The sequence below is a fragment of the Pongo abelii genome, chromosome 13, assembly GCF_028885655.2.
Source record: "Pongo abelii isolate AG06213 chromosome 13, NHGRI_mPonAbe1-v2.0_pri, whole genome shotgun sequence".
Classification (NCBI taxonomy): Eukaryota; Metazoa; Chordata; class Mammalia; order Primates; family Hominidae; genus Pongo; species Pongo abelii.
This window is the reverse complement of record NC_071998.2, coordinates 86,541,162-86,678,008: the sequence shown is the minus strand read 5'-3', so window position 1 is coordinate 86,678,008 and position 136,847 is coordinate 86,541,162. Positions and strand designations below refer to the sequence as shown.

General features: G+C 45.8%; 2 protein-coding genes and 1 long non-coding RNA gene across 6 annotated transcripts; all 3 read left to right on the top strand.

Annotated features, from left to right (window-relative positions):
• The first annotated feature begins 38,655 nt into the window (after positions 1-38,655).
• Positions 38,656-103,086, top strand: PTCH1 (patched 1). 4 transcript variants are annotated; one of them, XM_024252756.3, is made up of 24 exons: positions 38,656-38,887; positions 40,472-40,664; positions 60,805-60,994; positions 64,471-64,540; positions 64,634-64,725; positions 66,088-66,286; positions 66,587-66,708; positions 67,526-67,673; positions 68,487-68,618; positions 68,971-69,126; positions 69,816-69,914; positions 70,516-70,641; positions 76,727-76,845; positions 77,503-77,905; positions 79,227-79,536; positions 84,651-84,793; positions 86,862-87,045; positions 88,348-88,628; positions 90,226-90,363; positions 93,012-93,154; positions 96,699-96,798; positions 97,314-97,568; positions 99,194-99,686; positions 100,206-103,086. In XM_024252756.3, exons 1-23 carry the CDS (start codon positions 38,687-38,689, stop codon positions 99,683-99,685), a joined length of 4,296 nt encoding a protein of 1,431 aa, XP_024108524.3. In that variant the 5' UTR covers positions 38,656-38,686; the 3' UTR covers position 99,686; positions 100,206-103,086. The 4 variants fall into 4 exon arrangements, with proteins under 4 accessions (XP_024108524.3, XP_063570377.1, XP_063570376.1 ...); XM_063714307.1 differs by lacking the exon at positions 38,656-38,887 and adding an exon at positions 39,884-40,127; XM_063714306.1 differs by lacking the exons at positions 38,656-38,887; positions 40,472-40,664 and adding an exon at positions 41,006-41,277.
• Positions 103,087-119,684: 16,598 nt separating this feature from the next.
• On the top strand, positions 119,685-132,540 carry LOC134759758 (uncharacterized). Its single transcript, XR_010136474.1, has 3 exons — positions 119,685-119,791; positions 123,217-123,408; positions 131,053-132,540. It is a non-coding gene; the product is annotated as an uncharacterized LOC134759758 (long non-coding RNA).
• A 1,204-nt stretch (positions 132,541-133,744) lies between these two features.
• On the top strand, positions 133,745-134,146 carry LOC100432035 (metallothionein-1E-like). The gene has a single exon (XM_054520285.2). The coding sequence runs from the start codon at positions 133,758-133,760 to the stop codon at positions 133,968-133,970; it is 213 nt and encodes a 70-aa protein (XP_054376260.2). The 5' UTR covers positions 133,745-133,757; the 3' UTR covers positions 133,971-134,146.
• Positions 134,147-136,847: the final 2,701 nt, after the last annotated feature.

The window sequence follows — 136,847 nt, the reverse complement described above, 5'->3', positions numbered from 1 at the left end:
GGAAAATAAGGGAAGACAGGAAAGAACTAGGTGATAGAATCCATTGTGTACGTATCATTGTCAAGACGGAGACACCCCATTCAACTCAATGTTAGCCCGTCCATGGGTCCAAGCTTTTAGAATTTAAAATCATCAGTGATCACCTTGCTTAGCAGATGTTTTGCTGTGATTACATTTGAGATGTTTGTAAAAGATGATTTCCTTTAAAGAGTTTTCCAGCATATTGAATTGACTTATAGATACCAAAGTATTTTCATAGCGGGTCTCACATCTCACATCTCACTTTTTTCCTGCAGATAATAGCCTCTCTCCACAGAAAGCCATAGGTAAAGGAAAATAAAAATTATGCACTATGTTCTTGAAATGTCCCCAACAGAAAAGTATTTCCAAATAGTACACATTCAGCGCACAGCCTAACACATATTAATGGTTGCTTTCTTTGTGCCAGGTATTGGCACTGACGATCACACAGCTAAATCCCAGTTCCTATATTCTTTTTTTTTTTTTTTTTTTTTTTTTTTTTTTGAGAGAGAGAGAGGGTCTGGCTCTGTTGCCCAGGCTAGAGTGCAGTGGCTCGATCACAGCCCACTGCAGCCTTGACCTCCCAGGAGATCCTCCCACCTCAGCCTCCCAAGTAGCTGGGACTACAGGCACGTGCCACCATGACCAGCTCTTTTTTTTTTTTTTTTTTTTTGTGAAGTTAGGTTCTCACTGTTGCCAGGGCTGGTCTCAAACTCCTAGGTTCAAGCAACCCTCCCGACTTGGCCTCCCAGAATGCTGGGATTATAGGCGTGAGCCACTGCACCCAGCCTAGTTCCTCCTTTCAGAGTATAAGGAAGACTGGCAATTCCAGTATTAAGGGGGATATTCAAAGGTAGCATGTAAAAAGGACGATGCTTTGGAAACCACCTGCTTACTCCTGCGGAAGGAGGTGGAGGATGAGGAAAGGTTTCATGGAAGAAACCTTTTTTAACTAAATCAATTGGACTCAGTTAAGTCTGATTATCTTAACTAAGTTAAGTTATAGGATAAGCGGGAGTTGGATGGGGGAAGAGTCCCAGGAAGGACCGTCCAGGCTTGGGGAATGATAACTACATACACATACTTGCTGTGTATAAAAGAAAGTGCAGCGAGGAGGAGAACTGGACAGGTAGTCAGAAAACAATTACAGGAGCTGTGAATGGCATGCTAAGGAGCTTGGGGTCATTAAAGAGTCATATGGCCGGACACGCATTTTAGAACGGCTGTTGAGCAACTCCATAGAGGAGGGATTTAAAGGAGACAGTATAGACCTGGGCTTCAATGCATAAGGTGGTTCTTAGAGCAGTCCAGGTGGGAAACAGTGAGGGCGAACCTCATTAGGCAGGGCATGTGGGACGTAGATGATGGGACAAACATGAGAACTATTTCAGAAGCAGTAAGAGACTGGGTACTGCTGGGATTTAGGAGTGAGGGCGAGGGAGAAATTACGTATCATTCCAGGGTCTCTGGATTGGGCAACTGGTGGGCTACATGACTGGGCAGACAGAGAATCCAGTGGAGCATGTCTAGAACAAAAGGATAAGGAGTTTGATTTTAGATATCTGGAGTTGGAGGAAGCTGAGGAATAGGTGAATGTGAGCGTGTGTGTCTGAATCTCTGAAGAGAGGCCTGAGCCGAACATGGACTCGGGAGTCCTTCCCATGCTCAGGCATTATAAAGGCATGGATTTGTGTTTGTTTGTATGTGGGTTTTTGGATTTTTGTTTTGTTTGTTTGTTTTGAGATGGAGTCTCATTCTGTTGCCCAGGCTGGAATACAGTGGCGCGATCTCGGCTCACTGCAAGCTCCGCCTCCTGGGTTCAAGCGATTCTCCTGTCTCAGCCTCCTGAGTAGCTGGAACTACAGGCACGTGCCACCACATCCGGCTAATTTTTTGTATTTTTAGTAGAGATGGAGTTTCACCATTTGGCCAGGCTAGTCTCGATCTCCTGACCTCATGATCCACCCACCTCTGCCTCCCACCTCTGCCTCCCAGAGTGCTGGGATTACAGGCGTGAGCCACCGCGCCCAGCCTTGTTTGTACCTGTTTTATGCACTACTCCATCTCTAGCACTCAGAACAGTGCACACCATAAATATCTGTTGAACTCACAGGAGTGAAAGAAACTGTCCAGGTAGCTGTGTAGGATGAGAAACAGGACACACAGTAACACAGAAATAATAACATGGGCATCTACCATCACCAGCACCAAACACCAGCTCTCTATAGTCCAAGTTTAATAGAAGTTACAAAATAATTCCCAGCTGATTACACATCATAAGTTCAGTACATTTATGCAGTTGTCTCCAGGGTAATAAGAGAATTTTCTTAATTTCCTATAGTGGAAAGGTCTATTTTATGTATTTTCAACTGATTTTTTTTTTTTTTTGAGACGTAGTTTCACTGTTGTTGCCCAGGCTGGAGTGCAGTGGCGCGATCTCAGCTCACTGCAAGCTCCGCCTCCCGGGTTCAAGAGATTCTCCTGCCTCAGCCTCCCAAGTGGCTGGGATTACAGGTGCCCACCACCACACCCAGCTAATTTTTGTATTTTTGGGAGAGACAGAGTTTCACCATGTTGGCCAGGCTGGTCTCGAACTCTTGACCTCAGATGATCTGCCCACTTCGGTCTCCCAAAGTCCTGGGATTAAAGGTGTAAGCCACCGTGCCCGGCCTATTTTCAACTGATTTTTATGCACTAAAGTGAACATCATAAGTAAATGAGAAATCCACCCAACCACATGCAAACAGAAACCCTGCCTATTTCACCTAATTTTTAAGAACTTGAAAAAAATAAGTTATATAATAATAAAAGGGCGCATCGTGGTTTCCAGATCCATGTTCTCGTGCCTACTCAACACCTCCATTTGGATAACTCAAAGGCACTTCAAAATAATTATGTTGAAGATCAAACATGATCTTCCCCCAACTCTTGGTGAATGACACCATCCTCTCTGCAGAGTCAGGAGTCAGAAAACGAGGATTCATCCCGGCATCTTCCTCTCCCTCACTTTTCACAGCCATAACACCCCCAAGTCCTGTCAACTTTACATCCTGTGAGCCTCTTGAATGCAGTCACTATCTCTCCCCATCACCCCATACTGGTCCAAGGAACTGCCACCTCTCCCCTGGACATCTGCAATAGCCAACTCATTATTCCATCCCACCCCTTACCCTCTCTGCTCCTCTAGATGCCAGATGCCAATCTGAGTTATTTGTTTTTTTCAAAACACAAATGTGATCACATTTCCCAGCCATGGAGAGCCTTCGTTGGCTCCCTGAGACTCATAGGAGAAAGACCTACCTGTGTACATGGCTGTACCGCGTTCATAGGCGTGGCCTCTGCCTCTCTCTCCAGCCTCGTCCGGCTGGCTCTCCCCTGTTCTCTCTGCGCCCAGCAGCCCTTTGGATCCTCAGGCATGTTGTGTGCACCTGCTATTCCCTCCACCTGGAACCGTTTTCTCATCAGCCTCCCAAATCCAGCCCAACCCATTTGTCTTAAATAACTCCACTCATCTTCACATCTCAGCTCAAACACCCCTTCCTCAGCCTCAGTTCCATTCCATCAGTAGGTGATTCCATGAAATTCCACTGCTATCTCTCAGAGCACATGATCTCACTTTATAATTACACCCATTCTTCACTGTATAATCATACATTCTTTTGTGTAATCAAACAATATCTGTTTGCTTTCCACTGAACCCTAGCCCCCTGTTTTTTGATCACTGATATCCACACCACCCAGCTCTGTGCCAGGCACATGTATAATAGGTATTCAGTAACTAATTGTTGGAGTGATGGGTGAATATGTGTGGGCATGTCTCTCTATCATGTCCATTTCCAAAGGCTTTGGAATTATTAACCAAAAAATATCTCCCCAAACAGAAGTACTGCATGGTTTTTTTGCTCCTATCTCTCAGTTATTACACAAGCTTAAACAGCATGTGCCTGTACATGCTCCTTGACAAAGTGTTTGGCTATTGCAGATTCATCTGATTTAACTTTCCAAGTTGAACTAAAAAAACTAGAGCAGCTGGCGCGGTGGCTCACGCCTGTAATCCCAGCACTTTGGGAGGCCAAGGCGGGCGGATCGCTTGAGGTCAAGAGGTCGAGACCAGCCTGGGCAACATGGTGAAACCCTATCTCTACTAAACTACAAAAATTAGCCCAACGTGGTGGCAGGCACCTATAATCCCAGCTACTTGGGAGGCTGAGGCAGGATAATCACTTGAACCCAGGAGGTGGAGGTTGTAGTGAGCTGAGACTGCGCCACTGCACTCTAGCCTTGGTGACAGAGACTCCCTCTCAAAAAAAAAATTAAAAAAACTTGAGCAATACCCATGTAAAAATTTCAGTGAGTCTCTTTCCTTAGATGTACCTCCATTACAAAGAAGAAATCAACTAGAAATGGCAAATGAAATGCTGTTTCATTCTACCCTTTACCATAACACAATATGAACTCTTTTTATTTATTTTTTATTGTATTTACTTTATTTTTTCTGAGATGGAGTCTCGCTCTGTCACTGAAGCTGGAGTGCAGTGGTGCGATCTTGGCTCACTGCAACCTCTGCCTCCCGGGTTCAAGCAATTCTCCTGCCTCAGCCTCCCAAGTAGCTGGTATTACAGACATGCACCACCATGCCTGGCTAACTTTTATATTTTTAGTAGAGATGGGGTTTCACAGTGTTGGCCAGGCTGGTCTGGAGCGCCTGACCTCAAAGGATCCGCCCACCTCAGCCTCCCAAAGTGTTGAGATTACAGGTGTGAGCCACCACGCCCGGCCTGAACTCTTTTTAAATAAAAAGAAAATAGAAATGTTTTAAAACATTACAGTAAGCAATCCATATATTATGCAAATTTAATCAGGATATTGCAGAGTAAATACTATAGAATTTCAAAAAGGCAAGATAAACTTTGTAAATATATTTAAATAATTCACAACTGTACTTAGTGTTTCACATGGCTGTTTCCTCAATCATATAGAGAGAGGAGGTCTTATTGATCTTTTTATTGCCAAGGGATAGGCCCACATGCTTGCTACCCAGTAGCAACAAGTGTTCCTCGAATAAATAATTGCCAGCCTCAAAACTTTCACCAAATCTTTCCTTTTTTCAAAAATAAATAGGAGACCAGATGTGATAGCTCATGCCTGTAATCCCAGCACTTTGGGAGGCTGAGGCAGGAGAGGCCAGGAGTGTGAGACAAGCTTGAGCAACATAGTGAGTCCCTGTCTATAAAAAAAAATTTTTTAATTAGCTGGGATGGTGGTGGGCACCTGTAGTCCCAGCTACTCAGCAGGCTGAGGCAGGAGGCTCACTTGAACCCAGGAGTTCAAGGCTGCAGTGAGCTATGATTGCGCCACTGCATTCTAGCCTAGGCAACAGAATGAGGCCCTGTCTCAAAAACAAACAAACAAACAAAAAAGTAAGTAGGAGGCATTCAATTTAAAACAATATCCACAGGCAGGTGGGGTGGCCCACGACTGTAATCCCAGCACTTGGGAGGCCAAGGTGGGCAGATCGCTTGAGCCCAGGAGTTTGAGACCAGGCTGGGAAACATGGTGAAACCCTGTCTCTACAAAAAATACAAAAATTACCCAGGTGTGGTGGTGCATCTATGGTCCAGCTACTCGGGAGGCTGAGAGGTGGGAGGATCACCTGAGCCTGGGGAGGTCAAGGCTACAGTGAGCCATGATCATGGCACTGCACTCCAGCCTGGGCAACAGAGTAAGACCATATCTTAAAAAACCCAAAAACCCAGAGATTGAATCTCCGACGTTTATAGATACTCTTGTTCCTTTTTTTGGCTCAAAAAAAGATTTATGTTTAAAGAGAGAGTTTTGTTGTTTTTGCACAACATTCTAAGACAGGACAACAGAGTCCTCTGTTGAAAGGTGAAAAAATATGGTAAATAGAACATCAGAAATCACTGCTGCAAAAGAAACCAACCTATAGGAAAGATGTTTAATGTGTTTATTGCCACGGCACCTGGACAGTTGGTGTTGGATCCACTGTACTCATCAAGTAAAAACCCTTTATGACTCAGTTGATGACAAGGCCTCATATCTTGCTTGCAAGAAGCTTCCTTGTAGAAGTTTTGGGAATAGGATTCATGTAAATGGCCATGACTGAGTCCAACATTCATAATGGAAATTCTTCCTCCTGTTCCAGGTGATTGTCTTAATGTGGGTTTCCCCAGAAGTGGCCCTGAGGAAGGACTTGAGTGCAAGTAGCTTCTTCAGAAGTGGCGAGTGGAAAAATGCAGCAGGGAAGTGGAGAAGAGAGAAGCGGAAGGGAAGACAGTTGCTAAAGCTGCATTATCTCAAAAGCCACCCTGTGGAAAACTGGAGCTCGGTTCCACTGGGGAACTCATGGAGCCAGGGTAAAGCCCAAGAGTCAGTTATTCCAGTCAAGTGGCAGGGGAGCTGGGGTATTTATACATCAGTGGATTCTTGTTTGAAGGTGGCCTCCAGAGTTGTTAATTCCCTAGCTCTTCCAACCTATTGTGTGAGAGCCACAGAAAGCCCTTGGGCAAAGAAGAGCAGATGCCAGCAGCTAGAAGTCAGGCCTGTGATTTCTGAAGTGGTAGGAAGGGGTAACATATGGGCACCCATAGCATCTGCTATAGTGACAAATCGTTCAAAATTAATTCCCACTTATTTAGTGCTTGCTCTGTGCATAGGCCCTTACGTGTCTTATTTCATTTTCCAACTCATAACAACCCTCTGAGGTGGGTACAGTTGTTAGGAATTTACAACTAAAAAGCAAAGGTAGCTAGCTTTTCCAAGGCTGCACTCCAGTGCACAGCAGAATATATTTGGCTGTAGTCTCAGTTCCGAACCACTACCCTGTACTGGCAGGACTATCCCTGCCCTTCCACAAATACATACAGACCCCTGTTCCATACACAGTGGCGTTGACGCAAGATCAACATGTCCCTCCTATCGGGCACTGTACTCTGCCTTTCCTGATTCTTTCACGTTGGCATGAGAGCAGTGCCAATTATTCAACAGTCAGTTGACCAAATACAGGACAACTTTGTGCGGGGTAGCAGAGCTCTATGGGCCTTTGACTGAAACTTCCAAATGAACATTCCATGTGGCCAAGGGCTCAATGAGAAAGTAGGTTTAATGAATCTCCATAGTATAAGAGTAAAGGCAGTGCCTGAACCACCCGAGCTTGAATACAATTATAAGGGGGTCATCCCAGTGCTTTTGGGCACAAAGTAACTGTTATCTGAAGTCGGGAAGGAATTTCCTGAAATAGCTGGCAATTGTATAATGAAGCACATCATAAAAGCTTGCTGCCCCTTAGACCCTGGTCACAAAGACAAAATTGGACCAGTTAGGGCATGGATTTAGACCATGAAATTATTTTCAGAGATTTTTCCTCCAATGGAGAAAAAAAAATCCACCTCCCTAAAATAGCCTCCCTTTAATAGACCGTTGCATTTAATAAAAGGCTTTATTTTATGGAACCTGCTGTGTATTCAGAATGAATTTGGACCAACCAAATTCCCATCCTTCTGAGAAAGTACAGTAATGACCTGTTATATATTCATGCATATAAGTCACAGCATTTTAAATTTTGTCTTGAGAAAACCTGAACTCTTTAAAAGTTAAGTGCTAACTTTTCAGGGTCCTCATTTTCTCTTCTAAATTATGCAAAGAATCTCTGTAGGCTCTTTGTTTCCATGGAAAGCCCACTGCTAAGAAAAAATAAAAAATCATTTGCCCTGTACTCCTTTTTGAAAACTAGACAACTATAAAATGATATTCAAGAGATAATCACAGAAAATGCAGGATCAATTTTTTTTTTTTTTTTTTTTTGAGACGGAGTCTTGCTCTGTCACCCAGGCTGGAGTGCAATGGTGCAATCTCGGCTCACTGCAACCTCTGCCTCCCGGATTCAAGCTATTCTCCTGCCTCAGCCTCCTGAGTAGCTAGGATTACAGCTACAGCCACCATGCCCAGATAATTTTTGTAGTTTTAGTAGAGAGGGGTTTCACCACGTTGGTCAGGCTGGTCTCGAACTCCTGACCTTGTGACCCGCCCACCTTGGCCTCCCAAAGTGCTGGCATTACAGGCATGAACCACCGCACCCAGCCAGGATCTAATATTTAGGAGAAGAAGCCAGTAGCTTAGCCGACACTAATCCTCCAGTTTTGGCCTGACACTGGTTAATTATCTCTATCATACAAGTTGCCCATCATGGTTCACATTCTCTTGAGGCAAAAAAAAAAAAAAGTGTGAACATACTCCACTCTCTGAAACAATTAATTCAAAGGAATATTGCTGCAGACAGGCATCTAGAACAATTTGGAACTAAATTAGAGTATGAAATGTTAGGGTCTTCTGTATTCCAGCAGATACAGTCTCCTGACATCTGCTTTTCTACAGGGAATTTGGTTTCTTGTGCCTTTAGCATAGACATTGTAAAAGCATCAGTTGACTGTAGGATGAAAGCACATTTAAAGTACCACTGAGAGGAAACCACCAAAAAGAGGGGCCCTGGGAATGATGGGTTTGTAAACCCAGCAATGGGGACTTCTGAGGTTCTGCATTGCCCCTGCCCATTTAAACAATCGACCGCCTCCTTTTCTCCAGCTGAAAGTGGAGAAATGCTTGGAGACGGGCTTTTCTGAAGACCAACTCAAATATCTGTGGTTGGTGCTCATTTTTAAAGGATGCTCTTTCTCTACTAAAACATTTGCATTGATAAAGCAAGGAGCAGCTCTGACTGTGAGACGTCTAGCTGGAGTTCCTATGACATAATAACTCCTGACCTGTGAAGACTTGGGCAGAGTAAACAAATGTGTGTGAAGGGTTTGTGCCCTGAGGAAAAACTGAAGTACTGCCACTACTATCATCAAGACAATCTTGCGTAAGCATCGTGCCTACCAAATGACATCACTTGCTCCAGCCAGCACAGATTGGGTGACCATAGCACTGGGCTGTGCTAAACAATACTCAGAAATTAAAAAGTTAATTTTTTTTTTTTAAAGTGGGGGATGGAGGATAAAGAGTGGTTTATCTTAGACCTCAAAAAAAAGGTATTTCCGGCTGGGCACGGTGGCTCACGCCTGTAATCCCAGCACTTTGGGATGCCGAGATGGGCAGATCACTTAAGGTCAGGAGTTCAAGACCAGCCTGGCCAACATGGCTAAAACCCATCTCTACTAAAAATACAAAAATTAGCTGGGCCTGGTGGTGCGAGCCCATAATCCCAGCTACTTGGGAAGCTGAGGCAGAGGAATCGCTTGAACCAAGGAGGCAGTTTGTAGTGAGCCAGGATTGCGCCACTGCACTCCAGCCTGGGTGACAGTGAGACTCCATCTGAAAATAAATAAAAACAAAATAAAATAAAAGTATTTCCTATCTTCAATCTCAGCAGTTAAGGATCATGCAAAAAATTAGAAATAACATATAGTGATATGGAAAGGCATATTTTAAAATAGTTTAAAACAGAAGATAGATTACTAGTTTTCTATGCCACCTTTTTATAAAGAAAAGGACATATACACATACACATCTAATTATATACAAAATAATCTTAAGAGATAAATAAAATCCCAAAATGATGGCTGCCTCTGGAGAAGGTCATGAAGGATTTCTTTTTTGTTTTTAACTTTTATTTTAGGTTCAGGGGTACATGTGCAGGTTTGTTGTACAGGTAAACTTGTGTCATGTCATGGGTGTTTGTTGTATAGATTATTTTTTCACCCTGGTACTAAGTCTAGAACCCAATAGTTTTGTTTGTTTGTTTTTGTTTTGTTTTGTTTTGTTTTGAGACAGAGTCTCAATCTGTTGCCCAGGCTGGAGTACAGTGGTGCAATCTTGGCTCACCGCAAGCTCCACCTCCCAGGTTCAAGCGATTCTTATGCCTCAGCCTCCCAAGTAGCTGGGATTACAGGCGTGTGCCACTATGCCTGGCTAATTTTTTTGTATTTTTAGTAGAGACGGGGTTTCACCATGTTGGGCAGGCTGATCTCGAACTCCTGACCTCAGGTGATCTGCCTGCCTCAGCCTCCCAAAGTGCTGGGATTACAACCGTGAGCCACTGTGCCTGGCCCCAATAGTTATTTTTTCTAATCTTCTCCCTCCTCCTACCCTCCACCCTCAAGTAGGCCCCAGTGATTGTTGTTCCCCTCTTTGTGTCCACGTGTTCTCATCATTTAGCTCCCACTTATAAGTGAGAACATGCCGTGTTTAGTTTTCCTGCATAGCTCCATCCATGTTCCTGCAAAGGACATGATCTCATTCTATTTTATGACTTCATAGTAATCCATGGTGTGTGTGTACCACATCTTCCTTACCCAGTCTACCGTTGATGGGCGTTTAGGTTGATTCTAATCCATGGTGTGTATGTACCACATCTTCCTTACCCAGTCTACCGTTGATGGGCGTTTAGGTTGATTCTAATCCATGGTGTGTGTGTACCACATCTTCCTTACCCAGTCTACCGTTGATGGGCGTTTAGGTTGATTCTAATCCATGGTGTGTGTGTACCACATCTTCCTTACCCAGTCTACCGTTGATGGGCGTTTAGGTTGATTCTAATCCATGGTGTGTGTGTACCACATCTTCCTTACCCAGTCTACCGTTGATGGGCGTTTAGGTTGATTCTAATCCATGGTGTGTGTGTACCACATCTTCCTTACCCAGTCTACCGTTGATGGGCGTTTAGGTTGATTCTAATCCATGGTGTGTGTGTACCACATCTTCCTTACCCAGTCTACCGTTGATGGGCGTTTAGGTTGATTCTAATCCATGGTGTGTGTGTACCACATCTTCCTTACCCAGTCTACCGTTGATGGGCGTTTAGGTTGATTCTAATCCATGGTGTGTGTGTACCACATCTTCCTTACCCAGTCTACCGTTGATGGGCGTTTAGGTTGATTCTAATCCATGGTGTGTGTGTACCACATCTTCCTTACCCAGTCTACCATTGATGGGCACTTAGGTTGATTCTATGTCTTTGCTATTGTGAATAGTGCTGCATAAACATATGCCTGCATGTGACTTTATAGTAGAACTATTTCTATTCCTTTGGGTATATAGCCAGTAATGGGATTGCTGGGTCGAGTGGTAGTTCTGCTTTTAGCTCTTTGAGGAGTCTCCAAACTGATTTCCATAATGGTTGAATTAATTTACACTCCCACCAGCAATGTATGTGTTCCCTTTTCTCCATAACTTCACCAGCATCCGTTATTTTTTGACTTTTTAATAATAGCCATTTTGACTGGTATGAGATAATATCTCACTGTGGTTTTTATTTACATTTCTCTAATAATCAGTGATATTGAGCTTCTTTTCATATGTTTCTTGGCTCCATGCATGTCTTCTTTTGAAAAGCGTTCATGTCCTTTGCCCACTTTTTAATGGGGTGGTTTGTTTTTTTCTTACACATTTGTTTAATTTCCTTATAGATACTGGATATTAGGCCTTTGTCAGATGCATAGTTTGAAAATATTTTCTCCCATTCTGTAGGTTGTCTGTTTACTCTGTTGATAGTTGTTTTGCTGTACAAAAACTCTTTAATTTATTTAGATCCCATTTGTCAATTTTTGCTTTTGTTGCAATTGCTTTTGGCATCTTCTTCATGTTATCTTTGCCAGTTCCTGTGTCCAGGATGGTATTGCCTCGGTTGTGTTCCAGGGTTTTTATAGTTTTGGGTTTTACATTTAAGTCTTTAGTCCATCTTGAGTTTATTTTTGTAAATGGTGTAAGAAAGGGGTCAGTTTCCATCTTCTGCATATGGCTAGCCAGCTATACTGGCGCCGTTTATTGAACAGAGAATCCTTTCCCATTGTTTGCTTTTGTCAGCTTTGTCGAAGATTAGAGGTTATAGGTGTGTGGTCTTATTTCTGGGCTCTGTATTCTGTTCCACTGGTCTATGTGTCTATTTTTGTACCAGTATCATGCTGTTTTAGTTACTATAGCCCTGCAGTGTAGTTTGATATCAGGTAACATGATGCCTCCAGATTTGTTCTTTTTGCTTGGATTGCCTTGGCTATTTGGGGTCTTTTTTAGTTCCATGTGAATTTTAAAATAGTTGCTTCTAGTTCTGTGAAGAATGTCATTGGTAATTTGACAGGAATAACATTGAATCTGTAAATTGCTTTGGGCAGTATGGCCATTTTAATTATACTAATTCTTCCTGTCCAGGAGCATAGATTGTTTTTCCATTTGTTTGTGTCATCTCTGATTCCTTTGAATGATGTTTTTTAATTCTTTTTGCAGAGATCTTTCATCTAGTGGAGGATTTGAAGTCAAGGATAGAACAAGGACACTTACTCTTCTTTCTGTACCTTTTGCACTCTTTGACTTTTTGCCATGGATGTGTATTTCTTCCTTTTAAGTACAAAATATTCGGAAATGTACAGCCTCTAGAAAGCAGGAGGAGAAGAACATAGAATTCGGAATGTGTCGTGCATGAGTAATACCTCTGGACATTGACGGGAGGCTGAGGCTTAATCCCGCAGGGAGACTCTGGGCAACTGCACAGGACATAAGCCTTGGAATTATGCCAACCCAGGCTGGGGGGTCTAGTCGGGGAGTTTATGCGCCAACTTCTGAAGGTCCACCACCTGCCACAATTAGACTCCACTGAGAGCCGCTGGGTAGGAAGGGGTTATTGATTCCTTGGCACTGCAAGGTAGTGTGACTTTGGCTGCTGGGAAGGCAAATAGTCCTCAGGCCCAGAGAGAAAGATCTGGGCAGCTGGAAACTTGCACAGCACCCACAGCACCCCTTCAGGCCTCATCCTTTGAGTGCCATGACAGAGTGGCCCACTAATAGGCACTGAGTGCTCCAGCAGATACCCTTGGGACAACGCCTCACATTCATAGGCCTTGAGTCAGACCAGGTAGAGCTTTGCTTGTGCTTTAAGGAGACGTTACAGGGACTTTGTGGAAAATAACAAAGCAATGGAAATGAACAGTGAACCTTGAACAGAAGCAGCAGCTCCATGTGCCGTCACCGCACCCGGGGTAGACACCACTGCTCAGTCACGCCACTCTCCCCTTTGACCTGACTTGGCTCAGAACCCTCTTCAATAGCAGCCGCTCTCAGGTTATCAAAATCAGCCATTGAAATGTCAACTACTTATCATGTCTTTCCCAGAGGATGCAAACAGTTCCGCCAGACTAGGGAGTATTAATAACATTTTTTCTTTTTTAATTGATAAATAAGAAGTGTACATATGGTATTTTGATACATGCATACCATGTGTAATGATCAAGTCAGGGTAATTACAATATCTATCACCTCAAACAATGATCATTTATTTTTATTGGGAACATTTCTTCTCTTCTAGCTATTTGGAAATATACAGTACTGTGTCGGTAACTGTAGTCACCCTGCGACGCTATTCAACACTACGTCTTAGTCCTTCTATCTAATTGTATGTTTGTATCCGTTAACCAACATCCCCCGCTGCTCCCAATTCCCAGCTTCTGGTAGCTATCACTCTACCTCCATGAAAACAACTTTTTTAGCTCCCACATATGAGTGAAAACGTGCAATATTTGCCTTTCTGTTCCTGGCTTGTTTCACTCATGATGACCTCCAGTTCCAACAATGTTGCTGCAAATCATGGGATCTCATTCTCTTTTATGACTGAATAGTACTCCACTGTGTATAAGAACCACATTTTCTTTATCCATTCATCTCTGGATGGACACTTAGGTTGATTCCATATCTTCACTATTGTGAATAGTGCTGCAATAAACATGGGGGTGCAGGTATCCTTTTAATAAACTGATTTCCTTTCCTTTGGATAAATACCCAGGAGTAGGGTTGCTGGATCATATGGAAGTTCTATTTTTAGTTTTTTGAGAAACTTTCATACTGTTTTCCATAAGGGCTGTACTAATTTAAATTTCCACTAACAGTGTGTAAGAGTTCCCATTTCTCCACATCCCCACCAGCATTTGCTATTTTTTGTCTTTTTGATAACAGCCATTCTAACTGAGGTAAGATGATATCTCGTTGTGCCTTGGGTTTGCATTTCCCTAATGATGGGTGATACTGAGCATTTTTCATATACCTGTGGGTCATTTGTATGTATTCTTTTGAGAAATGTCTATTCAGATCTATTCCTCACTTTTTAATGGGATTATTTGTCTTTCGCTATTGAGTCATTTGAGTTCCTTGTAAATTCTGGATACTAGTCCTTTGTCAGATGAGCAGTTTGCAAATATTTTCTCCCATTCTAGATTGTCTCTTTACTCTGTTGATTGTTTCCTTTGCTGCGCAGAAGCTTTTTACTTTAACACAGTCCCATTTGTCTGTTTTTGCTTTTGTTGACTGTGCTTTTGAGGTTTTAGCCACAAATTTTTTGTCTAATGTCCTGAAGTATTTCCCCTATGTTTTCTTCTAGTAGTTTTACAGTGGCAGGTCTTATGTTTAAACATGTTTAAAATAAGTTTTCTTTCTAAGCTTTGGTGTGTAGCCTCAGGCAACAGAGGGCAGGTGGGTAAGGAAGGGAGAGAGAGTATCTGCCTGAATATCCTATACTGCCGTCACAGTGACCATAGACTTGTGGCTTTCAGCAGCAGGAATGTATTCTCTTAGAGTTCTGGAGTTCCGAGTCCAACACACAGCTCACTGAACTAAAATCAAGGCATCAGCAGGCTGCATTCCTCCCTGTAGACTCCAGGGAGAATCAATTTCCTTGCCTCCTTCAGCATCTAGAGGCTGCCTGCACTCCTTGGCCGGTGGTCTACCCCTTCATCTTCAAAGCCAGCAACAATAGGTCAAGTCCCTTTCACATCCCATCACTCTGAGCTCCTTTTCTGCCTCCCTCCACTGTTAAGGACCCCACTGGGCCCACCAGGATAAATCCAGGATGATCTCTCCATCTCAGGGTTCCTACCTATTCACTACCCTGGCAAAGTCCCTTCCCAGGTGAGGATGTGGACACCTTTGGGGGACCCTTATTTCTACCTACCACAGGTCTTTATCAATAGTATTTTATCAATGTCTTAATTTTTCATAAAAGGCACCTAATTCTATGCCATCTCCCTTATTCTTTTTAATCTGTGTAATTTGTGGAACTCTATCAAAGCTATCTATGACTCTTGGCTCATTTGTTCACCTAGAGTTTTACCAGATGTATTCCTCTGACTCCAACTTTAATAATTTTTTAAAAGCATGATTGTGGCACTCTACAGAGATTGATACAGCCAAAATCCTACCCCAAGTTGTTGGTAATTGAGTTAAAGTTTTAGAGCTAATCCAATATTTCCATTTAATAAATGAGGAAATAAAAGCCGAGAGATGCTACTCCTGGTCACACAGCTGGTCAGTGGCAAGCCAAAGATTGGATTTGGAGTTTTCAGAGCTCTTTCTATGGCATTGTCTCTGGACAGCTATTCATCCCAGAAAGCAACAGTGCTCTAGTGCTTGCCATTACTATTACTACTACTATTACTATTATTTTACCTGACTCAGATAAACATCCTATAACCCATATCTTGACTGTACCTCTTCTTTCATGCTTCAGAGCCAAGAATTTATTAGAAATAGTGATGTATCCAACTAAATACTCAATTTCCCAGGCTCCCTTGGAGGTAAGTGTGGCTTTGTGAACAATTCTAGCCAATGAGGTGTAAGCTGAAGGCCAGCCACTGTGAGTGGCTTCTTATAAAAAGGATCAAACTGAAAGTGAGCAAGTGCGTTTTGCAATTCTTCCTGCCCAGAGCATGCCTGTGATGCCTGGGTGCTGGTCATCTTTGAAGCATGAGAAAGCACATGCTAAGGCTGGCAGAGTGGAAAGCTACAGAGGGGACTGTGCCTGTGACATCAGAGCCCCTGCACCTTCCCAGGGCCACCTATCTCCAGGCTACTTGGGACATGAGAAAAAGAAACCCTTACTTGTTTTAGGTACTCCACTCAGAGTTTTGTCAATGCTGCCAAAAGCAATCCTAACTGATGCAGATGGCATCAACAAATGCTGAGGTTCAGAGTTGAGTCTAATTACATGTTTTCAGTCTAATAGGAAAGGATAGAATTATAGCTTGAATTCTCTCTGCCATTCTCATTCATTATCTTCACTGAGTAGGAACTCAGCTTTCTAATTTCCAGATTGCATGTAAATTTTCTTTAAGATTTTGAGTTTGTATACTCTTTGTTTTAAATTTCCCAACTTGATTTTGTCTTTTGTTCCAAATTATGAAGCTCTTAACTAATTTTTTTAAAATTGTTGTTTAGACAGGGTTTTGCTCTCTCTCCCAGGCTGGAGTGCAGTGGTGTGATCTCAGCTCACAGCAGCCTCAACTTCCTGGGCTCAGGTGATTCTCCCAACTCAACCTCCCAAGTAGCTGGGACTACAGGCATGCACTACTATGCCCAGCTACTTTTTTTTGGGGGGGGATAGAGATGGGATCTCCCTATCCAAAAGACCAGGTGGTCTCAAACTCGTGGGCTCAAGTGATCCACCTGCCTTGGCCTCCCAAAATTCTGAGATTACAGGCGTGAGCCACCACACTCAGCCTAACTGCTTTTATAGTACATACATCATTGTAGGTTTTAGACCAAAGAGCAATATTTTCCCAGCAAGAGTTCAATTTAATCATGTTTGATAAAAATTGAGTTGGTATATTAACATTTCTTTAGCTCTAAATTCACCCATTTCCAAGTTCCATATTCACAGAAATATTGTGGAAATACTATAAGAATTTTAATAAATATTTTGGATGCTGCCGATACATTATTTTATATTTCATTTTTTAATTTTTGTTTTGTTAAAATTTTAAAGGTATTTATGACTCTCATAAAGATATAAAATAAACACCTGTCAAAGATTTTATTGAACTGTAATTAATGAGGGAACTAGTAAGATGTTACAACAGAGTCAGAGGTGAATTGAAGTATCATACTGATGGTCTGATAAGGAAGTGTTGAAATGAATTTACAAATGGATGCAAAAACTGGCAAAACTTGTCACTGTACACCAAAATAATCAGTTTTGTTTCACTAGAATATTTTTGCATTTTTATAGACAAGAATCATTTGTGTTACTATCCATTTTCTATGACTTGCAGTTATAAAGTAGCTCAAGGAAATGAAAGTCTGAATGAATTTAATTCTCATTGAATTAAATTATCTCCCTTGTCGGATATTACATTCCTGTATTTACTAGGATCTATTTCTGTGTTCTCTATTCCATTGACTCAACTATTTGACTTTCCTTATGGCTAGGAATAGCTAGACAAAGCTCTAAAATTAAGCTGGAGGATAAGCATGAATTCAGGCTGTCTAGAGAATCTGTCTCTAGGTCCTTAGAGGAAGACAAACAGGATGAAGGAGGATTGAATACGTGTGAATAGTTTGGGGTGAGGAAATACAGCCAGTTTTGGTGACACGGAATTTTGAATTTTGGGGAGGTAGCTACATGATGCTGGCTAATTGGCTGTTGAATGAGAAGTCAGGCAAGGCAGTGGATCAAAAGATCACTATTTAAAAAGAGAAAAGACCTAGCAGTAAGATGAGAAAAACAAATGCAAGGTCTGGGCCATCAGTGCCAACTTCCTGATACTAAGACCAATTTCTATCCCATTTGGAGGGCATCTGATGGTCTTCCTGATGGGAAAGGAACCTGTCTCAGGTTATGTGTGAGTCAGGTGAGTGACTGCAGCTGGGAGAGACAAGGGCTTGGTCAAGGGAAGCCCCATCTGCTAGCTACAGTGGCTGCACTCACAATGCAATTCTATCTCCCCTTTCTCCTTCTGCCAGATGGAGACTAGTGGTTCTCAAATTGGAGCAGGCACCAGAATCACCTGGAGAACTCACACAGATTGCTGGGCCCCACTCCCAGAGATTCTGACTCGATAGATCTTGGCGGGGGTGGGTGCTGAGAATTTGCATTTCTAACAAGTTCCCAAGTGAGGCTGCTGCTGCTGCTGCTCCAGGGACCACATTCTGAGAACCACTTCTCTAGACTTTTTTTTTTTTTTTTTTTTTGAGATGGAGTCTCCTCCTGTTGCCCAGGCTGGAGTGCAGTGGCGCCATCTCGGCTCACTGCAACCTCCGCCTCCCAGGTTCAAGTGATTCTCCTGCTTCAGCTTCCCAAGTAGCTGGGATTACAAGCGCCTGCCACCACGCCCAGCTAATTTTTGTATTTTTAGTAGAAACGGGGTTTCACCATGCTGGCCAGGCTGGTCTCAAACTCCAGACCTTAGGCAATCCGCCTGCCTCGGCCTCCCAAAGTGCTGGGATTACAGGTGTGAGCTAGTGCACCCGGCCACTTCTCTAGACTTTAACACCAAAATGACTACTAATACATGAGAGATTTAAATGTGATAAGAGAAAGCCTCATTTGTGAAGTTCCCTCCGACTCTTTCATGTAGAGTTGATGTCATCCCCCAGCCCCCATGTGCACTGATGAAGTGGCATTTGAGCCATGTGCATCTTAAAGGATATGTGTAAAGTAGAAGATGCAGGAATTAGGTGAAGGGAAAGACAATGAACAGGTGTGGGAGAGTGAGAAAGTCAGAAAACTGCACGTCATTCTGTTTCTTCACTAAGGAAGAGTGGCAGGGTGTGGAGATACACTGGAGAGGAATGCAACAAACAAACTTACCAGGGGCCTTGCAAGCCACCCCTGAGAATGTGGACATGGTGCCTGACAAACTCCTTTGGGAACAGAGCAGGAGCTGTCAACGGTGCTGCAGAATTGCTGGCTGTGTATCTTGTGATGGGAAGAGCCATTAATTGAGTCAGAAGAGCAGGTGTGGGGTGTGAAGATGTGATCCTGAATTCAGCTGGAGGAGGCGGGGCAGGGACATGTCAGATCCCCCATAGATCTGAAGCTCAGGGTAGACAGCTGGGAGGAGACGTGGGTAACAGTGGGCTTACCGTCCAGCCTCAAGAGCAAACAATAAGTCAGCAGAAGGAAATGAGGCAGCGCTGGGACCCCAGGAACACCCAATTTGAAGGAGTAGGTGGAAGAACAGGCACCAGTGGAGAGATTGGAAGGAATAGTCAGAGAAGTAGGGCAACATTGGCCAAGACAAGCTTGCCACCAGGAGCTGCAGGATGCGAGCACTCCATCGAAGAATGTCAAGGCAGTCCTGCCGGTGAGATGGCTGGAGCCCCTGGGGCAGCATCTCCAGCCACAGGGCAGCTTTCCCCAGAACTCCGTGAGTGCAGGTCAGACCAAATTAGAACCTCACTGTTATTTTGAAATGCTTGCTTTGAAAAAGTTCCGTGGTGTTATGTGTTGACTTGTGTCCGTCAAAAAAGAAATGTTGAAGTCCTAACCCTCTGCACTTCCGGATATGACTTTACTTGAAAATAGGGTTGTGGCAAACATAATCAGTTAAGGTGAGGTCACACTGGAGTAGGTGGGTTCCTAATCCAGGAAGATTGATGCCCTAATATGAAGAGGTGGGGACACACAGGGAGAGCTCCATGTGAAGATGGAGATGGAGACTGGAGAACATCTACAAGCCGAGGAACACCAACCATAATCAGCGGTCACCAGAAGTTAGGAGAGCAGCCTGGAATAGATCCCCCCTTGGAACCCTCAGAAGAAACCAACTCTGGCAACACCTTGATTTCAGATTTCTTGCCTGCAGAACTGTGAGAGAATATATTTGTTTTAAGCCACTAGTGACTGGTTCTTTATTATGGAAGTCCTGAGAAACAAATGTACATGGAAAACTAGAAATCCATTCGTTATTAAAGTCATACTCAGAGACTGCATGCTGCCATTTTAGGCATTAAAAAATTGATATTCATGGAAGGAAGTTTAGGGTTCTCAATCAAAGACTTGAAAAGCTTTTATTTGGAAGTTTTATATGAATGTCATATTTAATATTTTTTCTAATGCTTTGCATCTTTAAAAACTTTATAATATAAAAAGATATAAATTGTACTAAATCCCCCCATAGATAAGTGCTTCAAACCTCTTCCAGTTTATTCCAGTGTGCATAGCAATATTATTATTCTTTCTATGTGTACCATGACATAAAAAGTTGGAAAGCACTAGAAACTCTAGAAGAGAGGGTGTTAAGAAGTGATTAGTGGAGCCAAATAGAATTGTATGTCTGCATAAGTGGGGCTGGGAAGGCGTGCATGTCTGCATGGCCAGAAGGGGTCATAGAAATGAATGGGATGATCCGTGAGGGTGGGTGGGTGGCTGTTTCAAATCACAAAGCTTAAACAGAAGTGTTCACCTGTATAAGCAAATAACGAGCTGCAATGTGTGAGCCACCTTCTCCTTTGCTTCCTCCTGGCCAATGCTATCTGTAACTGAATATTTCTGAAGGAGTCTGTCACTTTACGTGACTTCATCATAAAACTTCCTATCGATGTGCAAATTGACAAGAGAGTTAAGGTCACTATTTTATGGATTTTCACTACCATATACATTTATAACTCCTTCTAGTATTTGTAGTAAATAAGTAACATTGCCTTATAGACAAGGCACCACTGCAATGTCATTACAAAATGACCCCATTAAAGGGTTGACTTATATATGCAGGTTTTTTTTGTTTTGTTTTGTTTTTGAGATGGAGTCTCACTCTGTTGCCCAGGCTGGAGTGCAATGTCACCATCTCAGCTCACTGCAACCTCTGCCTCCTGGGTTCAAGCGATTCTCCTGCCTCAGTCTCCTGGGTAGTTGGGATTACAGGCACCCACCACCACGTCCAGCTAATATTTGTATTTTTGGTAGAGACAGGGTTTTGCCATGTTGGCCAGGCTGGTCTCAAACTCCTGACCTCAGCTGATCCACCAGCCTCAGCCTAAATAGGCAGATTTTTAAAAACCCACGTTGGGGCTCATAAAGTAACATTGCATTTGCACATTTTCTAACATTAAGCTTTGTATGGCTTAAATCTCTACAGGAATGGGCTTTCCTCATTCCCTTGGAGGAGACTGCGTGGGTTTCTAGACTATACTAAGGTTGGTGAGTTGATATGGAGTAAGCACGAAGTCAGTTACTCCCGACGCCAGGGCCTGGGGCCAAGGAAGGGGCTGTCTTCTGGATACTCCTCACTCTCACCCCCTGTCCCGGGGGAATGCCCTTGTCTCGTTTTTTGTTTTGTTTTGTTTTGTTTTGTTTGTTTGTTTGTTTTCAGACAGAGTCTCACATTGTCATACAGGTTGGAGTGCAGTGGTGTGATCTCGGCTTACTGCAAGCTCCGCCTCCCTGGTTCAAGTGATTCTCCTGCCTCAGCCTCTCGAGTAGCTGGGACTACAGGCGCCCGCCACCACGCCCGGCTAATTTTTTGTATTTTTAGTAGAGACGGTGTTTCACCGTGTTAGCCAGGAGGGTCTCGATCTCCTGACCTCATCATCCGGCCGCCTCGGCCTCCCACCGAGCCCGGCCTTGTCTCTCCCTTTGACCTGGTCAGTAGCCCCTCCTCCTCTTCCCCAGCAAGCCCCTCCCCACTTCATGCAGTCTCAGGAGTCAGGACCCAGGCACACTCCCCGCTGAGCTCCCACGGTATTTTCTGTGTGCGGCGGCCTCTGCCTTTCTCAAAGTATAGTTTCATGTTCTCCTTCACTCCTTCACTCCCCACCGGACTCTGCATTGATCCGGGACTAGGATGGCATATTTAAAATAAAAATGTATGAAACAGAACATACGATAAAAAGTGTTATCACCTGTATGCACATTTTGAAGAACAATAATAAAATAAATACTTAATGAAGCTTCTCCTCCCTTCACCTCTTGCATTCCAAGACGTAACTGCTTCCCTGAATGGGTTTTTCACTCCCTTTTTAAAATAAGTATTACTCTATACAAATGGAATTTATAAATGCATTCTGGTTTTTTGTTTGTTTGTTTGTTTTTGAGACAGAGTCTCGCTCTGTTGCCCAGGCTGGAGTGCAGTGGCCAGATCTCTGCTCACTGCAAGCTCCGCCTCCCAGGTTCAAGTAATTCCCCTGCCTCAGCCTCCCAAGTAGCTGGGACTACAGGCTGGGACTACAGGCACCCACCACCACGTGCAGCTAATTTTTGTATTAGTAGAGACGGGGTTTTACCATGTTGGCCAGGATGGTCTCGATCTCTTGACCTCGTGATCCACCCACCTCGGCCTCCCAAAGTGCTGGGATTACAGGCGTGAGCCAGTGCGCCTGGCCATGAATGCATTCTTATGACACCTGCTTCTGACCTAGGTATTTCACCCAAGATTATGTTTGTGTGGTTCATCTGTGTTGCTGTAAGGTAGCTGCGGCTTATTGCTTTTCACTTCTTTGTAGAATTGCATTGCAGAAATTCTCTACTGTTTATCTTTTCTACATTGATGCACATTGTGGTCATATCCAGTTTTATGCTTCTACAAGCAGTGGTGCTGTGGACATTCTGGTGTGCATCTCCTGAGCCCCAGGGAGAACAGTTTCTCTTGGAGAGACCCCTAGGAGGGGAATTCAACCTTTCTAGAGAATCCCAAGTTGTTTTCCAGAAGTGATTAAACCAATCTATGGTCAAGCAAGTCATGCGCAAACGTTTCCATTGTTTCACAATCTTGCTCATCTTTGCTGCAGTCAGACTTCTCAATTTTGACAATCTGATGGGGATAAAATGGTATTTCACAATATTTTAAAAGAAAATAGCTTTTTTGTTCCCAAATTCCCATCACCTAGCAGAGGATGATGCATTTAGAAGCTCACAAACCTTGTATTTGGTGAATGAACAGCAATAATGTGATGTGACAAATGCTGTAACAGAGAACAGCATCAAGAAGATATTCACCAAATAACCAAGTGTCCCTTAGGTCCTCAAATCCAGTTGCACAGCAGAATAATTCAGGTATCCTTTTATTTTCTTTTTGACATTTTATTATGAAAAATTTCAGGCGGGGTGCTGTGACTCACACCTGTAATTCCAGCACTTTGGGAGGCCAAGGTGGGTGGATCACAAGGTCAGGAGTTCGAGACCAGCCTGACCAACATGTTGAAACCCCGTCTCTACTAAAAATACAAAAATTAGCCAGGCGTGGTGGCGTGCACCTGTAATCCCAGCTACTCAGGACGCTGAGGCAGGAGAATCGCTTGAACCCAGGAGGCGGAGGTTGCAGTGAGCTGAGATCATGCCACTGCACTCCAGCCTGGGCAACAGAGCGGGACTCCATCTCAAAAAAAAAAAGAGAGAGAAAGAAAAGAAAAAAGAAAAATTTCAAACATACAGCAAAAGTTGGAAGAATTTTTCAGTGAACACCATATACCCACTCCTAGATCCTACCATTAGCATTTTACTGTACTTGCTGTAGTAGTCTGTTCTCACTCTGCTAATAAAGACATACCTGAGACTGGGTAATTTATAAAGGAAATAGGTTTAATTGACTCACAGTTCCACATGGCTGGGGAGGCCTCACAATCATGGCAGAAGGCAAATGAGAAGCAAAGTCATGTCTTACATGGTGGCAGGCAAGAGCATGTGCAGGGAAACTTGCCTTTATAAAACCCATCAGATCTGGTGAAATTTATTCACTACCATGAGAACAGCATGGGAAAGACTCGACTCCTTGATTCAATTATCTCCCACGGGGTGGTGGGAATCATGGGAGCTACAATGCAAGATGAGATTTGGGTGGGACACAGCCAAACCATATCACTTGCTTTAGGGGGATTATTTTTAAAAATACTGATTCCCCAGGGCTGAGAAGTTGATTCTACAGTTCTAGGATGGGGTCAAAGAATCTATTTTTGTTTCTTTGTTTTTAAACTCCCCAGGTGATTCTGATGAACAGCAGCCTTGGAAACGACTGCCTTAGGGGACTTGCTGCAATAAATACAGAAGACAGATTTGTAATTAGCCTAGCAGTGCTCATTCTTTGTGGTTGGGGGTGGGGGGAAGTTCTGCTGGGTGCCTAAAGCCATTTTCTTAGACCACCAACATTCTTAGAAAATGTGTCAGCTAGTGTCTGTTTTGTGGAGGTGTAGACAGGTCTCTGAGAGGGGGTGGGTCAGGTCCTCTCAGCACTGGATGCCAGGAAGGACCCAGCTCCAGTCTACCCTGAGCCCCCCTCCAAACACAGAGCCGAGAAATGAACTTGCCTTTCAGATGCAAGCCAGATCTTTTCAACCTTTGGTTGCTGTTGTGGGCTGAACTGTGTCCCCTCAAAATCCTTCTGTTGAAGTCTTAACCGCTAGTGCCTCAGAATGTGACTGTATTTGGAGACTAGGTCTTTAAAGAGGTAATTAAGCTAACATGAGGTCATTAGGTTGGGTCCTAATCCAATATGACCAATGTCCTTGTAAGAAGAGGACATTTGAGGGCTGAGTGTGGGGTCTAATGCCGGTAATCTCAGAACTTTGGGAGGCCAAGGTAAGAGAATCGCTTAAGGCTAGAAGTTTGAGATCAGCCTAGGCACCATGGCCAGACCTCATCTATATGAAAAATTTAAAACATTAGCCAGGTGTGGTGTCACATGCCTATAGTACCAGCTACTCACAAGGCTGAGGCAGGAGGTTCACTTGAGCCCAGGAGTTCAAGGCTTCAGTGAGTTATGATCGTGCCATTGCACTCCAGCCTGGGCAACCGAGTGAGACCCTGACTCAAAAAAGAAAATAAAAAAAAGAAAGAAAAGAAATTTCAACACAGACACCCATAGAAGATCAAGCGAGGGCACAAGGAGAGAGGCCTCGGGAGAACCCAACCCTGCCGACACCTTGTTCTTAGACTTCCAGCCTCCAGAACTGTAAGGAAAATTCAGTATCTGTGTGTAAGCCTCCTAGTCTGTGGGACTTTGCTATGGCAGCCCCAGCAAACTCACACAGGTAGAGAAGAAGGCACTGAGCCTGGGATATGGATGGCAGGGCAGGGCCAGCCCAGACCCAAGCTCCCACCTCCCACACTACAAGAAACCGGCCTCAGTCAACAGCTGGTAACACATCCTTTCCACTTCACAAACACAAGGAATGCCACTGTCTGGATATATGTGAGAAGGGTCTTCAGAGCCACCAACTGATCCCGCAGATGGCCGGCTGGGTGTCCCCCAGGGCACAGCCTAATGAAAGGACTGTTGGAGGCTCAGCTTCTCCCACATGGCTCAAACTTGCTCCCTTTTTAGGAGTCTGCTTTACACAACTTCTTTCACAAATGGAGTGGATATAAACTTTGACTCACCCCTCCCAGTTTTCAATCACATAACATAAGTAAATGAGCTTCAGTTCTGCACCTTCTCCCACCAATCTCAATGGAAACAAGTGATGAATGCCTAGTTGCAACAATGCAGAATGTGTAAGCAGCAACTTTCATCAGATGGAGGCTGTCATTCATATTCACGACATTTAATCTCTTTATTCAGGGCCTCTTAGGTCCAGGTAGAACCTCATGATAAATTTTGGGAACCTACTTGATCGCAGTGGGCTATGTCTCCCGGCACTGACCCATCACCCTCACCACCGGCCACCCTGGCCACACCTGCCTCCCACAGTTGACCAGGCCCCTTGGCATTTCGTTTTCTCAGCACATTCTTTGTTTACAAGGCTGCCCCTGCAGGTCTTCTACATATGGGAAGGTCATCACTGGATGAATAGGAGTCAGTTTGTATGTGTACCTCTGTTGGAAGAAGAGCAACTTGAGTAAGTGTTGTTTTTTGAGGTGAGAGTTCCACAGGTATCTCTGTTTCTTCTTGTCCTGAAATTATCATCTGATTTTTCGAACACCTCCAACTGCCTTCCTACTGCTCAGCAATGGGGTCCGACAAAGCCTGTATTCCATAGTATTCCAGGTTTCACTCCACCCCGTCTGTTTCCAAGCTGTTTGTTCTGGTGTTTCTATTCATACAACATCATCGCCTTTTCTGTTTTGCAATCCTGTTTTCTTTCTTTTTGTTGTTTGTATTTAAACAATTCCTTTGTTTCAACTCAAGTTATCTTCAATTGTTCATTGGGTCTAATTCTATGTCGTAACAAACACCTTTAAATATTTCTTACCTCTCCAGTCCCTAAAGCCCTAATTTTGAGAGTTGATTTGGCTTGTGAATATCCTCCCACAAGGAAGAGGCCAGGATAGGGAGTGAGGGGGGGCAGTCATTTTAGAATTGAAATCCCCACATTGAGCAAGAGTACTTTTATGAAAGCTTGTGAGGATCTGTCTGATCCAGAATCAAAGACTGACCACGCCTAAGGTGTGGCCAGTGTGGTATGGCCACTGACCATGTGCAAGAGCAGCATTCATCTTGAGGTGGAGAGCTCCTTAAATGTGGGCAAGTGTTTCTTCTGAGCCCTCAATTACTCATTTGAAAGTCTTCCAATTGCTGGAGGTTACCGTGAGGGAGGAGATGAATGGAAATGCTTAGGCACCCATTTTTATTGGGAGCCAGAGAAGAGGGGAGCTTAAAATGAAGAATGTGTGAATACATGTATGCATGTGCAAGTGTGTGTATGAGTGTGTATGTTGATGGTACAAGAGTAACACTGGGCCGGGCATGGTGGCTCAGACCTGTAATCCCAGCACTTTGGAAGGCCGAAGTGGGCAGATCACAAGGTCAGGAGATCAAGACCATCCTGGCCAACATGGTGAAACCTCATCTCTACTAAAAATACAAAAATTAGCTGGTGTGGCGGTGTGTGCCTGTAATCCCAGTTACTCGAGAGGCTGAGAATTGCTTGAACCCGGGAGGTGGAGGTTGCAGTGAGCCAAGATTGCGCCACTGCACTCCAGCCTGGTGACAGAGTGAGACTCCATCTCAAAAAACAAAAGCAAAAACAAAGAGTAACACTGTGTCTCCAGTAGCAACAATATTCAGAAAGACAACCTCGCCTATGCATACTCATTGTGGTCTGTTTCCGGTTGGTTTCAGGCCTGTTTCAAAAGTCCTATTGTCCTGTCTTCCAATGCCCCCTAAATCTCCATCTGGCCCTGCCCTGAAATCTTCACCTTTGGAATTATTCTTCTGTGTATGGCTCTAAAAGTCCAAGTTAACCAGCAAAAGTATCGTCTAGTAGCCTCATCAGCCATTAACACCTTGATGCCAATTGGCTTATCAGACTGCGAAGACTTGGAGCTGAGCAGTGTTGTCTGGTAGACTTGTGTGCCATTAACACCTCCATGCCAATTGGCTTAGATTGGGCAGCACTGGAGCTGGTTTTTGGGAAGTGGGGAGACATAAGGAACTTTAGAAGTGTGGAGGCAGCTGTTTGATGAGAGAGGGCCCACCCTGGTGGGAGTCTCAGAGAACCACTGGAAGGTAACACATGAGGGTGTTGAGTCCCTGACCCCCAACCAGAACCTATATCATTGACTTGATTTAATGCTTCTAGCATCTGAGAGTGGAGAGAAGAGAGGCATAGCACCGACATAATCTGCGAAGATTGATTTCAAAGGTAGGAAAAGAAAGACAGGTTGCTTTTGGGAGATGTTATATGGAAAATGTTTATTTAGAAACAGAATGCTTGTTCCCTGGTGCTGCAAAGAAACAGCACTCGAACATAAATTTAATTCTCTCAGCAAGGCCATTATTACTTTTGCAGAAAGGGTGCTCGTCGGAGATGAAACAATGCGAGAGCACACCTGAACAAAGGAGGGAAGCAATTTTTATCCCTTACATGGTTTGTCCCTGAGACTGTGTCCTGTCTCCATTGGCTGAAGCCAGACCTCACAATCTAAACTAAAACCAGATTGGCTAACAATTTAAAACTTTTCTAAATAGGTAAAAGTAATGGAAAGACAAAGGAAAACAGGAAGTTGCTTGTGCCACATAGGGAAGGGCCATAGGCTGCCAGCTGGAACTTGCCTGTGAGCATGTCCAGCATAAATATCTTGGTTAAGGTACAAGGACATAGAATGTACTACGTGCCTGTGAGCATGTTTAACAGCTACATACAATAGGGCTTAACATAGAGTTATTAGCACAAAGCAAGGAGGCTTGAAGGAAGTTAGTTTTTAAAAGAAACTATTATTTTTAACACTTATGATTTATTCTTTAATAAGAAGGGAAGGGGAAACTTTGAAGAGGAACTTTTTACATTCTACAAGAGAGAACATTTCCAGGGGCTTCCCTCCTTCCTGTACTTGTACGTTTTAACACCAGATTTTCTACTCCCTGCCTCATTATGCCACTCCTGCCCAACTCTAAGTACTTACACTCTTGTACAAAACAAACTTGTCTTTGCTCCCAATTGTAAAGCCTTGGACTAAGCTAAGACTCATATGAACACATTCAGTCCTAACTAAGGGACAGCGTAGACCACCAGGACCACAAAGACTGGGTAGTTCTGTCGTCCTCCTGTCTTCACACTCAAGAAAGGCGATTTCCTAGAAGCCCAGGTAGCTTTAGGGCTCCTCCCGGCCCAGGCCACTTCCAAGGCCCTGTACTTAATTTTGTGTTTGCAGTTTTGAGTTGCTAAAGAAGCTCCCCTCTCCCCCTTCACTCTGAAAGCTGCCTAAGTCCCAGGCCACACAAAACTAGTGTCCACTCTTGAGTATCAGCCTTGGTCACAACTCAGCAGAGCATGTAGCCAAGTGTGCTTCCATGAGGGTCTTCATTTTAACTAGGAAAAGCAAACTCCTCAAGTTCTGCTGGAATTTTCCTAGCAACTGTATATTGTGGGCCATTTAAATGCCCTTTGTCAGCTGTTTCTCTTTTTTCTTATCCCCCTTTCTCCCTCATATTCTAGACCCCTCTATTTGGAGATTATGTATACCTTCCTGTTCGTAACCCCACCCACATTTATAGCTAAACACGGCCCTTTGATATGACACCAAAAGACAGGGGGAAGTGTTTCGAAGGGAAATGTTGGGTTTTGTTTTGTTGTTGTTGTTACAACTATTGTGACTTTTAGAATCCATGGTCAGCCAATATGCATTTGAGTCCATTTTTGACTGAAGTCACTGGTATGAAATGACCTTCTGGACCAGCCAAATTCACAGGGCTGCCCCCCTTCTAATGCTTAATTACTTAACGTGTTTCAAACACATACATTCTGGAAACTCAAATGACTCTGCTCAAGAATGGCTATGTCATCTTTGTGGGAGGGAGATCCCAAAACTCCTAGGATGATTATTATTATTTAATAACACATGGGGCACCTCTTCTACCCCCGCCGCGCCCCCCGGCCCCCAACACACACACACACACACCTACACCTAATCACACTGTCAGCCCAGAATGAAGTGAGAAGAGTCTGGCTTTATTTCAAGACCAGCTAGTTAGCTCTTCAGAGCTGCAGTAAATGTTCTCACTCCCTCTACCCTGCCCTTGTATCTGTAATTCATCTTTATTCATAATGTGGCCCATTTAAAGACGCAGTGTGTGAAACACCGTCTACCAGCGGCGACGTTGAGCAGATAAAATGTCAGACATTGTAGCAGGGGCGCTCCCGAATAGGACGCTTCAGTCTTGGGCGAGAGCAGGGTTATCCGCGCGACCCACCAGCTCCTAGGTTTAGGCCAGTCACCCAAGGCCGCCGGCACAGGACGGCATAGTGGGTGGGAGCATTTGGGTGGCATACCCCAGAAACCACAGGAATCGGAAGAGAAAGGGAGCAAATGTCAATCCGTGATTCTTCGGACCAGCTACCAATCTTGGTTTCCAAGGGACGCCACCTTGGTCTCTTTCAGAAGAAACGGCTTCCCAGGGACCGACACGAATCCGCACACATCTCGTGTTGAAATTTCCCCGGGAAGGCGCTGTGATCTGCCCGGTTCTCCTGCTCTCCGCCTCCCTGGCGGCCTGTAGGCCTGTCATCTAGAAGGCTCCCAGCTTTTCCGCGCTTCCGTGGGAATGCGAGCAGGAAAGGCTTTGAGAATGCAAGCATGAAAGGTGGTGTTCTTCTGCAGTCCTCTGGGAACCCCCCACTTCCCGGAGCGCTGGAGATGCTAAAAGGAGCTTCCTTGCTTCCCCACACCTCCCCCCACCGGCGTTGGGACAAGATGGCCAAATGTTAGCAAATAATGTGTGCGGGGGCGGGGGAGCCGAGCACAAGGAGGAGAAGCCGCGGGAGCGCGCGGAGACCCCCAGCCCGGCGGCCCCCCGCAGACACGGCCGCGAGGGGGCGGGGAGGGGGCGGCTAGGCTCGCGGGAGCTCGCCTGGCAGGGCGCCTCCCAGGAAGGCGGGGAGGGGAGCGCCTGTTTACCCAGGAGGGCTGTGCTGATAGCACGTTCCTCGAGTTTACTTTGCTTTCCTTTAGTTTATTGTAAAGGGGTAAAGTTTTCGGATCCGTCACGTGACCCTGACAGGTCCTGCCTATGGCGCGGCAGACCACCCACGCCGAGGGCCATGGAACTGCTTAATAGAAACAGGCTTGTAATTGTGAGTCCGCGCTGCACTCCGCCGAAAGCCTCCGGCGGCCCAGCGCGCCGGGGTTTTTACACTTTCCGTTCCTTTTGTAAAGACGGAGGAGGAGAAGAAGAAGAAGAAAACGGAGGAGAAGAAAAAGACGACAGGGGAGACAAAAGAGACCCGCAGCGACAAGGCAAGGGGGAGACGAGGGAAGACTGGTAGAAGACGGAGGAGCAGAGGACGAGGAAAGGGGGGCCAGGGAAAAAAAAGGAATTGATGTGAAATCCAAGCCCAGCGTCCGCGCCATCGGCACCCGCGCTCCGAGCAGGGGTTGACGGCCGGCTATGGTGAGTGCAGCCAGCGCGGCGGCCGCCGACGCCACCTCGCCCTCGCCCTCGCGCGCCGTGCGCCTCGGGCGGCGCGGGGACACGGGGACGCGGGACGCCCCGCGCGGCGGACGGAGGAGCGAGCCCCGAGCGCCGGGCAGGAGGGGCGGGCCGCGTGCCGGGGCCGTGGGGCCGGGTGGGCTGCGCCGCCTGGGCGCGGGAGCGCGGGTCCAGCGCCTCCACGCTCGCTCGCACGCCCGGGCCCCCGCCCCCGAGGCCAGCCCTGCGGGGCGGGGAGGGGGGCTGGCCGCGGCGGGCCCTGGCCGAGGAACGGCTCCGGGGGGAATTCTCACGGAGGGGGTCGCCGGGGCTCCCATTTTCACGCCTGAAAGGGTCGCCACCTTGGCTTCCGTTCATCAGCCTGGTGGTGGCTACTGACTCGCTAGCGGAGGCAGAGCTGGTGATGTAAGGGCTGGTGCGGAGAGTGACAGTGCCGAGGGGAGGGGGCTCGGAGCGCGCGCGCGGAAGCCGCTGCCGCCCGCTCGCGGGAGCAGCCGCAGCCGCAGGGAAGGGCACGCTCGCGCCCCACAGACCCGCTCTCGAGCCCGCACGCACGCCTAGGGGAGCGGGACACCCGGGCTAGAAGAGACGCACCTTACCCACCTCCCCTCCCATGCTGCGGGAAAAGGGCCAGAGGGGCTTTTGGAGTTCAGGAAGGGGCGGTGGGTAAGAGAGGTGGTGTGTGTGACTCTTGTGCCCACCGATTCAGGCGCTCGGGTGCCTGCCACCCTTACAGAGATGGGCGACCAGCCCAGTGCTTAGAGTGCAGAGTGCGGCCTCAGGAGAGCCCGGGGGCGGGCCGGACCGATTCGCACCTTACAGGCCCGGGCCCAGCGCTGAACCCCAAGACCCCCAGAAACTGTGCCTCTGGGTGACATGCGCTGTGTCTCCACGTATTTAGTACGTTCATGTTTAAAATGATGCTAGCGTGTGGATGAGCACACTCGCATGGAAACTGATCTGTTTCCATCACCTAAGGAGAACCATATGGGTGGGTGGCTGTGGAAGACACCCACAGACCTGTTTTCCTGCACCTGGGAGAGAAGACCGTCTTCCTCCCTTTTTATCCTTTCTTCCTCCTTGGGGAGGAGAAATACAAAAGAACTAGACATAAATAATAAAGAGCCACAATGGGTGGCTCTAAATATTTGATAATTGGATCACTGAGGTCTTGAACTACCACAATAGTCCTTTCTCAGCATTCTGTGTGTGTTCATTTCTTTTAGGTTTTTATTTATTTCTGTGTTTATTGGCGACAGTAGTTCAGCATGCAATTAATCGCCTCCACAAAGAAAGACAATGCTTTATGGTGTCATCCTTTGTTATTGCAACTTAAAATTTCTGGGTGGTACTCCGGATAAATTGTTGCCTCAGGTGCATGGAGTGCCCAAGTTGTAAAACAAGGGGCTTTCAATTGTGAATTTGTGTGTGTTCCAGTTGTCACCCAGCTTCCTTCCACAAGGCTATAAAATGCCTTTGAGTCCATGATCTGTTTCAATTAAAATGTTGAATCAAGGTAGACATCAATAGGCCCCGCCATTCTCAATTTGGGGTATTAGCTTCATTTCAAACTCACTGTGAGTGGTGTATCTAATTTCTGGTTATAAAGTAGTCATAATCTGACAAGCTATTTGAACAAAACTTAGAACCATTTGGAATTATTTTCTGAAAAGAAAAAGGCTGTTTTACAAATTATCTTCAACTTTCTACAGATAGATAAACTGATGAGGTTAATCAATGTGGATTAAAATATGTCTCCCCTGTTTTTATCCCCATTCCTCTCTCTCTCTCTCACGCACACACACCTTTTATTTTCTCCAGCCTCTGCCACAGTGTATAATGCCCTATTGAGACGTGTAGGCGTGATGTGTAAACCGGATTAGCAGTATGAAAGAAAGACACACAATAAGCTGGAATTGTTTTACTTCCCTTTCATTTCTCATGCCTATATTTCTAATAAATTTGTTGCTCCAGCAGTGGGTCAAAGGGATCATGTTGCTCAGCTTCTTTTTCATGCAGGACCCAATAGCAGAGATCACTGAAATGAATGGTGTGTGCCTCCTAGCAAACGCAAAGCTTGATAGAGATACATTAGACAGGGAGATAGAGGCGAGGAGAGGGAAGGATGCAAAACATGTTCAAAGTCTGGGTGTTTTAGGAATACATCTCTATCCATGAGAGGAAAGCAATGTGGGTAAGAATATATTTGGAGAGAGGGGGATCAATGCAGGGGTCAATGCTCTGTTTTCTTTCAAGTTCATAGTACGCTCTGAATGTTCAGCAGTTGGTGACATGCTTAGGAAGAGAATACCAATAGCTTTTGGCAATACATAAAGTCTAATTCCCCTTTCAAGCTAGTATTTAAACCTGGAGTAATCAATATGGAGATTTCTGGGACCTTCTCAGGACACTCCCCTCTGCCGCTTTCCCCACCCCCAGCTCACTGTAAACTCAAAAAATGCCAGTGCTCCCGGGTTTGTGCTGTAGACCCCTCATTTACTCCTTTGTTGAGTTAGGAGCAGCTTCCCATTAAAGGAGATCAGGGGTAATTAGCAGCATTATTTTGACAAGTTGGCTAGAGCTGTTCCCTTTCCTCCAGCCTGGGGAGGGGGTAAATAAGGGGAGGAAACAGAAGGTGGAAGGGAGTAGGGGAGGGGAGTCAAACCCAGTAGTTTTACATTTTGTAGCTGCTGAATCTCCCCCCACCAAGCCCCCGACTTCCCTGAAACCTTTTAGACTCATTTTCTACCATCACCTTTTAAGAATATACAAAAGCTGCCAATGAGAAAATAGTAAGGCATTCTTAGGGAGCCAAGAAAATGTGGTGGATGGTGGCACATTGGCTTGAGTTGAGTCGACTCAACTCATATTCAAGGTACCTGCTTGGAACTGCTGAAGCCCTGCCTTCACCATCACTCACATCCTGTATCCTGGGCTCCCCATGCAGTAAAAGAATATTGCATCAAATCCCCAGTTCCTCTCTCCATCCGACCCTCTCAACAAAAATACTGTAGGACTTAAAATCATGTTTGCAATTCCTTGTATTTCTGGAAGAGAGTATTAAACTCAGTAGACAAAATTATAAATGGCCCCAGGGTCAAATTACTGGAATACATTAACCCCTTTATTCATTTATACTCTGCAAAACTTAGCCAAATTACACTGGATTTTAAAGACTTATTTGGTACGATCTGAGAAACCAGTGAAAAGTTAAATCTCACTGTGGTTTTTCATAACTCCACCAAGTCTGGCTTCCACAATTGCTTACCATTGGAACATCCCAACACAAAGGGCAGATGTTTTATTTCATTGTCATCATTTGGATAATCTGATGTCATTTTTGAAATGTGTGTGGTGTGGCCATGGATATTTGTAGTATTGGAACAGAGAAGGGAGGAGATGTGAGGGACTCCGGAGAGCTTAAGGCATCTGCTTTGAAAACTACACACTCCAATGAGAAGTCTTGGATCATGACTGGGAGACCAAAATGACAATTTATGCATTGAGATGAACTTTACTTGGAAAGGGGAAATGGAACACTCAGCTGTTGCTTCATAGAGGTTGGCAACTCCTGCTGGCTGATAAGGCCCCAAGTTCTCACTTATTTTTATTTGGTAACTGTCACAAGGGGTGCCAGAGGCAGAAGGGCCATTTAAAGGGACTGTCTTCCCGGAGGACACCTTAGCAGGTCTGACTGCCCCAGTCAGCCTCATCTCAGATCTGTGGAATCCTTGTGGTTAGTTGAAGTTAACAAACCCGGTGTGGCACAGCAGTCCCCTGCACAGGGCATGCATATTAAAGCCGACAATGCTTACAAATGTAAATAAGGGCAGATTGATTAGGAACAACATTATCGCTGGGAATGTCGCACTCGCATGCATCAGCAATGAGGCAAATTGGGGGCAGCCTCAGCCCTGACCACCCAAGTCGAGCAGGCTTTTACACTGGCTCCTCTTCCCTTTCTTAAAACGTTACAGAAACAAGGCCAATTAGATCCTCAAAGTAATTCATCTCTGAGTATGAAAAAAGCAGACCACAGGGGAAGCGGCGGGTGGGGGGTGGGGAGATTAAGATAGCGCTCGTTAGAGCCGAGGCTCCGGAGTGCGTCCTGGAACCCACGGGTAGAATTTACAGGCCGGGACCATTGTCTGAGATGCTGAAAAGTTAACCCATCAAACAGTGGGCGAGGGGGCTCAGGGCACTGAAAGCTCCGGGGATCAATGTTCAAAACGTTTAGGAATTAAGTCAAACTAAAGGATATGGGCCTGAGTGGAAGAGGCTTTGCCATTGAAATGACGTGCATGTGGCAGCCGCCGGAACCAGAGGACATGCAGCCGCGTGCGGAGAGTAAGGCGGATCCATTACGGGCACACAGCTTACCATTTCCTTCCAGAATTCCTTCATCCAAGCAGCTATACTGAAATCCCTCTAGTAAAAGACTGAGACGAAACACTAATAGTTTTGGGCCAAAACGTGGTGGAGAAGTTTTGAAAAGACAAACATAGCAACGTGTCTTTGGCTACATGGTTCCTTGCCCTCCAGCAAGCTTGAAATATAAAAAGGCTGACATGCAAAACTAGGGGTACTACCCCCCTCCCCCAGTTTTTAAAAAGCAGTTTCCAGAAGCAAACACACAATGGTTCGACTTGAAAGTGTCTGCATAATCATTCAGTAAGAAAAGCTAGAATAGTAAACCTCTTTTCCTGTTTTGTGCTATTTATCAAACCTAATAAACATCAGGATCGTACTCAAAGATGAAACTGGCAATGTGTGGAGCTGTCTGCGCTCTTTATCAACTCAGTGTCATTTTCCTCGCACGCTGCCCGCCTGCCTTCCGAGTTTCCACAGCCCTTCCCTGAGGCACTCACAAAATCACGTGCTCCTTAAGCGGTCTGAGTTTTGAATTTCCGCGCTGGCCCGGTGCTCAGGTCCCCCTCCGGATCCCGCGAACGCCCCCAAACACCTCCACCCCGTCTCCCTCTCTTCCTCGGGACATCCCGCCCTGACCCCGGCACCGCATACGGTTTGCGGGTTAGAAGGTCGGGGGAAGGACCTCCCCCTGAAGCCGGGGAGGAGGAGAGGCTGGAGGGAAGGTGGCCAGGCTGGTGGGGGAGGAGGGATTGAGGGAGGAAGGAGAAGGCGCAGGCCGAGGGAAGGAAGCGGGGAGGGGAAACCGCCGGGGAGGAAGGAAGGGGGCGGGGAGAGCCGGCGGACGGGCCCCCTGCGGGAGCCGCGTGGACCGCCCCGGTGGCCGACGCGCCCCGCCGCAGCCCCTAGCGCGCCCGGGCAGCCAGCGCGGGGCCGCTGAATGGGCAGGGACTAGTGAGCGCGACCATTGGCCGGTCGCGGGGAGGCGGCGCAGGCATTGGGCAGCGTAAGGGGGCCGGTCCGCCTTCAGGAATGTACTACGGCGCGTCCGGCACGTCCGTCCGCGCCGGCTGGGCGCGCGCCTCGCCTGGACTCCCGGGAGGCCGCGCTGGAGGCCCGGCGCCCGCCCAGCGCTCCCGTCTACCTACCTGCTCTGCCCGGGCCGCGCGGGCGCGGGGAGTCCCGGAGCCGGGCACGCGCACGCGCGCACCCGGGCACACACGCGCGCGCGCACACAAGGCCTCCTGGCGCGAGGTCACGTGGCCACTGGAGCTCCGCCTTCTCCCTGCTCCTCCCCCTTTCCCTCCATCTGAGTTTCTTTCTTTCCTTTCCTTTCTTTCTTTTTTTTTCAATGAACATACACCGTGTGCATCTTAAAGCCACACCGCCCCATTTCACGACGTCACTAGGCTTCTCGGTACTGCGAGTCCCTCTGCAGTTCAACCCCGTTTAAAAAAAAAAAAAGAAAGTGAAGCAAATCAAGGGTTTGCGGCTCGGGCTCCTACCGCAGGGAGGAACGTAATAACTTGGAAACGTAAGAAAAACACATTCCACTTTCCGAAAACAAAAATTTTTTTTAAATAAAAAGCCTAGTTGTGTAGACGTGTCTGGCTCCAGGATCCACCTCAAAGGGTCGCGTGTTTTCCTCCTCCGCGGGAAGCGAATCCCCGGGATGTCTTGGTGACACTGGACGCGGTGTCGGGACGAATCCTCGCGATCCGCGCACAGTTTGTTTTGAATGAATCCAGCATCGGGGCATTTATAATCTCCTACGTCACACTATTATTAAATATAACATGCATACCGAGTTTTGTAAAAAAAAAAAACTGACTATATAAACATCTGGTTAATAAAAAGGGGGGTACAAATGAACCCAAAATAATCAGGAAAACTTTTTCAAGGAAACAATTCTGTTTCTCTGAGTTGTAAAAGATTCTGTTGTTTCTCTTTTACTTATGTCACATTCGAGATTCAAATAAAAACGCCTCTGCCTCTACAAGACTGCTTCGGTGTCTGGATTCCACGTTTGTAGAACACTGACTCCTTCAAACCAAGACTTTTTTTTTTTTTTAAGTTGGGGGGAGAAAGCGGCGGGGGGGCAGACGGATTTTAAGAAAGGGTGGCTTTTCCCAACGTCCTTGCTTTCCTCTTTAACTTTCCATTCTGTTTATCTTAATGCGAGGCGTTGTTCCCTGCAAGAGCCTAAGTCTTCCCTTTAGTTATAAAGGGAAAAGAAAAGAGAGGAGGAAAAAAAAATCTGGCACACACTGGCGCACTATCCAGCACGCTGTCATTATTGGTGCAGGCCTGGGAATGCGAGCCGGACCTCCCAGTATTTGCTGCAGCTTGAGGCCAAGGTGCCTCTGAAAGGCTTTTCTTTGAGGAATTTCATAAATTGTTTAAGCGCTTAAAAAAAATATTACATCCCCCCCCCCCGTGTCTACCGCGAGGCAAATGTTCGTGTGTGTGCGTGCGCGCGCGTGTGTGCGCGCAAAGGGCATCCCACAGAAAGAAGACACTGTTGAAAATAAAAGGAATAAGAGAGAAAGGAGGGGGAGCATTCCTTAATAGAAGTATTGCATGCGAGAAGGTTGGCGCTCTCAGAGGCTGCCCCGAAGCTGGGGATGCACACACTGGGTTGCCTACCTGGGTGGTCTCTCTACTTTGGTGAGCTGTTGCTAAGCAGCTAATAATAGTCATGTTTGCTGAGTAATTTCTGCCCTCCGCGAGCCAATCGCGTCGCAGAAACCCAAGCCATCTGACAGCCCCGGGGGCGGGAGCTGCAGCCTTTTTCTCTTTCGCTCGCTCTCTCCCCCTCCACCCCCTCCCCTCCTCCTCTTCTTTCTCCAAATGGAGAGAGTTCTTTTTTTTCTTCTTCCATCTCATCTATTGAATCAAGGAGCTGCTGCGGCCGCTGCCCGCTGCACACACACAGAGCGGAGTCCCCAGGTCCCGGGAGCGAGAGAGGCGCGCTGCACGGGGACAGAATGGTCCAGCGGGTTGCCGAGGAGCACAAGAAAGCAGAGTCCGGGACCGAGCAGCCACCGCGAACCCAGCAGCCAGAGCCCGAGCAGCCCGAGCAGCAGCTCCTGGAGCCGCCACCGCCAGCAGCAGCCACCGCGGGAGCAGCGGCAGCTGCGGCTGCCCGGGCCCGGCAGCGCTGAGATCCGCCGGGCACCCTCGGACCCCGCGGCGGCGGCGGCGGCTCTGCGCTTGCCCTCCGCGGCCGCTCGGGCGACCTGGGAGGCGCCGAGAGAGCCAGCGCGGCCGGCGGGAGCAGCGGGGATTCGCTGGCTCTTTCTGCAGTGAAGGGGTCGCGGCGCGGGGCGGGGGGCGGGTAGGGGGAGTTGGGGACCGCAAGGAGTGCCGCGGAAGCGCCCGAAGGACAGGCTCGCTCGGCGCGCCGGCTCTCGCCCTCCCGCGAACTGGATGTGGGCAGCGGCGGCCGCAGAGACCTCGGGACCCCCGCGCAATGTGGCAATGGAAGGCGCAGGGTCTGACTCCCCGGCAGCGGCCGCGGCCGCAGCGGCAGCAGCGCCCGCCGTGTGAGCAGCAGCAGCGGCTGGTCTGTCAACCGGAGCCCGAGCCCGAGCAACCTGCGGCCAGCAGCGTCCTCGCGAGCCGAGCGCCCAGGCGCGCCAGGAGCCCGCAGCAGCGGCAGCAGCGCGCCGGGCCGCCCGGGAAGCCTCCGTCCCCGCGGCGGCGGCGGCGGCGGCGGCGGCGGCAACATGGCCTCGGCTGGTAACGCCGCCGAGCCCCAGGACCGCGGCGGCGGCGGCAGCGGCTGTATCGGTGCCCCGGGCCGGCCGGCTGGAGGCGGGAGGCGCAGACGGACGGGGGGGCTGCGCCGTGCTGCCGCGCCGGACCGGGACTATCTGCACCGGCCCAGCTACTGCGACGCCGCCTTCGCTCTGGAGCAGATTTCCAAGGTGCATTTCAGACTCTCTCCTCCCACTTTCTCTTCCCTCCTCTAACTCTTTGGGATCGCCCCCGCCACACACAAACACACACACTCACTCTCCCTCTCTCTCTCTCTCTCACACACACACACACACACACACTCACACCTCTCCAGGAAAAGCAGCAGACAAGTGGGGATTGAAAAATTCAAACCCTCCCTCTGGTCCTGGGAGGAAAGGGCTGTCTGAGGTCCGCAGGGGGTGGAGGTGTGTGTGTGCGTGTGTGTGTGTGCGTGTGTATACACACGCCCTCCCCGGCGTGCCTTTTCCGGAACACTGGAAAGCCGTCCACGGCGGACCACCTCAAGGGCGGCCGCGGCACTGCCCTGCCCCGTGCCCCCTGCCCTGGAACTCCTTCCTCCTGCGCCCCTGCCCCTATTTGCAGCCTAAACCCCTGTAATACTGCCACATTTCTTAACATCTTGGAGGGGGAGGCGGAGTGGAGAGAGGCGGAGAGAGGAAGGGGGGGAGGGAGCCGAAATAAAGGTGGTTTCCTTTTTTGGCAGCCGGTTTTGCTTTTGTTGAGCATGAAATCTCTGCTCCCTTAAAAAATTATTCTCGGAAAAAGATATTCCCCCCGTTTTCCAGGTTTTGAGCCGCTTCTCCTTAGGACCTGGTCGGGGGAGGGAAAGTTGTAAACAAATTGCCACCTTAAATTCGCGGTGCGAGTCTGCGGAGCGGCCGGGTTCATTGTGTTTACGAGGCTCGCTGAAATGTGTGGAATCCAGGGAAGGCGAGCACCCAGACGGGGGCCCGCCGGGGCCGCGGCCAGCGCCGGGGAAACGCCGCGCCGGGGAGCAGCCTGCACCGGCCTGAGCCCTTCCCTGTGCACTCGACTGTTTTTTACGTTTAACCAGAAAGGAAGGGAGAGGAGGGAAAGATCCATGTGGCTGCCCTCTTCCGATCACAAATTTTGTCGTAAGTTGCAGATGGCTGCCCCACTTCCTAATTCAGCTCACACAGCCTCTCCCAACGCTATGGAAATGCGTCGGGAGTGAACTCCGGCGGCCGCGCTCACCACGTGGATCCCCACTTACTACCATTCTCGGCGGGGGTCCAGTTGGGGGAACCCGCAATATGTTGTTCCAAAGAGCGCTCGCCCCTAGCGCCCGTCCCCGAGGGTGATGGACAGAGAAGGACTGGTTTGCTGGCTCCTGAACCTTGGGCTCCATCGCTGGGATTATGCAGCCCCTCCCTTCTCAGCTCTGGGGTGAATATTGTCTGTGTCGAGTGGTTTCTCTCCTCTCTACCTCGGCTTCCTCTTCTGTATTTGCAGCCCCAGTGCCCAAAGTCGCTCAGGGATCCCGCGGGTGGGGGCGCCCTGATGTCCCCGAGGTGCAGCTCCCACGCTGAGGCCCGGCTTTGATTTATGACCGAGCCCCCCCATGACGCTCAGATCCACCGGGGCTGCAGCCTCGAGGGCGAGTCCGTGTGCCGCGGCCACCCGCGCCCCCACGGCTGTCGGGGGCTCACCGGGCGGGTGCGCGCAAGCGGGCGTGGGCGCGCGGGCCGCGACTCCCCGGCGCTCACTCCTCCCTTCTGCTTCGTCCCCAGGGGAAGGCTACTGGCCGGAAAGCGCCGCTGTGGCTGAGAGCGAAGTTTCAGAGACTCTTATTTAAACTGGGTTGTTACATTCAAAAAAACTGCGGCAAGTTCTTGGTTGTGGGCCTCCTCATATTTGGGGCCTTCGCGGTGGGATTAAAGGCAGCGAACCTCGAGACCAACGTGGAGGAGCTGTGGGTGGAAGGTAAGAGCGCCCGCCGCGGCGCCGGCGCCCCCGGCCCGGTCCCTCCTCGCGATTGATAGAGATATTCACCAGCGCACACCTAGAGCCTGGCTGCGGCCGGCGAAACCCCCTGCCCGCACCCGGGGGATTGTTTATTGTTTGGGGCGCCTGGCCGGGAGCCAGGCCCGCACGACAAAGGCTGCGCTGTAATCTACTCGGGGCGCTGCGCCGGCCGAGGTGTGGTGGGAGAGACCGGCGGGGGCGGGCCGGGGGCGCGGGGCCCCTCCGGGACGGACCACTCTGCGCGCCGGGGGCCCCGGGCCCGCCGCCGCTGCCGCTGTCCGCCTGGGCCGCGCCCCGAGACGCGCCCCGGGGCTGGCCTCTCCCGGCTCGGCTCCGCGGCCCGGCTTCCTTCTCTCCCCCACCCCCACCCACCGCGTCCAAAGAGAAAGGAGTCGGGGGGAGCCAGAGGCCACCCCTCCGGCTGGCTGGAGTGTGCGCGCCCCCGGCGGCCGCTGCCGGCGCGCTGGGGAGGGCCGGGGGCGGACGCAGCGCGGGCCTGCGGAGGCGGCGGCGTGTGTGGTCCTGTTTTTGGACAGCTTTCAACTCTGAGGGAAAAAACATTTGTCTCAAGGTACAAAAAAAGCGGGGTGGGGGTGGAAGGAGTGGAAAAAAAATAGTAAGGCACAGACTGGAACGCATGTTTGCAAAGTAGATTAATGTTTCCTCGCGGGTTGGGGGCTTTTTACATGGAATTATTCTGGGGGAATGCTGCATTTTGCAGGCAAAGAAAAGAAATGTTTTAACGCGGGGTTGAAGGGACCTCTCAGAGGGGTTCTGCCAGTCTTTTATCCACGTTCCTCAGTTTTGGGGTTCTTGAGACCTTAGCAAAGCAGTTGCAGATTTAAAATAGATATGTATTTTTTCGAAGACAAACATTTTTACATTATTTTGGTGACACAGGTTTCAATTTTTTTCCCCCGCTGGTTTCTTATTTATCTTTTTGGCAAGTTCCAAATTCTGCTATTTGGAAACATTTTAACCCTAAACACCACTTTGGGCATCCCTTACCTTACAAGTGAGTGGTAGGGGAGGGTGGAGGTGACTAGGTAGATAATTCAAACCAAAATACCTGGAGCATTCCTCCGGACAGCATGTGGAAGGTGAAGAGTTATGCGCATAATCGCTTCAGTGATCCCTTTCAGGATGCTGTTGGAGACGAACCTTGAAGAATATTTCCTTAATCTCTCCTTGTTTGTGAAGATTCAGCTTGCAGAGTTTTGCAAGCCTGTGGTGGAGTTGGAGTATTTAGTTGAGAAGTGACAATTAAAATAATAGTCTACATAATTAAGACAAAACGTTCCTGCCTTAAGTAGTTTGGTAATTAATACAAAAGCGTTCTTTGGATTGAATCCATGGAGTAATTTACCTCAGTTCAGCGATTCAGTATCACTGGTAGATAAAAGAAGAGTTTTATCGAGCAGCTATTATGCTCCTAGCAACAAGTTTCCTGAGCACCTATGATGTCCCTAGCACTGTGTTAAGCACCATAAGAGACTCAAGTGTGTGCGACAGTGCACAATTTAAAACTCTTAGAATTCGATGCATTTGGACTACATTTGGGTTCACAGTTGAAATGGGCTGTGAAAGTTACAAGAGAGTGGTAGGGGGTGGGGGGAGAGAACTGGAGACGGTGGGGGAAGGAGGGCATTTTAGGCATGGGCCTGACACCAGCAGGGGCCCCAGCTGAGGAGTTTGGAAGTGATGTGATTGGCTAGACTGTAGGGGCGCTGCCGTAGATTCTAGGACAGAATAGGGCATGAGCACAGGGAGGGCCAGCTCATCCACCACTTGATCCAACCTGTATTTGTTGCCATCGGATGAGGATGACAAAATGTGATTTTGTGGTGTTCTTAGCAAGAGTTTTCAGTGGACCTTTGACATGTTGAAGGAGATAGAATGTGATTTATTTTCTTAACATTGCTTATTTCTGGAAATAACTTGCTTTCTGCGTAACACGACCCATTTCAAGTCCTGGAAGGAGATGCAGTGTGCTTCCTAGCAGTTTTATGGGAGCTGCGCGTTGTGTAGTGAGAGGGAGTAAAGTTTTTCTTTTTCAATGGACTGGATGAGGACACTTCTGAGGGGCACACTCACTTTACTTACTTTTGGCAGTTTCAGCATGGCTCACTGGTCTTGGGCCAAATGTTATTTACTCAGTACTAATACTATCACTTGTTGAGCAACTGCCATGTACCAGGCATTTGTTATATATTATCACATGCCTTATGACTCAATAAAATAGCTATTATTATCTTTATTTTGTTTTTATAACATGATAGTGGATGTAATGTCTTTATGATGAGGATTGTCCCATTTTACAGATGGGAAACTATGGGTTGTCTGTGTGTCTCCAGGTCTACTTTGCCTACTAATGACATAAGTCACTTGTTCTCCTGTTGCCCTGTCCTTGATCTCTCATTCATTCATTCATTCATTCATTCATTCATTCTGTGCTAGATTCTCCCCCTAGAGAAGAAGCGACAGTTTCATAAATGCAGATAAACCCAACTAAAGAGGTGACTATACAACAGTAGCCATATAGATTTAATTTCATTTCAAAGCAGAAGTGATTGTGTAGAGATCTTGTTTGTGACACAGTGAGCTGAGTGTTCACATCAGCAGTAAGTAGTGTGAGCATTTGCATTCAGGAGTAAGAATTCCCTGCTGTTCTATACCTCAGTGGACGTCCGTGAATTGAAGTGAGTAATAGCTCCACATTTAAGTTCATTTTGTGCATCAGTCTCATAGATAAATTCCTCATCGCTATCAGCAAAGAAATCTGTTAGATGCTGCTTTCTTGGTAGGTTGTTCTTAAGGTTCTAGGCATGAATTTTTATATGAACTGGGCATCAACAGAGTGCTTGCTACACAAATAAACGAAATGGATAGAGGTAGCATATTGCCCTAGTTAGAAAACAACAGAAGAGAGGAAAGTATGAGATTTTAAGGGGAGAGGGATGCTGAGGGATAGTTTGGAAGAAGCTCTTTCTCCTGCGATTTAAAATCACAGGAGCGTGTATGTGTATGCACATTGTCTTATTCCGCGTATCCCCCATCTGCCAAAGGGATGTTAATGTTATCTTTTTAATACAGCCAGCAAATTAAAGGGATCCACTCGAAAGGCTGTATCTTCAAATTGACTTTCATGCTTTGTTTAACATGCTGGGGAAATGTGGCTTTATAAAGAGTTGGCTTTATAAAGAGGGCAGAATACATCAGCCACAATGTGCAGACTAATATATGCTAGATGAGGAAGAGTCTGTGTGTGTGTGCATGCGCGTGTGTGTGCATGTGTAGGAATTGGCGATAAGAATTATTGTATTCTGTTGTTAAAATGTCCATATAATGATTGCCTTTTAATAAACTGTCAATTACATGTTAAGATACCAGCTTGAGTTTTATGGTTATAGTGTTTGCTAATCAAAATTGTCAAATCAGTTTCACATATGCGCGGAGTAATGAGGTTTGATAGAGAATATGTTGACTGATGTAGTGGACATCTGCTATTGCAGAAACACATGACCATGGCAGCAAGGTGGGGAAGAAACTAATTGTCATTGTATAAAAATAGAAGGGTTCATTCTGCACATGTTCTCGGTACCTACTCTGCACCACCATTGCAGAAAGCTCTCCAGAGAGATTTTGGTGAAAAGCCACAGTCTCTGCCCTCAGGAGAACTCCATCCACACATTCAGCAGGTACATGGACTGGTGTGTGGGTAGTTAACATGAAGGACAGCAGTGCCAAGATGGCAGGAAAATCGGGGACGTCTTCCAAGATGGCCTCAAGGGTGGAGGCCTGAGCCAGGCACAGGGGCTGGAGGGGAGAGGGTAGGGGGCATTCCAGGCAGAAGGAACAGCATGGGCAAAGGCTCAGAGAACAGGAATGTGGCCTCCTGGAGGGCAGCCTCCCTTTGTGGGTCGTTGAGATTGGGTGGGAGCCTGGAAGCTGGGCTGGACCCTCAGGGCCATTTCACAGAAGTCTCCCTGCTTGGCTGGGGGCTGTCAGCTCTTCTGCTAGCCATCCCTGTCTCATGAGTGTGCTCACGTGTTAGCCTCTAGTGTTTTCCCTGGAGCCACGAATGCTTCACCTGGATCTCGCCCTTTTGGGCACAGACTGGTGTTATTTTTAATCTTGCCTGTTTCTTTGTTGGTATTTCCTTTTTGATAAGCAGTTTTAACCCATCTCCCTCAGTATCTATTTCTTTTCATATCAGCCCCCTCACTCCAGCCCTCTCTCAAAACAAGTTTCTTGTCAAGCTTCTCCAGCGGTAGAACATTCATTTATCTCTTTGAGCTTTTTGTTTTTTCTAAAAGCTTGCCCAGCTCCTGGCCTCCTTTTCTGCAGAGGGCAGCAGCCTTGAAATGAATCCATATTGCTTTGGTGTTTGGATGTTAAACATTGCTGCAGGCCAGTGTCAAGGGAGGAGGAGGCAAGTTGTGACTTTGACTTTTTTTTTTTTTAAGAAAAATAGAAGAAATTGTTTTTTAAAATACATGCTTGGTATGTGTAAGTGCTTTCAAGTTTGTACCTTGCTAGTGTTAATGCTTTCAGTGTTCTTGAACTCGGGCAATCAGTTGTAGGAGATAACTGAGTTTCACCATTCCTTCAATTTGGAGCAAGGTCCCTCAACCTCAGGACTATTGACATTGGGGCTGGCTCATCCTCTGTTGTCGGGGGCTGTTCTGTGCACTATAAGATGTTTAGCAGCATCCTGGTCTCTACCTACTAGATGCCAGTAGCACCCTCCCAGTTGTGACAACCAAAATGTTTCCAGTCATTGCCAGATGTCACTGGGGGAGAGGGTGTCCCAAATCATCACAGTTGAGACCCACTGGTTTAGATGATAAAAAGATTTTGATTGGAAGACTCATGCTGTGCAGATGGAAGACGTTTATTATGATGGAGTTGTGGCTACAATGCATTGCAGAGATGCAAGAGTATTAATCTTCTTTAAGATAACTCCCGCATCCCATTCCTGTATTTACAGACCCAGATAACTATTTTTCTTAGAATGACATTAAATGTCAAAGAAAAACACCGTGATGGGTCGAACGAGGAAAGAGGCCATGGAAGAAAGAAATAATTTATATTTGGGTACCTTTTGGTGGGGGATATCTAAATTTGCAGAAAGACTGGTTGCACCTCAACCCCAGTAGCCTAAAGGTTTTTAGCATGGTTGACTTTCTGAAAAGCTTTAATAGAAGACACCACTGCCTTTGTGCATATTGAAATAACAGCTCCTTCAGAAGCCCGGCTAGTGTGTGAACTCCTTGGTGGTCTCATTCTCCTCCAGATGTTTCTGTCACAAACCACTCCCCCTTGTCCCCCCAGGAGCCCTTGTGGAACAGAACCAAGGGACAGCAAGGGACCAGTCCCAGCCAGAAGGGCAGAATGGACTCTGCTGTCACTGCCCTTCCACAGTGAGCACCTGGTTTCTTTTCTCCGGGGCTGCCATTCTGGGGGCATTTCACAAGGGACAGGAAGAAAAATGCAGCTCCTTTCTGCTCCCTGGACCCCCATACGTGGTTTAGAAGGGAGAATATGTTTATAGGTATTTATTAGTTTCTACTACTGGGTATGCACATTTAGGTGGAAGCAGTTGTGATATTTCTTTCATATTTGGAGAAAAACGATTGGAAATGAGAAGCCAGCAATGATTGTTTAAAAAAGAACAAATAGCCCTCACTCAGGTGTCTTCTACACAGGGCAGTTGACGCTGCGAATCCTCCCTATCTCTTTGCTGTCTGCCATTCTTGACCCTTCAACAAGTTGAAAGGACAGGTTGGGTAATGGGGTGTTTCAGATACATAGGATGCCGCTTGGAGGTTCCAGAAGATGACAGCTTCCAGATGTATGAACAGCCTGATCTGTGTGTTTAGATTATGCGCCACAGCTGATGCCAAGATTAATGCTGGCTGGACAAGCCATGGGAGATTTGTCTGGTTTCCACAGTGCCATGTTTATGTTTCATTTGAGTTTCTCCTTCAAAGCTGACCTGCCTGTGACCCTGGGCTCTGTCCATTCGGGGCAAGCTGAAACTCGTCTGCCCTGCTCTCCTGCTTGTATTGGGGTAGGGGAGAGTCACAATTGGGCAGAGAAAGGGGGCGCTCTGGTGGCCGCCTCCCGCCTCACCATGCCAGCTATCTGCCCAGATTTAGCCCCTGATGAGTGTTCAGTTCTCCTCGGGGATGTGTTTCACTGTAAAAGGTTTTTTGGCTTTTAAAACAAATATGGAAATATTATAAAATAACTGTAAAGGGGACCAGATTTAATAGAAGCCACTTTGCATAAATGTAGTATTTTAACTTCTGGCACTCTTTTGACACTATTTAGGGGGAGAAAAAGTTGAGGGAATTTCAGTTATGTCAGATACCCCCACATAATAACCATAGCTGTGTCATCCTATTATAATACCATTAATGTTTGCTGTGCTCCTCGCTGGCTCTCAGAACCTCTGCTGCCTCCTCCCCCTCTCCCCTCTCCCCTTCCCTCCTGCCCCTTCTCCCGCCCACCCACTCTAACCTGCCCACGTCATTTCCTTCCAAGTGGATCTCTGCAGTTACTAGTGTGAACTCTGAAATGGTAGTAAGTCTGGCTAATCACAAACTAAGAGGAGGGAATGAGAACATTTATTATTTCAAGCCAGCTGTGGGAGATACTAGATACAGAGCTACCATTTGCATCCTTGGCATTCTTATTTTGGTTAGGGTTGGTTCCAAGACCACACTCTTTGATGGGCTCTTGGCAGAAGATATGATTCCCCTGTTGTAGAATCATGACTTTTTTTAATGGACTGCTGAGGCAACTTTAAAATCCATTGACAAGTTTCTTCAACCCATACCACACCGCCAGAGAGAGTGGGAGATAAGTCTTGGTCCCCTGTGCTTACCGTGGCACATGTACAGTGGAAGAACTGGGTTCCCTAGCATTTCTGAGACAGTGAGTGGAGCACAAACCATGGCTTTCCCTCCCAGGTGCCCCACTTCAGGTTTTCCTTGCTTAGAACTCCCACCAAAGCCAGTGGGCACATGGAGCTTGGCTAGATTGAAGACGATGGAATTCCTTATCCAGATTTTGACCGACTCTGAAGCTTTAGGTGGTCCATCCTCACGAGAAGACTTGGTTGACATCCAGAGAGCAGAGGGCCTTGCTGGTGAGGGCACTTCTGCCTGCAGGAGGAGGAAGCTCTGCGGGATTCTCTCAGTGGGAACATTCCTTGAATACACAGATATAATCAGGGTCATCAAAATATAAACACTTCTGTTACTTTCTCTTCTAATCTTCGAATTTGGGTGCTTATGATAATACTTACTGGATTTTTTTTTCTCTTTAAATTGGATTTAGGGGGCTTTTTTTCCTTTACACTGTAATGTCTAATGCCTTCCGCACAGCAGAATACTGCCATTGAGAAACTGCTGGGCTGTGGTGGAGGATTTTAGGAGCCTGGTGTACAGGAAGATGTGCCCCATCCTTAGTCCCTCCAGGAAGGAATTTGACTGTTCCATTTGGGGTTTAGAGCATGGCTGGAGAAACAGCTGTCATGTGTTAGGGAAACTGTATTGTTGGTGGGCAGTCAGATACCTGCTAATGAATGGCAAGTTTGTTGTTGGAGAGATTTATAATGTGGGGGCAGGACCTTATTTCTAATCCAGAAACCCAGGTGTGAGTTGGCCCAAATAGTCCGCTCTGTATGTGGGTCCCATAATGCCACTGCTATGAAAGCAAGGCTAGTGAGAAGCAAGTCCCCATACCACAGTGCAAGCTTTATTTATTATTGTTAGGATAAACGAAAAGAAGCAGTAGACTTACCCAATTTAGCAACCAAGATAGTTTTCAGTTATTAATGAGACATGTACAAAAGTAAGCAAAAGGAACTGGAAATGGGCTTTGTTAAGTCAATGTGCATGATTTTTTTTCCCCCTTAAATCATTGCTTAAGGGCTTCTGGCCCCCAGCTCAGGAATCTTGCCCAAAAATGCCAGATGTATTACACAGTCAAGTATTGCAATGTAAACACCACTCCGTGCCACGAGGCAGGGTGGTCCATCTCCTATTTAAGAAGAGTGCAAGATTGAGAGGATGGGGGTTGGGGGGTAAACCCTCTGCTCTGTAGTGAGCCCAGTGGTGGTTGTGTCATTTGTGTTTTTGGCTGCACAGTCAAGATTTGAAACTACAAAACCCAGATAAACACATTGGAATGGCAAAGAATAGCAACTTGAATTGGGATGCCAAACAAATCAAGATGTGGCTTGGATAGTGTTGCTTCATTGGGTCAGATAAGTTTATAAAATGTGGGACAGAATGGAGGGTGGGGAGAGACAGGAAGAGCGCTCTTGTCACAGCAGCATCTTTAAGTTGCATGAGCATCCTGTTATTCATTTGCTGGTGGTTAAATGGAAAGGTGAGTGGAAGCGAGGCGGAGAGAGCCTGAGCCTCCAGGATGACCTCCTCCGTGGGAGGAAGCCTGCCCGGGTGGGTGCACCTTCCAAGCCTGGAAAGCTGATGGGTTGCAAAGCCAGTCTGGTGTTCTGTGGCACTGAGGGATGTAGCCCACGGTATGTTCTGAAGTAAATGGCTTTCCAGTTTTCTCCTGCTTTCTGCATTTCTGAAGTAAGAAGTCTGCTAATGATGATTGTTGGGAGGTGAGAAAGTCACTGGCACTTTGGGCCACCCTCCGGTATAACGTAACGTACAATGCTGCCAGCAATCAGGAAATTGGAGTGCCCAAATATTACCTATCCATCCAGATAGCCTAACATGAAGCAGCCCTGAGAGTGACTACATTCAGGGTTTTTAAAAATTAATATGAACATGTTTTGTGAGTTAGGAAGAAATAGGATTTCAGTTTGAATTTGGGGAATTGTTGAAATACCTGCACCAATATTCTCCTGATTAAGAAATTTATTCTACAGAGTGATCTGAAAAAACGGCTTTAAGCAATGGTGATGATAAAAACAGGAATTTTGAGATGAAGGAAAGTGTAGGCTTCTTGACTCCCTCTTTCTCCTCCCACCGCTGTTTTTTTTTCCTTTTGTGAATTCTTCCACATTCCCACCCCCACTCCCTGATTTCCTCTGCTCCTTTAGTGGGAAACCAGCAACCTTCACAAAATAGACTCAAACATCACACAGCCTCTTTTTAAATAGAGGCTTTCTAAGAGAAAATAACAAAAGACTTTTTCCTAGCTGCCTAAGAAATTATTTCTTTCTTCTTACTTTATTTTTCTCATGAGATTTACACATTGTTGTAATAAGTAAAAAATGATAAATATGATACCGTCATTTTGGTCTACACATGATCCAGAAAAAAAAATTGCACATGTTTAATACCTTGCTTAATTGCAAACAAAGCTTGCAATTTGAGAGAATTGGGATTAGGGCTAAATATCTATTAACTGCTCTTTCTAGAGATTTGGGGAATAGGATGACCCTTTTTTTTTCCTTTTTTTTTTTTTAATAGGCTACAGTTTCACATGGCTCCCAAAAGAAATCTCTCTCCCTTTTTGTTTCCCACACCAATTGATTTATCATTTTGCTTGCAAGCAGATCCAGAATGTTAGGGCAAGAACACACTCACTTTTTTCTCGTAACTTTTTTGTTGCGGACCGAAACCAGTTGACTTGAATAAATTTTTCTGAGGCCTGAATGTAGCCAGCAACGTGGAAAAATCTTGCCATTCAGGGCCGTCTGAATGTACATTTCAGCCACACAGTAAGCTGCATTGGGAGGCGCTGGACTGCTAAATGCAACCATTTTTCGCAGCAGCGAGTTAGACAGGTGATTAGCATAATTAGCACCGAGCAGCTATACATATGGTAATGCTGAGTGTGTAAATGCCAGCTGCGGTGTAAAATTTATGTCAGGGGTCGGCAGGGCTGTGCGAAAGTATTGTGTTCCAGCTGCAGGTCAGGGCCGCCAAAGCTTACCTCCTTTTCTCTTGTTGGTGAATACGCCAAACAGAAGAGAAAGACAGAAATATAACAGATACGGCTTTGATGGGACAGCCCAGTTCTGTGCAAGAGGGACTGCTCTGTAAAACACACACTCGCACACACTTGCAGAAATCCCATTACTTTCTGTAGAAATCGTGTGTGTACTTCATGCAGGGTCCGGATGAGTGGGGCCAGGATGGAGGTAGGTAAATGATTCCCTGGGAGGAAAAATTCAGTCATTGAAGTTTTAAAAGGAGTTAAAAGTTCTGTTCTGTTTTTCTTCCCACCCATCCTTTTACCCCCCACACCATTCCCTCCACCACTCTCCTGCCCACATTGTCTTATTTCACATTAGATGGGGGGATATCCTTGCTGGATGGGATAGCATTGGTCCTTTAGAAGAGGAGGAACTAACCATCCTGGAGGTGTTAGCCTTGAACAAAATATAAGGTTTCAGCAGTGCAACTCTTCCCAAACTGCTTGACTAGCTTTAGAAAAGGGCTAAAAAAAGCTTTTGTGGGCTTTTTGTTCTTCCTCTGGGTAGCTATACTTACTCGCCTACCTATACTTACTCCCCCTACCTCCACTGTCAGACCCACCAAATTCTTTCTAGATTAAAAAAAAAAAGAATCACATGGGTTTCTTGTTTGAAAGGATAGTCTTGAATGACTCACATACTTTGAAATGCATGATGCGGGAATTTATTGCTATGATGAGTTTACACATTTTGCACTTGAGGTATTTTCTCTGCCACGCCCCCACCTCCACCCTTCCCTTTTTTGGTTGGTGGCTATAAGAAGTGGTGGTGTTGACAGAATATAGTTCACACCACGCTGACCCGGTGATGAAACTTCCTCACGGCACCAGGGGGTCCTTATGTACTGGCCCCTAATCCAGCTAATCCTGATGGCAACAAAATCATGAAAGTGGCCCCCAGTGATGTGAGTCTCCCTGCACAGATGCAGAGGGAAGGAACAGTGCAGGAGATAAATGAGGCCAGCGTGGTATTCCCCGGAGGCCAGGGAGCCTGCGTGCGAAGGTGGAGACTCGCATTGTCTTCTCCCCCATGTGGGCTCAAGTGGGAGGCCAATGAAGAGAGGCCCAGGCTGGATGATGGCAAGAAGACTGTTCAGAGCTGAGAGGTGATGTCAGCCCCACAGAAGCTGAGAGAAGGGAACTGGGGTTAATGTTATGCAATGCCTGAGTGCTGTGATGGAGAGCCTGCCGTGGAAGCACTTGGGTTTTGTTGTTGTTGTTGGGTTTCTTTCTGTTTCTATTTTTTTAATGAAGACTTTAGGAGGTTTCAGCTAAGCTTGATGAAAACACGCTGTGTTGGTTCCTGGGTTCTGCTGCCTGCTGCTGCTGGAGTGTGGCCTCTGAGCCAGCGCGCGCTCTGCATCACACCTCTGGGCCCGCCCACTTCCTGCAGAGCGACGGGACCTGGGTGTGCATCTGCCTGCCTGTTGCGCTTGAGCGGCCTGGTTGCACCTGAGGTTGTGGTAGAACCTGGGACAGTTCCCAGCTTGGAAAGTACGCCGTTCCGGATGGAAGACATTTCCGCCTGTGCTCTGCAGGAAGTCAGCAACGTTCTTGGGCCTGTCTCAGGTGGCGCGGTGCACAGCCCTCATTTGCCATTGTGGCAAGTAACCAATGAAGAAGGGGCCTCCTGGCAGATGCAGTGTCGTCTCGGGAACTCGTGGCTCCTTGGGAGCTGGTGGGAGCTGCGACAGGCAGCAGGTCCAGCGTGGGCAGAGTGCCGGGCTGACCTGATTGCATCTGACAGGGCGAGCAGGTCTGCGTCAGGGAAAGCCATTCAGAGGGAGCAGCCTGGGCAAGGCTGATAACAGATGGCACTGCCAGCAGCTGGTGGGGGCGGGGAAGCTTGCTTCCGGCGCATGCGCGATGCAGAACCCCGCGCCGGCGCCTGCGCACTACCTGCGCCCAGCCTGCCACGTGCCCCTTGCGGTCCCGTGTGGTTCCGTGGGCAGGTGGGGGTGTCCTTTTCTCGTTATGCTTTGGTGGTTGTCCTCTCACTGAGCTCACTTCATGAAGGCACATTCTCTTTGGGCTGATTGTAGCGTTTTTCCCATGGCAACACGCAGGGGCACAATCTCATAAGGAGAAAAACGGTCCAGAAACTTGGACAGCGGTTGGCTCCTCCTGAATAAAGAGATGGGTGGGAGAGGACTAAAATTCACAGCCCGTGAATTTTCAGCCAATTGCCCACATTACTGAATCTTCTTTTTTTTGTTTTTCGATTATAAAAAAGAGGCAGTGCTAATAATTTTGCCCTTACACCCGCTTAGAGATTTGTACTTTTTCGGCCTCACAGTAAGTAAACGCAACATTGAAAGGAGGACCTGAGCAACTAAAAGAAAAAGAAAATCTCTCTAGAGGCTGTTAGATAATTCATGGGATTAATCAAATGCAAATGCAACGCTTGCATATACACAGACCCTATTTTCCTAATTGGACTCTGAGTGGGTACTTTTCAGGCTGAAAGGGTCATTTGTTTTGACTGATTGACTTTTTGAGGCTTTGGGGGGAATTAATAACTTATACAGATGACTGCCTGTTCCCAAGGCTCTGAATTGAGACCGCGCATTCATTTATTCATTCAGCACACTCGGTGTGCCATGGCCCTGGTGCCCCTCTGCGTCCCTCACATACGGAGGTGCATGGGCAGGACTTGAATTTTGTGGAAAATAACTTCGGTTGGTCCCTCAGATCATCTTTATGTGGATCACAATAAGCTTTTGCTAAAAGGTTTTTGTGTGAATGCCACAGACGTTTCTAAAGCTGTGCAGAAGGCTGTGCTGAGGAGGGGCACAGCAGGGAAGCGTGATGAGGGAAACATCTCTTGTCTACAGTGGATTGGAATCATATTGGCCTAGAAGTATGGGCCTCTGGGTCAGCTGGCATCCCACCTGAGCTAGCTAGCCTTTCTTCACTTTGGAAAGTTAAGCCTGGCTTGATTTGGGGATGAGAGGATCAGCAGAGCTTGATCAAAAACTTATTTGCAGAAGTGATGCTTCTTTTGCCTTTGAAAAAATTGGCTTAAGCCTTGGATTTCTGGAGAATAAGATGGCAGAATTTGCAGGTAAAGAGGCTTAGGGCTGCATGTTCTCTGTGTGCCTTCATCTGCCCCCTCTAAGACAGGCCTCTCTGGGGACCAGAAGGAAAATGAGGCCTGTCCACTGTGACCCAGGGAGACCTATTGAAAAAAACTGCATCTCCTCACTGGCTGAGAAAAATCTTTGATGCAACATGGTTGTACTTTAAATAAAAATACGGATTATTGTCATATTTCATGCATTCTAAAATTTTAGCTGTGAGTGTAATACAGGTTGAGTATCCCTTATACAAAATGTTTGGGACCAGAAGTGTTTGGGATTTTGGATTTTTTTTGGCGGGGGGGTGATATTCACACATATGCATAATGAGATAGCTTGAGGATGGGACCCAAGTCTAAACATGAAATTTGTTTATGTTTCAACCACTTTATGCGTCTAGCCTGAAGGGAATTTTATACGATATTTTAAAATAATTGTGTGCCTGAAACAATGTTGGTGTACATTGAACTGTCTGAAAGCAAAGATGTCACTATCTCAGCCACCCATGTGGACAATCTGGTTGTGTGGCATTCCCATCCTTTCTGACTTAAAATTTGTATGCTACCGATAAGCAATCATTTTCTTAAACTAATTCACACATATGTACTTACCAGTAAAAAAAACACGACATTCCATTAATGCAGTGAAAAAATAATGTGTTCAGGGTACCCAAGCAGCACAATAGCATCACCAGATACCTGCATCAGTGGCTAAACGACAGCAGCTTCCGGTCTCCACCTGCAATGCTGTGTTTTCACTGAGAGGTTACTGTACACTGTGTTTTATTTTTTTAGGTGAGAAGAAACATCAGAAGCAGTTGAAGGATCAGGGAGTGGGTCCTGTAGGGGCGAGGAGACATCTGCTGGATGGCTTTTCAGAATGTTTCCTCCAGCATCACCGGCCTCATTAACAAGTTTCTGTCTTAGACGTCTCTCTTTGATTTTATGAACTGACATGATTTCCTGTTTGGTTGTGAATGCACAGTGCATTAGTTTTCAATAAGCCCATTACACATTTTCACCAGGTCTGCTGTAGTTAACTTTTTGTGCAGTTGTAACATGTCATCTTCATGGTTGTGAGCCTGTTTTGACTGTGACTGATTACATGAGGTCAGATGTGGAATTTTCCACTTGGAGCATCATATTGGCACTCAGGAAGGTTTTGGAGCATTTGAGACTTTCAGATTAGGGATGCTCAACCTGTCTAGTGTGCTTTGTGGAATTTGGCGCTCCTAGGCTACCTCCTTCTGCTGTACTCATGTTCTCAGCTGGTGCTCAGAAGCCATGGGGCTCGCAGGGCAGTTGGACTGGGTTAAAGGGTCAGTTCTGCCTCTTACTAATAAGGTGGGTAACCTTGGGCAAGCCACCCAAACTCTGCAGCTGTGCCCCCTCCCCTGTAACATCAGGACAGTGAAACAATGCTCTGTGACAAAGGCATGGGTGAACAGACGCTTGCTCAGCTCTTGGGTAAGGGTCTGGGAAATTTCACACATATTGTCAGCTAAGGCTCTCACAGTCCTGTGAGGTTCATCACAGCATTTGTTATCCCTGTTATCCTCAGCAACCAGGAAAGGTGGCTGAGGCTCAGCTGTGTCAGGGACTTGTCCTAGATCTCTCTGCCACTAGTGGCAATGCTGGGGTCTTCTGGTCTCCATTCTCACCGCCTGTCTGGTACAGCTGGCCCCAGCTTAATGGAGGAGCAGCAATGATCAAAATATTTCCAAAGACGTAAAGAATATGGCTTCAAAGGGCTTTGCAAATGGAAAGCACCACCCAAGTATAAAATGTTATTTTGTGTCACAGGATCCTGAGATAATGATTTTTCTTGAGTCTTGTTCAGAGGGGTTGTTATTTTATTGTTAATATAAAAGGACTTCAGAATATGATGAAGATGCATATGATTATTTTTATAGTTTATTAGTATTATACATAATACTGTATATATTTGTGGTGTACGTGTGATGTTTTGATATAAGCATATGATGTGTAATGATCAGATAAGGGTAATTGGAATGTCCATCACCTCAAACACATTCATCTTTTTTTTGTGTTGAGAACATTCTAAATCTTCTCTTCTAGCTATTTTGAAATATACAATGTATTGTTGTTAATTGTAGTCTCCCTACTATGCTATGGAACACTAGAATGTATTCTTTCTACTTAACTGTATGTTGGTACCCATTAACCCACCTCTCTTCATTTCCCCTCTCATTCTTCCCAGCCTCTGATAACCCTCATTCTACTCTCTAACTCCATCAGGTTAACCTTTTTTACCTCTCATATATGTGTGAGAACAGAGATGCATATTATTTTTTTGCATTGAGTTTGTTTTTAATTCATATCTCTATCAAGTAACTCTCATACCTATTTTTCTCTTTTGTGTGTGTGTGTGTGTGTGTGTGTGTGTCACATAGAAGGTTTTGTTTTTCTGGTTTTTGTTTTGTTTTGAAGTGGGGTCTCATTCTGTTGCCCAGGCTGGAGTGCAGTGACACAGTCACAGTGCACTGCACCCCCCAACTCCTGGGCTCAAGCGATCCTCACACTTCAGCCTCTGAAGTAGCTAGAACTAAAGGCAGCCTCTACTACTCCACAGCTATTTCTGTAAATTTTTATATGTAGAGATAAATAGGTTTATCTGTGTTGCCCAGGCTGGTCTTGAATCCTGGCCTTAAGTGATCCTTCCACCTTGGCCTCCCAAAGTGCTGGGATTACAGGCATGAGCCACCTTGTCCAACCATAGAAGCTTTTAATTATACTCTTTCATTGTAGAAAAATTAATAGAAATAAACTCAAAAAAGCAAAGCGGGTAAATATTATCCATAGTCCGGCCAGGTGCGGTGGCTCACGCCTGTAATCCCAGCACTTTGGGAGGCCGAGGTGGGCCAATCACAAGGTCAGGAGATGGAGACCGTCCTGGCTAACACAGTGAAACCCTGTCTCTACTAAAAATACAAAAAAAAATTAGCCAGGCCTGGTGGCGGGCGCCTGTAGTCCCAGCTAGTTGGGAGGCTTAGGCAGGAGAATGGCATGAACCCTGGAGGCAGAGCTTGCAGTGAGCTGAGATTGGGCCACTGCACTCCAGCCTGGGTGACAGAGCGAGACTCCGTCTCAAAAAAAAAAAAAAAAAATTATCCATAGCCCACCACACAGCAAAAATGGCTATTAACTTGGTTCCCTATGCCTACATCTACATAACAGATGCTAGATTTAATAGTTATTTTCTTCTGCACTATTTCATGAACATTAGATTATTTTAAAAATGTATTAGGACTTTGATCCTGACAGTGGAAAAGAGTCATGCCTGAAATCCCAGCACTTTGGGAGGCCAAGGCAGGAGGATTACTTGAGCTGAGGAGTTTGAGACCAGCTTGGGCAACATAGTGAGGCCCCCGTATCTACCCAAAAAAATGAAAAATTAGCTGGGCATGGTGGTGTGTGCCTGTAGTTGGAGTTATCTGGGGTATTAGGGGAGGAGGATCGCTTAAGACCAGGAGGTTGAGGCTGCGGTGAGCTGTGATTGCGCCACTGCACTCCAGCCTGGGCAACAGAGCAAGACCTTGTCTTTAAATAAAAGAAAAAAAAGGGAGAAACCTATTTCTCCAAGACCACGACTTTCATCTCAATCATCTAAAATGGGTTCTGTGGGACTTCCTGAGCTCAAAGCTTCACACTTAGGGATGATAAGGAAGACAGCAAGATAATGAACAGCTTTCAGCTGTCATTCAGCAGTGATTTAGGATAGGCGTTTGCTAGGGTAGCAAATGTCAGACGAGTCCGTAAAATTGCTCTATCCTGAAGGGTTTCTGTTTCTGGCAGCTTGTTCCACAGTGCCTTGGGTCAATACTGATGTCAGAATATATGAGTGTCGTGCACTTTATGACACAGTTATACCCAAGAAGGAGCTGAGCCTACCAGTTCACATGGTGAATGACACAAGACTTAATTATGGTCTCACCAAGCTCCGCCACACTTGCCTCCCTTCTCTCCCTGCAACAAGCCAAACCTGAGGGCTTTGCAGTTGCTGGTTCCTCTACCCAGAACGCTGTTTCTCCAGCTCTTCAAAGTCACCTAAATGTTGTTTCCTTTTAGGTCTTCCCTGCTATCCCATTTGAAGTATCTTTTCCTCTTCCCCACTACCCAACATGGCATCACCATCTTCGTTTTCTGCATCACACTTGTGCTATGAAGGTATCTTATTGCTTTGCTTGGCTGTTGCCTGTTCCCTTCACTGACCAGCATGCCTCTTGGAGAGACACCACGCTGACTGGTTTCGTCCACCACATCCCCATTGCCTGGTCAAAGTACCCACCCACCCACAAATTCTTGCTGGATGAATGAATCATGTTACAGCTATTGGTCAGATAAAATGGATGGCAACTAAACTTCATTAACGTTTTTGAATCATTTTGCAAAACATTCATATTTGGTTAAATATAAGATGAAATATTAGATAAAATATAACCATATAATATGTAAAAGTCAATTGCATTTAATAGTATATATGGCATAGGTGGTTGAGAAAACCGTAGACTTCAGAGTCTCAACTCTAGTTGCTTGGCCACCCTATCATGATAGTCTTAGTTGAAACATCACATTGGCAAAATATTTGCGTTCATCATTAGAGCAAAGAAATGGAGAAGCGAAAGGTTTTCCAATTCCAGAGAAAGGACAAATCTATACCTTTATTAAAATGTTTATATAAATATACATCTTAAAACATCTAAAAAGGGGATATGATGGAGACCCTGAGGTACATTTTATATCTTGTAGAAAATAAATGCCATTTCTGAAACACCCTGTGATAAAATAACTGCTCCATTATGAAGTTGGTCTGGAAGAGTCTGGTAAAAAGTTCTTAGCAGCACAAACTTTGTGTTTGGTTTTGCCATTTTTGTGCACACTGCACTCTCAGGTCACTTCAAGGGTTATATAGTTAACAGGCAGCTGCTCTGCCAAGGCTCGAGGGGCAGAATCCTGCTGAAGCCAGGCTGTCTGTCATGGACTGCTCCTCACTATAACGGCACCTAGGTCACCATAATAAGGGTGGGGGGTGTGCTTTGTTGCTGCTGTTTTTTGATTTCATGGGTTTAAGTCACCTGATATGTTAAGCTTCAGTAAAGGTGCAGGAGGTGCAACTTTGTAATCAGAATGAAAAACCACCTGCATGCTGATGTTTGAGGAGGCAGGTAACAATGGGAATGATTTCTAGGTTTGTGGCATTAGATGTGATAACACAAAGAAAAAAGAAGGGGTGAGCAAAGGCTGCATTGAGCTCCTTGGTGGGCAGCTCTGCAGCTGTGACCTCTGGACTCATAACTGGCTTTTTAGCCTCATACAGCTTCTGCACTTCTAGGGGATGTGGGCTGGCTCAAATTCAGTTAATTGGTTGGAAGTCTGCGTGGTGTTAAGTACTGTGCTTTCTGCTAGAGTGAGCAAGCCCCTGCCTTCAGGCAGCTTTCCCAGGGCTTGCAGAAAAGGCCAGCCGAGTAGGTAGATGCTTCTCTGTGCAAGTTGTTTCCCAGTGTTTTCCTGTGATTTTTCCTTAACTTCACATTGATTGCAAGGCCCTCGGCAATGCCCCCTGGCATTTTTCAAAGTTTTCTGCACACAGAAGTCTTATTTTTATTAACCAACTGATATATTCCTCCCTCCTTCCCGACCCCACACACAGTATGTTAAACCTCACCTCACGGAGCCTGGCCTTGGCATCCGTGTGGACCTGCACAGAGGGTCCTGCCAGGCGGTGAATTTGTACTGGTTTTCCTAATGAGGGCATTATTTGCTTTTTAGCCTGCCCCCTTGTTTATAAAATATGCCAAGAGAACTAAACAACCCGCTGTTCCCAGTCCTTATTTACTTGTCCAAACCAAATGTTTATGTCCTTGAATACTAAACTTGAAGTAAAAGGATTCCTCCTCGTGGGAAAGCTATGATCATTGAGTTTTTTTCTAAACTGTCGCTGCAGGCCTGCTTTTCAGCCAACATGCAACTTATCAATGACTTTAGGAACAATTCAGACCCGCTTCCTTTGCCCTAGAGTGTGGGGTGGGGGAGCTCTAGGTTCCTGGGTCTATTAACTATTCGTATCTCCCTGAGACACCTCCCGGCCCAGGTGCAGCATTCGGAACTTGGCTTGGCCCAGAACCGTTCATTGAACATAACCTTGGGCCTAAGGATGTAAAAAGGAGAGGAAGAGAAAAGGCATTTGGCAGTCACAGTGTTGATGGTTTTCTTTGGTCACCTGCACCTGCGCTGGCTTTAGGCATACCCCGTGCTGGCCAGCTTGCTGGAAAGCCAGGTTGGTGTGAGGCAGGACTTCTCGGCCTGGGCAGCAGGTTCAGGATCACCTGGGGTGCTTCCGGAACACAGGCTGCTCACCCCCAGCTGACTCAGAACCTGGCACCTGTGTTTTCTGGATGCTGACCAGGTGAGTCTGATGGAACCAGGTTCCAGGGACTGCCCATGATGGCTGTGGCTGATACATTTTGTTCCTCTCAAGTGGTGTTTCCCCATGGGCATCTGACTTGAATCACTTTATTTATCTTCTCCTGGCAAGTTTTGTGCTGAACACACACTTGCCACCTTTCCTTGTTTCTTTTTCCACAGAGGAGAAACATTTCCTTGTTACCTTTGCCAGATTACTTAGGAGAAGAGTGTAAATTGAAGCCATTTATCTTGAAATGTGCTGCAGGGGCGCATTGTTTATACAAGTGAAAGAAATTGTAACAGGGTTATTTGGTCTGGTCTGCAAGGAAAAGGTGTCTCAAGTTTTCCTTTCTGCCCCCCACTTTCGTCACACAGTGTATTAGTTAGAATTAGGTTTGCGTCTGTGACAGGCGAGACAGCCATTAATGGGCTTAGTGAGTATTTTTTGTTTACTATTGGTAAAGTTAACATTGCCATTAATAAAGTGAATGTTACTGCTCACACATCAGCCAGTCTCATGACTAGAGTTCATCTATTGTGTATCCTATGGCAGGTAGTCAGATAACAGATAAAATATGAGTTTGCGGTGATTTTGCTATTCTAATTAAACCTGTACATGTTTGTCAGTTGGAGGACGAGTAAGTCGTGAATTAAATTATACTCGCCAGAAGATTGGAGAAGAGGCTATGTTTAATCCTCAACTCATGATACAGACCCCTAAAGAAGAAGGTGCTAACATCCTGACCACAGAAGCCCTCCTACAACACCTGGACTCGGCACTCCAGGCCAGCCGTGTCCACGTATACATGTACAACAGGTAAGGCCCGCCGCGTCCACCTACTAATGAGCAGCAGGTAAGGCGGTGGGAGAAGGCTGCTGCTGGTTTAGGCCCCGTTATTTTAGTAAATGAAGTTGCCCTGGAAATGCACCTGGAGTATTAGTTCAAATAGCTTTGCAATGAAAGGATTTTTTTCATCTTGATTTATCGTTTCTCGAGTTTGGTAACAAAGCAAGAGCATTACTTGATAATGTATTGCCAGTAAGTATCTTGGCACTGTCCCCAAAAGAGGATGACGCTGAGCCACTTGGGGACTATACACCCAGGCTGTAAGATGTTTCCTTGCTTAAGAGATTTTTGGAGAGTGATATTTTGAATTGCCCTTACTGAACTTAAAAACAATGGGAAAAAGAAGAGCTGCTTCTTGTGACTTTGTACTCATAGTTGTTTTGTGTCACACAGCACGTTGGGGGCTGAGCCACCATGGGAATTGTTGCTGACACCTTTTTATTGATTTTTTTGAGACAGAGCCTCACTCTGTTGCCCAGGCTGGAGTGCAGTGATGTAATCTCGGCTCACTGCAACCTCTGCCTCCCGGGTTTAAGCGATTCTCATGCCTGAGCTTCCCAAGGAGCTGGGACTAGAGGCGCCCACCACCACGCCTGGCTAATTTTTGTATTTTCAGTAGAGATGGGGTTTCACCATTTTGGCCAGGCTAGTCTCGAACTCCTGACCTCAAGCGATCCACCCACCTTAGCCTCCCAAAGTGCTGGGATTACAAGTGTGAGCCACCATGCCTGGCCCACTGACACCTTTTTAAAAAGTCATGTTTTAGCATCATATTGCTAATTTAACAATGCTGTGAGTAGAGTAAAGCGTTAGGAAGAGTTCAAAACTCGGTCCTTTTTCTTATGTATGTAGACTATTGGTTACTACAGGGCAGGGGCCACCTCTTGTCTGTTTTCACCCCAGCTTTGAGAACAGAGTGGGCATTCAGTTTGTTGATTGCTTTTGAGGTTGGCATCACTAAACCCCATTTCCAGGGGACCTCTGAGTTGATGCCACTCGACCCCATCGCCTTCCCTAGGCTTTCAGCACCTCTTCACTGAGGCCTTTGCTAGTACCGTTTATTTTTCCTGGAAGAGGTGAGGAAGTAGCAGTATAGGCATATTCAGCAGCCAGGGAGAACCAAAGAAGAGAATAAAATTAAGATTTTTCTTGTCCCTTCTCTAACCTCTGCTTACATTCCAGCTCGACAGGATCCTAGGGACAAGCACAGCCAGGGTCGAGTCACATGTCTTTGGCACATTCTTGTTTGCTTATCTGTAACCTGGGCTTATGGTCATGTGTACTCGTATCCTCCATGGTTCCCAGAACAAGACCAGATATATGAATGCAAGGGCCTTAGAAAATGTAAAATCATGTTTCTGCCAGGCAAACTTGCCCTGTTGGTCTGTAACAAGCGTTGTAGGGAAGCAACTACCTGGTGCAGTTTTGCAGAATGTGAAGTGGCATCCCTGTGGGGAGCCAGGAAATGGTTGTCCTGGGGCCACTGCAAGCATGGCCAATGCATTCTTAGTGTTTGTCACCTACATGCTTCAGGAGAAGATGTGAGGGTCTGTGCAATTAAATTACACTCTTAAGCTGAGATGGGTCCAGAGTAATTTTATGCATTGGAATGAACTTTAAGAACATGTAGTTCAACCCATCCCATGTTTTAGGTGAGAAAACTGGGAATTAGACTAATTAGAGCATTTATCCAAGTTCATGCAGTTATGAAATGAGAGAGCCAGGTTTCAAAGCCTTTTTCTGGCTTCAAGCCCATTCATTTTTCTAATGCACAATGATATCCTTCTCAAGAAGTGTAAATGAGAGTTGATCAAGTAATATAAAGTGAGAACCTACTCATGCCGGATAGTCTATGTTGATGCTGTATAGAATTAAAATATAAATATGTCCATGGGTGTGTGGCTGGATGGAGGATGGAGGAGATATGGGTAAGTTAGGCACAGCTCTCAAAGAGAGGAAAGACATCAGTATAGATAGACATGGGCGGTCCCCATGACAGCTGCGCCAGGTTTCAGCAGGAGATCTGCCCAGCCAGGGCTCTAGAGTTCAGGAGAAGGGGGTCATTTTCAACAAGCTTAACACGGGGGTGACATTTCAACAGGGCGCTGAGAGACAGGAAGGCACAGGGAAGAGGACACAGTAAGCTCCTTGGGTGAAGACAGGCCTCCCTTAGGAGGCCAAGAATAGAGCAGCTGGGAGGGAAGTTTTTACTTTCTTTCTTTTTTTTTTTTTTTTTTCATTCCCTTGGACTTTTCCATCCCCACTCTTCCAGATTTTCTTTTTTTTTTTTTTTTTTTTTTAGTTAGACTGATCTCCCTAACACACCTGGAAAGATATGGGCTTATATAACTTTTCTAGAGACAATAAAACTCCAGATTAATTCTTTTTTTTGAGAGATAGGGTCTTGCTCATCTAGGCTGGAGTGCAGTGGAGCAATCACAGCTTACTGCAGCCTTGAACTCCTGGGCTCAAGTGATCCTCCACCTCTGCCTCCCGAGTAGCTGGGACTATATATGTGTGGCACCACGCCTGGCAATTTTTTTTTTCTTCATTTTTTTGTAGAGACAGGGTCACTCTCTGTCGCCCAGGCGGGAGTGCAGTGGCATAATCACAGCTCACTGCCTCAGCCTTCCAGGATTAAGTAATTTTCCTGTCTGTATAGCTGAGATGACAGGCATGCACCACTGCGCCCAGCTAATTTTTAAAGTTTATTTATTTATTTATTTATTCATTCATTCATTATAGAGATAGGGTCTCACTTTGCTGCCCAGGCTGATTTCAAACTCCTGGCTTCATGCTGTCCTCCTGCCTACACCTCCCAAAGTGCTGGGATTACAGGCATGAGCTGCAGCACCCAGCCCTAAATTAATTCTTGATCTGTATATTTATTCACATTTCTGTAAGACAGGAATAGAAGAGACTGTGAAGTTAGAATTTGACCCACCTGGCACATGTTGTTGTTTATAATATTAATGGTTAAGAGCAGGAGAGTTCATTTTGAATGCTACCTATTAAGGACATGATCTGCCAATAAAACATCTCCGCACCTGAATATGTGTCAATACTTTGCAAACCTAATTTAATCCCCACCTATTTTGAATTTATGATAATTCAGCTGGGCTGCCGTGAAGTTGTTTAATGTATGTAGAAAAGCAGATTAATGGTGTAAACAAGATTATTGGGAGAACACTTAAGAAAACAAGACTTTTTAAGTACTTTGGTAGCATTCATTTACATAAACACCCTACATGTTAATTACGATTGAGTATTATCTATTCATTAAAGCAAGCTTGCTGGGTCTCTACTTGGCAAAAGCTCTGCTCGTTTTGACAGATGCTTAAAAGTGATCGAAATTGCAGTTCTTTTTATATGTTCTATCATTTCGAGTTTGCACTAATTTTCTTATTACAGTGAGAAATTTTTGTCTCTGCTTTTCATTTTATTAGGCAGTGGAAATTGGAACATTTGTGTTACAAATCAGGAGAGCTTATCACAGAAACAGGTTACATGGATCAGGTATATTTTCTTCTTGTTGGCAAAAATTTCTCAGGAACACCCCAGTAGTGTGCCTTAACCTAATGCATGGCCTCTTCTTTTTAACTTTGACAGATAATAGAATATCTTTACCCTTGTTTGATTATTACACCTTTGGACTGCTTCTGGGAAGGGGCGAAATTACAGTCTGGGACAGCATACCTCCTGTAAGTGTGTGATCACGCTTTCTGATGTCTGTGACTTCTCTAAGACTCAATGTTTCTAATGTTGCTTATCATTGTTTGTTCCATTTCGGTTTTGAACAAGAAATAAAAACATTGAAATTCCATGTGCATTTTTTGAGTGAATAGTCGGGGGAGAGGGGATTTCAGCAGAATGTTTTTTCTCTTTTCAAAAAACAATTCTGTAGGCATCATTAAATTTCATTCACTTTTACCAACCTATTTATATGCAAATAAAATGCAAATTATTGCAGAGTACGTGTGATTTTTTAACTCTTTAAAATGTTCGTAGTTTCGAAGACCAGGCATTTAGACACTTATTTTTTAAGGAGAGACTTTATTAGTGAGTGGATTCACATCAGAATGAAATATTTTGAGTTTGAGATCTTCCTGTGAAGTAAAAAGCTAACCTTTCTTTAGATCACACTAATGGCATTTAAGGGGGAAATCCACTATCTGTGAAGGCCACAGTAGGGAATGCTTCACTGTTTAGCAGTTGGATATTATATATACCGCATCATTTAGAGAATAATTGTTAATCAGCATAGACATTTTCGGTTAATTATGCAAGAGTGAGAGCTTGGGTTATTGTTTCTGTCCTGGCTTGCACGTATCTGCAAAAGCAATTTGCAGTGGCCATCCCCTGACCTTCAGTGTACAGTTTTAGATGGGAAATAAGGGGTTTTGTGTTTTCTGGTTGGGAGATTCCGAATAATGACTTCAGCCTGGTTAAGCAGCTACAGTGTGGTTTGAACCACATAACAGGCAGCCAAAAGCCTTTCTGGTCTGTCAACAGCACAGATTCAAAAGTGAGTGTAGGGGGAAGTGGCTGTGATGGTGGTGATGGCAGAGGCCGCAGGGGGCTTGCCCATTCCATTGCCAGGCTGTCAGAGAGCGCTCATAAGTATGGGATTGTTAAAGGTAGCAGAGATCAAATATTTTGATTGATGATATTTACAAAGCATTTATTAGGCTGCCAAGTGCTAATTTGATGTTGTGATGCCCTCTTTTTTTTAAAAAAAATTTTTTTTAATTTTGGATCTGTCTTTTTGGCTAATTTTGTATGTAGATATTAAATATACAATATCAGTAATTAAAGATTATTCATTGCCCTCATTAACTTATGAGTCCTCTCTCTGCTTAGCATCTTCAGTCATGAATTATTTTCCTGACCTAAGTTTACATGCAGATATGCTGGAAAGGAGCATTTGTTTTGATGCCAGAGTCCCAGAATTGCAGCGTTGCCAGGAACCTCCTACAAGGCGGATGCAGTGGGTGCAGCCGTGTTACTTTACGATGGGTTTAGAAGGCTCTTTTCATGGTCTCGTCTCCTAATTTCTTTTGCAGAGGTAAACCTCCTTTGCGGTGGACAAACTTCGACCCTTTGGAATTCCTAGAAGAGTTAAAGAAAATAAACTATCAAGTGGACAGCTGGGAGGAAATGCTGAATAAGGCTGAGGTTGGTCATGGTTACATGGACCGCCCCTGCCTCAATCCGGCCGATCCAGACTGCCCCGCCACAGCCCCCAACAAAAATTCAACCAAAGTGAGTACCAGCAGTGAGCGCTCTCAGAAGGGGTGGAGAGCAAAACACTTTTTTGTGTCCATTCATTGTTCATTTTATTATTTTCATTTTTAACATTTCATTCACCACGATCGTCTTTGTCTACGGAACTAAGTTTGTTTATAGAGCTAAATTTTGCTGTAAGATTTGCCATACACCTCCCATTAGCCTTGCTATTAATGTTCTCTCTGAAACACACAAGTCCTTAATGCACTGGATTTTAACAAGGCATGTGACCTGCCTACTAATTCCCGTAATTATGTGGCTGTCTTTTTATTTTAGCCTCTTGATATGGCCCTTGTTTTGAATGGTGGATGTCATGGCTTATCCAGAAAGTATATGCACTGGCAGGAGGAGTTGATTGTGGGTGGCACAGTCAAGAACAGCACTGGAAAACTCATCAGGTAAGCCAGCTCCCGAGGACAATCTATGCCCTGCAGTCTTCTTTCCTCAAAAGCCACTTACATCCTGACATCGGCAAGTGTATTTGTATTAATACTTAAACCATTATCCTCGCTAGCTGGGTGGCATCATAGAATATTAAGAAATAGTAGCAGACTGCAACAGCTTGAAAAAGCACCTTGTGGGGAATTTTTCAAGAATGGATTTGTAGTTTTCATCAGGACCATAGTTCCTGACTATAGGGTTTTAGGAGATCTGCCCATTATGTAGAGAATGGGGGCAAGTGTAAAGTAGGCCGGGACACACTGGTCAGAGAGAGTTCGTGGTGCGAGCTGCACAGTGTCATAGACTGTTAGGAAAAGACGGAGAGCCAGCGGCTCAATAAGAATTATCCTTTGTGCACTTGTGGACTCTGGTCAGTCAGGTGTCTGGCGTTTCGTGTAAGATTTCTCCCCTGGGAACACCACCGTCTGGGATTTCTGCACAGCGTGTATGCGTCGCTGAGCCCGGTGTATCTGCTCAAGCTATCTGCTCCTCTTCCCTTCCTGTTTCATGGAATGGAAACTGTGAAAGGAAATTGCCTATTAATTTAATTTTGGGGTATATCTGTAAAAGGTTTGTAAGGTTACACCTTTAATATGGTACATCAATCTATTAAATAAAATAACCATCCTGGTCCCATTTTAATGGAAACATGTGCTCACAGAGAAGGAAAAGAATTGCAGCCAGTGAGTTGGGGGAGCTGGCTGGGGATTTGAGGCAGTGGAAACTGCTTCCTGGGAATACTGATGATGTGCCTTCCCTTGGACTGTGCTACAGCGCCCACGCCCTGCAGACCATGTTCCAGTTAATGACTCCCAAGCAAATGTACGAGCACTTCAAGGGGTACGAGTATGTCTCACACATCAACTGGAACGAGGACAAGGCGGCAGCCATCCTGGAGGCCTGGCAGAGGACATATGTGGAGGTAAACCCACCTTCGAATCGGCGTGCAGACTCGCTGGTTATGCAATTCTTCGTTTTCAGCATTATTTAAAACATTTCTTTCCATTCGCTTTATTTTCAAAACATTGCAATTCTGGGAACTTGATGGGATGAAAACTTTTTTTCTCTTCTTTCATATTGAAAATCCTGGGATAATATCTAAGAGACTAGTTCTAATTGGGGTGTCCTGAGACATGTTTAGTAACCAGTTGTGAATTCCAGAACTAAAGCACATAACAGTGTTTAAAAAAACACTTGGTTAGCAAAGGTGTCTGGAAAACATTAGCAAGGCATAGAATCTGTTCACAGCTGCAGGCCCCTTGGTCAGGTCATGTGACAGGAGCTGGCCTTTGTTTCCCAAGCAGTGACCTCTACTGAGCTGCATGTGACCTTTTAAAAGTGGCCAGCAAATGAACAGGGGGAGGAGGGCCGTAAGAATGAGTTGTTTTGGATTAGGGGGGAGCTGATGGGACCGCAAGTCAATTGTGAAGTTACGGAGAAGAGACAAGCAGTCTCAGCCCTGGAGTAAATACAGCACTCAGAGTGAACTCCAGCGACACCAGCCCTCAGCAGCACCCACTGCCACTGATCAGCCATGGCCCTTGTCCTAAAACAGGGTTCTTTAATGTTAGCCCAACTTCAGCTTCCCTCCCTGCCCTGGAATCATGTAGAACTTTTTTAAAAAATGCATCAGGAAAAAAAGAAGGGCTGGGCTGTGTCACCTGAGATCTGTGCTGTCGAGGCTTGTAGAAGTGTTCATTGCATTTGGGCATTTCGCGTTCTGTTGTGACCACAGGTAGTTCATCAGAGTGTCGCACAGAACTCCACTCAAAAGGTGCTTTCCTTCACCACCACGACCCTGGACGACATCCTGAAATCCTTCTCTGACGTCAGTGTCATCCGCGTGGCCAGCGGCTACTTACTCATGGTAACGCTCGATGCCATGCTCCTGGGGGCTGTAGTTTGGTTTGGTTGTTTTAGTCTTTACTTTTCCATGACCGCTCCTGCTTCTTAACTGCTCTTAACATCCACGTGCATCCAGGACAGAGAGAGCGTGGCTTCACAGTGGTTTAAAAGTGGTCGTGTAAAGCGTTTTTCCCACTTGCCGTTTGCCTACCTTTGACTCCTGTCATTTTATGTGACGTCCTTGATGTAAAGTTTTGTTGTTGTTGGATAAGTTCTGCCTTTTGATTTGGGGTGATGGGTGGAGGGAAACATTAGAATCACGACACATTCTAATGTTCGGCTTTTGTTCTGTGCCCCCATTGTTCTGCTTGCAGCTCGCCTATGCCTGTCTAACCATGCTGCGCTGGGACTGCTCCAAGTCCCAGGGTGCCGTGGGGCTGGCTGGCGTCCTGCTGGTTGCACTGTCAGTGGCTGCAGGACTGGGCCTGTGCTCATTGATCGGAATTTCCTTTAACGCTGCAACAACTCAGGTACTAAAGGAGCCATTCATCCGCTGTCTGTTGACAAACGCCCCCCGGCCCCCAGGCTTGGCCCAGCCAGCCTCCTGTGCGCTGTGTGTCCTTCTCACCGGAAGGGTCTTGCAGCCTTTTCCACTAGGATGCTACTGGTTTCAGGGGGATGCTGTCTCTTGATGCTGTCCACCCTCAGGGCAGTGGGTAGGAAGTCTATTGGGCTTATTGGTTAGTAGAGACACTTGGCTGATAGGAATGTATGTCATTGACCAGGGTTGTGGCTCTTCAGCTCTGGTGGGCATTCGCATGGCTTGAAGGGCTTGTGAAAGCTCAGATTGCCAGGCCCCACCCCCAGAGTTTCTCAGTAAGTCTGGGGCCGGGGCTGAGAATGTGCACTTCAGGGCAATTCCCAGTGATGCTGGTCCATGGGCCACACTCTGCGAATCATTGCTTAAATGAGTTGGATTCCTTCTCATTTACTAGCTTAAAAAATGATAGTACACTGACCTTCGAAGTAGAAACGTGCAGGATCTCCTGTGAGCTGAAACAGCTAGGCTTTGGGACGCCAAGGGAATTCTTCACCATGAGGTTACGGAAGCCCTGCTTTAGGAGCTGTTAGGTGCCGGTGGCAGAGTCCTAACTAGCTTTAGAATCATCTGAATTGGATCTCGCGTGTCTAATGCCACCATCCTCTGTTTTTGCTGTAGGTTTTGCCATTTCTCGCTCTTGGTGTTGGTGTGGATGATGTTTTTCTTCTGGCCCATGCCTTCAGTGAAACCGGACAGAATAAAAGAATCCCTTTTGAGGTAATGCAAAAACAAAAGAAGAGAGCTTTGGGGACATTGCAGCTTCCTCTGTTCCTGAGTATTTGTCCTTTAATTTTCCTCAGTCTGACCCAGTAAAGATTTCAGTCCCATGTCAGATGATGTGTCACTGGCTGCCAATCAATGAAATAAGCTGGAAAGCTCTCAGGACATGTATTTGCTATGAGAAGTCCCAAAAGCTGCATTTAGGGTGCCTTTAGGAATACGTGTGTTTGTTTTAATGTGATACTTTACCCCTAACTGCCATACCTTTCCAGAGCCTGCATTTGCTTCTCTGGAGATGTCTGTCACTTAGCCATCGCCTCCCTCCACTCCCTTTTAAAATTATACTTAAGCGTTAAGTCATTATCTTGCAGCTTTCTGCTCTGGATGGTAATAACCATGAAGAATTGATGACTCTGTAGATAGTACTGAATAATGCTGGTGTTAGGGGGTAAGGCAGGTGGCTCTTTCTCTTTCCCTAATGCCAGCATGATAAGCTGTAATAACAGTTGTGTTATTCTGCCACGTATCTGCTCACAGTCTGTGCTCCAAGGGGACCCTGTCCAGTGCAGCTCTCAGCGCTGTGGTTTTTTATTCCCAGGACAGGACCGGGGAGTGCCTGAAGCGCACAGGAGCCAGCGTGGCCCTCACGTCCATCAGCAATGTCACAGCCTTCTTCATGGCCGCGTTAATCCCAATTCCTGCTCTGCGGGCCTTCTCCCTCCAGGTGAGCTTCCAGTAATGAAGGCTGTGGTGATCCTGAGCGGGACACTGACTTCCAGCATCCCATGTCTGCGGTCTCTGCTAAGGCACTTCAGTTACTTATGAAGTGAAATAGAAATGCCTGTGTTTGAGGCTCTGTTTAACTGGGTGGATGCTTCTTTAAGCTTATAACCCTGACACTCCCTCTAAAAAACTAAGCCCTTCTGGAGTTTTTCCTTCCTTTCTAGGCCTATGAAGCCCAGACGCCTGTTGCCTTATAGAGTGGCCATGTCCTTTATGCATGGCTTTCGGGGCTACTCCGTGTTGCCCTCTGGGGTCACCAGCGCTGCAGCCAGCTTCGGGGCCATCCCCTGCTTCTAAACACCACTCCCAGTACCTGCACTTACCCCCTCTCCCGCTGCCCACCTCATCTCAAACAGGCCACCTTTTCTTTCGCTGTTGCCAAAGCAGCCCCAAGATAGTATTAAGCTGAGGTCGCGTGTCAGACGGCACTGCAGGACTGCGAACTGGCCAGGCTGCCGTGGAGAATTTCCTGCAGGGTGCTCCTCGGTGGGCCCTTGCTTTCCACCTCCCTTTCCTAAGTTGGCCACCACAATCTTTCCTGTCCCCTCTTCTCTTTCCTTTTGGTCCCCTGCTCCCCTCTCAGGCTGCCCAAGCAGACTCACGATCCCTCTCACCTTCCCATGCAGAGCATGTGGGCCCCTCATGACTTGTCCTCTCCTTCCAGACCAGGCCCTGTCACCCCCAGAGGCCATCAGGGTATTTTCTAATCGAGACTCAGCTTCTGTGAATTGTAAGCACGGACAGTTCCCTGGGATGGGGATAGAGCTGTAGTCCGTTCTGCACCTGGAGTAAATTACTGACATTGCCCTTGAGCTACCTGAAATTTGTAGGAATCCTAAAATTAGTTACTGCAGCCAGTAAAGCAGAGACTTCACCAGTTTGTGCCATGGTCTTCCTGAGCGCAAAGTGGCCTGGAGTTTTGATATCTCAAGATGTTATGGGGGTTTTGTGAATTAATTTCAAATTTTAAAACCTCAATTGTTTCCCCTTTCTTTCTCTGTGATGTTATGATGTCTAATTCTCAAGCTGGCCAGGTTGTTAAAGGAAATGACTTCTGTGTCACTTTTTCACTTGTTGTTAGGATGCCCGGCACACTCACACAGCTTTACTCTGCTCACCAAGAGCTGCAGATGCGAGCAGGAAGAGAAATTGACCAGTCTTGCATCTGGTTTCTGTTTATATTTTGTCAATATGTTTAGCTCTTTCCTAGTCTTTACATTTGTCATGTAGGAGGAACCGATCAATCATGTTTTTGAATGTCATTTCGCTAGTAACCAAGAGGCCTGGGCAACTACTGATCCTACTGGGTTTGGGAATGGAGGCATCTTTAGTATTTAGTGTGAGGCACAGCTGGAGAAAAGATTCTATGCCAATTGCCATAACCGCCAGCCCCAAAAGAAACATAAAAAGAAAAGAAAACAGGGTTTATTTGTATTATAAATTTATATAGAAGTAAAAATAGTGAATCAATGAATAACGTTCAGATCTGATGCTCGAACCAAAGCATAGGACAAGGAAACTCTCTGATTGCTCAGTGGCATGAAAGGTGAACCAGACTCGCAGTGCAGCTGAAGTTGTAGAATGCCTTTGTGCGCAGGTGTGTGTCTGCTCGGCACCCTGTGGTACCCCAGTCTCATTTCACGTGCAGCAGGTGCTGGTATTGACAAACTGTTCTAGAGTCTTTTAGTCGTGGGACCCTGTCTGCCCATTCTCTCTCCTCTCCCCTTCTTTTCTGCTTGCCTTTTTGCTCACTGTCTTTCTGTATCTGCTCACACTCCTTCTTTTCTTCTTTTCTCTCTCATTCTCTCCTCTCCTCTCTTAGTACATACTGATGGCTCATCGAGGCCGACTCTCCTTTAATGATACCCTATGGTGTGGTGGTCTGAAAAGCTACATGAGGTTTCCTTACGAGGAGTAGCCTTGTAGAAAATCCAGTGCGCTAAGTTCTCCCAAGGTAAGCACCTTACAGAGACAAAAATGAGTACTGTTGATTTTTGTGTTTCTGTTTCAAGGCACCACAGTATCACTGTAGAAAATTGCAACTATAGCTTCCAAGAGTCCTCATCTTATTGAAGAATACCTCCTCATGACACTGGTTAATTCTCTGTCAAAAGAAAAAAGGAGTGCTTTGCACGGTGGCTCACACCTGTAATCCCAGCACTTTGGGAGGCCGAGATGGGCGGATCATGAGGTCAGGAGATCGAGACCATCCTGGCCAACATGGTGAAACCCCGTCTCTACTAAAAATACAAAATTAGCCGGGCGGGGTGGCTCACACCTGTAATCCCAGCTACTCGGGAGGCTGAGGCAGGAGAATCGCTTGAACCCGGGAGGCGGAGGTTGCAGTGAGCTGAGATCGTGCCATTGCACTCCAGCCTGGGTGACAGAGCAAGACTCTGTCTCAAAAAAAAAAAAAAAAAATAGGACAGAAAATGCAAGGAAAAGAGAGAGCGTGCAATGATTTTTGCAGTGGCCATCAGAAAATTTTCCCTGGTTCTGTTTTAAATGTATTGACCCTCAAAATTGGCCATTATGTAGCTTCTCTTTCCGTTGATGAACAGTATCAGGTTTGACTCTGGGTGTTCAGTTGTGTTTATATTTGCAAGATGCTACAGATTAAACATCAAAAGGGAGTGACCCAAGGCAGTTCTGTCCAATAGTAAACCTGCGTTACCTTCAGAATCTTCCATATAAAACTCCTCCAATTTTGTAGCCTGACCAAATAATTAGATATTTTTTTCCACAAGGAAACAGTCTTAAACCTCATCAGCCTTTATCCATCTGCCTAAATGCCATCTCTACACCAGAAATCACTGGCATCAGCTGTAATTCTTTGTAATTAACTAGGGCTTGCTGGTAGCCCAGTAGTGTTTATTCTTCAATGAAAACTCGCAGAACAGAACCCCTTGTTGTTCTGTCTGGTCTAGGAGGGTTCGACTGGAACCTCCTCTGCATGTGTCCCAGCCTTAGCTGCTTTGAGGGGATGGGGCATTTCCTATGAGCACAATAACTAGAATTGATTCACAGTTGCAGTATCATCCCCATCATCTTCTCTGGTTTACTTAACACTTCTTGCCTTTGCGACAACCCTTTTCGCTTTCTGAGCAGCCCTTGCTGGTTGTTTTACTATTTTGGTGTACACCTGGGGACCTGGCGTTGAGAAGATACTCCCCCATACATGTAGTAGGTTATGAGAAAGTCAGTAAAATGGGACACTGCTTGGGGTTCTTCCCTCATCCCTTCATTTCCATCGCGGACACGGAGCAAGGTGCCCAGCAGGCTTCTCTGACCGATGAGGCCGGCTGGTGCCCATGCCTGCGCCTGTGGGGCTCCCTGTGTCACGAACCTCTGCTCTCCTCATCCTCATGAACACCTGTCCAAATCGGCATGCCCAGGGTCTCTTCTCTACATTCCACTCCTCCATTCTAAACATGACTGATTTTAAAAGCTAAAAGGATTCGGCCCCCAGGATGACATGCTCCTGGAAAATCTCCCTTAGAATCCTACCTGTTCTTCCTGCCATTCCCTGCTGTCTCACGGTCAGGTGTCGTAACCCCGTCCACAGACGTCCTCTCAGTAAGGGACCAGACCTCACAAAACTCCCGGTTCTCAGCTGAGCTGGGGGCTTGGCATCACGTCTTTGTTTGATCTGATTTACTGGATAACCTCAGGCAGGTGACTTGACTGCACTTCGGGGACTTTATCAGGTAATACTGTCAAGAGCAGTGAGAACCTCCTGTTTGCTATGAATCAGGTATGAACGATCTGATCTTCATAGCTGCTTCTTTCTCTTCCCCAAAGTGAATTTCAAACTCCAGTAGTACTGAGGTGCTTGAGCCAGGTGTCTCCTCTTGCACACTCTGTTTTTTTCCACAGGGAGCACCTGCCATTCCCCTGCTCCTGACCTCTTTTTCTTTTCCTTTTTCTTTTTTTTTTTTTTTTTTTTTGAGACGGAGTCTCACTCTTGCTGCCCAGGCTGGAGTGCAATGGTGCAATCTCGGCTCACCACAACCTCCGCCTCCTGGGTTCAAGCAATTCTCCTGCCTCAGCCTCCCGAGTAGCTGGGATTACAGGCATGCGCCACCACGCCTGGCTAACTTTGTATTTTTAGTAGAGACGGGTTTCTCCATGTTGGTCAGACTGGTCTCGAACTCCAACCTCAGGTGATCCACCCGCCTCGGCCTCCCACAGTGCTGGGATTACAGGCGTGAGCCACTGTGCCCGGCCCTTTTTTTCATCTTCTAAACCCTGCTGAAGCCTCTCCCGGGAAGCCTGCCTTGACTGACCACCCCTCCACTCCACTGAGCTGCTTTGCAGCCTGGCACCTGCCTTCATGACGCCATCCATCATTCGAGATTGTCATTGGTGTATAGGTCTGGCTCTGTGAGAATTGAGAGTAGGATTTTGTCTTATGTGTCTCCAGCATCCAGCACAGTACTAGACTTTTCTTTTTAAAAGATCTCTCTTTCTCAGGTAAATTCTCTTGTCACAGTGGTGATGAGCTTATTTGTGTAGGTCTATCAGACAGGTCTTAAATACATTAGAGTGGTAAGCTAACATGCTTCATATTTTTCAACTGATGAAGGATTTTCAAGATAGACCAAGAAGAAAGAGGTTAGGTAGTTTTTAGAAGAAGGCTTTTGACAGGGAATTAATTATTGGAAGACATCTCTCCAGAACTCAGGCTTGCTGGTTCACCTTCAGCATAAACTCACAATTCCCATCCAAAGCCCTTTGTGGAAGTTCTCCCTGGATTGTGTTAGGTGGCAGTTATAGCCAGGTTTTCTTTCCTCACCCTAGGATGTTTATCAGTTTGAGGTTTGTGAACTAAGCAGTTCTTTGAGAAGCCTCGTTTTTTATTTTCTTTCTTTCTTTCTTTTTTTTTGAGACAGACTCTCACTGTGTCACCCAGGCTGGAGTGCAGTGGTGCAATCTTGGCTCACTGCAACCTTCATCTCCCAGGTTCAAGCAATTCTCCTGCCTCAGCCTCCCGAGTAGCTGAGACTACAGGCGTGCACCACTCAGCTAATTTTTTGTGTGTTTTTAGTAGAGATGGGGTTTCACCGTGTTAGCCAGGATAGTCTTGATCTCCTGACCCCATGATCCACCCGCCTCGGCCTCCCAAAGTGCCGGGACTATAGGCATGAGCCACCGTGCCTGGCCTCGTTTTTTATTTTCAAAGCCATGTCTGGCAATTTCCTGGCTCCTCAGTATTGCCAGTGCTTTTCTCTGTGGTGCCCCTTCTGCCTTGCCCTTCTGAGCTGGGTCGACTTTCCACTGGCCTCTGTTGGCTTCCCCTATTAACAGCCCAATTTTGTAATTTTTACTAGGTCAGCAGGACATTTGCCAACGCACTGCAGAATCTAGCCCTACGTTTATTCTAGGTTATGGAGTGACTTTTGAATCTGTACTTATTTATTCTGCGTACTATAATCACACACAGGAATTTCTTTCTGCTTAACTCTCCTTGACCTTTTATGTTTCTTGCTCTCACACCCCATAGGCTACTCCAGAGGCAATTTGGAATGTGCCTATTAAAACCTCAGGGGACACGTGTGAAATTGCGTTTCACATTTTAAAGGGGGACATTTTGATATACTCGATCCACTTTATATAAAAATGTTTAACTGTAAAATCAGGGTCGCGTGACCTCTTGGAAGCATTCTGGAAGGGAACTGCTTCTGTTTGTTTTAAATTCTATCTCGAGTGTGCTCTCTGTTCTGCCTTTGTGGATTTGGCTTGGTTAGGTTACTAGCAACACGTTAGTAGTTTAGTTCCCAGGTTTGTGCCTTATTGGTTTATGGAATTATTAGAGATAGAAAGGCCCAGAAATAGTCAAGACTATTCCTGTCAAATAGGCTCTTGATGATGTAGCAAAAGAAACTCTTAACATCTGTCACAGTTTCAAACACTTCAAGAGGAAAGGGAAAGAAAAATGTTGTTTAAAGGCATCTTTATTTTCGAAGCAGTCCTCTGATTGGGCGGAGGCATGTTGGTGACCTCTGAATTTTTTTTTCTGCTCCCAGGCAGCGGTAGTAGTGGTGTTCAATTTTGCCATGGTTCTGCTCATTTTTCCTGCAATTCTCAGCATGGATTTATATCGACGCGAGGACAGGAGACTGGATATTTTCTGCTGTTTTACAAGGTACATTTTCAGACTGCTGTGGCCTTTTGATTGGGTGCAGAATGGTGCTGTGAGAGAACTCTTTCAGCCTGTGGACTTATAAAGGAATGTGGGTAACGGGGTTTGTGCTGGTGTGGAGAACGTAGGGGAGAGATTGGACAGAGGCTGCTTCCCTAGGGGGACATCAGAGTCCCTGGGCTTCCTTCTCCCCTGCCCCAGCTGTACAGTCTCAGCCCTCAAGATGCTGGTACCGATGACCCCTTTTTCCATCGTGAACTGATGTTGCCGATTGTAGGAATGTTTCATATCTCTGCGTTAGAGCAGAACAACATTGAAAAACATCCATCTAGAAAATATATAGTCCTTTGATGGTGGTTTGGTTTTGTTTGGAACTGTGCTTTGAAGGATTCGTCATCATGGAACTTGCTTTTGAAAGCCAAATTTAGGATCAGTCCTCCATGTGGCTTCCTCAGACTGGCTTTTATCTAGTTCACCAGGCGATGAACCAGGTGATGTTATCAACCAGGCGATGTTTCTGGAGTTCAGCAATGTGATGTTTCTCTCCTAAGTCAGAGCTGTGTAAAATGAGTATTCTCCGTACACAGTGAAAAATGGCAGAATGAAAGCACCGTTTCCCTGTTTCAGCATAACATTGCAACATGTTTCCCCTCCTTTCAGCCCCTGCGTCAGCAGAGTGATTCAGGTTGAACCTCAGGCCTACACCGACACACATGACAATACCCGCTACAGCCCCCCACCCCCCTACAGCAGCCACAGCTTTGCCCACGAAACGCAGATTACTATGCAGTCCACTGTCCAGCTCCGCACAGAGTACGACCCCCACACACACGTGTACTACACCACTGCCGAGCCGCGCTCCGAGATCTCCGTGCAGCCCGTCACCGTGACACAGGACACCCTCAGCTGCCAGAGCCCGGAGAGCACCAGCTCCACAAGGGACCTGCTCTCCCAGTTCTCCGACTCCAGCCTCCACTGCCTCGAGCCCCCCTGTACCAAGTGGACACTCTCATCTTTTGCTGAGAAGCACTATGCTCCTTTCCTCTTAAAACCAAAAGCCAAGGTAATCTGCCGCAACTTAAGGCTCTTCCTGTCTTCAAAAAATAACAGAACCTTTGGAGTTCATCAGATTGCTTCTACTTTTCTTCTTTTTCCTTAAAAAAAAAAATTCATATAAGTATGATATATTTCAGTCCTCCAAAAGTCAATGCTTTTAGAGCATAGGGCCATTTTAATGAGGTCATCTTCCATGGGAGTGAACCTCTATGCAGCAAGTCTTTTTATGAATGAGGTTGTTTAAAAATGTGATTATTGCCACTTGTGGTGGCTCATGCCTGTTATCCCAGCACTTTGGGAGGCTGAGGTAGAAGGATTGTTTGAGCCAGGAGTTCGAGAACAGCCTAGGCAACAAAGGACAACCCTGTCTCTACAAAATATTTTAAAACTTAGCCAGGGACAGGTATGGTGGCTCACGCCTGTAATCCCAGCACTCTGGGAGGCCAAGGCCAGCAGATTGCTTGAACCCAGGAGTTTGAGACCAGCCCAGGCAACATGATGAAACTCCATCTCTACAAAAAATTGCCTGGGCATGGTGATGTGCCTATAGTCCCAGCTGCTTAGGAGGCTGAGGTGGGAGGATCACTGAGCCCAGAGAGTCGAGGCTACAGTGAGCCGTGATGGTGCCACTTCATTCAAGCCTGGGTGACAGAGTGAGACCCTGTCTCAAAAGAGAGGAAAAAAAAAAGGCATGGTGCTGTGTACCTGTAGTCCTAGCTACTTGGGCAGCTGAGACAGGAGGATCATTTGAGCCCAGGAGTTGGAGGCAACAGTGAGCCCTGATCATGCCACTGCACTCCATCCTGGGAAGACAGAGTGAGATCCCAACTCAGATATATAACAAAACAAAGCTGGGCACGGTGGCTCACGCCTGTAATCCCAGCACTTTGGGAGGCCGAGGCGGGTGGATCACCTGAGGTCAGGAGTTCAAGACCAGCCTGGCCAACATGGTGAAACCCTGTCTCTACTAAAAATACAAAAAAAATAGCCAGGCGTGGTGGTGCACACCTGTAATCCCAGCTACTTGGGAGGCTGAGGCACGAGAATTGCTTGAACCTGGGAGGTGGAGGTTACAGTGAGCCGAGGGTCACCACTGCACTCCAGCCTGGGCAACACAAGACTGTCTCAAAAAATTATATATAAAACAAAACAAAATAAAAATGCGATTACTATGATTTTATCCTTTTTCCTATGGGAAAACAACCCCTACAAGCTAAATCAGGTTAAGTGTGGTGGTGAAAACGAGGTATTAACTAGACAGCTTCTCTTTGTCCAGGAAGAGTCAGTAGTGCTCCCTGGGGTCTGACCTTGTGCCTCTTCTGTTCCAGGTAGTGGTGATCTTCCTTTTTCTGGGCTTGCTGGGGGTCAGCCTTTATGGGACCACCCGAGTGAGAGACGGGCTGGACCTTACGGACATTGTACCTCGGGAAACCAGAGAATATGACTTTATTGCTGCACAATTCAAATACTTTTCTTTCTACAACATGTATATAGTCACCCAGAAAGCAGACTACCCGAATATCCAGCACTTACTTTACGACCTACACAGGAGTTTCAGTAACGTGAAGTATGTCATGTTGGAAGAAAACAAACAGCTTCCCAAAATGTGGCTGCACTACTTCAGAGACTGGCTTCAGGGTAAGACACCGTGGGAGGGCTCTCGTCCTTTCGGTCTTGTGCGTGTTCAGCTTCAACAGGTTCTTTTGTCATGATTATGAAAGTGTTAGATTAGAATGTAACACTGACGTGTTTCATGGACTTTAAGAGTTGCTCAAGATTCTTACATGAACTGTTTCTGCAGCAGCCTCCCAGATCTGGTTTTTACCTATAAAATGATGCAGATAATTCAGATGAGCTTCTGTGAGAATGTGCAAGTGCACATCAGGAAAAGGGGAGCATGTTGTAACAGGTGGAGCCGAGGCTTCTGGTGCTCTTTCCTCTTGGATAGATGGTGGCTAGTTTGGTGACCACATGAAATCAAAGTGCGGCTGGGATTTCCAGACTGATTGCCAAAGTATAGCTTACTGCACCAGGAGATGCTAGATAAGCAGTGGACGTAGTCTTAAACTCCATATTTTGACCATCTCTTAAAAAATTATCTATTTCTAATTGACTTTGTTTTTAGAGCAGTTTTAGGTTCCCAGGAAAATTGAGCAGAAGGTGCTGAGATGGCCCATATCCCCCTTCCTCACCCACGCACAGCCCCTCCGACTGTAAACATCCCCCACCAGAGGGATGCATTTGTTACAGCTGATGAACCTGCACATTATTACCCAGGCTCCATAGTTTACGGTTGGGTTCATTTTGACAATTTTTTGATTTGGTACATGAAGTAAAGTTATAAATGCTTAATCACATTTCACATTATTTTATAAATAATCAAATTCTGTTTTAAAATGCCTTTCTTGGTGGGGCACAGTGGCTCACGCCTGTAATCCCAGTACTTTGGGATGCCAAGGCGGGCAGATCACCTGAGGTCAGGAGTTCGAGACCAGCCTGGCCTACTTGGTGAAACCAGATCTCTACTAAAAATACAAAAATTAGCTGGGCATGCTGGTGGGTGCCTGTAATTCCAGCTACTCAGGAAACTGAGGCAAGAGAATCGCTTGAACCTGGGAGGTGGAGGTTGCGGTGAGCCTAGATTGTGCCATTGCATTCCAGCCTGGGCGACAAGAGCGAGACTCCATCTCCAAAAATAATAAATAAATAACAAAGTGCCTTTATTGGCTTCTTCACTCTTAGAAATGTTTCTAGGAAATATTCATCAGCTGGAGGGAAAAAAAAAAGTCTAAATTTTCTCCTGACCGACTGCACATAAATGTATGCAGTGATTCCAAGAACATCTGTTCATTTATTCTGCATTGACACATGCAAAGCCAAGTAGAGAATCAGGATAATTATCCACCCAATTCAAGCAAAAACGCTTTTACTGGAGTACCAAATCATTATGGCCCCCAACATTTTTTGGCTTGGATTATCCAAATGATTGTCTTAATTTCCCACTTAATTAGGCTTGTTTAAACACAGATGTAAGTGCCTTTTTTGGTCTGAAGTCAATACACTTGTATGTAAAGACTCAGCAGCCAGTTTCCCTGAGAGTTTGCAGGAAATGGTCAACAACTTGAGGTTGGTGGAGGATGGTTCCATACAGCTTCTGGCCTTGACTTGTGTTTACCAGAACTTTCTGTCTACATGTACACGCAATTTGACTTTCCTTTTGGAGGAAGGTAAAGAGAACATGCCATGATTATTGTTTATTAACACCCTCCTGAGACGAACGTGAATTTGTTCCAAGTTTTATTTTTCACATTTAGTTTAGAAAGCAATGGTTTTCGGGATGAGTTAAAAGAGAGACAGTGGAGAGAGTCCCTGTTTTCATTTTCCCCCATTGACCAAAGACATGCAAATAACTTGCCACAAATGACAAAGAGATCTGCTGTGCCCTGCCAGTCTCTGAGCAGAGGAGGGTTATTATAGAGTGTATTTCAGTGTCTTTGGCCATTGCTCTGGAGGCTCAATGTGGCATGTTAGGCAGGGATTGGGAAGGGGGTAAAAGGGGATTGTCTCAAGGCAGTGCAAAGGGTTAACCTTTTTATAGAGCATTGTAGATCATCTCTATACGTTTCTTCCTTTATAGATGTAAAGCAGCTGGACTTGAGATTTTTTTTTTAAGGTGCATTTGAATCATGTTTTGATTGCTATGTGAACAGCATACACCTAGACCAAGTGAGATCCATTGGTGCTAAGCAATCAGGGTCCCAGGCAGCCCTGGGACTCCATGACTGACTCTTACAGGGTCCGCTAGAGCACTCAACACAGAATGACCAGACACTGGAGCCCTTTGCGCCTACACGTTTTTCAGGCCTGTTGAGTGGTTGATGTGGTCTTTGAACATTTTCTACAAGGAAACAATTATCCTTGAGTCAGCTTTCCTTGCTAACATTTTTGTGTGGCTTTTAAATGGTGGGAGCCTCATTGGTTTTTAATGGAATTCCCATTAAAACTATGTCATCTCATTGGGCTTTATCGACATTCCAATAGTTTGTCTTTGATTTTTTTTACTCCTAAAACTATATAATGGTTAATTTCAAAACTATCCCACATGTCACATCTTAAAACATACATGCAGATAAGGCGGAGTCAGATAAAAACCGTGCCTCGAATCATGTGCAAATGTGTTCATTTTTATTTCACACTGGATTATGCAAACAAAATTTTGATTAACATTTTACTTCTAGGGTCCCATAGCTGAAGGAAAATGGGCAATTGGGGTTATTCCTTTGACCCAGAACTTTACACTAGAAAATAATTATTGACACAAAATATTCATAAGGGGAGAACTTCTAGCTAAGATATTAAGGTTTGCTGCAAAATAAGTAAAATGTCACAATTTTCTAGAGTGTGCATGCATTGGAATATGAAGCACTGGCTAAAGGGCAGTGGAAACCCAACCTTATCCCGTGTTTTGTATCCAGGGTCGTACCTTGTACATGTGCTTAGGCCAGCCCCTTGTTACTTGAGCTTTTTGGTGATTAGCCAGAAAATACTGTAGTAATGGGGAAAGAACTTAACTGTTCCAGAAAGTCGATGACTGTTTCGTATTCATCTTTGAACCCCCAGTAGAGTGAAAGGCACCTAAGGGACCAGCAGTGTGGATTCTGAGTTGAATCGAGTTTCCAGCGAGGCTGACCTCCCCAAATAGGATCTTTCTTCCTTTGTTTCACCCTCGGGTGTCCCAGAAGTCTTTGTGTGTGAATATCATAAAACCGCCCTCAGATTTTGGGGACCCTGTTTGCCACCAGATGTTGTTGATGCTGGAGTTGAACCTGCTTGTCTTACTCCTGCCTTTGACACATCCTTAGGTACCACGGTGTGTCCCGGCACTGTAGGCCAGTGAGTGGCTCCAGCTGCCTCTGGTGACTTGCTGCCTGGGTTTGAGCTCCATCCAACGCTCACCTGCTGGGTGGCCTCCTCCAGTCTCCCCTTTCCAAGACTCAGTTCCTCCATCTGTGAAGCCGGAGTGATTAACTCTAACGGGTCTGTCCCTTGGTTGCCGTGGGATGCCCAGCACCACCCCACACTCACCAAGTGTGAGCCTCTCTTCAGGATTAGCTGGTTAAGGGAGAGGGGCTTAAAGCCCAGGACACGTCATGACATCATGAAAGTTGTTATGGCGAGGAAAACAGACGAGGCCTCCCTTTTTGAGGGGAAAGGAGGAGCAGTAATTTTTCTTCTCCTGTTTATTTTTTTTCAAAAACAGGAAGAAAGGGCTTTCAGTAATAAAATAACATCTGCTCAGTACCCTGTGTGTGCATGCCTCCCTATGAAAACCCGTCTGTCTGAGAGGTACATGGCCCACCCGGTGGTCTCCTGTCCCGTCTCCCCTCCATGCTCACCCCGACACGGCCTCCTTTCACCACCGAGCCCACTGTCATCCCCAAATTGTTCCTCTAGCCAGTAGTGTCAGAAGGAGGGTTTCGCTTCTTAGAGAGACAGAAGGGGGCCTGTGCTCCCCCTCCCTCCGCCCACTTCAGACCCCAAGAGCTTAACCATTCTGAGCACTAACGAAACCAGATTTTTTTTGAAGCCTTTGAAGTCATCCAAGGCATGTCCCGAAATGAAATAAACCCTTCTCCCTTCTTACTAGCCGTGTCCAACCCATACATGTACAGCTTGTTCAAAAGCTGTGGTTTCCTGAGCTGCTGGGGCTTGGGAGCTCTACTTGGGAGGTGGCTGGGAGGGGCAAGGGTGGGTTTGGCGGTGGGGGTGTCCCAGAGAGCGTGCGCACCAGCCAGCGCTCAGACCCTAAGGCCGGGTCACCGGGGCCCTGTTTTCTCTTCCAACACGCTTATCTCTTTACAGCTGCAGCCAAACCGTCAGGTCTGTAATGATGGTTTTGATTACTGAGGCCAAGCGCAGCTGTGTGTGGTGGGCTGGCGGGCTCGCCCATCCCCCAGGCCCAGAAAGCTCTTTCCTCCCCCTCCCCAGCTTGTGGTTTGTCATCTGTTCTCACAGAGCCTCCTTGTATTGGCCTGTGGCTTCCTGTTCTCAATCGGATCCAAATTTACCCTGTGAGGTATTTCCCTGTGCGCACACGAACGCCTTCCCTTCCTTCTTCTCCACCCCCTCTCCTGAGGAAGGGTGGCAGAGAGGAAGAGAGCAGTCGAGAGTGAATAGGTGTTGGCTGTGATCTTTACACAACCTGGCAGCGGATCCCACAGCTTGTGTTAGCTCCACAAGTCGAACAGATGGAACAAATTGACAGAATCGTGTTCGCTCACCCTGGGCTCCAGAAGCAACTGAGCTGCTGTTTGAAGTTGGGAGTTTGAATGTGCTTTTTCCCCTCTGCGTGGAATTTCTGGTTGTATTGAAGAACCCATGACTTAGCACCCCGAGTGGCACGAAACGGTTAATGACCCTGGTGCGTGTCTTTCCGTCGCACTCTTGCCTTCTTTTGTAATTGTCATGGGGGGAAAGGAGGAGAATGGTTTTTCTTAAGATAAAATATGAGTATTTGTTTCATAGAAACAGATAATCTCCTTCCCCCTTTTGAGCAGTGGCTGGCAGCAGCTGCAGTTCATTCATGAAAGATCCAGTGCTTTCAGTCAAAGTGGATGTGGAACACAGAGGGTGTGTTTCTGATGGACGTCTAAGAGCCCCCTGCCCTGCTCACTCTCCTCAGCCCACCCCGCTAGGACCAGGGTCCTTCTGGCTGCAAGTTATAATGTGTTACAATCATTTCCCATTTCTAGGACTTCAGGATGCATTTGACAGTGACTGGGAAACCGGGAAAATCATGCCAAACAATTACAAGAATGGATCAGACGATGGAGTCCTTGCCTACAAACTCCTGGTGCAAACCGGCAGCCGCGATAAGCCCATCGACATCAGCCAGGTACTCCAGCTGCTGGGCACTGAGGGCGCTTCCAGGGCTGCGAGGCCGCTGCCCTGGTGGAGGCTGCTTGACAGCATGTGACCCCACCCTGTGCTCTCTGGAGACCTAAGGCACTGGGAGCTGGTAGAAAGAATATTGGGTCACTCTAATTCACCTCCTCCCACCAGCTAATTGTGTGACCTCAGGCCAGCCAGTGCACCTCACTTCCTCATCTGTCCAATGGGACAGGCGTGTTCCTACCGCCAGAGCAATTGTCAGAATAAAGTGCAGCTGAGAGAGTGCAGGCTCTTTCCAGTGTTAGAAATGCGGCGGCGTGTGATTCTTTCAGTTCTAGGACTCGGTACCATGTTGGTCTTGATGGTATTCAAGCTTGGAAAGATGGATTTCTTGGTAGCAGTCATTTGGATGAGCAGAATTTGGGGTAGGTGGGTGGGTTAGGAGATTGGAGAGGTGATAGAAGGATGGGAAGATTTGTTACATTTGAGATCTTTGGGTGGCCCTGGCCCCAGGACTAGACAGATCGCTCTGTGATGAGTGAAGCAAACGGAAATGTGCACCCTTGGCATCAGAGTGGCTACGCCATTCTGCTCACTCCTGCAGTAATAACCGTTTCTGTTTGGGAATCATATTCTCCACCTGTGTTTGCCTCTTCTTGCTGCCGTTTGGATTCCAGCATACCCCTTTTGGCTCCGCAGGTGTGTTCAGGAGTGTGTTTGGACTCCTCCGATTGCACGGGGCCGGGCTACCTCAGCTTCCTCGGAGCCTCTTCCCTTGGCTCTTTGTAGCTTGTTTGCTTCACCTTCAGGCAGAAAACCGTCATGCTAATGATCTTCTCAGCAGCTATGTTTATTGTCTCCCCTTTTTTGCTGGCATTCAAGGTGACAGATTTACAAACTACATTGTTCAGAGTTGTTATGGAGTGTGAAACTCTGAGCTCACAGCAGCAGGCAGCAGACCGTCACGTTTCCCAAGGATGTGGGCAGAGGAGTCTGCCTCAGAGACACCAGGGAGGTGCCCAGGCAGCAGGGCTGGGCGAGGGACCAGGGATACTGTGGGACAAATGGGATTGGGCCAGACCCCCAGATACCATTTCCTCCTCCCGGGAGGGAGAAAGGCGTGCCGCATGCACGGAGGCCATGGGCTGTGCTGTTTGATTCCAGGGATGTGTTGAGGACATACAGTTGTTATATATCCTGTGGATTAATTGAATCCAGATCCCTGAAATCCAGTTCTCTCACTCTCTCCCTGCTCCTTCTTCCTTCACTGCTTCTTTAGGAGCCGCTGTCACTGGTGTTTTTCATTTTGTTTAAAAAAGACCCAAAGCAAGGAATGAGGCCTGAATCTAAAATAAACAGGAAACAGAATTTTTCTATGTATATAAAATGTACATATACATACTGAGTCCCACAGAGCTCCCCACCTCAACAAAGCCCACAAGCCCTCCTGCCGAGGGAGCACATTTGGCCACGCAGAGGACACGGCATGCCGAGTACTACGACCTCCGGGAATAAGATCACCTGGCGAGGCTTGAGGGTGTGCACTCGTCCCTTGCGCTTTCTGGTGCTAGGCATTTTTTGAATCTACAGGTCATAGGAGGCTAGTGTTAGCAAAATTTATACAGATGTTGTTTTATTTTTATAGCTCTCCTCCATTTACTGGGTGGCATTTCCTTCAGTGTTAACAACAGAGGTTAACTGCACACAGACGTGCATGGGGATTCTTGCCAGGTTTCTCCCCCTTCCCCTCCTATAAATATGTTTCTCCAGATTGTTCATTCTCTGCCTTGGCTGCAGACGGTCTTTTAGCATTCAGATTTAATTGGTTCAGCCAATTCCTGGGCCATCTGCAGAACTGTGTTTGTTATAAACACGCCAGTGATTGCATCCTCTGATAAGTGCACATTGAAAGAAATCAAAGGTGTTCTGATGGGATTTTCGACACTTTCAACAGTGGGCATTCTATTCTTTGTTGTAATGCTGTGCGAAGCTCAGCTTCTGTGCTCTCAAGGCAGAAGTGTGTTTACCCCCAACCCCATTCTCAAAGGCCTCTGTTCTTCCCGTTTTTGTAGTTGACTAAACAGCGTCTGGTGGATGCAGATGGCATCATTAATCCCAGTGCTTTCTACATCTACCTGACGGCTTGGGTCAGCAACGACCCCGTCGCATATGCTGCCTCCCAGGCCAACATCCGGCCACACCGACCGGAATGGGTCCACGACAAAGCCGACTACATGCCTGAAACAAGGCTGAGAAGTAAGTAGCGTTTTATCGGGAGGTCTGGGAACTTACAGAGGTGCCTTCCCTGATTCTCCAAACTCAGCAACAGCCTTCGTCCGTTGACGCTACCCAGGGTTCAAAAGTGTAAACAGAACAATCTATTTCTTCTCGTTTAAAACTCTGGGAGACGGGGATGTGTAATGGGATACAACCCCACACTCTATCACACTGGGAAATAAGTGTCTCGTCTCCATTCGTAGCTTCAATGCTAAGACGTTCATTAGGCGTTGCTCTCGCATGCCAGCTGTTGCCTGTGAACACCGGGGACACCTCCAGGTTGAGTGTTATTTTACTATTGCAGAGTTTTATCGCTGGGGATTATATGTTTATCTTAACTTTGTCAACTCTGGTGTTGAAGGGATTTTTGGCACATTGGGTCATTCCTATAAGCCACCAAGCACCTGCACTCTGTCAGAGCTGTTTAAACCGGAGCAGAAAAGTCTGTATACAACAGTGTCCTCTTCCTTTCACCTCTCAGCCCAGAGTTTGAAAGGTGGTTCTGTGTGGATTTCATTTGCATTTCTGGTGGAGATATTAGTAGTGTATGCTTTGGATACTGGGCCAAGGGAGGATGTGAGAAAGAAGACGGGTCCCCTTGCAAACATGGCTGGAGACTCAGTGAGTAGTGCTTCCCCGGATCTAAACCCCAGAGCCCTGTGGCAGGCAGCCAAGGCTTGTCTTAATGAAAATTTATAGTTGAGATTATAATAGGGCAAATCATGTTTAGCAAGTCAACTGAATGACCCCAGAGGGTCTGGAACACACAACTGCAGTAACTAAATGCTTGTTGTATAAGGATTTCTTCCGCTGTTGCTGAAGACTTAGCATTGCATTAGAAAAGAAGCATACAAGGTTGAAGTTTGTTCAGGCACTAAAAGGATAAGTTAAGCATTTTTTCTCAGGAAAGCATGACTCTAGAGTTCTTTTGCTCTTGCAAGTGATCGAATAAAACTGTGTGAACTTGGTACTTTCATATGTGTCAAGGGAACAAAAAATGTTCCCAAAATGTAAGCCTGGAGTTTTTAGACCCCTCACAAAGAATGACTGCTGGAAGATTAAAATCAAATGTTAAAAAATACACACATCACAGAGTTAAACATTTTTAAACCAAATGGGAAGATCGTAAAGGCCTGGAGGCTATGATCAGCATTGTTTGTCCTTTGTATCATGTAGAAGAGCAGTCAGTAAGCTTTCATGCAAAGTTCTTCTCTCTTTCCATTGAAACTGTGACGCTCCCGTCCCCTGGGCTGCTCCTAACCTGTGCTCTTCTCTGCCCAGTCCCGGCAGCAGAGCCCATCGAGTATGCCCAGTTCCCTTTCTACCTCAACGGCTTGCGGGACACCTCAGACTTTGTGGAGGCGATTGAAAAAGTAAGGACCATCTGCAGCAACTATACAAGCCTGGGGCTGTCCAGTTACCCCAACGGCTACCCCTTCCTCTTCTGGGAGCAGTACATCGGCCTCCGCCACTGGCTGCTGCTGTTCATCAGTGTGGTGTTGGCCTGCACATTCCTCGTGTGCGCTGTCTTCCTTCTGAACCCCTGGACGGCCGGGATCATTGTGAGTGTATTATAAGGGGCTTTGTGGAAGTCAAATTCCTTTCAGCATAGCTCTTTCTGCAGCCGGGAAGTTTTGTTTATGTCTGGGCCTCTGGAGGAGGGTATAGCTTGCATCATCCGTAATATATTTATTCTACTCGAGGTGGTGAGGTCGATGGTTAAGGTAGAACCTCTAATGGCCTTATTCTTAGGTCCTCTCTCCCGTAGCTTGAAGATTTTTGTGGAAAGATAGGAGACTTTTTAAAGCGCACTTTCCATCACAGCTTTGAACATTTATTAAATCAAAACACTCAAAGCCTAGCTAATTTTTTCTTTAATTGAAAAGTGTCATTTTGTGACCTCATCCGGGCCTAATAATAACATAGCAGGTTCTTCTACATTTAACATGAAGGGACAATCAGAGAAGTTAAGACAGTGATATATGGAGAAAATGATTTTGTGTGTTTTAAGTCCTGGGGGAAAATGATAAACTAATATTACGAACCTGTTTTTTGGCATTCCTTCTCCAAAATACTCTCAGATTTGATGTAAGTTTCATGTAGCGTCTAATAAAACCGTGGCAGTGTTTAAATTCTGTGAACTATGGTGTAGCCTTTAAAATGCCAAAATTATAAAAACAGAGGCTAGATTTTGTGTCTGCACTGTGAGTCTGTGCAGCAGGTACATTAAAAGGTAAATGTTTAGTCTGTGAGAGTTTTCATGGCACTTAGCAATTGCTGTTGTCCATCTTTCATCATTCCCTCCCCTCCCTCCACCTCTGCCCACCACCCATCCCCAGAGAAGAAAGATCATTTTTCTCCTTCTCTTCCATCTGGGTAACTTGTTTATTTGTATCTTCTCCGCTTTGGACCAAGAAACTCCAAATCTAACTCACAGATTTTATTTCCATTTCTCCACAAATTTTTACAAGGAAGATGAAAGGCAAGAAGCTTTTCCTTGGATTTTAACAGTTGGCTCAGTCCACCCCAGCTGTCCCCAGCTCTTCAAAGTGCAGGGGTCCTGTAACCTGACAGCATCAGCTGATGATGACCCTCTCCGCTTACCTGGCCCCCACATCATCTTCGCTTAGCCTGCAGGTTCACCCACAAAAGCAAAACTACTTTCACCTGCAAAAACTTTTATTCACCCCATCCTATCAGCTTTCTTTAGAATGGAGAGTGAGGCAACCGAAAACTTAATGATGGGTTCATGGATGGTCTCTGGCGGCTGAGACCCAAGCAGGAGGAGAGATGGATCTTGTTGTAAACTGTGTGAAATTCGCAGCTAAGTGATGGGGCCATGCTTGTGCAATTCCTCGTGGATTGCTCTGGTGTTGTTCTGTATGTTTTTTGCTTTCTGGAGAAGGTACATTGGAAAATAATTTGCATTAGAACACTCTACTTTGCCTTCTACAGCTTTACACATCAGCTGTCCCACAGTCTCCCTTCCCAGCGGGAAGATGAATTAGGCAGTAAAGGCAGTGTCCAGAGTTAAAGCAAGTCAGTCCATTCATTGTTTTGACCTGAACCGAGGACACCTTAGCCCTCTGGCGACCTCCCTTGTGGGCAGCCCCGGAGGGTGACCTGCCCACCCACTGACCACTGTGTGCCCTGCTCCAGGTGGTGGTCCTGGCGCTGATGACGGTCGAGCTCTTCGGCATGATGGGCCTCATCGGAATCAAGCTCAGCGCCGTGCCCGTGGTCATCCTGATCGCTTCTGTTGGCATAGGAGTGGAATTCACCGTTCACGTTGCTTTGGTATGGGAGACGTTTGAAGGAGAAACTTTGTGAAAAAACAACCCATTTCCTCTGGCTCTGTTTGTCTCCAAGTGGGAACCTTGGCATTCTCCCTGTGCGTGGCAGTGAAAAGGCCTCAGGGCACAGGGACCACCTAGGAGAGCCTGCAAGATTTCTGGATTCCTTTCCCTCCAGGGAGGCTAAGGAGAGGGGTGTGGAAGGTACATGGCAGCGGGCCCTGTCAGCCATAGGCAGTGCAGGGTTGGTGTGTTGGAGTGGGCCTGGAAGGGCCGTGCTCACCTGACTTTGACTGTCATTATATACCCCCACGATTCCTGACGTTGTGACGTTTGTTCGTAAGGCAGATTATGTGGTGAGTGTGTGGGTGGGCATACACAGAGTTTTAAAAACAATAGGAACAGTGGGGATAAAATGAGACCACACTCACAGGCTTGGGGATGGCATCACTGAGGGTGAGGTGAGCTGGCAGCCAAGGAAGTACCCTCGGGCTTAGGAGTGGAGGCTCCATTGTTCAGCCCCGGGGAACTGGCTCTTCTACCTAAGCCCACCCAGCTCCTCAGACCTCCCAGCCTCTACTCATGATAGCAGAAAGTAAGAGAACCAGTGTTGCTTTCAACAGACATTTTTTTCCCTCTCTTTTTCTCTACCTTGCCCTGTGAATGCTTTGTTGGAGGTAATTAAACTTCAGAAGGAATCTTTAGTCCAAGAGATAAATCTGTTGTATACATTTATCAAAGAATTATCCAAAACCTCACAACTGTGTAAATTATGTTCTGTCTGCAGATTAGAGCCTAAGAACTTGGGGTTATCAGTAGGCATTCAATAAGTAAATGTGTTCACCTATTAAATACCGACGTGCGAAATACCCTAGCTAGGAAGCCAGCACTGGGCTTGACCAAATCACTTCTGCCGTTGCTTTTGCAATCTCCAGCACGGGTTTCCTTTGGGCTCAGCACGTGGCACATGCATGTCTCCAGGTAGACTGCAGCCTTATGCCTTCTGCAGTCTTTCCAGGGCTACTGTGATACAATTGAGAGATTGTAAACTTTTGTGTTTTGGAAGGAATGCTTTGTTGAAGTTATCCCATTTTTTTACAGTGTATCATAAAAAGCCAATATAGAAACAGTATTATCTAAATTTTGAGCCTGCTCAAATTATTTTCTTCCTTTGAGCTGGGAGGAGGGACTATTTTTTAAAAAAGAAGAGTGCCAGCCTAGAGTTTAGAAAACCCATAATTCCAATACAGTTCTTCAAAAGGGAGATAAATTTGCATGTGAGTTAAGAATCCACAAGTTATTTTATTCTGATGCAAATGGAAACCACCTTTTTTGGAAGCTAGCAGGGCAAATGGGTATCCCAGAGCAGATTTTTACCATGGAAATGCTAACTACAGTCTCTAAACTCTAGGACTTCTAGTCCAAGTCATTTTCAGTATTGTAATCCTCTATGTGAAATTGCATTTAGAGTTGACAGTTACTGCTCTTTCAAGGTTTGTAAAATGGTGGAATAAGGCCGTGAAGAAGAGTCTTCTTTCACGAATGTCTTTAGGAAATCAGTGGGTTCCCGTTCATTTGCTGTCTCAGTAACATAGAAACAGCGTGTGACAGGGTAGTCACAACTTGGCCCTTATGGCCTCATGGCCCAAATATGACGCAAGCCAGCATGCCTGAAAACCCCCTTGGTGCCTTGCCCCAAGAGCAGAAGGCAGCTATATTGACCCTAATGTCTTTACCAACTCTGAAAGAGTAGAACCTGTTTGAGAGAAAAGTATGAAAACTCTTAGCAGACATTTGTATATTTGTATTTTTTCATGTTAAGGAGAACGACCATCTCAGTCCTTCCACAGGTAGGTAAGGGATAGAAACGCATCCTGCCAAAGACACCCAGCCCTCTCCTGTCGGCATAACCCAGAGCAGCCTGAACTTCAGAGAGAGAACTTGTGCCAGGCTCAACACTCCCTGCAGGGGTCACACGTTCAGGCCAACAGTCTGATCTTCCAGAATTTACTCTGCAAAGTTCCCATTTAGTATCAACAGCATTTCTGGCCTAGGAGAGCTTTAGGACTGCAGGAGAGACAGGGATGTGTCCACACAGTGTTCAAAAGGGCTTGATTCAAATGTACGGTCCTGTATATTTCTTGCAATACACTCATAGTGCTTAGATGTACTATAAACATAGCCTGAAACAGTGACAGAAGGTCTCACCTCTGCATAATCGTGAGGAAGTGTGTGTAGCACCCAATTGCCTGGGACACTGAGCTAAGCTCTTAGCCATCCAATGCGTTAGCCAGAATCCTGTTGCTGTGGGAATTGGAGGTCTCACGTGTGAGTGGTGTGAGATCATTTAAGGGGGGGGAAACTTCGGGGTGAGTGTCAGTGAAAAGAAGGGGACATTTCTGTCCATTTTTATATAGTTTTGGTTTTACTGTGTTCAAGATTTACATCAACACCAAATATGACCCAGTGTCATGAAGAGGTCATCTTAGTTTAAGTCTAGGTGCAGCTAGTTGAGCTACTCTGATTACACGTTCTAGCAACTAAAACAGTAAGATGTGAGCCGTTTTGAGAGCTTGTAACATTTAGGACAGAGCTGAGCATTTACCAGGTGAAGTCCAGCAACCTGATCTTGTGAACATCCTCATTGCACAGGCCTTTCTGACGGCCATCGGCGACAAGAACCGCAGGGCTGTGCTTGCCCTGGAGCATATGTTTGCACCCGTCCTGGACGGCGCTGTGTCCACTCTGCTGGGAGTGCTGATGCTTGCGGGATCTGAGTTCGACTTCATTGTCAGGTAAGCAGGCGTGTGCAAGGAGACATGTTTTAGAAATCATTGTGATTGGGCTGGGTGCAGTGGCTCACGCCTATAATCCCAGCACTTTGGGAGGCCGAGGCGGGTGGATCACAAGGTCAAGGAGTTCAAGACCAGCCTGGCCAAGATGGTGAAACCCCATCTCTACTCAAAATACAAAAATTAGCCGGGTGTGGTGGTGGGTGCCTGTAATCCCAGCTACTTGGGAGGCTGAGGCAGAGAACTCCTCGAACCTGGGAGGCGGAGGTTGCAGTGAGCTGAGATTGCGCCACTACACTCCAGCCTGGGTGACAGAGCAAGACTCTGTCTCAAAAAAAAAAAAAAAAAAATCACTGTTATTAGCTCAGGTGATCTTCGTTGCTTATTTCCTTCTGTATCTGGTAGATTGCAGCACCTCATCATTGTGACTCTGCTTTCTTTTGAACTTGTTAATGTAGAGCTACTCGGAGGTATAAAGACAAGCTCTCTTCTAGAGCTGTCTTGGGGAATATCTTGAAAACAGAAGATAAAGGATTTGGGGCTGGCAGCAAAGACAACTCTGCAGCTTGAAGCCAAAGGATCACCCAATAGGTGGCCCATTATTGTTGTCTCTGGTTAGAAACACGGCAGAAAGAGATGCCAGATTTGACCTATGCTCCCTCTCCTTCAAACTGTAGAAAGGAAAATTTAAAAATACCTAAAATTGTCACCTGACTTTATTCTTTTAAGAAGTGAAAATGACGTGCTCAGATTTCATATTCGAGTCCCCACAATTAGGAAGCATTTAGCATTGGACTTTGATGTCAACTCTTGGGAATCTAAGCCTAGTTTGGATCTCAAGGCAAGTCATTTCCAGTTGATTTAATTAAGAATATGACTTTGTGAAATATAAAATAACAGCGAGTTTTCCTTTTGAAAAGAATTTGAGAACTGCAGAGGAGGAAACCACTTGCATCTTTGAGCAGCCTCCATGGCTTTGTGAGGGACCTGCTCTTGGATGGAACTCTGCTACTTTATGGAGCGCTAAAGCCAGAATCACCAATAAGTAAAAGTCCAAGATTAGAACCATGACAGGGCAGAACCAGATGTGAGAAATGATTGGTTTGTTTGGCACGCTTCAGTACTGAGAGGTTGTGTGTGTGTGTGTGTGTGTCAGAGAGAGAGATAGGCTTCTCATCTTCAAGTAAAAAGAAGAGGGTTTCAACTAGAAGTTTTAGCCAAAGTTTTATTACGGGAAAGAGATGAGCCCGTTGGTTGGCCTGTGGCATAGCCCACTGGGCAATTTGGCATCGTGGAGGCTGCCTTAGAATGAGTGCCAAGCTTGCTTGTTGTAGTTTTTGCGTAGAGTGAATGGTGAAGTGGAATCGCTGTAGACCAGCGCTTCTCACACCGATGTGCTGAGGAATCATCTGAGGCTCTAAGTGCGGGGCCGATTTCGGGGGGCAGGGGGCGGGAGGTAGGATGAGGGCTGGGTCTGCATCTCCAGCTGTCTCCCTGCAATGTCCATGGAGCTAGACTTCTGAGCACAAACTACTGCTAAGCCAGCAAGCCAGTTCCTAAATTCCTGTTTGCCAATACCAAATAGAGAGTTGCCCAACTGAGTTAAATGTTTTGGTCTGTGTTTTATTTTAGTTCTTAGTTTGATTTTAGCTTTTCCTTTGTTCTTAGTATACACTTTTTCAGGCACTAACATGTTATCGCTATGATATAAAAGCTCAATGTCAAGTAGAGTTTCTTTTGCATATTTACTTTCTCGTTTAACAGAAATATAACAAGCACCCCGTAAGTGCCATTTGCACAACAGCAAATAATGGGGACCCCCATATCCCTCTGTGTAGCCTAAGGTCTTTTGGGGGAGAGACAAGTTCACAGGCAAAACCAGGGGAAATGCAAGGTGTGCTGCGGTCTCATGAGTTACAGGAGGGTCTCGCTCAGCCTTGTGGGGGATGCTGAATGAGGAAACTTAGCCTGAATTAGAGCCCCCAGCTGGAAACCTGGCAGCTGGAATCCCAGCGCTCTCCTCTCACCCGGGGTTGTTCCCACCCAGAAATATCAGGGTTCCTCTTTCAAGCACTTAAAAGGGCTTCCCATTTTCTAGAATGGGATGGATTAACCTGATAAAGGCCTCACCAAGGTCAAATAAATGAGCAGACACTGTATATGCTAAGCCGTCAGAAATCTAATTGGCCTGTTTATGCTTCAGCTAGATGGATGGGATGCAAATGTCTTAATGTGGCTGCTGATACATGCCCCAGCCGAAAGTTCCAGCAGTTTACATTAGACCAAGACATTGACTGCTTGGTTTTTACTAATGCAGTTCAGAAGTTTCTAGTGTTTACAATAGCTGTGAGGTATTTGTATTTTTATAGGGATTCTCTCCCCTTTCATCTGATGTCAAAACATATATAGACATGGCAGCGCTGGTTGCCTGTTCCATTTTATGAACCAGAGGACCATTAACAGATAGATATCTTGCCCTCCCTCTTCCCAGAACATCCTGAGCCTCTCCCCTACCCCAGCCCACTTCCATCAGAGTTGCCCTAGAAATCATTAGTTCCAGAAACGCATCCCTGCGTGGAGTCCGTGCCCTCCAGCCATGCAGAGTATCCTCCAGAGGCTGTCCCTGGCTGACAGGTTTACCTTGGTATTCATGAAGGATTCCAGACCTTAGCCCTCAATGGTGGGAAAGCAGAACTACTTCTGCACTCTCCTCCTCTGCCATGGTGCTGCGGCCTTTATGTTTGAATTGGCTGACGCAAAACAAGAGTATTCAGAGATGCTAAATTGTTCAACAAAAGATTGGCCCGCAGAGCAGCCCCGCCATTGTGGAGTGCCCTCACCCAGCACAATGCCCCAGCTCCCACAGAATGGGCAGCATTTTCTTTGCAGAAAGCTGGTTCCTGTGTTCTAAAAAGGTTGCAATTGGAGCTATTTGGTAAAACTGGAACTCACAGAATTCTAGGCAGAAAGTTGTGATTAATGAAAGGCCAGGGAAAGCCTTACCTGATATGCTAGAGACTTAATTAGAGATTCTGCCGTAAGATGCAGAAGCATTTCACAGTGGATTAGCAGCCTGCAGAAGTGGGCTGCTTTTCCTCCTGGGCTAAATTGTTTAAATTCTACACCCTTCACTTCATTTGTTTGCTTCTGCTGGGTTTTCACGAGCGGGGCCCCTCGGCATTGTGTTTGTGCTTTCAGTCTGCCCAGCCATTCAGGTCGCATTCCATATTTTTGTGTTTGTGTAACACATTCATAAATAACATTACATGCCATCAGAGTTCAGCAAATTAACAAACTAATTTTTTTTTCTTCCCTTCATGAACTAACACTTTGGGTTGTGGAATGTAGTCCTCAAAGTCATAAGGTAAAGAAACAAAAAGCAAAAACTCACCTTGTGTTGAATGTGAACTGCGGTTGGATAACAGCCTTTTCAGTGGGGTGGGTTTTGTTCATTTCTGGCATTGCCATGCTGCTGTGTCGGGCACACGGAGGGTGGCGCGATCCACCCTGTCACAGCGCGTGTTCCCATTTCCTCTTGATCTCCCAGGTATTTCTTTGCTGTGCTGGCGATCCTCACCATCCTCGGCGTTCTCAATGGGCTGGTTTTGCTTCCCGTGCTTTTGTCTTTCTTTGGACCATATCCTGAGGTCAGTAGTGACACGGGGATGTCCCATGTGTAGGCCGGCTGAATGCTGTGTTTCCTGTGCCGCTCTTCATTTCGATACTTAGGTGCCTCCCCACTGGCTGGTGGTTCTTCAGTAAACGTCTCAGAGTCATGTCTGTTTTCCTCTTCGGTGTACCGGCTTTGAGGGCTAGAGGGCGGGTTTGGTTTGGTTCCTCTAAATCAACTGATTGGCAGCCTGGGTCTTACAGATCTTTGTACAGTAAATGAAGACTTTCCCCTGAGATGCATAATTGGACTTCACAAGAGTAAAAAGTACACACCTGCCTTTCCAGTGTGGAGCAGAGGACAGTTCTTCTGCTCCAGCTGCGGGACCTGAATGTCCTCCAGGTGGTAGAGAAGGGGAGGTTAATATGGCACAGTGCACAGAGCCCCAGGGCAGGGGACAGAGGCCCCTGAAAAATACCGTGCTTTGAGCTTTGAGTGTGGCCAGCAGGTAAATGGACAAGAACACTTTTAACATGGAATCCCCTTAAATAGGTGTCTCCAGCCAACGGCTTGAACCGCCTGCCCACACCCTCCCCTGAGCCACCCCCCAGCGTGGTCCGGTTCGCCATGCCGCCCGGCCACATGCACAGCGGGTCTGATTCCTCCGACTCAGAGTATAGCTCCCAGACGACAGTGTCAGGCCTCAGCGAGGAGCTTCGGCACTATGAGGCCCAGCAGGCCGCGGGAGGCCCTGCCCACCAAGTGATCGTGGAAGCCACAGAAAACCCCGTCTTCGCCCACTCCACTGTAAGTGACCCTGCAGAACAGGGTGAGGGGTCTTCCCACCGTGGTAGTGGGCCCGGTGGTCCAGCGGGGCTCCTATCTGCTCTGAGCAGCACATCACACAGGCAGATGGGATGCAGAGATAAAGTACAGGCTAGGTCAAATCATAGGAAATAACCAGTATTTAACTCTTTCTCAACTATAAAAATGCCGTCTTCCTGTGGTTTGATCTCATAAAGGATAGAAAGGGCAGGGGCCACTAATGTCACTGCACAAAGCAGTAGCATCTATCTTGTTCAGGGTGAGGACAGTTTGGGCTTCAAAGGCCAGAGATAAAGCATTCCTGCCTTTTTTTTCCCCCCCTCTTAAGGTGCATGTCATTTGAGAGTGATATTTTCTAAAACTAGTAGTATTTTTATTGCCAACAGAGGTAAGGTTTTTTCCTTCTCTCATTTCTGTTAGGTTTCATTGCCCTTGATACAACATTCATTATTATTGTCTAAATACTTTACCATAGCTTTTGTGGCTCCAAGCTCATGTTCCAGGTGGCAGGAAAGAGCAGAGAGGCCGAGAACCACCCCTGAGTTCTTAGCCTTCAGTGATTCAGGAGGTCACCAGGAACCTGGGATCCCCTCCTTGGAGGCTCCAAGGACCTGGGTCCTTTCCTCCACCCTGTGCTCCCTGGGATGGTCTCAGCCCTGAAAACTCAAGGAAGGTTCTGGGCTGATGTTGCTCCACTGAGGGCCCCCTGCTGTCCCTCCAGGAAATGGGTATTCCAGTCCCAGGCCAGAGCAGCCCTTCTGTGAAAGAGAGAAAGGCCAACCAAATAACCTGAATTGTCCTCCTCCTACCCCCCGCGACGACGCCCGCTGAGCTGCAGTGTGAATCTGGTTTTGTTCAGCGGGAGCCTAAAAATAGGTACAAGCTGAACGACTTTGAAGTTGGTCACGGTCCTTTTGATTGATGTGGCCACTGTGTTGCTCTGTGCTTTGTATAGAGACGCAGAGACCAGATTCTTAACAATCAGATGGAACAGGCTGCCCGCCACAGCCCTCCGCGGTGACGAAAATGCCCTCTCTGCTTTCCAGGATGGGAGCCACCGGCCACACGTGGCTGTGGAGCACTTGAAATGTGGCCGGGGCTACCGAGGAGCTGGATTTTGGATTTTAGTTCATTAAAACTTAAGCAGCCACATGTCTGGAGCGGCTACTGTGTTTGACAGAGTAGGCAGAGACAGTCCTGCCAGCGTCCTGCACTCAGGCCAGCCAGGGCCGCAAACTTAGCAACTTTGGGAGAGGAGCAGCTCAGAGCCTGCAGAACCTAACAGGGTCGGGGGTAGGTTGTGGGGGGCAGCAGCTGGGACGCTCTGACCACAGCCCACATTTAGGGGCAGCAGCAGTACGTGTCCAGCCAGCTGTGTCAGAGAAAGCCTGGAAACGGGATTTTCAAACAACACGCTCCTCCACCAGGTCCTAGAGGTTATTAGAAGGACGGGCTTTTCTTTTGTGGGTGGAAGGCCCCCATTGGCTCCCCAGGGTTGACTGAGTCTTTGGTGAAACCCAAGGAGGGAAGTGTGGGAGCTGCAGGGACCATGCCCAGCCTGGGGTAGCACCCTCCCCGCCCTTCTAACCCACCGTCGCCCTCCGCAGGTGGTCCATCCCGAATCCAGGCATCACCCACCCTCGAACCCGCGACAGCAGCCCCGCAGGGACCCCCCCAGAGAAGGCTTGTGGCCACCCCCCTACAGACCGCGCAGAGACGCTTTTGAAATTTCTACTGAAGGGCATTCTGGCCCTAGCAATAGGGACCGCTGGGGCCCCCGTGGGGCCCGTTCTCACAACCCTCGGAACCCAGCGTCCACTGCCATGGGCAGCTCCATGCCCGGCTACTGCCAGCCCATCACCACTGTGACAGCTTCTGCCTCCGTGACTGTCGCCGTGCACCCGCCGCCTGTCCCTGGGCCTGGGCGGAACCCCCGAGGGGGGCTCTGCCCGGGCTACCCTGAGACTGACCACGGCCTGTTCGAGGACCCCCACGTGCCTTTCCACGTCCGGCGTGAGAGGAGGGATTCAAAGGTGGAAGTCATTGAGCTGCAGGACGTGGAATGCGAGGAGAGGCCCCGGGGAAGCAACTCCAACTGAGGTGTGTGCCACTGACAAGGGCAGCCAAGGGACCTAGAGCCAGGCAGAGAGGAGGACAAGGTTCTCCTGGAGTTCTCGGTATCCCCGAGGGGCTGTGGCGCTCGGGCACATCCCACGCTGGACCCCAGTGACCTTTTATCCCCAGAGTAAGTCTGATGTGTCCAAGCTTTGTCATCCTTGGGGAACCAGTCCAGCTCCACACTGCTCTCTTCCCCCACTGCTAACCTGTGGAGGGTCGGTGCAGCACCACAAGGACACGAGCAGCACCACCTTTTACCAATATTTGCCAGTCTTTATGGAGGTGCATGCCACAGCGAATTGGTCACATGGGAGCGCATCCGTGTAACCAGCCCCCAGATGAAGGGAGAGGTCACAAGCAGCCCCCAGGGACACCTCAGGCCCACACCCCACTCTCGTGATTTCTAATACCAAGGTCACTGCTGCCTGCTTTTGTACTTAATAAATATGGACTTGCACACCTCTTACTCTGCTCAACTTCCTTTTTTGCTTCCTTTTAAAGGGTGATTAAAATCTGAAGCAAAGAGGCCAAAGATTGGAAACCCCCCACCCCCACCTCTTTCCAGAACTGCTTGAAGAGAACTGCTTGGAGTTATGGAAAAGATGCCCTGCGCCAGGACAGCAGTTCATTGTTACTGTAACCGATTGTATTATTTTGTTAAATATTTCTATAAATATTTAAGAGGTGTACACATGTGTAATATAGGAAGGAAGGATGTAAAGTAGTATGATCTGGGGCTTCTCCACTCCTGCCCCAGCGTGTGGAGGCCACAGTGGGGCCTCTCCGTATTCGTGCATTGGGCCCCATGCCACAACCAAGCTTCATTAGTCTTAAATTTCAGCATATGTTGCTGCTGCTTAAATATTGTATAATTTACTTGTATAATTCTATGCAAATATTGCTTATGTAATACGATTATTTTGTAAAGGTTTCTGTTTAAAATATTTTAAATTTGCATATCACAACCCTGTGGTAGTATGAAATGTTACTGTTAACTTTCAAACACGCTATGCGTGATAATTTTGTTTAATGAGCAGATATGAAGAAAGCACGTTAATCCTGGTGGCTTCTCTAGGTGTCGTTGTGTGCGGTCCTCTTGTTTGGCTGTGCGTGTGAACATGTGTGTGAGTTCACCATGTACTGTACTGTGATTTTTTTTGTCTTGTTTTGTTTCTCTACACTGTCTGTAACCTGTAGTAGGCTCTGACCTAGTCAGGCTGGAAGCGTCAGGATATCTTTTCTTACTTTGTGCTGGTGAGGGCTGGCCCTAAACATCCACCTAATCCTTTCAAATCAGCCCGGCAAAAGCTAGACTCTCCTCGTGTCTACGGCGTCTCTTACGATCATTGGCTGCCATCCAGGACCCCAATTTGTGCTTCAGGGGAATAATCTCCTTCTCCTGGATCATTGTGATGGATGCTGGAACCTCAGGGTATGGAGCTCACATCAGTTCATCATCGTGGGTGTTAGAAAATTGGGTGACATGGTGCCCCTCTTGTGACCAACACACACACGACCCCTCCCCCAACACCCCCAAATTCAAGAGTGGATGTGGCCCTGTCCCAGGTAGAAAAACCTATTTGGTTAATTCTTGGCCCACAATCTCCCAGAAATGATGTTTTGAGTCCCTATAGTTTAAACTCCCTCTCTTAAATGGAGCAGCTGGTTGAGGCTTTCTAGATCTGTTTGCATCTTCTTTAAAACTAAGTGGTGAGCATGCATTGTGGTGGTGTAGAGGCAGGCATTATGTAGGATAAGAGCTCCGGAGGGATTCTTCATGTACCAGTGTTTAGGGTACGTGCTTCCTAAGTAAATCCAAACATTGTCTCCATCCTCCCCGTCATTAGTGCTCTTTCAATGTGATGTGGGAAAGCAGGAGGATGGACACACCCCACTGAAGGATGTAGGCAGGGGCAGGTCTCTCAACCAGGCCTATTTTTAAAAGTTGCTTCTGTACTGGTTCTCTTTTGCTCTCAGGTGTGGGCTCCCTCACCTTGTAACCAGAGACCAGCACATGTCAGGAAAGCACCCAGTGTTGGCTCCCCATCCAAATCCACACCAGCGCCTTGTTGCAGACAAGAAGTCAGAGGAAAGGGCGGGGTCCCTGCAGGGCTGAAGCCTAAGCTACTGTGAGGCGCTCATGAGTGGCAGCTCCTGTTACTTCCTTTTAAATTACGTGGGAAATCTTAACAGAAAGGTAATGGGCCCCCAGAAATACCCACAGCATAGTGACCTCAGACCCTGATACTCACCACAAAACTTTTAAGATGCTGATTGGGAGCCACTTGTGGCTGCTGGGTGTGTGTGTGTGTGACTCTGCTGGGGACCCTGGCCACCCCCCTGCTGCTGTCTTGGTGCCTGTCACCCACATGGTCTGCCATCCTAACACCCAGCTCTGCTCAGAAAACATCCTGCGTGGAGGAGGGATGATGCAAAATTCTGAAGTCGACTTCCCTCTGGTTCCTGGCATGCCCTCGCTCCCTTCCTGAGCCCAGCTCGTGGTGCGCCGGAGGCTGTGCGGCCCCTGATTTCTGCATGGTGTAGAACTTTCTCCGATAGTCACATTGGCAAAGGGAGAACTGGGAGGGGGCTGGCAGGGAATTAGAATTTCTCTCTCTCTTTTAATAGTTTTATTTTGTCTGTCCTGTTTGTTCATTTGGATGTTTTAATTTTAAAAAAAAAAAAACTTTGCTGATATTTATAATTTTGTATCATAAGAATGTTTTCCTCTACAGTATTTGTCATGCCAGTTTATAACAAAAAAAAATGCAGGGATTTTATTTCTATTGGAAACATTACAGCTATGTTTTACTTTTGGACAGAATTTTTATTTGTATAGAGTGCTTACTAATGTTAAATAGTTCAGAGTATATAACATTTACATTAAGGACTCATGGTAGGTTTTAGGGTAAGGAGTTTAAAGGAAATAAATATTCAAACTGGGTCTCATTGCCAATTTTGGTGGAAATGAGTTTGTGTCATTTCAATTACAAAGATAAAAGTATGCCATATAATTTATTTATATGAAGATTTATTTTTGTAGTGTACATAGTAGTCATCAAGTCTTTTGACAGAAGTATATTTTTAAAGAATTTATATGTGATGAATCCATAATGTCTGGAACTTTGCTGAGACATGAGTGGGCACAGTTTTCATTGTAAATTACAGCAAGGAAAGAAAATGTTTAACAGTGTTAAGAGAGTCAGAGCAGAGTGGATATTCATGCGATTATGAAGTGTTTATTAGTTACCATTGGTGATCTAGCATGCTTCTCATTTCAAACCTTGGAAGGTGAAAATGTACAAACTCTCTAAATAATTAATGTTCAAACACTGATAGAAATTCTAACATGAATAAAAAATAATATAACTTGTTGGTTATATCTTTGTTTGTAGAATGCTTTTTTTCTTTAAAATACTTGGGAGAGGCGGTTAGTGTTGGAGCCATCAGAAACTGTTGTTTCATCTTGCTGACCTTGTGACACTCTTCTTTTTTGCTCTATCTGATGGAGACAGTTTTAGGTTTTCCTCCTTTTTGTTTTGTATAAATAGTGGGTATAAGCATAGCTCTGTTACATAGATGTATTACAAAGTGGGGGCTGAGCTTTTAGTGTGATCATCACCCAAATAGTGTACATTGTACCCATGCATTAATTTCTTATCACCCGACCCTATTTTTGTTTTCTCATACCAAGAAACTTCCAAGTTAACCATCAAAATTAGTCCTTCTGTCATCTCTCTTAGCATACTTATTTCCCTTATGTGAGGCCTAATAATGAGGGAACATAAAGCCAAATTCAAAGGTGATTATCATCAGCGAAAGTGTCATACTTCTAAACAGTGTCAAAGATAATATGGAATTGATTGAACCTGATACAGAACAGTTTTTGAGTGTTTCCTAGTAAGCAATGATTTCATCATAGGCATGGAGAAAAATATGGCCAGGAATATCACGTCCATGTTACAGCTGTGTAAGCAAGGAGTAGTGGGGCTGAACTCAAGGCCCACACTGCCGTGCACATGGGCAAGTTGCAGAGGGGTCAGTGAGCCACAGCCGGCTGGCCATGTCCTGTTGCACAGGTTCATGAGGAGACAGTCGTGCCTGTTGCCGCACATGTTGATGGCTGCTTTTCTGCTGCAACGGCAGAGTTCAGTAGCTGCAACACAGACTATGGTCTGCAGAGACTATGATATTTACTATCTGGCCGTAAGACACCTGCCAGTCCATCTCTAGACAAGGTAACATAGGCCAGTGCTAGTCAAGTGTGGTCCATGAATCAGCCTGCCTTGGAAGCTTGCTAGAAAAACCAAATCCAACACCACCTAAATCAGAATCTCCGAGTGAGGTCTGGGAATCTGTGCTTTAACGATCTGTCCTGGTGGTTGTGATGCACCAGCGGAGGCGATCCCGAAATTCCAGCTGAGTGTGGCCAGATTCTATCATTTGGCTTCGGCTCCTGGGCCAGTGCGGGCCCGATCTGGAAACAGCACAGAGATACTGACTCCACTGCGTGGTCCTTTCACAAAACACATGGTCCTCTGTGGGTGAGCCCAGGCCAGGAGCTTGACTCTTATATCTGGGAGTCCAGAGTGAGGAACTCCCTTCTTAGTGCTCGCCCCACAGTGAGGGAGGATCTGGAAGGAGAGTGCAGGCCCCTTTCCTAGAGGGGAGGGGGAGCCACGCCGGGACCTTCCACGGAGAGGGCTCCCTGTCACCCACTTGACTGGCTTGGGCAAGTGTCTTAAAACCCCAGAGCCTGTGTGTCCTCATCTGTAAATTAAAGACATAAATACCCCTTGAAAACTTCTGAAGGGTGGCAGCAGTGATGCTGGTGACGAGGTCTGGACCTCAGGGGCTGGCCAGAGTCATCTGAGTGAGAACCGGACAGCCCCGTCCTGAGGACCCCACTCCAAACCCCAGTTCAATCACCAACTCTGCCTCAGGGTTCCCATCTTGAAGATGACAAGGGCTCCCCATAGAAACGATGGGCGCTGCTATGGGAATAGTTCATGTTTACTGAGCCCCGCTTGGGAGACATTTGAGGTAGCACAGTAAATTCTAACCAAGGAATAAGATGTTCAGGTAATACAGTGTCGTCCTTAATACTACACATAACAGCTAATTTGGCTCATTTAAGCCACAGAGAATATGTTCTCCCTGAATCTGAGTATGGGAAATAGTAATTGCATTAATTGGAATTCAGATTGGGACATGCTTTCCCCAAGACATGTTTAATACCACCAAAATGACCATTTGCTACCATCCAATTTTATATTCCTTGTAAATGACACATAGCTAACTAGCTAACTTAGTTTTTAACGATGTTGGCCTAGGGAGAAGTTTTTAATCAGATTTGTGTCCCCAGATCCACCATATTTATTCAGGACTTATGTCAACACAGAGCTCCATTTTTTTTTTTTGCACAACAGATGTATTTAACAGCATTGTGAAAGCTGCGTCCTGCTACGTTTCAGCAGCAGCATGTTGATGTAAAGGCAGGTGTTTCATTTTTGGTAACTGGTAACCGACCTCCCAAAAGGAGAAGTGGAGATGGTCTATTAGTCATCTGAGAAGAGTATTTGCCAAGTTTTAATTACTTTTAATGAAGGCTGCGCATAATGAGAACATGCCTTGAACATGAATCTGTTTCATCCTTTGCACTGTCATGACAGAGGGCATGTCGGGTACCATTTTCTGCAAGGGTTCCCTGCCAGGAAATTCCAACGACTGCCACCATAAGGATCTGAAAGGGATATTCTGGCCTGTTAGGAACATGGTGGGCCTCAGGAAGGGTGAACTGTAGAGATGACCCAAATCAAACTTGGTGCACATGGGAAGCACATACAGAAAGCGTGCACTTTCTACACCGTGAGGTGGCATGTGTATAATGGATTCCTGCCTGCTCTCGGGGAGGTCCCTTTTCAGGGGGGCAAAAGGAACAGGGCCCTTCAGGTGAGAGCTGTAGAGAGAACCAATTTTGTCAAGACAGTGTTTGCCCTGAGAATGAGTCGTCCCCCTGCAAGCAGTGCCACCCTGCAGAGACAGCCACAGCCACATCCACAGTGCTAGCACCATCATGCAAGCACGTCTCACAGGTGACCGTGGAACATCATGGGTTTGCAGTACATGGGTCTGCTTACACATGCATTTTCTTCCCCCTCTGCCAACCCTGAGACAGCAAGACCAACTCCTCTGCCTTCCCTCCTCCCCCTCTCTGTGTTTTTCTTCCCTGTCTCACTTTCCTCCTCCTCCTCTTCTCCCTCCTCCCCCTTCTCCCTCCTCCCCCTCCCCCTCCTGCACCTACTCAACGTGGAGACAACGAGGATGAAGACCTTTATGATGCTCCACTTCCACCTAATGAATAGTAAATATGTTTTATCGCTTCCTTATGAGTTTCTTCGTAACATTTTCTTTTATCTAGTTTACTCTACTTTAAGAATAAGTATGTAATACATGTAATATATAAAGCGTGTGTTAGTCACCGTGTTATGGGTAAAGCTTCAGGTCAGCAGTAGGCTACCGTCTTTGAGTAGCGTTGGTCTTTGAGTCAGAAGTTATATATGAATTTTCAACTGCTAGGGGATCAGCACCTCTAATTCCCATGTTATTCAAGGGTCCACAGTGCATCCCACTTTCTTGGAGAGTGTTGTCTTAATTTTTCTGCTTCCCATCCACAGGGCTTGAGGCTGAAGATATAGGAATGTGATGTAAGCTACCAACAAGGCAAATAATAAAGAAGAAAGCAAGCACACGAAATACCTAAGTCAACACACCATCTCTCAGGACAAACACTCTCTTGACAAAATTGTTTCTCTCTCCAACCTCTCGCCAGAAGGGCCCTGTTCCTTTTGCCCCCGCAAAAGGGAATTCCCACAGAGTAGGCAGGAACCAGTGATAATAACACCACCTCGAGATACAGAAAGGACAACAGCTTGTATTGTTATGGAGAGGGGGATGGTAGATAATAACCTGTTATACTTTTATAAGGAAAAAATCCTGTAGTGGGAGAGGGATTGATGAGCAAGTTCTAACTGGTGAGTTATTATGTAATAATGAGGAGTGCAGCATGAAGCCCAAGTCAAGATGCCAAAGAACCCTCTTGGTAATTACAGACCTCCATCAGCAGCAGTGGTCGGTGGACTTGTGTTGAGAGCCTATTTTGCAGCAAGAGGAGAGCAGAAGCAAGACAAGGCAGGAATGGAGACCACCAGCAGGCTCTCTGCTGTGGTTTAAGAGTGAGAGCAGAACTATCCGTCAGTGAGGACTGGGTCAGACATCCAGAAAGTGAGGCCAATACTGGGGAAAAGACCAACCTACCACCAAAATCAGGAAAAGGCCATTGAAATTAGGGAAGAGGTATGAAAAACGATAAAATGGAAGGGTGCCAAGAAACAAAGACCTTCTCCTTCAAAAAAAATCCATGGACTGCAAGAGCAGTGGCCAGCCCCAATCCTTGTACTGTGACCGTGCCGTGTCAACAGGCGTACTCGGCCCTTTTGTCAATAGATGCTTTTGCTTTTCCCACACAGCTTCCACTTACATGGCGGTATGGCAGGTTACCATGAATCATGGAAGCTCGTCAGGAATCATGGAAGCTCGTCATGAATAAGCTGTAAGAGACCTTTGCCATCTTATATCCAGGAAGCCTGGAGAAGTGATATGACATGTCCAGTGTTAGCCAACAGTCGTTGGGTCAGCTTGAGAACCTGGATCTCTGGAGTCCAGTCCTATGTTTTTCTCTCTTAGTGTCCTCGTTTTTTTCCCCTGTTTGTTTCATGTTGCTAATTCCAATATTATGGTGACTGCTGTCTACACAACGACTCTAGCAAGAATTTCCGAGCCTCTCGGCCATCCGTGTGTGTGTGCAGCATCATGCAGATGGTATATGTTTGCTCTAAAGGCAAACAGCTGCAGTGGAGGAAGCAATTAGCAAATTTCTGAATTATCCTTCTGATTCCACTTAAATTCCAAAAGCTAATTGGCCAAAATGTTCCTCCTTAATTAGAAGCAATTAATATGTGAAACCAGGTTTGCATTTCACAAGAGAGTGTGCATTTCACAATTGAAATTGCATAGTTCATTTACTAATGGTCTCTAATGGCCTGTAATCATAAGGCACACACAATTAAGGTGGGATTTTCAAAGTGTAAGTACGGAAGGAAGCCTGAATATATAAATTATTCTTCTGCTGCTGAGAATCCACTTTGGGCTGTAAAGTATCCACTTTGGGCTGTAAAACATATTTCATGCATGCATATGGTTGCCCAAACACATCCACATGCATAGGCAGTCCTGACCTGTCACCTTTGACCCCTTCTGAATTCCCTCCTCTCTACTCTCACTCCCTCTCCCTGGGAAGGCTTGTCCTCTCTCCCTGACTGCACAAAGACACTCCCCCTCAGCAGCAATGCCAATAGAAATCTGTCCATGATAAAAATACTGATGGTTGGACCCCATCTTGGGTAGCAGTAATACCAATAACCAAAGCCACCGTTTCCTCTTCAATATGTGCCATGCTATAGCTTCTCTCACTAGATGAACCCAATAAATAAGATGTTGGCAGAGACTAGAAATGAGCAGGAAAGAGCGCGAAGATGCAGGAGGAAATACAAAAGATGAGAAGGACATGGGGCAGGGCAGTGAGGATGAGAAATAAGGAATTATGGAGGTGAACTCAGAAGGACAGAGGAAAGGGCCGCACTTGAGTTAGAAGTCAGCAGAATTGAGGCAAGGGCAGGCATTTCTCACTACACCACCCAAGTGATTTTAATGAGAAAGGCGGTGTTCTAAAGTGAAAGTAGAAAGATGGATCATTAAAAAGCAGCGTCTTTGTTTTATGTACTGATGTTTTCCACTATTTCCTTTTCATTGTCCAAAATCAGAGCATGATAGATGTGTTTAGAGTAGGGTCCACAAACTATAGCCCGCAGGCCAAATCTGGACCCAACTTGTTTTGGTAAATAAAGTTTGCGCAACACGGCTCTGCCTATTTATTTATGTCTCGTCTAGGCCTGCTTTTGAGCTATAATGGCAGAGTTAAGTGATTGCAACAGAAACCGCATGGCCTATAAAGCCTAAAACATTTGCTATCAAGTCCTTTGAAGAAAGAGTTTGCCATCCCTGATCTGGAGCGTAGTATCTCCACACCAAACCAAGTAGGCACTTTTAGCCACTGTACAGACAGGCGGTGCTATTTCTTGATATTCCTCAAACACACCAGGCACTGTTCGGCCTCAGGGCATGCGCTTATTCTTTCCTGCACCTGTAATATCAGTCTCCCAGACAGACACGTGGTTCATTCCCTTATGAAATTCAGGTCTTTGTAGGAATATCATCTTTTCATTGGGACCCTACCTGACCACCCAGTTTAAAGTTGCAAAACCAGGCAGGGCGCGCCTGTAATCCCAGCACTTTGGGAAGCCGAGGCGGGTGGATCACGAGGTCAGGAGATCGAGACCATCCTGGCTAACACGGTGAAACCCCATCTCTACTAAAAACACAGAAAATTAGCCAGGTGTTGTGGCAGGCGCCTGTAGTCCCAGCTACTCGGGAGGTTGAGGCAGGAGAATGGCGTGAACCCGGGAGGCAGAGCTTGCATTGAGCCGAGATCGCGCCACTGCACTCCAGCCTGGGCGACACAGCGAGACTCCGTCTCAAAAAAAAAAAAAAAAAGTTGCAAATCCAGTCCCCACCCCCACTCAACACATCCCCTCTTCCTTTACTACTTAATTTTCTCCACAGCATTTACCGTTATCTAATATCCTTTATATTTTGCCAGTGTATTTGTTTCTCTTTCTTATGCTGCTAGAATAATGTCAGCTCTTGGAAGATAGGGATTTTTTACTATTGTATCCACTACTTATTCCCAAAGTCTAGAACAGAGCCTGGAACATAGTACTCTCAATTTAGTACAGTATTTGTTATTTTTAAAAATGAGCCCTACAATGCATCTGCAGTATTATTCCTGTTTCACAGATGAGAAAGCTAAATTATATGAGGTTAAATGACTTCCCAGAGATCGCAGTACTAGTAAGGGGGAAAGGCAGCCATGGATTCCTGAGTTTGCAGGCTAAAGGATCGCAATGGGAACGGTTTCCAGAGCTACTGGTTGCTTCCACAGCTTGCTCATGCTGAAGCTAGCTCAGAGCATAGCACCCTGCCTAGCCCCAGGCACCATGCTAAGTTCTGTGCAGGCTAAAAAGATGAATATGACTGTTCCTGACAAAAAGAACCTTAAACTTCTTTAAGTTTCAGTGTCGAACTCCTGGGCTCAAGTGATCCTCCTGCCTCGGCCTTCCAAAGTGTTGGGATTATAGGAGTGAGCCACCATGCCCAGCCTACGATGCATTATTTTTAAGAAGGAGTATATTAGGTACAATGAGGCTCAAAGGGATGGATAGATCAGAAAAGATGTCCTGGAAGATGTGGCATTTGAATTTGGCCTTGAAAGCTAGGATTTCAGCAGATAGAAATTGTGGGAAGGGCATTATCAAAAGGAAGGAAGAGCTTGAGCTGAGTCCCAGAGGATAAGAAAGTAGAGGTGGCATGGCGTGGTGGCTTGCTCCTGTAATCCCAGCACTTTGGGACCGAGGCAGGTGGATCACCTAAGGTCAGGAGTTTGAGGCCAGCCTGATCAACATGGTGAAACCCCGTCTCTACTAAAATACAAAAATTAGCCAGGCGTGGTGGCACGCACCTGTAATCCCTGCTACTTGGGAGGCTGAGACAGGAGAATCGCTTGAACCTCAGAGATGAAGGTTGCAGTGAGCCGAGATCGTACCACTGCACTCCAGCTTGAGTGACAGAGAGAGACTTTGTCTAAAATAAAATAAAATAAAATAAAATAAAATAAAATAAAGTAGAGGTGTGTCTGAAAAACAAACAGCCCATTTTGCAGGAGCAGATGCCACCCATGAGCTGTGGTTCTGAGTGTGGTTCTAGGACTGACAGTTTCAGTGCCAAGTGAGAAATTGCTAGACATGCAAACACATAGGCCCCGTCCCAGCCCCATTAAGTCGGAATTTCTGGTTGGAGGCCCAGAAATCTGGATTTCAATTAGCCTTCCAGGAGATTCTTAATCTTCTGAAAGTTAAGAAGTGCCCATGTAAGGTGCACTGGAAGAAGGTGACATTGAATGCTAAACTGAAGACAATGGCTGTTATCTGTTTTCAAAGCAGTGACACCCTCTCGAAGACTGTTGAACAGATACGTGATTGTACCTGTGATTTAGAGCTCCACTAGATGGATGAGAAGTGCAGAAAGAGAATGTTGAAGTGGGAAGATCATAGAAACTTTTTATATTGGTTGCAAAATGGAAACAAAGAAGCAACCTGTTGTTCTTCATAAACATGTTTCCCAACATCCATTCACTATTCAGGTCCCCATAACCTAATTTCCTTCTAGAAGAACCATCCCATTTCCCACTCTCAGTCTATTTGGTTCAGACAGTGCTACCTTCATCACAGGGTCCAGGGTTGTTCATGTGACTCAGTCCAATAAGAGTATCACATTCTCTTGGCCAATGTTACTGGTTTGAGGATAAGAGCATGGACCAATCAGAATGTGTTACATGTTGTGAAGCTTTGTCTGAAACATAGAATGTGCTTTTCCATGGGTCTTTAATCTAAAAATCTGTAGCCTTCTTAAGGGAATTGAGGGTGGGGGCCTTTTCTGAGAAACGAAAGAATACAGCAGAAAACAGATTAAATGAAGAAAGAGGGAGAAGTCAACTCTGATTACATCATTTGAACCCCGGGTCAAGCTGTACCCAAAGCTAAATCTATTTCTGCTAAACTTTCCTTTCTAACAGGCCTTTGTGCTCAGGGCAATTGGAATGAGATTTTTTGTCTTGATTGACCCAAACTCAGTCATGGCTCTGGACTTCAGATAAGGGAGTCACAGACTCATAAGATGTTTGCAGGCTTTGGACTATGATTCAGAGAAGAGAGGGAAAGTCAAGGGCAATTGACAGTGTTGCAGGATGGATTCCATGAGAAGCAGACTGTGAGAGGGAGCGTTGTGTGCGCGAAGAGCACTCGGGGGTGGTCCCAGGTCAGCGCCTGTGGGGGAGTGAAGAAGCAGCACTGCGCAGTGGAGGAAGTCAAATTGCCATGCGGCTGAGCCTATGCGGAGCTGAGATGCCCTTTGGAATTGGCTCAGGTTAGGGCAAGGAGGCCAGAGCCTCATGCCCTCACATTGACCCGTCATTGGATGCAGGTAGCCACCAGGAGACATGATCTTGGGCCACACGTTTCTCTTCCATACAGTGCAACTCTCAAAGAAGGATTCAACTGAGCCATCGGCCAGCGCACTCCCGCAGCTGGGGCACAGAGTGCTGAGTCAGGGTGTGGGTGGAGGCGCAGGGCGCTCAAGACCCCCAGGTTCCCAGCGGGGTGAGCAGCTGTGAGGACACTGAGCCCTGCAGCTGGAATGAGGAAGTGGGAGGAGCAGATGGCATCAGAGAGAGGACAGATTTCGTTTTGAGCTGGTGGCATTTAAACGCTGGAGAAGGTGTCGACCTGGGATCCATGGGAATAGAAACCACGGTTGATGAACCCTGGCCCAAAGAGAGCAGAGACAGAGACAGTGGGGAGCTCAGAGCTCAGGGAGTGGAGGGAAGAAAATCTGGAGCCCATAAGCCGGGCGCGGTGGCTCACGCCTGTAATCCCAGCAATTTGGGAGGCCGAGGCTGGCGGATCACGAGGTCAGGAGATCCAGACCATCCTGGCTAACACGGTGAAACCCCGTCTCTACTAAAAATACAAAAAGAAATTAGCCGGGCGTGGTGGCAGGCGCCTGTAGTCCCAGCTACCGGGGAGGCTGAGGCAGGAGAATGGCGTGAACCTGGGAGGTGGAGCTTGCAGTGAGCAGTGCTCGAGCCACTGCACTCCAGCCTGGACGACAGAGCGAAAGAAAGAAAAGAGAAAGGAAGGAAGGAAGGAAGGAAGGAAGGAAGGAAGGAAGGAAGGAAGGAAGGAAGGAAGGAAGGAAGGAAGGAAGGAAGGAAGGAAGGAAGGAAGGAAGGAAGGAAGGAGGGAGGGAGGGAGGGAGGGAGGGAGGGAGGGAGGGAGGGAGGGAGGGAGGGAGGGAGGGGAAGGGGAAGGGAAGGAGGGAGGGAAGGAGGGAGGGTGGGAGGGAGGGGAGAAAATTTGGAGCCCATGAAGGGGAGGGAAGGAGTAGCTAAAGAGGCAGCAGAAACCAGGCCGTGTTGCCAGATGATAACAATATAAATAGCAAATGCTTATAGACTCTTGACTGTGTGCCAAACAGTATTTACTGTAGAACGTTGTTCTACATTCTTAGCTTGTATTATTTCTTCATAGGAAACAAAGGAGGTGACGGCCAGTGAGTGAGGTGAGGTAATCTGCTGATGAGCAGCTAAATCAGGGAAGTTAAAGTAGCAGTTAAATTAGGGAAGCATCTGGACTCTGCGTGTAAGGTAGATATTTTAAAAGTCATCAAAAAGGAGTTTGTGTGTTTGCTGAAGAATTGTGTCGCCACTCTCTTCATTACTGTTCTTTTAACAGCTTTATTGGGATATCATTCACATACCATACAATTCACCCATGTAAAGTATATTATATTTCAATAGTTTTTATATTCACAGAGTTGTGGAACCATCACCATAGGCAATCTTAGGACAATTTTGTCACCTTCAAAACAACTCCATACCCTTTAGCACTCACTCCCCCACTGTCTGCCACAACCGGTGCCTGTCCACCTGTGCAACCCTAGGCAATCATGAATCTACTTTCTGCCCTGCTCTGGATGTTTCCTATGAATGCAGTCTTATAGTATGCAATCTCTTGTGTCTGGTTTCTTTCACTTAGCATAATGTTTTTTCCAGTTTCATCCATGTGATAGCATAAATCAACACTTCATTCCTTTTTATGTCCAAATAATATTCCATTGTATGGCTTATCCACATTTTGTTTGTCTTTTATCAGTTGATGAACGTGTGGATGATGTCTGCCTTTTGACTATTATGAATAATGCTGCTGTGAACATTTGTGCACAGGTTTTTTCAAACACTTGTTTTCCATTTTCTAAGGTGTACACCTAGGAGTGGAGTTGCTGGGTCTCTGTTTGGCTTTTTGAGGAGCCACCAAACTCTTTTCTGCAGTGGCTGCACCATTTTATCTTACCACCAGCAGTGTAAGAGTGTTCTGATTTCCCCATGTCCTCACCAATATGTGTGATTATCTGAATGTTTATTCTAGCCATCCTAATAGGGATGAGGTAGCATCCCAATGTGATTTTTTTGGGTTCCATGTAGATTAGACTGAACTTCTTGCCCATGCTGACATTAAACTCACATGCAAAGAGACAGACACACACACATCTCACATGGGGAAATGAGCTCAGGGGGGCAAACCAGGGTAGTCCCTTGGGAACACCCAGCTCTGAAAGAGGAGAGAGGCACACAGGAAGAATAGGAGTGCTTGGCGTCTGAAAGCACAGGGCGAGAATAAAGCCAAGCACTGACCATCCTAAGGAATGACCCAACCCTTGACCTTCCACTTCAGCAGTGCGAAGATATTCTCCATTTGGTTCTTGAAGTGGCCATGGATTTAGTCCACCCCACGTTCCACCCCCGCCCATCGCCACCTATTCTGGGGGCTGGGGTGAGGAAGGAAGGAGCAGGATGGGTCCTTTGAGCTCAATTAACACACACATTTTGCTTCCAAAGCTTATTGTGCACCTTATGCCAAGATTTGAGTAGGACTCAACTTAACCAGTATGTGCCAAAGTCTTCTTGGAACTTGGAGAAAACAGATGATGCATAATGCTGTGTCGCAGATTATTAAATAATACTAACAGGCAGATCAGGGGCAGGCTTCAGGAAGGGGTAAGCAGAGCCTAGAAATTCAGAGGCAGGAAGGATCACTGTGGGCTGGCAGGGCCATTTTGATATTTCTGTGGCAGGAGGGACTGGTTTCTGAGATGACCTTTCTGGCAGGGCTGTAGTCACCTGCCACCCTAAGAATGAAAGTTTAGGAGAGGACGAGAGCAGAGATAGTGTCCAAAATAGATTTGACGTCTTTGCCAAGGACTGTGCTTTACATTTATTCTCTATGTAACCTTTAGAGCAGGCCTGTGTGCCAGACATGAAGTGCCAATTTGCAGTCGAAGAAGCTGAGGCTCAGAGAGGGTATCAGGTAGGGTTCAACCAGAGAAGCAGAGCCAATAGAAGAGATGAGAAATAGATAGACAGACAGACATATAGATGATAGATAGATAGATAATAGATAGATAGATAGTTAGATAACAGATGATAGAAGATTGATAGATGATAGATAATAGATGATTGATAGATGATAGATGATAGATGATAGATGATTGATAGACAATAGATAGATGATTGATAGATGATACATAATAGATCATTGATAGATGATAGACTGATAGATGATAGATGTTTAATAGACAATAGATAGATGAAAGATAGATGATAGAGGGATAGATAGATAGATAGATAGATAGATAGATAGATAGATAGATAGATTCATTACGAAAAACATTGGCTTATGCAAGTCTGGGGTTGTCCTCAGGACAGACAGTCAGGAAGGGGAAATCATGAGCAGGCTGGAGCCCCATAGGCATGAGCTGAAGCCTCTTATTCATATATAATCTCTGAACATAGGAAAGCCTATACCTTCTTTTAAAGGTCTTCAAACTGATTAGGTCAGGCTCACCTATAATAACCTCATTTTTGATCAGCTTGAAGGGCATTGATCTGGGACTTTAATCACATCTGTAAAATACCTTCACAGCAGTACCCACATTAGTGCTTGAGGGAATACCTGGGAGGAGGTGCATGCATGCTACAAAATGGCCACTGCTTCCCTTCTATCCTCCAATTCTCCAAAAAGAAAATCTCTTGCAGCCCACCCTAACCAGAAACATACTCAAAAAAGAATGCTGGGGTCTGTAGCTGAGCCTAGCCCAGGCAACACATCAGAAGCTGTCACCATCACAGACCACAGAGAGGTTAAGGAACTCTGTTGGTCAGGATTCCATTGCAGGGAACAGATTTCACTCTCCCTAGTTTAAGCAAAAATATTTATTACAAGGTAATGAATGGTTTACAGAATTATTGAGAAGGCTGGAGGGAAAACTGTGGGATAAGCTTTCAGAAGCAATGCCAATACCACAGAGGCAGATCACCAAGAGGGTTTCTGCCTCTTTTAAGATCAAGAAGCCACCAGTCAAACTGGAAAGTCCTTGACAATTCCTGAACCAAGCCACCAAAACCATGCTTCCCAGGAGAAATACCAGTAACAACACAAAAATGGCCTCGTACTCATTTCTGCGTTCTGCTTTCTCTGACCACACCAAATGTGTAGGACCTAAACACTAGGTCCTAACCCCTAGCTGCAAGGGAGTCTGGGAAATGTTTTCAGTTTCTCATCTGAGATACAAGATGAATGGACATAGAGTACCAATCCACTGCAGTAATATAGTCAAGATCCTTCTGCCATGAAGGAGCAAAGTCAGGATTCAAACCCAGGTCGTGCTCTTGACCCCCAGAGTGCACTTCATCCCATGATCTGGAATGGCCTTTCTTCCCTTGCCATGTTGGGGGCTTATCTCAGTCTGTTTGCACTGCTATAACAAAATACCACAAACTGGGTAGCTTCTAAACAAAGACATTCATTTCTCACGGTTCTGGAGGCTCAGAAGTCCAAGATCAAGGTGCCAGCAGGTTCAGTGTCTGGTGAGGGCCTGCTTCCTGACTCATAGATGGCCCCCTCTCAATGTACCTTTGTAAGGTGGATGGGGCAAGGCAGCTCTTCAGGGCCTCTTTTATGAGGGCACTAATCTCATTCATGAGGCCCTCCCAAAGGTCTTGCCTCCCAATACCATCACACTGGTGATTAGGCTTAACATGTGATCTGGGGGGACACAACTCACATCATAGCAGGCCTCTTTCTTGCAAGTATTTCTGGTCTCTTCTAAGTATACATTTACTGGCTATATCCACAGTTCCCATTCTTGTCATCAGCTGCAGAATATTCTGAAACAGTCCATACGGGAGGAAATGAAAATGATCAGTTTTTGTCTCCAGCTCATCTACATCGCCTCAGGATTGGGAAGGCTGCAGTGTGTACAATCCACTTTTCTTCCTGAGCCAGCCATGTTAAAATGCTTCTGTTTATGGATGTCTACAAAGCAGTGACTGGGCAATTCAGTCCAGTGGTCTCAGGGACCCCTGGAAACGTAGGAGGCACTTGGAAAAAAACAAAACAAAATCTATGGCCATGATAATAGAAAGTACCTGTAGTGAAAACCCTGCCTTCCTCGGGTCTTTTCTTTGTGTCCTAGTCTATCAGCCCTACACCCCAAAATTCCTAAATAAGCCCCAGTGAACAAACCTGGGCAGCTTCTGGGCAGGCACATGAGTGCTGCAGCACGGCGTTCTCGAAGGAGCTGCGAAAGCCATGGAGGGCCAGTTCCTGAATGAAGAAAGACCTGCACGAGTCAGTGATGCTCCTTCACACCGGGAGGAACCTGGAAATAAACAGTTTAAAGGCTCTCAAGGGAACCAAATTCACATTCTGGGCAAATGTCCCTGTATTAGTCAGTTCTCGCACTACTATAAAGAACTATGTGAGACCGGGTAATTTATGAAGAAAGAAGTTTACTTGACTTACTGTTCCACAGACTGAACAGGAGGCATGGCTGGGGAGGCCTCAGGAAACTTACGATCATGGTGGAAGGGGAGGCACGTCTTCACATGGCTAGAGAAGGAGAAAGAAAGCAAAGGGGAAGTGCCACACACTTTTAACAACTAGATCTCATGAGAACCCACTACCATGAAAACGGCAAGGGAGAAATCTGTCCCCATGATCCAATCACCTCCCACCAGTCCCTTCCTCCAACATAGGGGATTACAGTTCAACATGAGATTTGGGCAGGGACACAGATCCAAACCATATCCGTCCCTAATAGCAAAGTTTCAGGTACATGGTGCAGAACTCCAAAATTTATAAATCCAAACAAATGGATTTTTCCGACACAATTGTACAACTTCTTTGCAGGGAAGCATTTGCACAGTAAACCTTTGTTTAAGGGAAATAACCTTTCCTCAGGTGGTTCATTATGTAAACACTGCACATTTGTATTCAACTGTATATACCTAAGGGTGGCCTAGCAAAACCTGTGTACATATTTATTTGTGACAATTTATCTGGAAGATTAGAAAAATCCTTGGGGGTCTGCAAAGACCATATATTTACTGACACTGAAAAATGTTCATGACCTACTATCAATGACAAAGTTGATTACCCAAAAATGTAGGCATATTATAATCCTGTTTCTGAAAAAAAAGTGTGTCTTTATATAAGAGTAGAGGCAGGCCCGGTATGGAGGCTCATGCCCGTAATTCCAGCATTTTGGGAGGCCTAGACAGGTGGATCACTTGAGGTCAGGACTTTGAGACCAGCCTGGACAACATGGTGAAACCCCATCTCTACTAAAAATACAAAAATTAGCTGGGTGTGGTGGCATGCACCTGCAGTCCCAGCTACTTGGGAGGCTGAGGCGGGAGAATTGCCTGAACCTGGGAGGTGGAGCTTGCAGTAAGCTGAGATGGTGAGACTGTGCTCCAGCCTAGGTGACACAGCAAGACTCTGTATCAAAAAAAAAAAAAACAGAAAATGTACATTGTTATTATATTATTATAGTATTCATACAGATGAAATTTAATATTGATTATTGATATCAACTTTATATTATTGAATAATTATAATTATTACTTAATATGTCATATATTATTCATTACATTATTTCCTTATATGATTTTAAAAAATTGTTTTAAATTACTTTTAAAATTTGTTGTGGGTACAGAGTAGGTGTATATATTTATGGGGTATATTTGGTGTTTTGATACCGGCGTGCAATGTGAAATAAGTACACCATGAAGAATGGGCTATCCATCCCCTGAACATTTATACTTTGAGTTGCAAACAATTCAATTAACACCTTTAAGTAATTTTTAAATGTACAATTAAGTTATTATTAACTATAGTCACCCTATTGTGCTGTCAAATAGTAGGTCTTACGCATTCTTTCTTACATTTTGTACTAACCATCCGCACCTCCCCCCAGCCCCGCACTCTCCTTCCCAGCCTCTGGTAACCATCTTTCTACTCTCTATGTCCGTGAGTTCAACTGATTTGATTTCTAGATCCCACTAATAAATGAGAACATGCGATGTTTGTCTTTCTGTGCCTGGCTTTTCCCACTTGACATAATGACCTCCAGTTCTGATATGACTGTTTTGTGGGATTTATACTTTGCGTGTATTTTTTGTTTGTTTGTTTGTTTTTTGAGAGGGAATTTCACTGTCACCCAGGCTGGAGGGCAATGGTGTAATCTGGGCTCACTGTAACCTCCGCCTCCCAGGTTCAAGCCATTCTCCTGCCTCCGCCTCCCTGGTACCTGGGATTACAGGCGTGCACCACCACGCCTGGCTAATTTTTGTATTTTTAGTAGAGACGGGGTTTCGCCATGTTGGCCAGGCTGGTCTCGAACTCCGGACCTCAAGTGATCCGCCCGCCTCGGCCTCTCAAAGTGCTGGGATTACAGGCTGAGCCACCGCGCATGTGTATCACAGAGCCGTGTATCAGTATTTTTAAGTTAGTCTGTCAAAAACAACCTTGATGAGCACGAGACACATGTTAAACAGATTTTGTGATTGTCCTTTCTCCCTTGCCTTCCTCGTCTGGCTCCTGGCTGCCCCTTGGCCCGGCGCCTCTCGCTCGCTCTATTCCTTCTCCCCGCGGCTGCCTCGTGCCGGCCGCACCTTCTCGCCGCGGGCCGGAGCCGGGGCAGGAGCCGGGGCAGGAACCCGGGCAGGAGCCTGGGCAGGAACCAGGACAGGAACCAGGGCAGAAGCCGGGCAGGAGCCCCGCAGGAGCCAGGTGTCTGCGCCCCGCCCCGCCGCGGGGGAGAGGCCTCCGGGAGCCGGGGCCGCCCAGAGCCGCAGCCGCCGCGCAGGCAGGGCCGGGCCGGGCCGGGTGCGCGGGCACAAAGGGGCCGCTGCACATGGCAGGCAGGCGAGCAGATGCCAGCAGACAGCTTTTGTGAGTCCCTTCATGTTAATTAACTTTTGTGAGAACCTTCATGTTAATTAACTTTGCTTGAGCTTTCCCTAGACTTGAAAGCTCTGGAGTGGTTTGTTTTTGTAAAATGCTTTGACTCCAGGGAGAGCCGCTTCAAGGGGGAAAAAAGGAGAAACAAAAAGAAAGAAAGGGAAAATTTTTAAGTGGGGCTTTCCTTACCAGCAAATTTCTTCCCCTTGGCTCCGTCTCCCCCTCCCCCACAAGCAGGGACTCAACCATCAGAGAGAATTTTAATGGCCTTTTTCTTACCCTAAAACATAAACCCGAAGCAGACCTCCCCGTGGCAGTGAGGGCTCGGCTGGCCGCATCCGGGGACAGGGGACAGGTGTGTGCAGGCAGGGCCGCCTGTGTTTCCAAGGAAGCAAATCAAAGTGTGAAGGGCCCTGGACTAATGTACTCCCAGTTTAGAGAAATGGGGACATGGAGCTAGATTTGTGGGGGCCAGTTCTGATAGGTAACAAATGTGCTCACCCACAGAGTCTCAGGGCCCCAGGGTGAGATGCAGGGGGTGGGTCTGTTGCTTCCAAGACTTCTTCCTGGGACAGGACCGGTTGTTAAAGTTTAACCAAGGCCAAGTAAAAAGAGAGTGCTGGAAAGTGGAAGATCTAGCCAGCCACCCAGCTGTTTATTAATATAAAGGCAGCACAGCATCAAACCACTGACTCAAACCACTGACTTACCTCTTCTTCCCCCAACATCTTCTTATGAAAATTTTTGAACAAACGGAAAAAGTTGAAAGAATTATGCAATTAATACCCATATAACCACCACCTACTTTCTGTAATTAATATTTTGCTATATTTGCTTTTATCACGCATATGACCACCTGTCTGTCCCCATCTTACCTATCCACCAAGTCGTCTTATTTTTAAGAATTTCAAGTTGCTAACATCAGTATTCTTCAATCTTAAACACTTCAGCATGTAGTTATCTAACTCTAGTTAGATAACTAGAGTTCAATCTTCATTTATCGCTCATGGATTTTTTTCTTTTTCTTTTTTCTTTTTTTTTTTTTTTTTTGAGAGGGAGTCTCGCTCTGTCGCCCAGGCTTGAGTAGAGTGGTGCGATCTCCACTCACTGCAAGCTCCGCCTCCCAGGTTCACGCCATTCTCCTGCCTCAGCCTCCCGAGTAGCTGGGACTACAGGCGTCCGCCACCACACCCGGCTAATTTTTGGTATTTTTTAGTAGAGACGGGGTTTCACCACGTTAGCCAGGATGGTCTCGATTTCCTGACCTCGTGATCCGCCCGCCTTGGCCTCCCAAAGTGCTGGGATTACAGGCGTGAGGCACCGCGTGCGGCCGCTCATGGATTTTTTAAGGTAAAACGTACATACAGTAGAATGCACAAATAAGTGGAAATTTGATGAGTTTTCACAATGCGTACAGTTTGCTTTTTCTTTTTACTTTTAATTTTTTTTTTTTTTTTTTTTTTTTTTTTTTGAGCTAGAGTCTCGCTCTGTCGCCCAGGCTGGAGTGCAGTGGCACGATCTCGGTTCACTGCAAGCTCTGCCTCCCGGGTTCACGCCATTCTCCTGCCTCAGCCTCCTGAGTACCTGGGACTACAAATGCCCGCCACCGCGCCCGGCTAATTTTTTGTATTTTTAGTAGAGATGGGGTTTCACCGTGTTAGCCAGGATGATCTCCATCTCCTGACCTCGTGATCCACCCGCCTCGGCCTCTCAAAGTGCTGGGATTACAGGCATGAGCCACCGCGCCCTGCCACTTTATTTTTAATTTGAAGTAATTTCGCACTTGCCAAAAAGTTGCAAGCACAATCCACAGATCTCTTATTTGCTCTTTACCCAGATTCCCACTTTTTTAACAAGTAGTGAGTTGCATACATTATATACCTTTATTTCTTAATAATTCCGTATTTTCTAAGGACAAGGCTATTCTCTGATTTAGAAAATTTGGTTTTGATATAACACTTTTATTTAAACTACTGTCCATATTCCAATTTTGACAACTGCCCCAGTAATTTTCTTTATAACATTTTCCTCCAATACAAGTTCCAGTCCTTTGCGAACTATGGTTTCAGCTTTACTAAATCTCTTTCATCTTGTTTAATGCTTTTTGGCTTAAATCCTACTTTGTCTTAAACTGTCATAACAATCCCTGAATTCTTATTGTTTCTATTAACCTGGTAAATTTTTGTTTTTATTCCTTATTTTTTACTCGTTTTGAATCACTATGTTTTAGATGTGTCTTTTGATCACAGCATAGACTTCGGTTTTGCTATATGAGCCAATTGTTCTGTTTTGTTTTGTTGAGACACAGTCTTGCTCTGTTGCCCAGGCTGAAGTGCAGTGGCATGATCTCAGCTCACTGCAAACTTTGCCTCCCAGGTTCAAGCGATTCTTGGGCCTCAGCCTCCTGAGTAGCTGGGATTACAGGTGTGTGCCACCACGCCCAGCTAATTCTTGTATTTTTAGTAGAGGCAGGGTTTTGACGTGTTGACCAGGCTGGTCTCGAACTCCTGACTTCAAGAGATCCACCTACCTCGGCCTCCCGAAGTGTTGGGATTACAGGCATGAGCCACCGTCCCTGGCCCTATATGAACCAATTTGAAAATCTTATCATAAATAGGTCAATTAAGTCTATGCACATTTAATATGACATGTTTAATCTCGACTCTATCATATTACTTCATGTTATAGTTTGATGTATATTTTATACTATTTATTGTGCTTCTTTCTCTATTTAGTATGTCATTCATATTAATTTTTTTGAGACAGAGTCTCGCTCTGTTGCCCAGGCTGGAGTGCATTGGTGCCATCTCGGCTCACTGCAACCTCTGCCTCCTGGGTTCAAGTGATTCTCCTGCCTCAGCCTCCCAAGTAGCTGGGACAACAGGCACACACCACCACACCTGGCGAATTTTTCTTGTATTTTTAGTAGAGACGGGGTTTCAGTATGTTGGTCAGGCTGGTCTCGACCTCCTGACCTCAGGTGATCTACCTGCCTTGGCCTCCCAAAGTGCTGGGATTACAGGCGTTAGCCAACATGCCCAGCCATTCATGTTAATTTTTAAGGTTTCTTTTGGTATTTAAGAATATTTTTGTTCTAGCTATTACCTTTGTATTCATGTATCTTATGATATGGTTTCCCTAACTCCTTTTATTCTTTACTTAATCTTTTATGATCTAACCCATCAGTGGTGTCTTCTGATTCCCACATATTACAACTGGCAGTGATCTTATTCAGCCTTCCCCCTCCTCCTGTTCCTGTCTCCTCCCACTTTTACTGGTATTCTTCCTCTCTGCCAGAACGTATCACCATTATATGTTTTCCACCCACGTTCTCTCCCTTGTTTTACTCCTGGCTCTGCAATTAAACATATTAAGTACTGGTTATTTTGCTGAAGTTTCCTCTATGATCACTTAAGGTTGGATGAAGTCTACTCTCCAGTGTATTCTTCAGGAAGAGCATTAGCACACTCTTCCATGGATAGCTTGGATGGATATTAAATCTGTGACTGGCACTTTCTTTCCTTGAGTCCATGAAAATGCTGCTTCCCTCCTGCCTGACCTTTTCTGAGGCTGTGAGAAGCCTGATGCCCTGCCTGATTTTCTTTCCTGTCAGTAACTGGATCTTTTTGCCTCGAGGCTCTGATGATTTCTTTCCTTTGTCTTTAAAGTCTAATCATTTTACCAGGATATGTCTTAGAGTTAATTGTCTGTTGTCAGTTTTCTCATTTACACAGTAAATTTGCTCTATATGTAGAATGAATATTTTTCTCATTTCCAGAAAGTTATCTTGCAATATAAACTTAAATATTAGCTCTGTTCCAATATTTTGCTTTCCTCTTTAGAGAGCACAATTATTCATATGTTGGACCTTCTCTGTCTGCCTTCCATTTCAACCACTTTCTCTCTGACTCTTTAACTTCTTTACCTCATTTTAAATCTCTTGGTCATTTGTCTACTTTTCTTCAGTATCCCTTATTAAATTTTTGTTGAATTCTATTTTCCATTGGGACTTATAATTTGTTCTTCATTTCTGAAATAATTCTGTCTTTTTCTTTTGATATCTTTTTTGAGATTAGTCAATTTGTGTGGTATTTCTTCCCGTTTTATGTCTATTTCTATTCTTGGTTTTCTAAAAATTATGATTCTAACATTTTAAAAAAATCCATCTTCATGTATTTGGTTTAGGATATTTAATTGAGTTTGGAGAGTTGTGTAAAGTTGTTTTTTTTTTTTTTTCTTTTGAGGCAGGGTCTCACTCTGTCACCCAGGCTGGAGTGCAGTGGCACAAACATGGCTCACTGCAACCTCAACCTCCCAGACTCACACAATTCTCCTACTTCAGCCTCCTGAGTAGCTGGGACCATGAGTGTGAACCACCATGCCTGGCTAATTTCTTAAAATTTTTTGTAGAGATGGGGGTATCACTATGTTGCCCGGGATATGAATGTTTTTTTAGAAAACACTTTCATCAGTCAAACATTACAATTAACACTTTCTGTTTTCTTCTTACATTTGCTTTATAGGAAGTCAGTTTGATTTTTTTCTATCTCTGGGTGTTTTGTCAGGAGGGTTCCTAGTTGAGTGTCGTCTTAAGATAGTTTAATTGAAGTGCAATTTATTTAATGGAAAATATTGTTGGCAGTTGTGGTGGTGATGGTGGTGGTAAAGAAAGGGGACTGACTGATGCAGTGGTCAGCTGGTAAACGTTTAACAGCCAGATCTCCAAGAAAAAGTGGCCTTATTGGTAGCATTTGCCATGACACGTGTACTCCCACTACAGCTGATTTTAATCTACCAATGGGGTGTCACTGAACACAGAGTTGGGAAGAGATGATAATAACCAGTCCTCGTGAGCCATTATGTTTACCACACATTTTATTTCTCTTTTAATGTGCCCGTCTCACTTCCTTCTTCTCCGTCATGGCAGCATCTTCAAGGGCGAATCCCTTCTCTGTTCTTTCCCAGCAGCACTGCTTCTTCATGGCTGTGGTTTCCAGTGCCGTTCACTGCAAGCCCCCATCCTGTAACTGTGGCTTTCCACTACTGTGTCCCAGACATGTGTTCAATACTTAGACACTTACTGTTGGGCTTTTCCGGGGTGAATTTGCCTGTGCTTCATCTGTGTCTTCTACTTCCCTGTCTCATTTTTTATGGGCCTCTGAAAGCCCCTTCTCCATACTCTCAGCATCCACAGACTTGTAGGTGGATGGTAGGACTCTCCTGGGATTTGGTATTTATTTCTCTATCTACAAGTAATTTGAAGATCATGGTATTCTCTGCCACTAATAATGCTAAAGGCATGATTCATGTGTAGTTTTGGGGGTGTTTTTGTTTTTTTTTTTTTAAGAGACAGGGTCTCACTCTGTCACCCAGGCTGGAGTGCAGTGGTGCAATCATAGCTCACTACAGCCTTGAACTCCTGGGCTCAAACCATTCTGCCTCAGCCTCCCAAGTAGCTGGGACTAAAGGTGCATGCCACCACACCCAGCTAATTTTCTTTCTTTCTTTTTTTAGAAACGGGGTCTCACTATGTTGTCCAGGCTAATCTCGAACTCTTGGCCTCAAGCAGTCCTCCCAGCTCAGCCCATGTGTGGTTTTATTGACACTCATTGGTGATTTTATATTTTGAGGGTGGATGTAGAAGAGAGATTTGGATTTAGGCAGCCACCAGTATCTCCCAGCCATCAAAACTCTTCTGGTTTTACTTTTTACTATCAAAGTCATTGATTTTTTCAGTTTCATGTTGACCCAGGAGGTGAGCTTTTCACTTTACTCCACTTCAAGTGAGATCTAGCCCCTTAGTCTAAGTCTGTGTGCCCCAGTAAGTAAAGCATGGTTTTAATATCCAGTCAGATTGATTAATATGGTGAGTGGTAAATGCCATACCTACAATTCTGGGTCAGTGGAGTTGGTGAATTGATCCAACCAAAACTACAGGTTAAGTCTCATCCAGCTGTTCCTGTCAGCCTGACCTCAACATATGCCAATTAGGCAGAGATGCTTGGCCTTTGATGGCTGTGACAGAAGGAGAGGGAGGGGAATGTGTCAAAATAAGAGCATTTTGAAGCTGTTTTTAATTTTGATGTACAATAGAATAGGACAAGTCCTCAATTAAAAGCTATTCAGTGTTCCTGTGGCCTCAGTATTCACAAATGCATTTAATCTTCAAATGTTACTTCATCCCATCCCAATGTGTCCCACTTATTAAAGATTTACTCATCTTTCTGTTTACCACAGTGCCTAGCAGAGATCCATGAGTAAAGTTGTTGATTTATTAATTAATTTTATTTTACTTTGATTTTATATTGTAAAGCCTTTTTTTTTGAGAACCAGCACAGTAAAATCATTGACTCAGCAAAGCGCACAGGCTACAACTCCACACGCTCATACACTAGGTCATTCATTCAGTCAGTCAACAAACATTTTGAACACAAGCTCCAGGGACTGTTCTGAGGAATATGGTGATAAGAAAACGAATCTGGCCGGGTGCAGTGGCTCACGCCTGTAATTCCAGCACTTTGGGAGGCCGAGGCGGGTGGATCACCTGAGGTCGGGAGTTCGAAACCAGCCTAATCAACATGGAGAAACCCCATCTCTACTAAAAATACAAAATTAGCTGGGCGTGCTGGTGCATGCCTGTAATCCCAGCTACTCAGGCGGCTGAGGCAGGAGAATCGCTTGAACCTGGAAGGCAGAGGTTGTGGTGAGCCAAGATCATGCCATTGCACTCTAGCCTGGGCAACAAGAGCAAAACTCCATCAAAAAAAAAAAAAAAAAAAAAGAGAGAGAGAGAGAAAATGAATCTGACACAGATCCTGCTCTGAGGTAGCTGGAATATCGGTTCCTTTCTACCTCCAATTTCTGTTTTAATTCTGTGCCTATACAACACTCAAGCAATTGAATGAAAATTTGAAAATCCAATTTATTGTTTGCATCTATATATTTTGTCTGCAACTTTAGATTTTTGCTAACATTGAAGCAACTTGTGATTTTTATGTATCACTGCCATTGCTATGGTAAAGCACCCACATCTGATTTCATTTCCATTTTCATTTCTCTGTTTTGACACATCATAGGCACCACCACAGTTTCACAGACCTGGAAAAAAAAATCTGCTTTCTAATTGACTTAAAATGGAACACTTTCCATAGAGTACATAAACACTGATAGAGTTTTGAAGTTCATCTATTCATTTCTTCTTAAGAATTTATTGTAAACTTTAGTAGGTTGTTTTGATGGAAAGAGATAAATACATCTGCAGAAAGACTACAATATTTTTAAAGACTTTATTCCAAGATTGCCTTCTAGTAATGGAAAAAAAATCAGACTTCAAACTAACTAGACCTAAGGTAGTTTGGTTTGGTGAGGTAACATTCCAGATGGAAATTCTGAAACTCAAAGAGAGTAACACAAATCAGATGTTCATCCAAGGGATTGAAGATGTGTGTGTGCATGTAAACACAGCCTCTGGATTACCAACCTGTGATTTTCTTACACAGATTGTCATGCACAGCATGATACAGGCCGCTCTTGGTAAGCAGCCTGCTTTGAAGCAATCCATCATGCTTGGCTCCGTAGATCTTGTAATTTTTCTTTACCCGTGATGCATTTACCAACATCCCCTTGAATTATACATACGACTGCAGACTCGTGCTATGCGCCTCCTGCTTCCTTGGCTGCGTGAGGGAGACCCTGTGTGATTCCCTAGCTTCATTGAAGGGGAGAAACACTTCAGTACCCCTCACCTTCAATGTACAGGTACAAAGCTGCCTTGCTTGGGTTATATAAAAGTTTATAAAGAAACACGATGATTAAAGCTGGGGAGGCGGCCGGGTGCGGTGGCTCACGCCTGTAATCCCAGCACTGTGGGAGGCCGAGGCGGGCAGATCACAAGGTCAGGAGACGGAGACCATCTTGGCTAACACGGTGAAACCCCGTCTCTAATAAAAATACAAAAAAATTAGCCGGACGTGGTGGCGGGTGCCTATAGTCCCAGCTACTCGGGAGGCTGAGGCAGGAGAATGGCGTGAACTCGGGAGGCGGAGCTTGCGGTGAGCCGAGATCGCGCCACTGCACTCCAGCCTGGGTGACAGAATGAGACTCCGTCTCAAAAAAAAAAAAAAAAAAAAAAAAAAAAGCTGGGAAAGCTCCGCTGGTCATTGACCTTATGGATGATTTTTATTTTTAAAATATTTCTCTGTATTTTTCAATATGTTTTCAGTGCATGTGTGTTACTGTTTCCAAAATTATCTTAAGCACACAATTTTAAACACACACACACACACACACATATAAAAGGAAATATACCAAAATGATACGGTTATGGGAGTTGAGTGGCTTTTATATTCTTTATATGTTTATGCATTTTCCAAATACTGTTTTTCTCAAAGAAACAAATTACATACACAAAATAACCTGTGAACTACCAAAAAGAAAGGATTTTCTTTATGGAAGTTAATGAGCATTATGTAGCAAGCAGTCTTTAAAATTCTGATCTCGGCGAGGCGTGGTGGCTCACGCCTGTAATCCCAGCACTTTGGGAGGCCGAGGCAGGCAGATCACGAGGTCAGGAGATCGAGACCATCCTGGTTAACACGGTGAAACCCCGTCTCTACTAAAAATACAAAAAATTAGCCGGGTGTGGTGGTGGGCACCTGTAGTCCCAGCTACACGAGAGGCTGAGGCAGGAGAATGGTGTGAGCCCGCGAGGCTGAGCTTGCAGTGAGCCGAGATCGCGCCACTGCACTCCAGCCTGGGTGACAGAGGGAGACTCCATCTCAAAAAATAAAATAAAATAAAATAAAAAAGATCTCTTAGCATCTAGATTCCCATTGTTTTCACATTCAACTCCAGGTAACGCTTCTTGATACATGTTAAGATTTAATTTAAAATCTTGCAGCCTTCTTGACTATTTAAGTATTTTCAACATCTCTGACTATTCACTCTGCATCTTTGAGGCTTCTGAAAAGCAAACATATTTTTCCTTCTCTCCAAAACACACACACACACACACACACACACCACACCCATACACATATACACACAAATACTCACACCTCACAGTGGCGATCTCTCACTAGCAGAAATATGATTTGTTTTGTTGGTTTGTTTTGCTTTGCTTGTCTATCTTTTGAAATTTTCTTCGCTGTAGCAATATTGTTTCTGTAATAATGAACAGTTTGCCTGTTTGTTTGTTTTAACAATAAACTAAACATCAACATTTAAGTTTGCCTCCCAGGCAAATAAATAAAACACCATTCTGTATTCTTACCAACACTTGGCATTATCAGAAGTTTCCAATTCTGGAAATCCAATGGGCATATAGGGTTATTCAGAGTGGTGTTAAGTTGCATTTCCTGATTATTAATGAGACAGCCATTGGTGTTTCTGTCTTGCTCTGCGTAAAACCTACCTTGTTTTAATTATTACATTAAAATTTTTTAAAAATAATAAATCCTGATATCTGGTAAGGCAGCTTCTCCAACCTTGGTCTAAATCTACGCTATCCAATATGGTGGATACTCTCTACATGTGTTTATTGAGCCCTGGAAGTGCAGAGTGCAGCTAGTTCAAATTGAGACATGTTGTGAATGTAAAATACACATCAGATTTTGAAAGTTTAGTACCAAAAAAGAATATTTGCTGATAATTTTTATATTGATTAAATGTTGAAATGATATTTTGAATATCCCGGGTTAAGTAAAATATATTATTAAAATTAATTACAATAATTTCCTTTTACTTTTTAAAATGTGGCTACTAGAAAATTTAAAAATGCATAATGGCTTACATCTTTGGCTCATGTTATATTTCTCTTGGACAGTTCTATTCTAGAATAATCTGATTTTTTTATTTCTTCTTCAGTCAAAATTGGTACGTTACTTTTTTTCCTACAAAATTTTCCATTTTGTCTAATCTTTCAAATGTATTAGCATAAAGTTGTTCATAATAATATATTATGATCTTTTAAAATATCTATAGCATTTGTAATGATGTCTCCCTTTTTATAAGATTCCCAATTTGGGTTATTTGTGGTTTCTCTCTTTTTTCTTGATTAGTCCTACCAGAAGTTTGTCAATTATTAATCTCTTTAAAGAACCAACTTTTGACCTTGTTGGTCCTCATTTTATATGTTTGCTTTGTATTTCACTAGCTTCTGCTCCTATATTTATTATTTTCTTTCCGTCCTCTTTGTGTTTATTTTGCTGTTTCTTTTTCCAGTTATTGAGATGGAAATTTGAATTGTTGATTTTCAGGCTTTTTCCTAATACATTTTTTTTTTTTGACAGAGTCTCACTCTGTTGCCCAGGCTGGAGTATAGTGGTACAATCATGGCTCACTGCAGCCTTGACCTCCTGGTCTCAGCCTCCCAAGTAGCTGAGACCACAGGTGCACACCACCAGGCCCAGCTAATTTTTTTTAATGTTTTTGAAAGATGAGGTCTTGCCTTGTTGCCCAGGTTCGTCTTGGGGGCTTAAGCAGTCCTCCTGCCTCAGCCTCCCAAAGTGCTGGGATTACAGCTATTCTATGTTTTATATTTCATATGTCTTAATATGTATTATTTCATTTTAGTAGTTAAGTATTTTCCAAATTTCATTGTGATTTCTTATTTGACCCATAGTATATTTAGGGTTGTCTTACATAATTTTCAACCAAGTGGAAATGTTTCCTTTTAATTACTGATTTTACTTTTAATAATTGATTTCTGACATAATTTCATTGTGATCAGAGAACATTCCTCTGTAAAATTTATCGAGACTTGCTTTTTACCTCCAATATATTGTGAATTTTTGTATATTACTTGTTTGCTTGAAAATAGTGTGTATTGTGCAACTGTTGGGAACAGGATCTACACATCATTTAGTTTAGGCTTGTTAATCATACTCAAATCTTCTATATCAACAATTTTTCTTTCAACTACTGAGCAAAGCGTTTTAAAATTTCCCCTGTGGTTATGGGTTTATCTATTTCTTATTTTAGGTGTCACTTTTTGTTTAATATATTGAGGTTATACTATTAGGTACATACAAATTTAAATTTATTTTTATTGTGAATCTAGCCTTGTATCATTATGAACTGGCCCTTAAAGAATACATAAGTAATTATGAACAGAATGTTGATGGAAATATGGAGATAAAAGCCTTTCTGATGTGGTCTCAGACATAAATGAGGAGTGTTATTGGATGACGGTGGAAAGGCCATCCTTATTATACAGTGGCAAATAACTTGGCTGAATTGTGTTTGTGTCCTAGTGTTTTGTGGAAGGTAGTACTTGCCAGGGATGAAACTGGATATTTTACTGAGGAGATTTCTAAGCAAAATGTTGAAGAAGTGACTTGGTTCCTCCCAGTTGCCTGTAGTAAAATGCAAGAAGAGAGAAATGAATTGAAAAAGGAATTGTTAAGCAAAAAGGAACCAGAGTTTAAAGATTTGGAAAATTTTCTGTCTGTTCATATGAAAAAAATGAGAAAGTGTGTACTGAAGAGAACACTACGGGTGTGGTGGACCAACCATTTCATAAAGAGATTAGTGTGGCTGTGTACCATGAACTTAATCAGCCATTTCAACAGAGGCCAGGAATACAGATGGGATTACACCTGCAGAGACACTGCTAGCTGGGACTAAAAAAAACAACATGGGACTAAAAAAAACAACATGGGATGAAATGAAGAAGGTGGTGACTTTGTGCTATCCTCTAGTAAAAGGGATGAAGGGCCCCGAGGCAATTTGGAGGTCCTCTGCCTCCAATTTGAAGGACCATTGCCTTGGTTTCAATAGTCCAGACAGCTTCCAGCCGAAGATGTGGAGGCACAATCTTTGCCTGGCAGAGAAGCTAGGGGTGCAACTTCTGGCCAGGAGAGCTGCTGGGGTGGGACCTTTACCCTAGTGGCTCTGGAAGGCAGGGCATCAAACCAAGGATTACTCCCAAGCCTTAAGATTTCATGGAGTTTACTTTGTAGTTTGGACTTGCTTGGGACTGGGTCACCCCTTCCTTCTCTGTTTCTTGCTTTTGGAATGGGAATGCCTGTCCTATGCCTGTCCCACCAATGTATTTTGGAAGCATACAACTTGTTTGGTTTCACAGATTCGCAGCTGGAGAGGAATTTTGCCCCAGGATGAATCATACCTCGAGTCTCACTGTACCTAATTTAGATGATATTTAGAAAAGACTTTGGACTTTAGACATTAGCGTTGTTGCTGGAATGAGTTAAGACTTTGGGGGATGGAATGAATGTACAGATGCTCCTTGACTTAGAATGGGGTTATGTCCCAATAAACCCATTGTAAGTAAAAAAAAATAAGTAAAAATGCATTCAGTACCCTGATAAACCCATAGTAAAGTCAAAAAATCAGAAGATGCTTTTCAACTTACAATGCGGTTATTTATTTCCTGATAGACCCATCGCAAAATTTAAAAATTGTAAGTTGAACCATCATATGTTGAGGACCATGTGTATTTGGCACATGAGAAGGACGTGAATTTTGGGGGGCCATGGGTAGAATGCTATGGACTGTACTTATGTGTCTCCCTAAAATTCATATGTTATGACCCTAGTTCCTAATATGATGAGAAAATAAATGTTCGTTGTTTAGGCCACCCAGTCTATGGTATTCTTTTTGTGTCATCTTGCACTGACTAAGACAGGCATTTATAAAATACAGTTGCTCTGGCACTAAAAGGAACAAATGATATGCAGCAGTAAGGATGGGTGTTAGAAAATATTGTGCTGAGTGAAAAATGCCAGACCCTCCCACAACATATCCTCTATGTAATTCCATTTATATGAAGTTCTATCATTGTCAGGACAAATCTAATATATGTAATTGAGATCAGATCAGTGGTTGCTTTGGGAGTATGAGGTGGGATTAACTGGGAAGGGGTACAGGGAAACTTTCTAGGGGATAGAAATGCTCCGTATCTTCCTCAAGATATTAATTTGTCAAACCCCATGGAACTCTACAATTAAGACCTGTGCATTTCACTGTAAGTAAATGATACCTCAGTAGTGTGATCTATATGTGTGTGTATATACATGTGTGCGTGTGTGTGTATCTGTTCTTTGCCCTGCCTCCTTTCCATTCCTGTCCTGAGAAGATAGAAGACCTAGAAAGTAGAGAATGCAGTCCCAGAGAAAGGAAGGCAGTCCCAAGGATGGCCATAAAAGAAGTCCTAGAAGGACCGAGAAGGAGAGTGGAGGGCTCCAGCAGGGACGTCTGCAAGAAAATAGTGGCCCAGATGGATGACTTCATGAGGAAGCTGGAGGAAGTTGTGGGAAGTTATACCAGGAAGTTATTAAAAGGTGTGAGAAAGAAAACTAAGGAAAAAGAAAGAAAAGCAATCATTAACATGGGCGGGGGGCAGGGGGCAGTAAGGACAGGGGCATGGTCACAGTACCCTACAGTGCTCGGCTGGGAGTAATATGTACACAGGCAGGATAATGTAAACGCTATGTGTTATTTAATCCTACAATTTGCAATATAATTATATGGAAGGACTGCTGAAGGAGGGCTGAGGGATGGCTCCTTGACCATCATGTGAAGTTAGTAGTTGAAACAGATGAATCAGAAGAGGTCAGGGTGCATACATTACTTAGAATCGTGAACATGTGAATGCCAGGAAAAAAAATTGCTTAAAAATTATGTGGACTTTAAATTCTATCTACCAGGCCACATTAGTCTTTTCCAGTAACAGAGTTGAACCCTCTAAGGAGATTTCTAGGGCAGTTTGAAAAAGACCCAAAGCTGTTTACTAATGTAGTTTATTAATTAAAGTGGCCCTGGAGTCACACACCACAGGTACCACAATTTGTCATGACATTTGGGCCTCCATGTCCAAGGGTTCCACATACACGGATTCAACAAACCTCAGATCAAAATTATTCAAAAATGAAAATAAAAAATAATAATGCAACCATATGACACCTTCCAGTTGCCTGACTGCCTCTTCACCTTTCCCATGGGAACTCCAACGTCTCCTTGGCTCGAAATGGACCCCAACGGCTCCTGCACCACTGGCGGCTCCTGCGCCTGTGCTGGCTCCTGCAAATGCAAAGAGTGCAAATGCACCTCCTGCAAGAAGATCTGCTCCTGCTGCCCTGTGGGCTGTGCCAAGTGTGCCCAGGGCTGCATCTGCAAAGGGGCAACAGAGAAGTGCAGCTGCTGTGCCTGATGTGGGGACAGCCCTGCTCCCAGATGTAAATGAAGCAACTTGGGTACAAACCTGGATTTTTTTTTTCATACGACCCTGAGCCATTTGCTACATTCCTTTTTCTATAAATATGTAAATGACAGTAAAACACTTTTGACTTAAAAAATAATGCAACAATATGAAGTAATACAAATAAAAATACAGTGTTAACAACTATTTACATAGCATTTACATTGTTTTAGGTATTATAAGTCATCTAGAGATGATTTAAAGCATATGGGACAGTGTGTGTGGGCTATGTGTACATACTGTCCCATTTTATGGAAGAGACCTGAGCATCTGCTGCTTTTTAGCATCCATGGGGGTCCTGAGACCAATCCCCTGAAGATACTTAAGGTTGGCAGTACTCATTTATTTGTTTACTTGTTTTCAGAAGTTCAGACTAAAACCAGGTAAGCAAAAATTATTGAAGGTAGCTCTGAAGCAAGCAAGAGGGAGGAGCCCTTACCTCCCTGCTGTGGTGTGGCAGGAGTCCCTCTCCTGAAGCCGTTGGCAAGACTAGACCTCTCTCATACATCCCCCACCGCAGCCTCATTATCAGCCAGTCAGTTCAACATGATGTTTCCCCAACTTTCAGATCTTCTGTTCCAAAACCCACCATCAATTTAATAACAGCTTTGCAGCTGACAAGCCTACTTTGACCTGAATTGCAAAATGCATCTCAATTTCAGAAATATTAATATGTGGAAAACCATGTATCTCTCCACCAAAGATTCCGTTAAAGGACCCTGGTTTGGGTCTTGTTCCACACCTCCCATCTTGGCCTATTGGTGGAGGTATTTTTGTACAGCTGAACAGTGTCCCAGAGTCCCCCGACAGCTCAGGCCTTCATGCTCTTGGCTATACCGAGTGTTGGCTGTCCACAGCTCTCAGCTGAATTCCTCTCTGTGATTTGCCTTCAGCTCAAAACAGCCACTTTCCCAAGTTCATGCCCCTTCCCCAGGACAGCTGTGTCCAGTGGGTGATGGGGCAGGGGTACAAAAGCCCCGCCCTCTGAGGGCTCTTTCCACTTCAGACTTGCCCTGGGGTTGTGGGAGGCCTCGTGGAGACTGCCTTGCAGCTCAGCATCTCTCTGCCTCATCCTGCCTCTTTATCTTCCTTCACAGATGTTGATCCTGGGAATACCTCAATAAACTTCAGGAGGCAAATCTCAGAGTCAGCTTCCTGAGGTCCCAAATGGGACAAAGTCTCATTTCAGCCTATTGTCGTTCCCTTCATGCCGTAGGCATTTCAGGGGTTCATGACTGACCACCCCGTCCAGTCTCTGTGCAGACATGAACCCATTATACCTGGAGCCCTCCCTGACTTCCTAAGGCACCTGAGCTAGTGCTTTTCTGGGCCAAGCCCATCATGAGGCTCCTGACAGATGAGGTGACCATCCCGCTCTGCTACCGACGTGACATGTGGCTTCTGCAGATTGCTCACGGTCCCTCGGCCTCCAGGTCCTCATCTGTCAAACGGGAGGATTCAGCAGGAGGACTGCGGTGAAGCATTAAGCACCGGCCTGGCACATGGCAGGGGCTCATTCCTTTCTCCTGTATCCCATTCCGGGTCGTCCAGTATCCCAGTCATCCGCCTAACCTACTCCTGTCTGAACATCCTACCGCGAGTCAAGGCAAATGGGCTCAGCCGCTGTTCCACTCCACCCAGGCTCGGAGTGGGCTCCCCGTGAGCCTGCAGAGGGGCAGGATGCTGAGGAGCAGGCCATGCGGGTGCGCCCGGGGTCTCACCCCAGCCCCAGGGAAGAGGCTGTTTCATTCGGTGAACCAAGAGGTGATGAAGGGGAGAGCTCAAGCGGCCTCCTGTTCCCTTGGGAACTTGAGGGGGTGTCGGGATGTGTTCCCTTTCTGCACTCAGCTGGGAAAGAGCTGGTGGAGAATTTTCCCCTCTGAGCAGAGAGAGAATTCTCTTCCCCTCCCTCACCCCGCCCCTGCCCACTCCCACAGCCACCAGTTCTCTGGGCAACCCTAGTTAGCAGTTTGGGCCTTTCTTTCTGCACACAATTGACCTGGAGGGCCTGAGTCTGGTCCATTCAGAGGCCACATGGAACACTCGGTTTTTGTCACTGCTCTCTCATCTTCTAGAAGCATAACCTTATCCAACAGAAGCAGGCAAAAGCGATTGGGCCCGACCTCTCCCAATGACAGTGTTTGCACTTCATTCCATGGCACAGCATCTTCTGTAACTTTAAGATTTAACATTTCAGATTATTTTCCACTGGGGCTCCCATCGATGCTGAGTTCTGGCTACTTTTTTCCCCTAATGCTGAAAGGTTCGATTCTTCCATCTATCCATCAACAAATCGCATTGAATGACGGTGCTCAGTGACCCAGGATGCCACTGGAGACAAAACACACTATACATATTTTCTGGTCTCCCTGGAAAATTAGTGCAAACACTTTCATCACTGCGGAGAAGGGAAATATGCGCGGAGCTGTGAAGATCTGCTTTGTTTTTTGTTTTTCTAAGAGGAGATTTCCCCCTCCTTCAAACAGTGAAATTTATATTGTTCTTTGTCTGCAAATTAACCAGTTAAGTAGAATTCCTGTATGTCTCTTTCACTTTCTGCAAGCCAAGGCCCCTCTTTCTCTCCACCCTGTATTCATACATAGTCCAGGATCACCCCCTGTCCCCCTCCAATGCTGCTTGAAATTTCATTCCATTTTCGTCCTGACTTGTTCAAAGTAACATTTAAAATATTTTAATTCAAATTCTTATCTCATCCATCCTGTTTAAGTTCCATTTTAAAGAATCTTCTTTTCTTATGAATGGTCTGTTTTTGATTCAGTGGAAAACTTGGACTGCTCAGCCCTTTCTCTCTCCTGTTAAATTTTCACT

Coding starts and splice junctions, on each gene's coding strand:
- LOC100432035 (XM_054520285.2), top strand. CDS start 133,758: ATGGGAACTCCAACGTCTCCTTGGCTCGAAATGGACCCCAACGGCTCC.
- PTCH1 (XM_024252756.3), top strand. CDS start 38,687: ATGGCCTCGGCTGGTAACGCCGCCGAGCCCCAGGACCGCGGCGGCGGC. Junction 38,888..40,471: donor CTCTGGAGCAGATTTCCAAG/GTGCATTTCAGA, acceptor CTTCGTCCCCAG/GGGAAGGCTACTGGCCGGAA. Junction 88,629..90,225: donor CCTGGACGGCCGGGATCATT/GTGAGTGTATTA, acceptor GCCCTGCTCCAG/GTGGTGGTCCTGGCGCTGAT.